Source organism: Macrobrachium rosenbergii, chromosome 45 (genome assembly GCF_040412425.1).
Source record: "Macrobrachium rosenbergii isolate ZJJX-2024 chromosome 45, ASM4041242v1, whole genome shotgun sequence".
Taxonomy (NCBI): domain Eukaryota; kingdom Metazoa; phylum Arthropoda; class Malacostraca; order Decapoda; family Palaemonidae; genus Macrobrachium; species Macrobrachium rosenbergii.
The window spans coordinates 33,841,173-33,985,351 of NC_089785.1; the positions used below are offsets into that span (position 1 = coordinate 33,841,173).

The window sequence follows — 144,179 nt, forward strand, 5'->3', positions numbered from 1 at the left end:
CCACTTCGACTGGTAGAGGCGCAAGGTAGAAGATCTTCTGGCTCTGGCGATAGCCCTCGCAGCCTTGTGCGAAAATCCCTTCGCTCTAACCAGTCCTTCGACAGTCTGAAGGCAGTTAGGTTTAGAGCGGGAAGGTTCTTGTGATATCTGTCGAAGTGGGGCTGTTTGAGAAGATCGCTCCTGAGAGGGAGCGACCTGGGAAAGTCTATCATCCATTCCAGTACCTCTGTGAACCAGTCTCTGGATGGCCAAAAGGGAGCGATCAGGGTGAGCTTGGTGCCCTTTGACGAAATGAACTTCCTTAATACTTCCCCTATTATCTTGAACGGGGGAAAAGCGTAGCCGTCTAGACCGTCCCAATCTAGGAGAAGGCCGTCTATAGCTACTGCTCTGGGGTCCGAGATTGGTGAGCAGTAGTTCTCCAACCTCTTGTTCCAATGGGTTGCGAAGAGGTCTATATGAGGTCTCCCCCACAGGAACCACAGCCTTTCGCAAACCTCCTGATGAAGGGACCATTCCGTGGGAAGAACTTGGTCTTTCCTGCTGAGCAGATCCGCTCTCACATTCCTTTCTCCCTGAACAAATCTGGTGAGGAGAACGATGTTTCTCTCCCCTGCCCACAACAGAAGGTTCCTTGCTGCAATGTACAGGGGAGAAGGAATGTGTCCCTCCTTGCTTCCTGATATAAGCCAGGGCTGTGGTGTTGTCGGAATTGACTAGAACTACTGATCCCTTGACCAGAAGTTCAATCTGGCAAGAGCTAGATGAATGGCTACCAGCTCTTTCATGTTGATGTGCCAGGCCCTCTGATCCGTATCCCAGGTGCCTGACACTTCTTCCGAGCCTAGTGTCGCTCCCCAACCCGACTCCGACGCGCCTGAGAACAACACTAGGCGAGGGCTCGGCGGTTGTAGAGGAATTCCTAGACCCAGCTTCTTTGGGTCTAACCACCAACGGAGATGTTCCTTTACTTGAGATGATATGTGGAAGGAATCAGACAAGTCTTGGGACTTCGATCCCAAGATTCTTTCAGGAAGAACTGTAGAGGTCTGAGGTGAAGCCTTCCTAGAGAAACGAACTGTTCCAGCGAGGAAATGGTCCCCAGCAGACTCATCCATTCCCTCGCTGAACAACTGTCTTTCTCTAGAAAGTCTGTCACCTTTTGAAGGCAGCGTTCCCTTCTTTCCAGGGAGGGAAACGCTCAAAAAACCCCGAGAATCCATCCGAATCCCCAGGTAGACAATTTCCTGCTGAGGAATCATCTGAGACTTCTCGAGGTTTACAAGAAGTCCTAGTGATTGGACCAGGTTTAAAGTCCGAAAAGGTCCTCCAGACAACGGTTCTTGAACTGGACCGAATTAGCCAGTCGTCGAGATACAAGGAAATCCTCACCCCCAAGTGCAACCAGTGAGCTACATTCCTGAGAATGGTCGTGAACACTTGGGGAGCTGTGGAGAGTCCGAAGCACAGAGCCCTGAACTGAAAGGTTCTGCCGTCTACCATGAACCTTAGGAACTTCCTGGAGGAGGGATGGATGGGAACGTGGAAGTAAGCATCCTGAAGGTCCAGGGATACCATCCAATCTCCTTGCGAAGAGACGACAGAACTGAAGACGTCGTCTCCATAGAGAACTTCTTCTTTACGACGAAAGAGTTCAGGGAGCTCACGTCCAAGACCGGTCTCCACCCTCCCGAGGATTTTGGCACAAGAAAAGACGGTTGTAAAACCCCGGGAGTGAAGATCTTGCACCGGTTCTATGGCAGACTTTTCTAGCATTTGTTCGACGGCTAGGAGAAGGGCTTGCCTCCGCACAGGATCCTTGTATCTCGCCGATAACTCCTCGGAGTTGTTGTCAAGGAGGTTTCGAAAGAAGGGAATGAGGTACCCTTCCTCAAAACAGAGAGGACCAATCGTCCGCCCCTTCTGTGCCCAGGCTTGGCGAACTTTAGAAGTCTGGCACCTACTGGAGTCTGGAGGACTTGATTTTCACTTGGACTTCCTGGAAGGGAGTCCTGAAGGCCTGGATCTTCTCAGGTCTACGCCTCCTGAATAGACCTGGATCCACGAAAGGGCTCCTGAAAGGGGGCTTCTCCTTCTTAGCAATAGGAGCAGCAGGTCTCATCCTCTTCGACGACTGAGCCAGCAGGTCCTGAGAAGCCTTCTCAGACAAAGAACGAGAGACTTCCTTCACAGTCTCTTGTGGGAAAAGATGGCTAGATAGAGGAGCGTACAAGAGGGAAGACCTCTGGGAAGGAGAGACCGATTTGGAGAGGAAAGCACTGAATACTGACCTCTTCTTAAGCAGGCCAGTGCCGAACAGGGAAGCGATCTCCATCGAGCCGTCCTTCACAGCTTTGTCCAGGCAAGACAACACACTGCTGAGGTCCTCCATACTGACTGAATCCTCTTCAAGACTTCTCTTGGCTAAGGCCCCAAGAGACCAGTCCATGAAGTTGAACACTTCCAGCACGCGGAAAAGGCCCTTGAGGAAATGGTCCAGTTCACAAAGTCCCCAAGAAGCCTTGGCCGAATTAAGGGAGAGTCTTCTGGAAGAATCCACCAGCGAAGAAAAGTCTGAGCCAGCAGAAGAGGGGAGAGCTAACCCCATCGGCTCCCTAGTCTCGTACCACATTCCCGCTCTTCCCGAAAGCCTAGAGGGAGGCAAGGAGAAGACAGTCTTGCCTGCATCCTTCTTCGAAGAGAGCCACTCTCCGAAACCTTTAAGCGCTTTCTTCATGGAGATCGTAGGACGCATCTTAACAAGAGAGGAAGATTTGAAGCCTTGGTGCTCGAGCATTGAACCAGGAGAAGGAGGAGAAGCAGGCTTGAGGGAATCTCCATACTCCTGGACTAGAAGAAGCTGTCAACCTCTTGTAATCGGAAATTGTGATATCCTTAGGGATTCGTCCTCCGATAACGCCTCCAGGCCAGAAGGAGGAGGAGAACGTCTAAGTAGAAGGGCATTTGTCAGAAGAAGAGCGCCTAGAAGGAGAGGAGCCTTTGTCCGCTGGAGAACGATGATCCGGAGAGAAGCGCCACAAGCTGACTGGCGCCTGACAGAAGAAGCAGCTCGAACTGAAGAGGAGCCTTGCTGGGAGGGGCGCCTAACAGACGAAAAGGGAGGCTGGAGAGGAACTTCTACGAGGCGAACGAGCAGGGCGTTTGACTGGGAGAAAGTATCTCCAACAGGAGAAGACCGACGACGACGATGGCGCGGCGCCTGGGTGGAGAGGCGCTATTCGGAGACGGAGCCCGAGGAGAGAGCCTACCAGGAGAGGCGCCTACCAGGAGAAGAGCGCCTAACAGGAGAGGAGCGCCTACAAGGAGAGGAGCGCCTGGACGGAGAGGAGCGCCTGCAAGGAGAGAGCGCCACCAGGAGAGGAGAGCCTGGAAGGAGAGGCGCCTGCTGCTGGAGGGGCGCTTAACAGGAGAAGAACGCTTCACAAAAGACGACTTGCTGGGAGAAGAAAGTCTCTGGAGGACTTGATCGGAAGAGAGGCATCCTTCCGACAAGAGGAGCTCTTTGATAAAGAGCCAGCAAGAGCAGCGAGTTGAGCCTGGAGGCCTACCAGGATCTGCTTGGTGGACTCCTGAACACTAGGAGAAGAGGAGGAAGATCTTTGAGTTCTCTTCTTCGAAACAGGAGAGCCTTCAGGAAGCGCTCAGGGCTAGGAGTCCAAGGAGTCTCCTCTAGAGCCTTCCAAGTCCTCTTCAAAGGGCGCGACTCCTCAGCCGAACTCCAACCACGTTTAGGAGAAGAAGAAGCAGAAGATGAGAAACACTTCTTTAAGATCCCTTTTCTCGGCGATCTAAGGCAGCCTGGGACGCGTCAACAGGCGCTGCCAAGGGACGCCTGACCGTTGGGGCGCTCTTCATCCCCTTTGCGGCTGTCGACATTCCTCCTCCACTGGGTCTGGGAGTTTGGAAGAGGTCTAGGCCTAGGAGCGATGCGAGCCGGTCAGACGCCCCTCCACTACACTGGGGACACTACACAAATCACTATCACTTCTCACTTTCTTTTCCTCCATAGCGCATCTGCAACTGCATCTTGCGGATCGTAGCCTTCATAGCAGCCATCTCCGACGACGAATCCACAGGTTCGACGAAGGGAGAAGGAGCTGAAACAACTGGAGTGACAGGAGAATCTGGAAGAGTGTTAGGTTCTAAATCTACCTCCTTGGAAAGAGACCTACTAGAGCTTCTAGAAGAAGCCTTCCTAACTCTGTCCTTCTCAACTTGCTTCATAAGAGTTTAACGCCTTCCATTCCAGTTCAGTGAGATTCTCACATTCAACACACGTGTTCTCAAAAGAGCATTCATTCTCCCTACACCTCGAACACACAGAATGAGGATCTACCGAAGCTTTCGGTAGTCTCACCTTACAATCAGACCTCACACACACACGAAACACCGGTGCAACACTCTGATCAGACATTCTTTAAGAAAATACCAAAGCCGAAATCAAAAACAGTCCACAAAAGCGTATGCCAAGCCAAAGATCCAATACGTCACCAAAGGTCAGTCCAAAATAATCCTCAGCAAGCGAAAAATGAAAATCAAAGCAGAAGGAACCAACAACAGATGTTGCCGGAACCAGCGACAGAGAAAATCTGACATGAAAACGGGAATGGTTCCTATTCCCGCCACCCAGCAAGCGGGTATGGTAGATCACCTGACCTACCTGTCGCGTGTGCGCGAAATTTGAATTTCTGTCGGGAACGTCGGAGACTATAGCTAAGTATATATCTGACGGGTAAGTTGCATGTACAAAAAAAAAAATTGTGAGTATACTATATATAAAATGTACATATAAAAAAAGTAACACTAATTCTCTCTTACCTGTGAGCAGTGCTGAAACTGCTTGCATTGGCCAGAGCTTCTCTGTATACCAGGGGTGAAATGAGTTTACTATTCTGCATCTTTAAGAGTTAACGAAACCACTAGATTTCATCTGTGATCTCTAAATAAAAAACAGAAGAATTTGTGTAAAAAATTTGCTGGGGTCTTACCATCGCATTCTTCCGCCCACACAGAGTTACAAACCATGCCGAAGGCTTTTTATTAACTGCATATATCCATATACATATTGTGGTGGGCTGCGGTTGGATGCAGATGGTACAAGTTGTAAAGAGTGCACATAGAGATAACTAAGATAATACTGAGCAGGGGACACTTTTTAATATATGATCACTATTTAAGAGTTGCTTATTTTGCTTTCCTGTCTGCTACTTCATCATTTCAAATTCCCACATATGAAGAAACATAGTAGAAATGTATTTTCAGGCCAAAAAATAAATGTAAAAGAGCAACTGTTGAAAAATTTCTGGACTAAAGGGCTTTAACTATTGAAAACTCTCAGAAAATCTAATACACTCTTAAGACACAGTATATGACATAGCATTTCCCCTTCACCACAGGTATTCAGAATGAATTCCAAAGCCTAAACTAATGCCGTCAACTCTCGTAAATACAAAGACACAATCACGTAACTTACCTACATATGATTCATCCTTATCGATCAAAGCACATCCCACACCATTCTCTGGCTCTGAACCACCTTTAAACACCTTCATGTGATCTTCATGAATGGCATCATGATCAAGAAATTGAATTCACCTCTTCTACAGGAATATTCTTTGAGAAGAATTTTGGGAATGGGAAAATTTTGGCTACGATCTAAGGCGGGACACAAAGATTGTTAACTTCCTGGATCTTTTGACCCCCGTGAGAGTAGTCATTGACTTCATTTAATATAATTTGTAAACACTTCGATGATGTTGGTCCAACAATTCTCTGCGAGTTACCAGCTAATTTTAAAATGTCACAGGAAGAGTGACTGGAGGAAGGTTCAGTTCTATATAAATATTAGAAACTCAATTCCTCCCTTGGCAGATTAAGTCATAATTCAAAAGTAGCAACATACATGCATGACCCAGTGAATTAGGAGGAGGGGTGCATAGTGTACCACTAAAATGGACTTGAAAATTCTCTCTTGTCTTTATCTTTCAGTTTCTTGGTACCCATGCTAATACCAAGAATTCTATGGGCACTTACATTATTCTAAGCAGCCCTAACTGGAACAGCATGTGAATCTCCCTCTTCTATTGATAAATCTTTCTGAAACCTTCAAGGTGACCAATGTCCCCTCTCCTACTGGTAGATCCTTCTGAAACCGATCCAGGTGACAAATATCACTTTTCTATTGATAGATCCTTTTGAAACCTCTTATGGAGACCAATATCCCTCTTCTATTGATAGATCCTTCTGAAACATCTCATGGTGACCAATGTCCCTCTCCTACCGACAGATCCTTCTGAAACCTCTCACATTGACCAATATCCCTTTTCTATCAACAGATCCTAAAACCTCTCATGGTGACCGATGTCCTCTTCTATTGATGGATCCTTCTGAAACCTCAAATGGTGACCAATGTCCTCTTCTATTGACAGATCCTTCTGAAACCTCTCATGGTGACCAATGTCCCTCTTCTCTTGACAGATCCTTCTAACACCTCTCATTGTGACCAATGTCCTCTTCTATTATAGGTCCTTCTGAAACCTCTAATGGTGACCAATGTCCTCTTCTATTATAGGTCCTTCTGAACCTCTCATGGTGACTAATGTCCTCTTCTATTATAGGTCCTTCTGAAACCTCTAATGGTGACCAATGTCCTCTTCTATTATAGGTCCTTCTGAAAACCTCTCATGGTGAATAAGGTTATGTCCTCTTATATTATAGGTCCTTCTGAAACCTCTCAATGGTGACCAATGTCCTCTTCTATTATAGGTCCTTCTGAAACCTCTAATGGTGACCAATGTCCCTCTTTTATTGATAGAGCCTTCTAAAACCTCTCATGGTGACCAATGTCCCTCTTCTACTGATAGATCCTTCTGAAATCTCTCATGGTAACAATCTCTTTAGTCAGCGGCATGCCGAAATATTAACTGAAATCCATCAACATTCCATCATCCTCAAGTGTCTCTCCATTCTGCCTTTCCGAGTCTTTCTTAGTTTGCCTGTCATGCACCTCACCTTTAACAAACCTCCCACCATCATTAAGTGAGGTATTGCAACTGCTACTCTGGAAAGAATTTGTCTCTTGTCCCTCATAAGTAGATGCATTCAGCACTCTGAGAGATACACAAGCATTGTCTTCCATCTGTGGCAATACTATATATGCTTTTGCACTCAATGGATGTTCCAATGAAATCATCATCAATAACATTTTCATGTCAGCTTTTCTCTTATTGTATTAGATGTGAAACAGGTTTCCTCCACTATTCTGTCTTTTTCACTTTCTGCCAGAACTACTACCTGGCCTGGTTCATCTTTTATGCTCTGTACCCATGAGCTACATGGCCTTCTTACCATACCATATCAAATACTTTTCTAACTAACTGTTCCTCACCCCTTCTCGTTATTACACATGTCCAAAGCGCTTCAGTCACTAAGATCTTGGTTGGTTTCCCAGCCACTGGACATGGCATCTCTCTGCAACTTCCTCATTCATTGCATGATCTTCACTCTGCAGTCTGGCCATGAATCTTAACACTCTACAGTCACTACTCTTCAGAATCTCCTTTTTCTTCATCAGTCCCCATATTCATGATGCACATTTTTGCTCTGTCCACTGAAGGGGTATTTTTATTTCCACAAAGTAACAACTATGCTGTAACGCTTCTAAGGCCTATTGACCCGCCACAAAGTGGTGCTTCACTTTCCTCTCTTCCCTATCTGTCCTTCCTGTACCTAGCCCCGTGTTAATAAGCACTTATTTTGCTGGCACCAGCAAAGACATGCAAGGACAGTTTACCTACATGCATCTCTGAAAAAGAAGAACTAATATTAAAGTTTGGTATAGACAGAACACAAGAACAATTTATTTTATAGAAAAAAAGTGTAACCTAAGACAACATTAACTAGATTATGCCTTCTGTTGTATTACCTTGAAGTTTTACTCTGAAATCTTTCAGTGAAACAGGTCCTCTGAGTATTGTGTACACAATCAAACACAATAACATAAATAAGTTTATTTTTATGAAAGAAATAAAAGGCAAGAACTATAATCTCTTCACAAGGGAAGCAACGTAAACCCAAACAGAGATGACGTAAGCCGGATACGATTTCACGCAGACAGCCAAGGCAAACTCAACGCTTGGTGCTTGTGTCAAATGAACTCCAGTGCTGTGCACAGCTTCTACCACATTTGCCATGTTGCTATATCCCTGGTGTATGCACACACCACACACCTGAAATGAACGGAAAAGCAGATACAAAAAAATTAAAAGACGTGTTTTTGAGGTCAACGAAAGACAGTATAAATTTATGCGTCAAAAGAAGAGTAAAACCTATGGTTTCAAAACAAAGTCTATAGTGAGGTGATACAGTAATTCTAAAATAACAAGTATCAACTTTTAAAATTATGGTAACAGGATACATAATCGTAAAACCAACACCCCAGCCAAAATTGCAAAAGAGAGAGATTAGCAAATTACATAACCCATATTCTTTTGCAGCTACCTTTTGGTTGCAATGTATTACAATGTTGGAACGTAGCTGTTAATTTCACAAAGTCAAAATATTCAATGAGCAAATCTGCAGGGAAACAAGATATAATACATATGCTGAAATGTAGTACATTACCAAGAACCACTACTGTATTTGATCATCATCATTAACACATTTTTATGGCAGATTTTCCCTTTTTATTTTAAAAACTGTACTCTGATTTGTGATAGTTTCATTCTTAAGCTTTCTTTTCTTCTTCCTAAAACTGGTAATATTTCTGATGATCTTTAACAAAACCCTATTCATACACATCCCCTATCTATACTAAGAAAACTTTTGTCGTCATAAAATAGAATCACACTGGAAAATGACGTCATGATGTCTGGCACCTACCTTATGAGACGTCATTATTGACGTTAACTGTGAGATATCAGGTGCAGCAGACTTTCCAGCAGCTCGAGCATCATCTAAACCGGATATCAATTTGCGCAGAGCCTTTATAGCATGTCTGTTCCAAGAGGTTCTGATGGAAAAAAATATTAACAGTTTGAAGAGTAATCCTATGAAGAATTCCTGAATAATGCACTATACTGTACCATTTTTCCCCATTACTACTCTACCATCAATTATAATTTTAAAATGGAATCAAAAGTTCAATTACAATAACATTCAACAATTTCACTTTCTTACCAAAAACACAAAGTTCAAAAAATTCTCAACTGGGTTGTTAAATGTCACAAGCAAGGAATTTAGTCTATGGACCCAAACTTGATTTCCCTCTTGTCTGTACAGTATCAACTAAGGGCGATAGTTTTACTTTGGTATTATCAAAAATGACATTTTCATAATAAAATTAAGTTTTATATATACTGTACATACTTACCAAGTAATTACATAGCTAACGTATCTACCTTGCACAGCAACATTTCTGAACTTAGTGGTAGCAGTTTTTTTGTTTTCATGTAGGTGACAGCCCCAGCCACTACCAGAGGAACAGGAACAACCTGGCTGTCATTTTCCAATTTGTTTGTACCCTCATGTCCATAAGAGGGGAGAAGGGCAGGCTCTAATTCTGTAATTACTTGTAAGTATATATAAAACTTAATTTTATTATGAAAATGTCATTTTCATATAAGTAACTTACCAAGTAATTACATAGCTGAATTCCAAATATATGGAGGTGGGATGTAAGGAAATGGTCTACTCCAAAACATTAAGGCATGGTAATGACTTTGAAACAGAAAATTTGCCAGCACTGAATGCAGTGTTTGTTTCCTTACCTGGCAAGAGAGCTACTGCAGGTGAATACTGAATCTGGTTGGTGCTCATCTTAACCCATAGTGGCGTGGCTGTTGAGCCATGTGTTGCCACTACTTAAGTGGGAGCTTTGCAGTGGAGGATCTGCCTGAAGGCTGACAAATCATCCAGTAAGGTGCCCTTGCCCTGGGAGCAGTACCAACATTAAAAAACCAGACAATGCTGTCACCTACTCCGAAAAACTTGTTAAAAAACCACAACCTACCCACTAAGACTGGTGGATACTCCAGGTACCTTGTACCCCAGGCTCCCCAAAACTCGAAAAACCTACACCACTACAAAAAGATAGTAGGAGAAAAAGAATGCTTCCTATGATTCTTCACCTAATACTATGCCAGCCATCGATAACAGACCCAAGGTACTGCAATCATTAAAAACCGTTTGTACATTCTTCAAGTGGTGAGAAGCAAAAATGGACCTACACCTCCAGTAGGTAGACTGGATAATGGAGGTCAGGGACATATTGTCTAAGGACATGTTATGTCTGAAAGCCAAGGAAGTAGACAATGCTCTGATATCATGCGCTCTCCCTTTAAAGTGTAGTGCTGTAATATGTCCTCCTGGATCTGGGAATGTGCTTCTCTAATTAAATCTCTTAAGAAGAACAACAAGGCGTTCTTTGATAGAGGAGGAGATAGGTTCCTTACTGAACACCAAAGATTACTAGATGGGCCCCTGGTCTTTTCTGTCCTATTCAGGCAGTATCTCAATGCTATGACCAGACACTACTCTTTCTTCCTCCTCATGACCAATAATTTCCATCAAGTTCTTCACAGTGAATGAATGAGGCCAGGGCTTGGGCAGGTCCTCATTCTTGGCCAGAAAGACTAAGGTGAAGGAGCACTGGCATTCCCTTGAGAAAAGCCCACTCTTTTGTCAATAGCTTGTATTTTGCTGATGCACTTAGCTGTAGCTAAGGCAAAGATGAGTTCATCAACCATTTTAGGACAACATCCAGATTCCATGAAACTAAAGTGTTGTCCCTTTTCTGTTTCATCATAACAAATGACTTTAACAGGTATTTAATGTCAGAGTCGATGAGAGATCTAGGCCTCTATGTTTGAAGGCGGAGCTAAGCATTGCCCAATAGCCTTTAATGCTAGTGGAAGACAACATCTTGGTATTCCTCAGAAAAAAGAGAAAATCTGTGATTTGAATTAAAATGGTCTCAGAATATGAGACATTGTGGTTGTGGCACCACTGTCGGAAGACGAGGCTAGAACACTTTCTTCTGCACTTTGCAATAGCCTCTGAAACTTCCCTTGGAAAACCCTTCACTCTGACAAGCTTATGGACAGTCTGAAGCCTGTCAGAGCGAGAGCAGACAACCCTTGGTGGTGTCTTCTGAAGTTGGGTTGTCTGAGTAGCGATAATTTTTAAGGCAGCAGCCTTGGGTAGGCCACCAACAGACACAGGAGGTCCGAGAACCATTCCCTCAGAGGCCAAAACAGGACAATGAGGGTCATGGTTGCACTGTGGTGCGTCTCGAACTTGCTCAATACCTCGCTGATCATGCTGAAGGGTGGGAAGGAGTAAAGGTCCTGAGTCAACCAGTCCTGTAGCATGGAGTCCGTGGACCATGAAAGAGGATCTGGGGCTGGCGAGCAAAATAGAAGGAAGACTATGGTTCCTGGAGGTGGCAAACAGGTCTATCATTGGCTTGCCCCACACCTTTCACAGGTCTAGACATACCAGGAGATCCAGGGTCCACTCGGTGGGAAGGACCTGCTTTTGATGGCTAAGCTCATCCGTCACCACATTCACCTTTCCCTGGATAAACCAACTGATAAGTGTAACTCAAACTTAGTCTGCCCACAACAGTAATTCCCTTGTGGCTTGCCAGAGAGAGAGAGAAGCTATGGGTACCACCTTGTTTGCGGATGTAAGCCAAGCCGTGATACTGTCCATGCGCACCATGACTGTCTTGTTGCAGACTAGGTGCGTAAAATTCTGAAAGGCCAAGCTGAGCTGCTTTCAGCTCTCTTACATTGATATGTAAGTCCTGTTGTTCTGGAGTCCATGTCCCTGAGACCTCTTGATTGTTTAGCAGGGCTCCCCAACCTCCATCTGAGGCATCGGAATAGAAGTCTAGGTCAGGGTTCAGAGGATGAAGGGACTTCCCTTCCGACAGCGTTTCTTCTGACAGCCACCACTGCAAGTCTGATTTTATCTCCAGGGTGATCGGAAATACAACTGTCTAGCTGTGTCTTTTGTTCCAGTTGGTCTTCAGGTAAAACTGGAGTACCCTCATGTGCAATCTGCCCAGTCTAACAACAACCCCATGGAGACCAGAGAGCCCCAATAAGCTTATCTATTATTGAGCCGAACAAGACAATAGGGCTAGAAACTCCCAGACTGTTTGAAGGCAGCTGGATATCCTCTTGGGGAACGGAAAAGTCTGAAAAGCCTGAGAGTTCAGTTTCATCCCCAGATAGAGGATTTCTTGAGAAGGGCTCAACTGGGACTTCTGGAGATTTATAAGAAGGCCCAGCTCCTGGGACAGAAGAATCTTGTGTGTGTCCTCCAGGCAACTTGTCCTTCAATGGGGATCGGAGAAGCCAGTCATCTAAGTAAAGAATGATGTTGATCCCCACCAAGTGGAGCCATTTTGATAGCGGAGCCAGGACTCGAGAGAACACTTGAGGGGCTGTTGAAAGACCAAGCAAAGAGCTCAAAACTGGTAAACTCTGTTTTGGAAGACGAACCTTAGATACTTCCTGGAACATGGATGAATGGGGATATGAAGGTAGGCATCTGGCATATCTAAGGTTACCATCCAGTTGCCCTGGTGAAGGGATGCAGGGACTGAGTGGTTTGTCTCCATCTTGAACTTTGTCTTCAAGACAAAGTGATTGAGGGCACTTAAATTGAGGACTGGTCTCCAACCCCCCAATGCCTTTGGTACCACAGAGACGATTGTAAAATCCCTCCAAGCTGGTGCCCGCACCTCCTTTATGGCTCTTTTCTGTTTGAGGGAGCAGACTTCCTCCAACAGGACTGAATGTCTCTTGGAGCCTACTGAGTAAGCTGTCAATGTGATGGGAGAGGTGACGGGGGGGGTTCTCCAAGAATGGAATGACGTAGCTCTCCTTCAAAACACTGATATTCCAGGGCTCCGCTCCTCTTGTCAGCCACCTCTCCCAAAAGTCGAGTAGTCTGACTCCTACAGGTGCATGAAGGACTTCTGTCTCACTTCCTATGTGTCGGCTTGAAAGAGCTCTTCTTGATAGCTTTGGATGAAAAGCGGACATTTGCTCCTGGACTGTAGCGGGACTTGAATGGCATCCAAGCTCTCCCTCCACGAACAAGCTGTTGCTGGAGGGGAGAGGTGGTCCTGGCTTGAAAAGGAGATGAGTCCTCAGGGACACCTTAATGACAGTGTCAGTAAATCTTGAGTTGTCTTCTTCTATAGGTCCAATGCTATCTCTTTCACAGCGTTCTGAGGGAAAAGATGACTCGTGTCCATGGGTGAGAACAGAAATGCAGACTTTTGAGTCTGGGTGACCCCCTTAGAAACAAAGGAGCACCAGAGCTCTCATTTCTTCAGCACCCCAAAAGTAATGAGGGCAGTGAGCTCCAGAGAGCCATCTCCAACAGCCTTGCAGCAAAGGACAGAACTCCAGGCCAGTAAGACGCAATACCCGAATTGAGATCTTGATGGTCCTCAATTTTCTTGGCCAATGCACCCACAACCCAACCAAGGAAACTGAGGACTTCAAATACCTTGAATATATCCTTAACCAGATGATCCAATTCTGTGGACATGAATGTTATCTTGGCCGATGAGAAAGTAGATTGACAAGACAAGTCAATAAGATCGAAGAAATCTCTTGGGAGGAGGCAGCGACTCCCAAAGAAGGAGCCTCCCTTGTCACGTAGGTTAAGTACCTCCTGTGTACCTGACGAGAAGGAGAAAAGGCAAAAGATGCTTTACCCTGCTCTCTTTTGGCAGAAAGCCAGTCTCCTATTTCCTTAAAAGACTTATTAGAGGAGGATGAAAGGACCATCTTAGGGAGGCATTTCCTGTCATAAGGCTGATTCCTCAAGACAAATGTCGAGACAGGCAAAGAAGGAGCAGCTGGGGCAAAAAAAAGGAAGGAAAATCTTTCCATTAAATACTGCAGCAGGGCAGCATATGTCGAAGGAGAAACAGGTTCTGGGTCAATCTCTTCTTCCAAGGAAATAGGAGACAGGTGGTCACCCTGAGTAGGTTTAGGAGCAGAAGGAGCTTTCTTAAGCAGTCCATGATCTGGGCCAATTGTTGTTTAATTGGAGCCAGAACAGGTTCATCAGGGTCCAAAGGTGAAGGAGACGGCACTGGAGGTCTAACAGAGAAGACATAGAGACCGAGACCTTGGTGAGGATGAAAAAGGCAATGGTCGCCCGGAAGCGGGGGCTGGGCGCTTAGGAGCAGGTGCTGGGCGCTCAGGTGGGGGCACTGGGCGCTTGGGAGTGGGCGCTGGGCACTGGGAGCCAGATGTGGGTGCTCAGGAGCAGATGCCAGGAGTACAGGTGAAAGGGTCTCTGGACTGTTCCAGGGAGACACAGGTGGGCACTGATGGACAGGGGCAGGAACAGAAGGGTCCAAGGAGAAACTACAAGATAGTGTGGGACTGCTCAGAGTTTGCCTATAACGCTTGATAGGCAGAGGGTCTGGGTGCTGACCATGGTCTTAATATAGGCAGAAGGAGCAGAGAGGCACTTAAGTCCAAGAAATGTTTGCAGGACAACGGCTGTATCTCCTGGACCACATCGTAGTCGTCTTCTCCCAGGTTTTGGGAGGACAGGCTGAAGGACAACGGCTGTATCTCCTTGGACAAGCAATTTCTCTGCAGTAGCTTCTCTGCTGACACCTGGGAGTGAACAACAGGTTATCAAATCTAGCTGAGGGGCAATCATACCTCAAGGGCAAGCCCCATCAGCCTCTGGACTTTTGGTGTAGTAAACCGTGTCTTCTCCCAGGTTTTGGGAGCAGGAAGGGACCTTAAGTCTCCCAGAAGAACCGATGGGACGGATAGCCACCTCTCCACTTGCAGGGCACTATCATTTTGCAATTTTTCTGCAAACACTTTCTCCATAACCACTTTAAAAGATGCCCTCTGCCTAATTCAACAAAAAAAACAAAACAATTGTACTTCACCAAACACGAATGAAATACAGGAAAATCCAAAAAAGTCGCTGAAAAATGGAGTGATGTTTACACACCACATGGCAGAAAAAAATTGGAAAATGGCTGCCAGGTTGTTCCTTTTCCCCTGATAGTGGGTGGAGCTGTCACCTACATCAAAACAAAAGAAGCGCTACCGCTCAGTTAGCTATGTAATTACCTGGTAAGTTACTTATAAAAATACTCCTTATCAAATAACACTTTGACATGGTAACCTTTTCAGTGTGGCAGGTTAATTTTAGTTATTAGTAACTTTTTGAAATGCACTATAAGAGTTCTGATGGAATACAGTACTCTGTCAGTGAGTCTGATTGAGCTGCCAACCAGAAAAGGTTAAAATGTTCAAAAGCACTGCTATGGTCATAACATACAAAAATAGCAATAAAATGCAAAAGTAAATGAAGCCATTTATGTGATGACAATTACTCGGATAAGTGGTGAATCTATTCATTACAAGTATTAACCTTTGAACACTTCTCCATTTCATGATGGCATCCCTGAGAACAACCTCCAGATGTTCTTTCAACTGTTCTACTTGAGAGGAGTCCACTGACTGGAAGTTAATCTGTGGAGGCTGAACACTAGGCAGACCAGGGTTGGGCACAGAACGAGAGAAAAATGGGCGCCAACCAGAGCTTTTCACGTCGAAATTCACTCGGGGAGGATCATCGTATTTTTGCACGTTGGCCCAAATCTGTCAAATTAGTGAGAAAAACCAATGGCTAGAATTTCTGGTAAATAAAATCTAAAAACTAAATTTATTGACCCTTGCTCATTTTTCATCAATTGTCTCCTTCTTCTGCCAGATCAAAGTCATATCTTGATTACCCTTTCCTTCCCAACTTGCACTTCCATCTATTTCAACTTTTGCTTCAACAATACAATGATGAGATATACCTCCAGCCACTCTCCTTTTCCCCATTACAACCATCAACATGCTCTTACATCTATTCTGTATTAACACTAAACATCTCAATTTCTTTCCCTCACAATTTTCTTTCTCAAGTGCACTTGCATATGCAGTTCTTTGGGAACTATATAACCAACAATCAAGCCCATTTACAAATACTGTATATTTCCACAACCCTCTCTCCATTTTCATTTGCTCCAGAACACAATAACTGCCCATAACACCATATCTTTCTCTATCACCTACCTTTGCATTACAGTCACCTAGCACAACTGCCCTTGCATATCCTCCAAACCCAGCAAGGCAGAGATTCAAACTTCCCACAACTCTTTTTCCCCTTCTTTTCCAAACCTGGCCCATACACACTCACAAATTTTTCTCCTGCCAAGTCCCATCTTACCCATGTAATTCTTGAACTAACACTTTTGTACCTCTCCATTGAACATATTATTTAAAATGTATGAAGCTACTTACATTTTCTTCATTGACTAGAAGATACACAGCATTAAGGGGACTAAATGACTCTTGGGCAGAAAAACTCTTGGCTGTCGAAGGGTTCCACAACACCCAGTTTCCATCATCTTCCAAGGTAACCACATAGCAGGTTTGACCTTCTGGGATCCCACTGCCTGGATGTGTATCAAGTGAAATATAGTAACAAAACCTCTAATATCAAAGCCATAGGCATAATTCACAAAATACTTTCTATTTAATACAGAGATCACCAATGACTCAAGCATGATAAAGAAAATAAATTTTATCATCACAAACAGAATGTAATCATTTTTGCTGAGTGACATTGTGAGAACAAATAATTCAAGAAATAGCTTGTCCAGTACTGTACATGGAAGAAAGACCAAAAGCTATATTTATATGTACAGTATACATAACATACCCACAAGGAGAAATGCAGTCTTGCCAAGATGCAAGAAGAAGTTGGTAAGGAGGACCGCATGCTCTTCTTCGTCTCCAGTCAGCATGGTTAGAAATTGCTGAAAAATACACTTCAGCCATTCAGCTCCCACCACCTCTAAACATTAAAAACTAAACCACTCATTTCAGCTTAAATAATGTCATTAGTATTGACATGCTGTAAATACCAATGTTAAAAATAACTTGTTTCCTATCATGCAAATTGCTTTTCTATACAGGGTAAAACTGTTGGTGCCTGGATGATGTCATGCTATCTGATTTGAAGGAGACCACAAGTGATGCAATTGGTTTAAAAAATTCCAGCAACAAATTTCTGCAGAGAGTATTTTTGTATTTGAAAGGATTAAAGAGTTTTACTAGAAGCAGAGTGAAAAATAAAAGTCTTCCAGCAACTCTCCTAATTACCAGTAAAATGAAAAAGTTAAATGAAATTGAAAACTAAGTTCCCATCAAATGTACAATCTCAACTCCAACCTTGCAAGCAGCCTGGGTTCTACCTCAACAGAATGTTGGGGTATCCATTCTCCATTTACCTTAACATGCACCTCTAGATTAATAACCTATAAATCTGCATAATTCTGTAGCAGCCATCATTCCTGTACATGGACTATCCAATAATGTTCTAAAAAAAAAAAAAAAGCCAGCAACACACACACATACTCCCTCTCTCTCTCTCTCTTATCACCTCTTTGTTACTGGTTTTTATATGTATCTGTGGAAAACAGTAAGGACAAGTAAATAAAAGATGCTGAATAGGTGGTCACTGCTTGAAATGACATGGATCAGAAAGGCTGGACACTAACTTCGGGTACAAACAATTCAATACAGTCAGGAATAAGTGACAACATATCCAAGAGCCATGTTTGTTTGGATGGTCTGGCTCTAGCTTTGTGCTACAAATCCTGAATGGACAGCAAACACACAAGTCTGTTCCAAGCACCAAATCTCAAAAATGACTACACTCTACATTTGATGAGGAGGGATAGGGTTTATGTTCTGCATTTTGAGAAGTTGGAGTTTTCTCCATTTGGGGTACTAATCAATTCTACATTTTCTCCCAAAATGCTACTATGGAAAAATGACAGATATTTTCATTGTTCTTAATGAGAAAAGATGGAGTTCATTTATACATATATAACATTAATGAAGTGCTTTATGTAAAAAATATTTTCATTTCCTTTTATCTGTAGTGATTTTTTTTTGCTATTCAATTCCCACTCTCCAGTGCCTGTATAGATACTAATATCATTTTGCATTATTCTAGCTTCAATAATGGACTGTACCAACAGCAAGAGTACAGAACAGCACAAAATTCTCAAGTGATGCAAGGCTATGTAATATGAATAACTACAGTAAACATCCTGTATTCATGGGGGATGCGCACCGCAACCCCCCCCAACCCCCGTGAACAGCTAAAAAAAAACGCGAATGGGCGAATTTTCTGCAAATAACGGTCAGATAAGTTCCACAGAGAAATCCGCAAATGCGTGAGTCCACGAATAGTGGGACCGCGAATACGGGGGGTTTACTGTACACCAGTTTACAAAAAAATATTGAGAAAAGAAGGTCCAGCATAAGAAGAACAAATTTACTGAAATGCAACATGCTTATAAATAATGATACCACGTATAGCTTAAAAAAAAAAAACATGAAAACAGGCCTCATACAGGGTATTAACAGAGTCTCTTATGCTTTCCACTAACAGACACAAAATTATCAAAATTCTTAAGATGTATACCATCTTATTCATTCTTCCATTTACAATCGATTGTACTTTTCAAAGCAGAAAAATCTTTCCATTCAAGTTAGTTAAGGGAGGAATGCTAGTTCATCTACTGCTTACACAGCCATCCAAGATACATCTAAACAGGAGCAATCTAATTTTTTTTGTCAGGAAAGAGAATGTGTTACAATAAAGAACAGATCCAGGAATCAGCCACGCACCTCAGAATTGGCCCAGATGTCGCAAGTTCCCGGGAAGAGCGTCATATCAGCCAGGGATGGAACCAGGGAGACGTACCAAGCAACCCTCTGCAGAGTTTCAGAAGCACTGTCACCTGTCAAAACATCATTCATATTTATCCTATTCATTCTCACTGTACTGTTGTAGTACTGAATTGTATTCTAGGGGTCTATGATTATCATGTAAATAAAAGTGTGTTATATATATATTACTAATGAAATCATTTATTCTCTTTTAATAATGTCTGCAATCATTTCCCTTCCATGCACTGCTTTAGGGTTCAAAGGTCATGACAAGGGATAAGACCTACGCAATGGGAAGTGTTTAAATACCACTTATTTACAATGTTCAGCATTATGCACTAATACATCAATTCTTTGTATGACAATCTTACAAACATACTTATACACACAAAAGGGGATTCTTTTCCACTGCTCATGCCAACAGCATAGACACTATTTCAATGCCAAAGTTACTTTATTCTCTGACGACATCCAGAGATTCTGGCAGTCAGAATGGCACGACTGAAAAATAAAACCAGAATAATTTTAGCATCCTTTTGGCCTTGCGTGGCTCCTTCCTTTTATTTTCATGTTCCCTTTGTCTCTTTCCCAACTAGCTTTCTAACTTCTTTGACTTTACCTTGATCCAATATTTAGCTCATTTAATGAGAGCACCGACATTCTTATTATAAGCAATGTTCTGTATTCTCTGCTTTCTGGCATGGTCCTGTGGTTAGTTCATTAAAACTCATAATTTGAACAAATGTGACTTATTTAAAGACAGGATAACATTTTTTGGATGAAGTCTTTTGGAAAACAACACCACTATAGTCTAACAGCAGCTAAACTGTTTAATTTGTTGTTGTCATATTCATTACTCCATCAAAAAATAACTGACAAAAAATGACATTTTTATGATAAAATAAAGTTTTATATATACTTACCAATTAATTACATAGCTATAGTTTCCTCTTGCACGGCAGCTTGAATTAAAAAATTTGTGGGTAATGTTTCAAAGTTCAGTGCACAGCTGATCCCACCCACTAACGGGAATACCAGGAACGACTCAGCAGACAATCTCATTCTGTTTATGCCACATGTCCATTAGAGGGCAGGCGGGAGGGTTCCAATCATGTAATTACTTGGTAAGTATATATAAAACTTTGCTTTATCATAAATATGTCATTTTTATATAAGTAACTTACCAAGTAATTACATAGTTGATTCCCACATTGACAGGAGGTGGGATACATGAACATACTCTACTCCAAAACATTAAGACATGTAATGAATTTGAAATACAAAAAGTTGCTAGCATTGAAAACAATGCTTGTCATTCCATATTAGTTAAGACAGCCTGCAGTAGAAACTGCCTCTGGCTGGTGCTCAACTTAACCTGTAGCGACATGGCAGTCTAGCCAGGAGCGTCTACTCAAGTGGGAGCTTTGCAGCGGAGAAGTCTGATGGCTAGCAAAGCATAATTGGAAGTTTTGCAGGGAAGGAGTTAACCAAAGGCTAGCAAAACTTCAAAAAGTGCCCCTGCCCTGAGTGCAGTACCACAATAAAACAACCAGATAACACTGTCACCTGCACTGAAATAAAGACCATGACCCATCCACTGAGAGTGGTGGGTGCTCCAGGTACATGGTAACCTGCCCCCAGCCAGCTCTCACAAAACTCGCCACCTTACTACAAGGTGAAGAGAAAGGAGACAATCCTATGCTTCCTTCTGCGATGCCAAGCCAGTTACTAATAATGCAAGGTACTGCAAAAAAAATTTTAACACTGCTTAAACTTTTCTGAGAGGGCGAGGAGCAAAAATTGATTACACTTCCAGTAGGTTGAATGTAAGATGGAAAAGTAGGCCCAATGCTTTCCTGAAACTAAGAATGGTCTCATAAACCAAGTCTATACATGAAAAAGATCAATGCTTTCTTAGAGGGCATAAAAAGGGTCCTGGTCAGAACACTATAAGTTATGAGCGAACTCCCGTGCTTCCAATCCTGCTCAGGTAATGCCTGAAAATTCCAACATAAAGAGAGCTTCCTATTCTTCCCCAGAGCCAAGGATGTGGGGAGATCTGGCACCGGACAATCAGAAGCTGGTGCCAGGATGTAGGTGGTGCCAGCTGCGCTGGACGCCAGATAACTAATCTGGTCAGGAGCTGGACAGCACTCTTAGAAGCTCGGGGCAGAGCTGGCGCCAGGCAAGCTGGAAGTCAGACGAGGTAAAGGCTCGAGCTGGAGGGTGCTCCTGGGAGCCTGGAGCACTGCCCCTGGCTGTCAAGCTGTCTTCTCTTCCATTAAGCTCTTGAGAGGGAAAGAACAGTTCCAGGTCACGAAAGCGTCCTCCTTCTCTGTTAAAAACCCCCCAGGATAAATGAGGAAACTGTGTTAATGAGTCAGACATAGCTCGATACCCTTAAAAAGAGGAACATTTGAGATTCTATATTCTTCCCGATAAAAAAGGCAATGCTGCCACTGAGTCATAAGTGTCTCATAAGATGAAACTTAATAGTCTGAGACACCTGATTCGGAACATCATTCACTTAAGATTAGTAGACTGAGCTAGACGATGATGTCTGCATCTTTCAAATGTTTCTTGTAGCACCTCTGAAAAAAGCACCTCCTTCCTGACAAGCACCCAGGAGTGAGGTTGTTCGAGAAGAAATGAACAGTGGAAGGATTCTTGGATAGTCCACCAATCAACCATAGCAATTCAGGAACCATAAATTATAGTTCAGAATGGGGCTACAAGGAACGATGTGACGAGTCTGAGAGAGTTCAGCCCTTCCTTGACCATGTTGAAAGGTGGAAGAACTTATAGAGGTCTAGGTTGGAATGATCTTGCAGTAAGGTGTCTGTTGCCCAGACTAAAGGATTCCTTTAAGGTGGCAGACAGTAAGATCAGCCTGCCCCATAGAGGAACATAACCCGACAGTTCAGGGGATTCAAGGTCCACTCAAGAGTAGGAGTGATTTTCCAACAGCTCAGTTTAAGCACCAGAAATTCCAGCTGGACTTGAAAAAACTCTATTTATCATCTGCAGAAAAAACCCTCGCCACTTGGTGACGAGAGCTAATGTAGAAAAAAGTAAGGACTGTGATCGTGTCCAAAGGAATAACACAGTCTGGGAGTGAGCGAGGGTCAAGAAGAACTGAAGTCTTAAGCGAATAGCTCTCAGCTCTCTGGCATACATGTGACGGTTCGTTCCCCTGGGGACACGTCCCAGAAATTTCCTGGTTCCCCAAGCAGGCTCCCTCTACTAGAGCAAGGAGTGAGAAGCAGTTTTTGACTAGTCTCATGATGAGGGACTTCTTCCAGAAGTCTAAATTCAGACAGATACCACCATAAGTCCAATGAAAACAAAGTCTTTGGGAAAAAACAGCGGAGTTCGGTTATGATTCTCTGTACCTATTGGTCTTGTGGGACAGGCTGAAGTTCATGGTCAGAAAGAAAGACAAAAGTAAGCAGAGCAAGGACTTGAGAGAAGTCTTATGCCGTAGATGTTGAAGCCTAAATTCTCGCACTGGAAGACCCTGTCTCACAGGACAAGTCTCAGATATCTTTCGGAGTTTGTATGTAGACATGAAATGAAGTGTTCTACATATCCAGGGACTCCACCCAATCACCCTGGAGAATGGACAACAGGACTGTTCAATTGGTCTCTGGAAGCGAACAAACTTGTAGAACCTCTTGCAGACTAGCAGACCACCAAATGGACTAGTTACCGACCATGTCGATACTTGACAGCCACGGACACTTGGCCATCAAGGCGGGATCAACTTCTTAGCGTGATAATGCCTTGCATGGACTTGATGACACCTTGTACAGACTGACAGCATATGCGGAACTGTACTTGGTTAAAAACTAATATTTGACATGCTTATAGGAACTTGGAAAGTCCATAAGATACTAAAAAGTCTGGCCATGAGTAACAATGGTCTTGAACAAAACCAGGAGTAGCGACTTTTCCCTCAGTCCAACACAATGCTCAAAAAAAAAAATAAATAAATAAAAAATGTGAAAGGGAACTAGGCATTCAGCACTGGAACCCTAGTATGTTTAGAGAGAGCCCAGCTCTCTGGAACAGGTGCTGGGCACTCAGGATTGGGTGCCAGGCACCATAAATCTTGAGTCAGAATCTCTGAAGATGATCAGACACTTGGGAACAAGCGCCGCTAGAGAGAGGGTTCATGGTGCTTCCTTCTGCCTGGAACCCAAGAAACATGAGGAAGATATCGTGATACCAAAGGGAAAAATGGATCGAGGATATATGCCATCTGAAAGTAGCTGCGAAGTGATGTCCCTTGGCAACACTTGAGAGACTCCTATCTTTTTAGCCCCTGCTCCTGATGTCAGTCAAGAACGACTCTTACTTCAAAATCTTGACAACTTCAACCAGGAGGACTATTCTGTCTAAGCATCAGAGGGAGGGAAGGACAAAAAACACTTGTCTTGCTCCCTTAAAAACCAGTCAAACTCTCAACTCCCTGTAGAGGTGACAGCCTTCTTCAGCAAGCTCGTAAATTTGTACACAAAAGTCCCTGTCTGTAAAAGACAGTGCTTTGAGACACTAATTTATGTCACAAAAGGGAGCAATTTGACCCATCTGGAACTCTAGGCAAAGGTGGAACAGGCTGAAAAGAGACAACCGCCTGAGAGTGGCTGTATGGTACTCAAAGGAGGGAGTCCGATACTGAAGAACACCCAGTGATCAGAGACTAGAGTCGGCCACTTGAAGAGGTATTCAATTGGAAATTGCACTCAAAGAAGAACAACAGTATGTTCTTAGAAGAGACAGGTGCCGAGCTAAAGAGAGACTGGCGTCAGCCACTAGTAGGCTGGTACCAGAAGCATGAGAGCTGGTGCAGGAAGCTTTATATGAAGACAAGCTCTGGCACTACAGGGCGCTCTGGTGCTATGGGGCACACAGGCGCTTTTGGGCACTCGGGTGCTATTAGGCGCTCGGGTGTTATTAGGCGCTATAGGGCGCTTATGTTCCGCTTGGCACCAATATCGGTGTTCTGCATACCTCTGGTTGGGGCTCCACTTAACCTGTAGTGACGTGCCAGGAGCATCTGCTACATAAGTGGCAGCTTTGCCGCGAAGAAGTCCGATGGCTAGCGAAGCATAAGTGGAAGTTTTGCAGCAAAGGAGTTAACTGAAGGCTAGCAAAACTTCAAAAAGTACATCTCTATGGACGCCTTTCAAATGGCTGTCCGTCGACACCTGCTAACAGCAGGCTCAACTGATGGGCAACTACCCAGGGGCAAACCCCTCCGGACTCCCATGGACTTCAGTATGCCTCCTCCCTGGTGCAAGGGAGTCTGACAGGGACTGGGTTTAGGAGATCTGAGGGGCCGGATAGCTATCCCTTCACTACACACCTAGTAAGACACCTTTCCAGTGGCTGTCTGTTGATACCTTGGACCAGCAACAGGTTTGACTGAGGGGGCGAATACCCGTGTGTAAACCCCCCGACCTCCCTTGGACTTCCAGTATGCCTCCTCCCTGGTGCATGAAGCATCGAGGGACAAGTAGCCACCTCCTCCAATGCACAACACTTCACTATTATTACAAGGTTAACATCTCTTAACCCAGACACAAGACTGGCAATGGCATGGGAAGGAAGCAAGGGAGCCAGGCGTGGGAGCAAGTAGATAAAAAAAGGCAGGAGGGCCAGCAGTAGGAGAGAGTTGGCACCAGGTACTCAGAACTGGCGCCAAGCAAGCACCTGATAGCACCCAGGCTCTGCAGTTGGCGCCAGACGAGCTAGTAGCTCGGGAGCTGGCGAGCGCTACTGGTCGCTGTTAGTATGAGCTATCGAAGGAAATACCAAAGCATGGCTCTTGGCTATCGAGAACTTCTTCTTTTGCTGAAGCTCATCGTAACTAAAACATTAAGCACAATTCTCTCCTGCAGCATTCCTGCCCTTACACTTTTCAGTTCTCTGCAAAGGAAAGTGTAATAATATGTTCAATTAATTGTATACAAACAAATGTTATGAAGTACACCGTACCATCATACAAACATATCTAAAATCCTAACCAAAATAATTCGAGGTTGCAGATATGTATTCATTACAGAAAATATTGGATCGGTAGAGAACACAAAATTTACGTTATATTACGCTAATCGGTAAATGAGGTAGCAAATGCAATACAATATTAAGGTTTTTTATGCTACTCAGAAAAAGAAAAGTTAACCTTTACCGACACAGTTCGAAGTACACTGAGTACTGTCATACAGACATATCTCAAATCCTATCAAACATTGAGACCTATCTATTAAGACTTGCGTATTATATAGCGCATGTCGAAGCTCTGTGGAAGCTCGGGTGCTAACTAATGACTGGTGCATTGTGGGTTGTTGTGGTTTGGGATTGGGGAAGCTCTGTTGAGTTGTAGCAAGATTTAACAGCGCTATAACCATTAAAGCCAATGTTAGCCATCTGTATTCTTAACCCTCTAACTTGGGCCCACCATAATAGACTTTCAGATAATATATGTATTCACTACCAAAAAAGGTAACCCGGTAGCAAACACAATATTACATTATTCGGAAAAGGAAAGTTAACCTTTACCAGCAACAGTTGAACACGGGATATCATCATATAGAAATGTCTCAAATCCTAACAAACACTAATTGAGACTCCCAGATGAGTAATTCAATACCGTAAATATTGGTCCGACAATGAACGCAATGTTTACATTTATTACGTTAACCAGTAAAGGTGGCAGTGCGGTAAACTACGATACCGGAGTTGAACCATTTGATTGCAAAATTGCTACTGTAGCGAAATATGATAGACTTGAATCAGATCTTAACAACAAAACAATAATATACTGATCCTGAAAGCTGTAGGCTTGAAGGCTACCCGAAATCAGCGATAATACTTCACAGAAATCCGGTTTCTAACTGGCAAATTTAAGAACAAAGCTGCCATAGACACTCTGTTTACTCGAGTGCAGCAGAAAACAGAATGAGACTGTCTGCTAATTCGTTCCCGGTATTCCCGTTAGTGGGCGGGACCAGTCGTCTGCACTGAACTTTGAAGCGTTACCCGCGAATTTTTTCATTTAAGCTGCTGTGCAAGAGGAAAATATGGCTATGTAATTACTTGGTAAGTCACTTATATAAAAATAATTATATTTGTTCCGACACAATATACAAACCCCTCGGTCCTTTACATTAGGAGATACTTTCAGGCGTAGGCTGGAAACGGCCGTTAAACTCTTGAACAAGGTGGTTAGGCAGTAACTACCTCCAGGTAGGCGGGGATACCCGCCTGCCGGATGTAAACATTCCAGTTTGCTTTCGGCCGTCAGCTGTTGCTGACGTATTTTTTGTTCTCTCTGCTGACTGTCGTTAAGCTCTTACGGTGGGATCTTTCTGTATTTATGTTTATATATTGCGTGTGTTTGATATTTGCAATACAAACCCACGATTTGTGATAACCTTGTGTGGCCGCCGTTCCCTGCCTGTGTCTGGGGTTTGACGGCCAAGGGCATAGCTGGAGTAGCGTAGCCAAGTGGTAATGCTTCTCCAGCGGCCCTTTTACGTAAATACTGGAGGCGCCCCTGTACTTCGGGATTAGTTTGGGACGCTTTTTCTTCACTTCCCTACATCCATCGGGACGTAGATTAGTCCCTTCTTGGGCTTCCGCCTCCGTGTGTAAGGGGCATCACTAATTTCTTCCTTCTTTTTGCTGAGTGTTTGTCTCCGCCTGCGCTTAGAGATTTGGCGGGCTGAGTGGGAGGTTACGGGCGTCGTCGATAAGTTCCGCTTCCACGGCGCCCTTTGGTGGGCTCCCCCTCTGTCCTTTTTCTCTTCCGTAGGTTCTTCCTTCTCTCTCCTTCGCCCTCTTCGCTTCGCTCGTCGGGTGAAGACACGGGGGGAGGGAGCGAGCAACCTCGTCTAGAGTAACTCCTAACGCTGCGTGGGGCTGTTCCTTGTAGCGGGAGGAGCCTCCTCTACTAATCATATTTGTTTTTCTTTCAGGTTGACAGTGAGCATTGCAGAGACAGCAGTAGTTGGCTGGATATCATATATCAAGAATATCTTGCATGAAGCAGTCCCTGACTTTCATTCAGTGTTGCTTCGGGATCGACCACAATACCTGATTAGATGACATATTTCCACGCCGGGATCGCTCTGACTCTGTTCCCGCTGATGTAGTTCGATCGCTGTCAGTGCTGGTTTTCATGTATGCTGTTGCAATGCTTCCTGCGTATCTGTGGTCTATCTGCTCCTGCTGTTCCCTGTGTTTTGCTCGTGTCAACTCTACGACAGTCTCGGGCTGCTCTCCTGGTCTCCTGCCGCAGCCGCCCTGATCGCTCCTGTCGATGCTGGTGACTTTCAATGACACTCTGTCTGTTGCATTAGCTCCTGCCTTCCGAACAGCCACGTAGCTCCTGCATCGAATGTCCTGATCGTGCCCGCTTCTTCTCCCAGTGGTCGTGCCCGGGCCACTTCCGTTGTGTTCCTGCCTGCTGCCATCCTGTAGAAGACGTGGCGTGAAGGGAAAGGAAGTCGCCTTGTGGAAGTGACGCTTCCTGGCCGTTGCATAGCTCCTGCTCTCCTGAACCTTTGCCGTGAGCTCCTGCATCGGCTGTCCTGATCATTCCTGCTGCTCCTGGCGGTCGTGCTCGGGTCCGCCTCCGTGCGTTCCTGCTAGCTGCCCCAGAGGTTGGCGATGTCCGCCATCCCGTAGAAGATGTCGGCGTGAAGATTTAGGAAGTGGTCCTGTTGAGGTGATTTTCCTGGCCGTTGCAGTAGCTCCTGCCCTCCGATCTGCTGCTGTAGCTCCTGCATCGGCTGTCCTGATCATGCTTCTCCTGCGTCCGTTGTGTTCCTGCCGGACTACCCTGGAGGTTACGATGTTTCGTGTCGACCATCCTGTAGAAGATGTGGGAGTGGAGATGAAGGAAGCTGTCCTGTGGAAGTAGCCGCCGTCTTCTTCATCTTATCTTCGATTTCGTCTTCTGCTGCGTCTTCCCTTCCTCTCCCGAGGTCCTGGAGGTCCCGAGAATCGCAGACCTTCATCGGCCGAAGGAAGGATGCTGCTTCTTCCCTTGATGCCCTTGGACATTTAGGGACTGCCTCCTTCCGAGGAGGCAGTGGGTCTCTCGTTGGCTCTTCCCAACCTTCGGGTTAGGGAACCGATTGCCGCATAGCCGTGGGTTTTGTGTTTTTGAAAGCCGCGGGCGCGCAGACCTCAGTTTGCGTTCCTGTTCCCAGTCTTAGAGGTTCCGCCTCTAAGATGGGGGCTGCTTCGGCGCTGTTCACGAGCCGCTTCGAAAGTGCTCGAGATTCTATGGAATATCGAGTATCCCGATCTGGTCTGGAGATTTTCCTGGGCCCAGTTCGGGAGCAGTGCGAGAAAGGGCCGAGGCACCCAGGTGTCTCGTTCCTCTTCCTGCCAGCACCGCAAGCGCTCCCGAGTGTTTGCCAGTGCTCGGTCGGGTTCCCAGCCTGGTGTCTCGAACCTCTCGGTTCGAACACCAGAAGAAGCAAGGAAGAGATTCACTTTGGGAGTCCTGCGGGACTTCCAAGGGACTGACACTCTTCCGAAGACAAGTTGGCCGATCGCATTTTCCTGTGGGATCTTGCGTTTGGGGCTCACAGAGCACGCCCTCTCTAAGGCCATTCCCTCGTTGTCAGTCTTGGAAGTCTGCATCTAAGACTGGTTCTGTGCTTGGCTCTTTTAATCTATTAGGTAACAAAGCAGCCGCTCCCGATTTTGAAGTCTCCTCTGGGTAGCTCGAATTCTATGAATCACGGCGCTCTCCTTACGAGAGGCATAGGACGAGAAAAATGTCGAGACACCCAGGTGTCTGGTTGCCGAGACACCCAGGTGTCTGGTTGCCGAGACACCCAGGTGTCTGGTTGCCGGGATGACCCCTGGTAGACACCCAGGTGTCTGGTTGCCGAGACACCCAGGTGTCTGGTTGCCGGGCGCCCAGGTAGACACCCAGGTGTCTGGTTGCGACGCCCTTGTGTCTGGTTGCCGGGACACCCAGGTGTCTGGTTGCCGAGACACCCAGGTGTCTGGTCGCCGGGACACCCAGGTGTCGGTGTACCGCGACGCCAGGTGTCTCGATTCTGCCCGCCAGCTGCTTCTTGGTTGCTCGGGGGCTTTTTTGTGTCTCGAACTTTAGGGTTCGAGCATGCAAGATAGCAGACACAGAATTCCCCTATGAGCCTTCTTCTCGAGGGCCTTGGCCTGGTTTCGGCCTCGAAGGGAGTTTAGAGTTCGGGAAACTAGCAATTGTTCACAGCAGACGAGTCTGGCCTGCCCAGTTATGAGTCTGGCTCTGGCTCGGCTCGACTTGGCTTGCCAGACTGGCTCGGCTCGACTCGACATGGCTTGCCAGACTGGCTCGGCTCGACTTGACTCGGCTTGCCAGACTGGCTTGGCTCCTCGCTTCGCTCGCCCCATCTCGCCTGCCTCCCAGTCTGCCGCATACCGACCAGCTGGATCGCGTTCGTGGATCGGCTGGCTCGCCCGGCCCTACTCGGTTTTTTCCGATTCGGTTCGTGTATGCTCGAGTGAATTTTTTGCTCTTCCCAGAAAGCACTTTGCCACGGCATAGGTGCTCTTCTTTCCCGTGTGGCAGTAATCTCCTTCGGTTGATTATTGCTCACGGTCCGCCCTCTCCTGCTTATCATTCTGGCAGGACAGGTAGGGCTACTCTTTTCTCCTCACCTGTTCTCCTCTCCTTTCCAATGTTCCGAGAGGAGCGAGACGGACAGAGAGAGCTCCGACGAAATTTTCTTTCGGAGTTCGCTGCCTGGCGTGCTTTGGGTATCGGTCCCCGATTCTCTCGGGCCTATAACCAGGTAGCTGAGAAGGGTTTCATGGGATCTGTCAAGGTCTCCCTCCAAGGAGAAGTACAGGGGTTTCACGATCGAAACAGCGAGGGTCTTCCTCTTCAGCTTCACGACGCCCCGTGTTCTCGGGGATCTTCGCGCTGATTCGTGGCTCGCGCGAGGATCCCTGGGACAGGACCGCTGCTCCCCAATGAATAACCTTCATCACTTGCAACCCCTGCAGTTTCCGAGGGCCGAGAATGTCAGGGACCGCCGCGTCCTGTCTTCCGAGAAACGTTCTCGACCTGATGGATTCTTTTCTTCGATGGAGTTAATTCAGGTCGAAACACCAAACTTCCACCCCTGCCTCGGCAGAATATGAATTCTTCTTGCCTCGGAGGGTCTTGCTGACCACAGTTTTTGGGCAATTCTGGTGCTAAGAAGAAGGACTTTGTCCCACCTGGATCTCCAGTTTCAGTAAGTCCCGAAGTTGGCTCGACCCTTGGGAACGAACCTTTACTTGGTTCTGCCTTTCTCTTCAGAGATTTGCCAGATACCCTGGTAATCAAGGTTCCCACCAGGGCACTGCCTTGTCCTTTGGACAATGGCCAAGAATTTGGTCTTATCATTTCAACTCGACCTTGGGTTCAAGCCAGCCCACCTCAACTCCTTAGCTAAGAAGTCCTAGGCTTCAGAAGAAGATTGCAACTGCTGATGCCTGACAAAATGATGCTTATCGAGTCTCTGGAGCTGGCAGCAACATTGCCGAGACCTGGGAATGGATTCCTTCAGGAGAAGTATCTATTTCCCTTAGGTCTCGGCAATTCTTTCCATCGCCTCTCCCGTGCTCCCGATTCGGGAAATGCCAGCCGCTAGAGCTAATTGTCTCGGTTCCCTGTCATCTTGCAGAAGCTTCCCCATGGTCGAAAATGGAAGTCTGCTTCCTTTTGCCTCGTTCTTTCCTCTTCGAGGTATGAGGAAAGAGTTAGGCTAATGCTTGATTATAGGAACCTTCGAATATGCCTTCATATTTCCCTCAAATCTTGTGTCTACTCACAGATTCACAGGTTGAGGAATAGGCGCACACTGGTAAAGACCTTGTCTTGAATTTGTGCGACCGAGATGATTAGTACCTTCCGTCACCGTCCTGGGCTCAGGGCAGCCTTTGGCCGTCCGAGAATCCAGGATGGGTTTTATGGGCACTCACTGGTTTCATTGAACAATAAAACCACAGTAGTGACTTTTGTCGACAAACAGGAGGCAATCGTTTTTTCCCCGTTTTATCTCGACATTTGAAGGTACTCGAGTGTTGTTCTATTGCACACTCGACAGCTCAATTAACCAGATGCATCCCTGGTGGGGATGTATTGGTAGGCAAGCCTGGCCTCGGGTTTGAGTGATCGGGACAGAACATGCTGCTCACTCTTTTTCACGAAGACTCATACAGAGACTGCTGGACTGAGAAATCCCTACCGTCCTTCTGTTGCCTCCTGCACACAAGTCAGTAGTGTTTTCTCGCTCCCTCATACCAGACCAGGGGCCGCTCTGTTGAGGCATGCTGTCTTTTGGTGAAAACTCGATATCAACGTTTTTTCCTCCGTATTTGTCCGTTTAAAGCTAGGGTTCACAAACATTGCTCACCCTGAGTTACAGACAAATACTTAAAGACTTCCTCCTTCCGAACTGATTGCCGAGGCATCGAGAAGAATTCCGCTTGACCCATCCTCCTGTGCAGCTACACAAGAAGCGGTTCTTGAGGCAGTACATCCCTGTGGGTTCAGGACTGGGAGACTTTCCAGCTTTCCTTGCAAGCACAGGCTTTCTCGCTGAGCGGCAACAGATATAGCTGGATATCCCTTGAAGTCCTCTGCAACACTGTCCCAGGGACTGGATCCGTCTTCGCTGGTGGTGTCGTTGTCGGAACTTCTTCCCGGTCAGAGTCGCTTGTCAAGTCTGGACTTCCTCGTCTTTCTCCGCCGAGGGCTGCTTTCTCCCCTTTCAGTTTTGAAGAATGTAGGCCCTTGCACTAGTCTTTTATCTGAAGTAGCCTTCGTCTCCTTAGTCGAGAGTTAGCTACGGACGAGAAGCTTCTTCAGTCATGCTGTCCCAGGAATGTTTCCTGGGTGGCATGCGGCTCGTTTAGGGTTCCTGTCCGTGCTCTGCACTCGCCCTACGCAGAGTCGTCGGATAGAGATATGCCCTCTTAGGTCCATCTCTCATGTTACCCTGGCCTTGGCGTAGAAGATGGAAGAACAGGGTGGGGATCATCCTTCTCGGATGTCGTGAGGTGGACTCCAAATCCATTGGCATCGACTGTTGGGTTCGAGTCCTTCTTGTTCCCCTCCTCCTTGGACTTTGTATCGATGATCCAGATCATTCGTTACTTTGTCCTATTGGGAGCTGTGGTACTTTCCGAAAGGTTCGACATTCCTAACCTGGATGTCGCCAACGCCGCCAGTACTGTCTCTCCCCAAGGAAGAAGTGTCTAAGAACACACATCTTCCTCCTGACTTCGTGAAGCGATCAAGGAGGTACTTGGCAGCTGATGACAACGATACGGTACCTTTCACCCGAGAGCTCACAAAGTCGATGGCTTGGTCCATCCCTCGCATTCGGAAGAATATGTCGGTACCACAGGAGCTGAAGGCGGGTGTGTGGTCCCAACAGACTACCTTCACCTCCTTCTACCTCTGGGATGTTGCACACAAGTCCTTGGACACTTTTTCCTTGGGTCCTGTGGTGGCTGCTCAACAAGATGTGTAGCTTATCCAGCTCCCTTTAACGGGACAGGATTGCATCTCGCCTATGTTGTGCGGCTGTGATGGCGAGAATGGAGGTTGAGTGACTGGCCTCTCTTCTTTCTCCCCATCCTGGCTCTCTTCCCACGGGCAGGGAGCGGAAATGCCGTTACAAGCTGGACCGGGCGATCGAGGCAGATAAGCGCATAACAGGAGCTCCGTTCTATTTCCGTTAAGGTTAATAGAAGCAACCCCACTCCTTCCTCTTGCAAGGGGAGGAAGGAGACCATGACTATGAGACAAACCCAATGCTTGTATTTGCCTTATTGTCATCCGACGTCAAATTCTTCCTAGCCTACTTTGCATGAACTGACGTTTCCTCTTTCATGCAAAGGACCCAGAAGTCTGACAACTGATCCTGCGTTTCTTACAACCCGATCTTTTGTCAGAGGTAGTTTTTCCCTTCCTCGCTCTCACGACCAGGAAGGGAAGACAAGGTGGTGAACTCCAGTCAGTTCAGAGAGACTTTCTCAGATTCCTCCCTCCAATAAGTGAGTCTCCTAATGTAAAGGACCGAGGGTTTGTATATTGTGTCGAACAAATAACAATTTTTAAAGTAAATTGTATTTTTCCTAACTATACAAACCCGAGGTCCTTTACACTTATGCCCACCTCATGCCACCCCTCAATCTGTACCTGGGCCAAAGGCAAACTGGAATGTTTACATCTGGGCAGGCGGGTATCCCGCCTACCTGGAGGTAGTTACTGCCTAACCACCTTGTTCAAGAGTTTAACGGCCGTTTCCAGCCTACGCCTGAAAGTATCTCCTAATGTAAAGGACCTCGGGTTTGTATAGTTAGGAAAAATACAATTTACTTTAAAAATTGTTATTTTTTCTCCTTTTATTCCGGTACCTTAAAATATTTTCATATCATTAAATACCAAAATGCAGTAAGTGACTACTAAATCCTCACTGGGACACCTTGCTGTTACCCTAATCAGTAACCTTAGGTTAAAGGTAGCAAACCTTACTGCCAAGCAGCACTTCAAGGTTAAGTTTGTAATTAAAGTAATGCAGGCTTTATCATGTTATACCACTGCTGAATTGATCAATGTTTGTGGAGATGAAAACCAAAATATTACACAAAAACATAATCCTTCAAAGAATGCAGTGGCTACTCTGAAACATCTCAACATTATAATAATAATATTACTGTACTGGCATAAAATACACTTATGAAACTTGTACAGAGTAAAGAATATAATGAAATGGAATATGAAATTTAGGCCAAATGCTTGGGATCTATGAGGTCAGTCAGTGCTGACAAGGAAATTGAAAGTAAACAGGTTATAAAGGTGTAACAGGAAGAAAGCCTTGCAGTTGCACAATGCAACACATGTCATGAGAGGTGGAATCTAAGATGTAAGACAGAGAATACAAACAGAGATACAGTAAAAGGAATGCAAGGGGTTACAGCTAGGGGTCGAAGGGATGCTACAAAGAACCTTATTTAATGCCTACAGTGCACTGCATGAGATGCACTGACAGCACTAACCACCTACTGGGACAAAGTACAGAGCAAACAAAACCACAAAATAAAAATTAATTTAACATGATGAATAAAACTTAAAATTAAAGTAATGAATGTAAAGACTTAATTCTTCATTAAAAGTAGAACCATTCAAGACATCAAAACACTCACCAAGATACCCGAAAGACAGACCCTGGACCTACTACCTACCTTCTACCACTTAATGTCCACTGTCAGGGGATAATCCCCTTAAAGGAATGACTTTATTCAGTGTTTCAGTCAACGATATAAAACCAATTGAAAATACACTTACTGATCAACTCCACAGGGGGTTTCAGTGGCCGAATGAAGCGATTCATGGACACCAACTTTCCTGAGAGGTCCAGGACATGTGTTCTAAAAAGACGTTGGGAATACTTGGAGGACAGATTTGATTCCCAATCTTTGCTTGCCAGTATGACATCCTCAGGTTCGCTGCTATCGAACTGAGCCTACATAAAAGAAGAAAAAGAAAAGTTATATTTTTCAAAGTGAGATACTCTACAGTTAGCCAAAGAGAGTTAGGAGCTTTTTCTTTCTTTAAATCTTCAGCCAAAAACCCTTAAGGACAGAGTCAACAGACTATAATAAACCTAAGAATCCTCCAAAGTGATATTAGCCTGCAAGGAGAGGCAAGTTCTGAGGAAAGGTGATAAATAAATAAATATGAGGAGACAGAAAACACAACCAATACACCTGGAATTCAGGAGACATAAGCTGAGAGCAGGGATGAATTTACTCCTTTCTTTAATATTTGGAGATCAGAAGATTCCACAACCACACTAGGCAAACTATTTCCCAATTTAGTTGTAGCCAGGATAAAACACCTCGCAAACCAAGTAGTATTAAACCCAATGCTAGAAGACAACACACTGTTTGCAGCAACATCAGCCAGCCTGGTGTTGTGAATAAAACACAGCTAGGTTAAGAATTCTTCAAATTGTTTGATAAAAACTATATTCCTTGCAATTAAAGACAAAATAAATTTCCTCGATCCATAAAAATGCTTAAAAATCTATTACAGTATCCTAAAACTTTTATATAACAAACCCCGATACGTACAGAGTAATTTGCTACACAGCAACCTGGCTGAGCTACTGGGGCCAAGATCTTGCTTGTCTAGTGCAGAAGTATTTTTACTGTGTTAATCTTTGGTCCTTTTTTCCAGTGCATCATCTCCCTTCCCTGCTAGGCTTAAAAGAGGAGGAATCCAACACAACCATCTGCACATCCTGGCACTTAAGTCCCTCTAAGGCAGAAAATGTCTTTCTCTTTTTTTTCTCCCATTCCTTTACTCTTTTCCTCATTCTTTCTTCTTTCTCTATCACTTATTTTCCTGTTTCTTTTCACTTCTCTTCAACCATTTCCCTCCTTTCTTACCCAATGCTAATCTTTATTTGCCTTTAATTTTTTTTCCTTTTCTTCATTTTGATATTCTCTTTCACCTTCCTTTCTTTCAACATTTTTTGTGGTCTTCTCCTTCCTTTCCTCCTCCCTTCCTATATTTTCTCCTTTTGTTCTTCTGCCTCCTCCCCTTAATTAGCTGCAGTGAAAGAAAGCTTCTTTTTCTATAATCGCATGTGTCAAACTGCAATGATGTGAGTTTGCCATCCAAAGGTATAGTCCCTTTGGTACCCTAATCAGACTTAGGAATAATATACAGTATCAGCAGCTAAAAGTCGAACACCCTGAGTCTGACACTGGATATTTTAAATGATATATTAGAATACAAAAATCAGACTGTGGGACAGTGGGCCCTCTCAAAGCCAAGGTGGTTTCTTAGGTAGCTCCTAGGCAAATATATAACCTTAGCTAAGCCCCTGGTTCTTGGGTTTTGTAGAACGACTGGAGAACTTAATACAATAAACCTCCCGTACTTGTGGGGGATGCGTACTGCACCCCCCTGCGAATAGCTGAAGTCCACGAATAATTAAAACCCCTCTAAAACCACTTAGAACCGCCTAAAAATGTAAAAATGCTTATACCTGAGTATTTCAATAGTTTTATCACAAAAAGTGCATTTAGTCATGAAAATGATAGGAAAATACAGTAATTAGTGAATATTTCTCAGTGAAAAATACCACGAATGCACAAATTTTCCACGAATAATGGGTAGATACGTTCCACAGAGAAATCCGCGAATACATGAGTCCGCGAACTGTGAGAACGCAAATACAGGGGGTTTACTGTAACTGTTGATGCAAAGTAAATATATAAATGTCCTAAAACCAATAAAAGGTAACCAAAATATTTTATCAGCTGCTATGGACAAACATCTTCAATAAAATACAGTATAATAAAATATCTATAAGTGGCAATACAAGTGTATGAAAGCAAAATGAAATTTTCATTGGATATGATGACAGTAGCTTGTGGTTTTATTCTGAATACATGTATATAAATAACTAATGAACAATACTGTATATTCCAAGAAAACCTGTTTGCAAAAGAAATAATGGACCAAAAAAATTGTTCCAAATTCTAACACATCCACATCAAATAAGGAAATTGTTAATGAATTAGCTCTCTTATCTGATAGAATGCCTTTCAATAGAAAATAAAGAAATAATAGCAGTAATAATAGAATAGAACCGGGTATAGAATTTAGGCTGAAGGCCAAGCGTTGAGACCTATGAGGTTACTCAGCTTTGAAAAGGAAACTGACATCAAGAAGGTCTGACAGGTCAACAGGAAGAAAATCTTGCAGCTGCACTACATAATAATTGTTAGGAGAAGGTGGAAAGTCAGATGGAAGATAGAGAATATGAATGGAGGTACAGTAAAAGGAAAAGCTGTGATGATAAAAATAAAAATCTCATGGCAACAGTAATCAATAACAATAATAACACGTAAAATATGCGCCGAAGTTTCTTCGGCACAATTGAGTTTTCTGTACGGCATATAATCAAGACCACCGAAAATAGATCTACCTTTCGATAGTCTCGGTATAATGCTTTATGAGCCACAGCCCATGAAACTTTAACCACGGCCCAGTGGTGGCCTGTCCTATATCATTGCCAGACACAATGATTATGGCTAATTTAACCCTAAATAAAAAAAACTATTGAGTCTAGAGGGCTGCAATTAAATATGTTTGATGATTGGAGGTTGGATGATCAACCTACCAATTTGCAGCCCTCTAGCCTTAGTAGTTTTTAAGATCTGAGGGAGGGCAGAAAAAGTGCGAATAGACAGACAATGTCAGCACAATAGTTTTTGTTTACAGGAAACTAAAAAGCCATCATCAAAACAACAACATTACCTTGAAAGGCTCAGGAGGAGGTAAAGTAGGCTCCAAAGTCAAATATATGGTGAGATGTGTTCCAGATTTATTGGGCTCCCCATTATGCATAAACCTCGTGGGGCTTCCTGACGAGATAGACTCACGAATGTAGCCAAGGAGCACCACTGGTTCCTCTAGGGAAAATGTTCCTTCAATCTGTTGAAATATCAGCCAATGAAAAAAAGTTCTTCAGGTTTACTAACTGTGTAACACTTATAATTAACCCAATGTTATTACACATCTGCCAAACTTTTACTCAGGCTAAACCTGCTACCATGCTCAAACCAGATAATCCATAGTTTTAGAGTTCCCAGCACTACCTCTGTATGTAATATTATTCAGCATGTTGTTCTATTGCCCTTTCCTTTCGTAAACCCAACCTAACTGCATGGCTTGAAAATGCTTAATTTCTTCTTATGTACACAAATATTTAATACAACCCCTTCCTTTTCACATGGAACTTATATAGACACCACCCTACTTCCAAATGAGTTGCATTATGGATGGCTGTTTGTATGCTGAATTGTTTGTAAGTTGGTTAATGTACTCTTCATGCCTATTTAACCCTCACAGTCCAGGCTAAATATATTAAGCACACCCCCAGACTGGGATAAATTTAAGGATGGCCAATTAAAAAAAAAAAACATCAATGGAAGGAGGAAGATCTGCATATGCACATGGTATAAGAATAAAAATTCTAAAAAATTTTCTGTAACTTCCAGGGGAAGCTGAAAGTGAATATTTCCAATCCTGTGTGGGGCCTCTTTTCCAAAGGACAGTTTCGCAATATAGTAACAGATAAGAGTTACAATTGGTAACAAATTCTGAGTATATTTATTGTAAAATATTTACAAGATCCTGGGATGGGGAACTGCAGTACATTCCCCTATGACATCTCAAGTAAAACTCGTCTCCCTCTATCCTCTACTCAAGCCCGAGAAGAACCCTAAATGGGTTCAGAGGTCTGGTTAAACAAATCATTTTGTAACTAACTATCCTCTACTGAGCTACTATAGTTGCCATGCAGGAGTTTGACATGTAGGAGTTGCCAGAAGTCATTTATGGCCCATGGAAGTGATCTGAACACTTTCCCTCAACATTCATTCAGACTGTATGGTGTGAATTCTTGAATATACAGTATATATACAGTATATGACCCAGAATCCACCCCAGAGCTATAAGTAAACATATATATATATATGTCATCCAGCCACAAGGGGCAAGCAGAACAAAATTTTAGCTTAAGGGTGGCAAAGGGGAGCGCTCTGAACACAATTTTAGTTTGCAATCCAGTTTGTTTGTATCTCTGAATGTTTGTAAGTAGGGTGGTGTCTGTACTATGACTGCCTCATTATCAAGACTACCTCTACTGTTGATTACCCTATCATGATGGTCACATACTTTCATCCACTGCAGAACACTGTCAGTGAAACTCTTGGTCTAGTTAATCAAATGTCGCCCTGATAAAGGGTTCAAAGGACTTTTTCAAAATATACTGGGGTTATAAAATTTGTAGACCTGATCAACTGGCCACAAAGAACTTGGCTATGCAGTCAAAATACTTGAATCGGTTGAAAACACTTGAAAAAATTCTACAATTCAAAATTTATGTACCCTATGATATAAAACAGAGTAGCACCTCAACTTATCAGACACTTTGGGGGTCTGGCCTCTCTGATAAGTAACAAAGTCCACTAAATAATAAAGACTCTACTGTACAGTATTGCTGTTATCTTACAGATAACAGCAATTCCACATAGTTCCTAAACTAAACTAGCCTGAACTTTATGAATAAACACCTAGCCTAACTAATATATAACAATTATTCAATTTATTTACCTGCTCTTGTTGTACTGTTTGCCTAAGTCAGCGCACAACCTTAATAAACAAAAGAAAGACTTACCAGCCCAACTGACAAACCATAATAGAGAGCGCTCACAACCTTCCATTACCACTGCAAACTCCTGACTCTCCCCAATCACCGTTTGTTTTTCCAACTACCGTCTACTGTCTCATGACATCACAATAACAACCAATGTCCCATTCCAAACATAATGAGAGGACTAGTTTTACAAACACCCAGTAAAATTAAGAGCATACTTTGTCTATATTTCTTAACGTATAACACCTACACCTTCTTCTCTAATCCATTTACTGAAAGTAACAAAATAGTAATGATTAAATTTATAAAACTAAATAATATATTAGAACTGAATTACCTGTCATCTATTCACCTGAATAATGAAACTTAACAACTGGCAGATAATCACTTTCCACTTGACTTCCCATTGAAAAGATATATCTAAAAGTGTACCACATTTAGAACGGTAGCACAAGGAAAAATAATCATAGTCTGGTACCTGATAGGTACAGTAGCCTGCTAATCTGAGGTGTTACTGTAACAATGTAATGAGGTTTGCACAACAAAATTTAATGCCAAAAGTAAACTAGTTTCATAAATCTACAACCACAACACGCAGGTCTAAAAATATCCGTTATGCTTGTAGTACATGAAAGAGAATGAAGACTCACTTTGGAATTAGCATAAATGGTAGAGAAAGGAATCTTGAGTGAACCCAACCAACGCCTCTCTATGCGGTGGTGCACTGTCGACTCCCGCAAACGGTCATCCTCTAGCATGTCGTGGATGACTTCATCATAGAGGTGAAAGTATATGTTGTCAGTAACTGTTTGCAAACTGGACGGTGAAAAGTTGTCATTTGGGGCTCTGCAAAGTGAATTTACATCTAATTGTACGCTGCATTATGACATGAGAAAAAGAAAAATGATTATGAAGCTGTAAATTAGTTGAAAGTAAAATAAACAAGATTTGCTCAGGAATTTATAAAATCACAATTTTTGAAAGTAAATTGTATTTTTCCTAACTATATAAACCTGAGGTCCATTACATTAGGAATTACTTATGGCGAAGCTGGACACGGCTGTTAAACTCTTGAACAAGATGGTTAGGCAGTAACTACTGCCATGTAGGCGGGAATACCCGCTTGCCCGGATGCAAACATTCTCGTTTGCCTTTCAGTCCCGGTTCAGACTGAGGGGTGGCATGAGGCGGACATGATATGTAATGCAAAAGACCACAGGTTTGTATAGTTAGGAAAAATACAATTTACTTTTAAAAACTGTGATCTGTTCTGACACGATACACGAACCATCAGCCCTTTACATGAGGAAGGCTCACTGGTTGGAGGGAGGAATCTAAGTGAGTCTCTTGAAGTTAACCCTTAAACACCGAGCCTCTATTTACAAAAACGTCTCCCGTATGCCGGCGGCGTTCGGTGAGTTAGCGCCGAAGCGGAAAAAAAGTTTTTTTCAAAAAATCACAGCACGCTTAGTTTTTAAGATTAAGAGTTCATTTTTGGCTCATTTTTTTGTCATTGCCTGAAGTTTAGTATGCAAACATCAGAAATGAAAAAAAATATCATTATCATATAGAAATATTGGAATATATGACAGCGAAAAAAAAAACTCATATATATTGTATACAAATCACGCTGTAAGCACAACGGTTAAAGCTAATGAGTTAATTTTTTTTAGTTGTATTGTACGGTAAATTGCGATGATTTTGGTATATAACAGATTGTAAAACAATCAAAGCAACACAGAGAAAATATTATCACAAAATGATGCATGAATTAAGAACGCATACGGACGTAAAAAAATGTTTTTTTCAAAAATTCACCATAAATCGAAATATTGTGCTAGAGACCTCCCGTTTGTTGAAAAATGAAGCTAATTGATTGAATATTACTATACTGTAAGTGTTTTAGCTTACAATTGCAGTTTTCGACCATTTCGGTCGAGTTAAAGTTGACCGAAAGTCGAATTTTTTCTATTTATTGTGATTTTTATGAAAATATTTCAAAACTGATAAAAGCTACAACCATGAGTTATTTTCTGTTGTATTCTACATGAAATTGCGCACATTTTCATATATAAAACTTTATGTAACGACTAATATAAAACGGTGCAAATATTATGACAACAAGACGAAAGAATTTCTGAGATGTTCTGCCGAGTTACCGCGCAGACGTAAGGAGAAAGTTTTTTTTTTCAGAAATTCACCATAAATTGAAATATTGTGCTAGAGACTTCCAGTTTGTTGCAAAATGAAGGTACATGATTGAATATTACTATAATGTAAGAGTTTTAGCTTATAATTGAGTTTTTTTACCATTTCAGTCGAGTTAAAGTTGACCGAAGCTTCAAATTTTGGCAGTTATCGTGATTTATATGAAAATATTTCAAAACTGATAAAAGCTACAACCATGAGTTATTTTCTGTTGTATTCTACATGAAATTGCGCACATTTCCATATATAAAACTTTATGTAACGACTAATATAAAACAGTGCAAACATTATGACAGCGTGACGAAAGAATTTCTGGCGCGGACGTAAGGAAAATGTTTTTTTCAAAAATTCACCATAAATCGAAATATTGTGCTAGAGACTTTCAATTGGTTGCAAAATGAAGGTAAATGATTGAATATTACTAGAATGTAAGAGTTTTAGCTTACAATTGCGTTTTTTTACCATTTCGGTTGAGTCAAAGTTGACCGAAGGTTGAAATTTTGGCAGTTATCGTGATTTATATGAAAATATTTCAAAACTGATAAAAGCTACAACCATGAGTTATTTTCTGTTGTATTGTACATGAAATTGCGCACATTTTCATATATAAAACTTTATGTAACGGCTAATACAGAACAGTGCAAAAATTACGACAAAATGACGAAAGAATTTCTGAAATTTTCGGCCGAGTTACCGCGTGGGCCTAAGAAAAAAGTTTTTTTCAAAAATTCACCATATATCGAAATATTGTGCTAGAGACTTCCAATTTGTTGCAAAATGAAGGTACATGATTGAATATTACTAGAATGTAAGAGTTTTAGCTTACAATTGCATTTTTCGACCGTTTCGGTCGAGTCATAGTTGACCGAAGGTTGAAATTTTTTGTAGTCGACGTACGGTACGTCCACTTGGCACCCAACAGACAATTTTAGTCGACGTATGATACGTCCAGTAGGCGTTTAAGGGTTAAGTTTATCTTAGTTTAACCAGACCACTGAGCTGATTAACAGCTCTCCTAGGACTGGCTCGAAGGATTAGATTTATTTTACGTGGTTAAGAACCAACTGGTTACCTAGCAACGGGACCTACAGCTTATTGTGGAATCCGAACCACATTATGACGAGAAATGAATTTCTATCACCAGAAATAAATTCCTCTAATTCTTCGTTGGCCGGTTGGAGAATCGAAAGCTGGGCCAACAGCGTGCTACCCGAGAGCTCTACCCACCCCTCCAATGAAGAACTGTGAGTCTCTTGAACTGACTGGAGTTCTGCACACCTGGGCTACTCCCCCTGGTTGAAAGAACGAGGAGTACCATGCCCCTGACATATTGATCGGAGTGTAGAAACTGCAAGATCAAATGTCAGATACTGGACCTTTTCACATGAGTGAGGAAACGTAACTCATACGAAATAGGCTGGGAAGAATCTAGAGTTGGAGGCAGTAAGGAAAACCCGAGATAGGGTTTCCCTTATTGCCAGTCTCTCCTTCCTCCCCTTGCTAGAGGAAGGAGTGGAATTGCTTCTATGATTCTAAAAGAAAAATAGAATGGGTGCTCGATGTGTAGTCTTACCGCATCAGACGCCAGATCCAGCAAGTACTGGTCCAAGTCCTATTCTCATCCCAAAAGAGGATAGGTAGGAGCACGGGGAAGGAGGAGGAAGAGAGGCCAGTCACTCTCGGTATCTTTCTCATTTCCAGAACCAACACCTTAGTCGGGATGCTCTTAGCCCTCGTGAAGGAGCCAGGTAAGAAAGCACAACTTGTTGAGCAGCCACCACAAGGCCACGGAAAAAGGGTTCCAAGAGCCTGTGGGCAAGACCACAGAAAGACAAGAGTGTGGTCTACAAGACCAGGTCTTGCTTCCAGACCGACAGAAACTTCCAGAATGTGAGGGATGGACCAAGCCATTGACTTTGTGAGCTCTCAGGGTGGAAAGTATCGGTATCGTCGTTGCCAGCTGCTCAGCACCTCCTTCGATCGCTTCACGAAACCAGGAGAGAGATGTGTCCTTAAACACTTCTTCCTTGGGAGAGTTAGTACTAGCGAAAACGTCGACGACATCCAGATTAGGAATGTCGAGCCTTTTTGGAAAGTGCCACAGCTCCCTAATAGGACAAAGTAACGAATGATCTGGATCATCGATAAAAAGTCCAACGAGGAGGGGAACAAGGACTCGAACCTGACAGTAGATGCCAATGGATTTGGAGTCCACTTATGACATCCAAGAAGGAGTCAAGGTATTGATCCCCCTCACCTGTTCTTCCATCTTCTACGCCAAGGCTGGAGCGAGATGAGAGATGGTCCTAAGAGGGCACATCTCTATCCGACGACTCTTGTAAGGGCGTGTGCACAGCACGGGACAGAAACCTTAAACGAGAGTCACATGCCATCCAGGGAACAGTTCCTTGGGACAGCAAGACTGAAGAAGCTTCTCATCCGTACCTAAATCTCCACTGAGGAGAAGAAGGCTACTTCAGATAGAAGATTAGGCTGCAAGGGCCTACATTCTTCACATATGATAAGGAGAGAAGCAACCCTCAGTGGAGAAGACGAGGAAGTCCAGACTTGAAGATCAACTCTCACCCTAGAAGAAGTTCCGTCAATGACACCCACCAGTGAAGACGGATCCAGTCCCTGGAACAGTGTCGCAGAGGACTTCAAGAGATATCCAGCTATATCCGTTGCGGCTCGGCGAGAAAGCCTATGCTTGCAAGGAAAGCTGGAAGGTCTCCCCATCCTGAACACACAGGGATGTACTGCCTGAAGAACCGCTTCTTGTATAGTTGCTAAGGGAGGTTGGGTGAAGCAGAACTCTTCTCGATGCCTTGGAAGTAGAGCTATCAGGTTGGGAGAAAGGCAAAGTCTTCCAGCAATTGTCTGTAACTCAGGGTGCGCAATGCTTGTGAACCCATAGTGAAACAGACAAATACATAGGGAAAAACGTAGATATCGATTTTTCCCAAAAAGACAGCATGCCTCACTGTAGCGGCCCCTGGGTCTGGTACGAAGGAGCGAGAAAAATTACTGACTTTGTTGTGCAGGGAGGCAGCAGAAAGATGGTAGGGATCTCTCAGTCGAGCAGGCAGTCTCTTCGTGAATCTTTGTGAAGATAAGAGTGAAGGCCAAACTCGTCCACCAATACATCCCCACTGGGAATGCATCTGGCTAATTGAGCTGTTGAGTGTGCTATAGAACACTTGAGTACCTGCAAATGTCGACAGATGAAACAGGAGGAAAAAACAACTCCCTCTTGTTTGTTGACAAATGCCACTACTGTGGTTTTGTTGTTCAACGAAACCAGCAAGTGTCGCAAAAGTTATCCTGAATTCTCCGAAGGCCAAAAGGCTGCCTTGAGTCCAGGATGTTGATGAAAAGGTACCAATCGTCTCGGTCACACACCTTCAAGACAAAGTCTTACCAGTCTGTGCCAATTCCTCGATCGGTGAATCCGGAAGTAGACACATGATGTGAGGGGAATATGCAGGCATATTCAAAGGTTCCTTCAATCAAGCATTAGCCTAACTATTTCCGCATACTTTGAAGGGGACAGAAGGATGGAGGAATGGAAGCAGACCTTAATTCTCCACCATGGGGAAGCTTCTTCAAGATGACAGGATACCGAAACAATTAGCTCTAACCGAGCTGGCATTTCCCGAATTGGGAGCACAGGAGAGGAAGCAGGATGGAAGTTTGCTGAAAAGAATTTCCGAGACCCAAGGGAAATAGATACTTCTCCTCAAGGAATCCAATCCCAGGTCTCGGCAATGTCGCTGCCAGCTCCAGAGACTTGATAAGTATCATTTCATCCAGGCATCTGTAGTAGGAGAACCTCCTGGTCAATACTTCTTTCTCTCTTCCCTCCTCCATTATGGAAAAAAGGGTGGAAAGTGACACAGTTATGCACACTTTCCTAGAAGGGAAGAAGAGGGCTATGTGTTCCACGATCTTCTTCCGAAGCCTGGGACTTCTTGGGAGTTGAGGGGGGGCTGGCTTCAACTCAAGGTCGACCCGAGCTGACTAAGACCCAAAGGTCTTGCCATTGTCCAAAAGACAAGGCAGGGACCTGGTACAAACCTTGATTACCGAGGTATTTGGCAAATCTCTGAAAAAAGAAAGGCAGAACCAAGTAAAGGTTCATTCCTAAGGGTCAAGCCAACTCTGGACTTATGAAACCGGAGATCTGAATTGGGACAAAGTCCTTCTTCTTAGCACCAGAACTGCCTACAGAACTGCAGTCAGCAAGACCCTCCAAAGCAAGAAGAATTCATACTCTGTCGAGGCAGGGGAGAAGCTTGATGTCTCGACCTGAATGAACTCCTTGTACAAAGAAAAGAATTCACCTGGTTGAGAACACTCTCGTGAGCAAGGACCGCGGCGGCCCCCGAAACTCTCAGCCCCTCGGGAACTGCAAGGGTTGCGAGTGATGAAGATTGTTCACTGGGGGAGCCGCGGTCCTGTTCCAGGGATCCAGTTCTACGAAAAACAAGGGTGATCGCAACTTGAAGAGGAAGACCCTCGCAGCTTCCGAAGCATGAAACTCCTGTGCCTCTCTCCTTGGAGGGAGACCTTGACAGATCCCAAGAAACCCTTCTTGGCACCCTGGTTGTCCGGCGAGACGATCGGGGAACCCACACCCAAAGCACGCCAGGCAGCCAAACTCCGAAGACAAATTCGTTGGAGCTCTCTCTGTCCGTCTCGTGCCTCTCAGAACAACCAAGAGGAAAAGACAACAGGTGCGGAGAAAGAGTACCCCTACCTGTCCTGCCAGTAAGACCAACAGGAGAGGCGGACCATGAGTGATAATCAACCAAAAGAGATCACTGTCACATGGGGGAAGAAGAGCGCTTGTGCCGTGGTAAAGCGCTTTCCTGGGAAGAGCAGAAAGTTCACTCGAACAGAGCCGAGAACTGGATTCGGAAAACCGAATGGGGCCAAGCCAAGCCGCACTGAACTGAGCCAATCATGCAAACACGATCCAGAGGGTGGTATGTGGTGGAATGGGAGGCAGGCGGGGTGAGCCGAACTGAGCCGAGCTGAGCCAGTCTCACAAGCGTGACCAGGGGCTGGGCGGGGCAAGTAAGCCAAGCCAAGCTGAGCCGATCGCGTGAACACAATCAGAACTGGGCAAGGCAGAACTTGTCTGCCGCAAACTAGCACTAGTTTCCCGAACTCTTAACTCCTTCAAGGCCGAGGCCCCTCGAGAAGAAGGTTCAAAGGGGAATTCTGTGTCTGCTACCCTCCTTGCCCGAACCCTAAGGTTCAAGACACAAGGATGAAACCCGGTCAAGCAACTGAAGCAGCTGGCAGGCAGTATCGAGATACCTGGCATCTCGGCACTGATACACCTGGGTGTCTTGGCACTTTCTCTTGTCCTGTGCCTCTCGTCAGGAGAGCGTTTGTGATTCATAGAATTCAAGCGATCCACGAGGCTCCCAAAACCGGGAGCGGCTGCTTTTGGTTTCCTAAGAAATTGAGAAGAGCCAGGTACAGAACCAGTCTTAGACACAGACTTCTAATACTCGCAGCCCCCAAAACGCGAGACCCCACAGGAAAATGTGAATCGGTTCCCGTCTGAGGGCAGGAAGAGCCAATGAGAGAAACTTGTCTCCCAGAAGAGGGTCAGTCCCTTAGAAGTCCTGCAGGACTCCCGAAGGGAATCTCTTCCCTGCTTCTTCTGGTGTTCGAACCGATAGGATCAAGACACCAAGCTGGGAACCCAACCAAGCACTGGTAAGCACTCGGGGAGGGCTTGTGGTGTTGGCAGTTAGAGCCGAGATACCTGGGTGCCTTGGCCCTTTCTCTCGCACTGCTCTCGAACTGGGCCGGGGAGAGTACTCTGCTGACCAGATCAGGATATAATCTCGAGCAATCAAACGGCTTGTAAACGAGCGCCTGAAGCAGCCCTCGCCTTACAGGCGGAGCCTCTAGGACTGGGAACAGGATCGCAAACTGAGGTCTGCACGCCCGCGGCTCCTAAAACACAAAACCCAGGGGTATGTGAATTGGTTTCCTAACCCGAAGGTCAGGAAGAGCCAACGAGAGACCCACTGCCTCCTTGGAAGGAGGCAGTCCCTAGACATCTAAGGGCATCAAGGGGAAAGAAGCAGCCTTCCTCTCCTTCGGCCGACGGAGGTCTGTCTGGTTCCCGGGACCCCCTCAAACCTCAGGAGAGGAAGGGAAGAGGCAGCAAAAGATGAAATCGAAGATAAGTTGAAGATGGCGGCTACTTCCACATGGTGACTTCCTTCACCTTCACTCTGACATCTTCTACAGGATGGTGGACAAGAAACATCATAACCTCCAGGCCAGCTAGGCAGGAACACAATGGAAGCGGCCCATGAAATGACCACCAGGAGAAGCAGCAGGCATGATCAGTACAGCCGATGCAGGAGCTACCACAACGACCAGGAACCTCACTTCCACAGGGCGACTTCCTTCACCTTCACTCCGACATCTTCTACAGGATGGCAGACATCGTAATCTCCAGGGCAGCTAGGCAGGAAGGCAACGGAAGCGGCCCAGGACACAACCACCAAGAGAAGCAGCAGGAACGATCAGGACAGCCAACGCAGGAGCTACGAAGTGGTTCAGAAGGCAGGAGCTACAGCAACTGCCAGGAACGTCACATGAAAGTCACCAGCAGTGACAGGAACAATCAGGACGGCTGTGGCAGGAGACCAAGACGAGCCGCCCAGAGACTGCCGTCGAGTTAACATGAGCATAACACAGGAAACAGCAGGAGCAGATGGACCACAGATATGCCAGAGGCAGTGCCACAGCATACATGAAGGCCAGCAATGGCAGGATCAATCCACATTAGCGGGAACAGAGTTGGAATGATCCCAACGTGGAACTATGCCAATCCAACAGGTACTGTGGTCGATCCCGAAGCAACACTGAATGAACGTTGGGACTCCTTCATGAAAGATATCCCCTGAGATATCCAACCAACTACTGCTGTGCCTGCAATGCTCACTGTCAACCTGAAAGAAAAAGTAAAGGTGATTAGTTGAGGGAGACAACTCTCGCTACAAGGAAACTGCCCTATGCAGCGAGAGGAGGCCCCTTAGAAGAGGTCACCCAAAAGCCACCCCCCCACCGCGGTCTTCACCCGACAAGCGAGCGAAGAGGGCAAAGGAGGGAGATCTCTACCAAAGGAGAGATAAGGGAGAACCAACAGGGAGAGAGAAGGAAGGAGGGAAGGCCAACAAGGGAGCCATGGAATCGAAACTTACAGACGATGCCCACAAACTCCACCCCCGCAACTCTCTGTAGCACGGGCGGCGAAAACAACACTAAGCACAAGTAGAAAGGAAGTAGTCATGCCCCTGTACACAGAGGGCAAGAGCCCAAGAAGGGAAGTGAACTCTTACGTCCGAATCAATGTAAGGGAGCGAAGATATTACGTCCCAATCTAATATTTCCAAACGCACAGGGGAATGCTTTCAGTATCTAATTAAAGGGCTACTGGAAGAGAAGCATTACCACTTGGTTATGCCCCTCTAAATACGCCATTGGCCGTCAAACCCAAGACACATGCACAGGGGAACGACAACTTATGCAAGCCTATCACAAATCGTGGGTTTGTATTAATAAATATCAAACATGCAATATATACACAAAGATACTGGAAGATCCCACTGGGATAATAAAGAGCTTAAGGACAGTCAGGCAAAGAGATCAGACAACACGTCAATAACACATGATGGCCAAAAGCAAACTGGAATGTTTACATCCGGGCAGGCGGGTATTCCCGCCTACCTGGCAGTAGTTACTGCCTAACTACCTTGTTCAAGAGTTTAACGGCCATGTCCAGCTTCGCCATAAGTAATTCCTAATGTAAAGGACCGATGGTTTGTATATCGTGTCGGAACAAATATACTCCTAGCAACAATTATAAACAAAAACATAAAAATCAAGAAAATTTGATTTAAAAAAATCTTTATTTTCCTAAACCTTGAAAAGACCTCCCTTGTAAGAATATAACAGCAGTATCTATGGACATACTTGAATGGAAAGGACAGCTGCTGATTCCAAGTAGGATTTGGACCTTCAGCAACGCTAGTGCGCAGAATTGTTCGCTGGAAGGTTGCTTCAATGAAAGGACGGACTGAGCTGCTTCCCTGTACGACTTCTGAGGAAGAACCTTTAAATCATTCATAAAACATTAGTCACATAATGATCATTACTATGTTTGTCTTAAGAATATCATACTAATTCTACTGTATAAAATAATGAATGTTAAATACCACTGAAAACAACTAATTTCAGATCGACACATGACCAAACACAATTTAAAAATTAGAGCAAAAATTTTTCACTTTCAAATATCGATTCTTCATTGGAAGGGATTGTTTCAGTGAGTAGTGTCTACTTTTTCAGTAGGTCTCCTTCAGTTCATATGATATTTCTGGTAAGCGTAGAAAAGTAACTAGCAAAAATCACAGTTTTTTAAAGCAAACTGTATTCTTCCTAATTATACAAACCTGAGGTCCTTTACATTAGGAATTACTTTCAGCATAGGCTGGAAACGGCCGTTGAACTCTCAAACAAGGTGATTAGGCTGTTAACTACCATCCGGGAGGTGGGAGTAACGCCTACCCAGATGTAAACATTCCAATTTGCCTTTCAGCCCAGGTATCAGATTGAGGGGTGGCATGAGGTGGGCATGAAATGTAATGTACAGGACCTCAGGTTTGTATAATTAAGAAAAATACAATTTACTTTTAAAAACTGTGATTTGTTCCGACACGATACACAAACTGTCGGTCCTTTACATTAGGAATACTCACTGGTTGGAGGGAGGAATCTGAGTGGGTCTCTATGAACTGACTGGAGTTCACCACACCTTGTCTTCCCTTCCTGGTCGATAGAGCGAGGAAGGGAAAACTGCCTCTGACATAATGATCAGGTTGTAAGAAACCCGGGATCAATTGTCAGACTTCTGGGTCCCCTTGCATGAAAGAGGAAACGTCAGTTCATGCAAAGTAGGCTAGGAAGAACTTGGAGTCGGATGACATTAAGGCAATCACAAGCACTGGGTTTGTCTTTTGTCATGGTCTCCTTCCTCACCTTGCAAGGGGAAGGGGTGTGGTTGCTTCTATAAACCTGAACGGAAAATAGAACGGAAGCTCTTGTTGGGTGCTTACCCGCATCGACCGCCAGATCCAGCATGTAACAGTACGTCTACTCCCTGCCTGTGGGAAGAGAGCCAGGATGGGGAGAGAGAAGAGAGGCCAGTCACTCCACATTCATTCTCCCAATCACAACCGTAAATCTTAGGCGAGATGCAACCTGTCCTGTTAGAGGAGCCAGGTAAGCTACACAACTTGTTGAGCAGCCACCACAGGACCCAAGGAAAAAGTGTCCAAGGACTTGTGAGCAACATCTGGAGGCAGGAGGTGAAGGTGGTCTGTTGGGACCACACACCTGCCTTCAGCACCTGCAGAACCGACATGTTCTTCCAGAATGTGAGGGACGAACTAATGCTGAGGACTTCGTGAGCCCTCGGACGAAGAGTACCGGTGTCGTCTTCTCCAGCAGCAGAATACGCTCTCATTATCATCTCACGAAGCCAGAAAGAGATGGCGTTCTTGGACACTTCTTTCTTGATCGAGCCAGTACTAACAAAGAGTCATCGACACTCAGCCCAGAGACGTCGAGTCCTCTTCAGATAGCGCCGCAGCACTCTAACAGGGAACAGTAGCATCTCGTCTGGTTCATTACCTACTAAGTCCTCTAGGGAGGGGGTCGTGAAGGACTCGAACTGTGTGTCAGGGACTGAAGGATTCTGAGTCTTCGCCACAAAATCCAAGACGAAATCGAGCGTAACCGATCCCCATCCCCTCGAGTGTTCAACTTCAAAGGAAAGTCTGTGAAGTTCGCCAACTCTCTTTGCCGATGCCAGGGTCAGCAAGAAGACGGTCTTGAGGGTCAGATCCCTGTCTAACGACTCTTGTAAAGACCCATACAGTGCACAAGTCAGGCTCCTTAGAAATAGTCACATCCCACGTAGGCAGCCTGAGATCCCTGGGTGGGCAAGACCTTTCAAAGCTTCTCATCAGTAGGGAGGTCTCGAAGTTAGGAGGAGATGTCTACTTCTTTCAGCTGCAAGACTAGGCTGAGTGCAGTGTGGTAGCCTTTTACAGCTGAAACAGAGAGAAGCTTCTCTCGGCGAAGGAAGACGAGGAAGTCCACGACTTGCTGAACAGTAGCTCTGACCGGAGAGATACTCCGTCCATGACACCAACCACAGAAAACGGACCACTTCCCCTGGTATACCACTGAGGAGGTTCGTCTGAGGTACCCTGCCATCTCCTTTGCTGCACGACGTGAAAAGCCTCTCACTCGCAGAAGATGGTGGATAACCTCCAGCCGTAAAGACAGGGACTGCACTGCCTGGTGGTACCACTTTACGTGGGGCTGACACAGCAGGTTGGGCCCGGGGGGGGGGGATCTCTCTCTGCGCCTCGGAGAGGAGAGCTAGCAGGTTGAGATACCAAATGGTCTGCGGCCATTTTGGTGCCACCAAAATCATTCTCAGATTCGGAGTGATCATCGCTTGGGTGATCACTCTGCGAATCAGACAGAACGGAGGAAAGGCGTAGACGTTGAAGTTGCACCACGGGTGCTGGAACACGTCCTCCGCAGTGGCCCATGGGTCCGGCATGAAAGGGCAGAAGGCTTGGAGTTTTCTGTTGTGCTGGGTGGTGGACAGATCGATGACTGGATGCCACCACAGGTCGAACAGCCTTTCCGGGACTTCCGAGTGAAGGGACCATGAGCTTGTCTGCCATGACATTCCTCTTGCCTAGAATGTACCTAGCTGACAGATCTACTGAGTGAGCCATGGCCCACTCGTGCGCCTGCATCGTCAACTGGTGGAGCGGGAGGGATACTAGACGCCCCTGCTTGTTGACATATTATGCCACTACCGTGGTATTGTCGCTCATCAGTACCACGGAGTGTCCCATCACTCGATCCCGGAACTCTTGGAGAGCCAGGAAGGCTGCCTTGAGTTCCAGGATGTTGATGTGAAGGTGCTTGTCGTCTCAGTGCCAAACTCCCAAAGTCAGCAACTCTCCAGGTGTGCGCCCCATCCCTCATTCGATGCGTCTGAAAACATGTCTGGAGGGGGAGTATGCAGGGATACTCCTAGCAAGAGGTTCCTGTCGTCCATCCACCTGCGAAGGTCCTCTCTCACCTCCTCGGAAAGAGGGATGAGAAAGGACTGGGGTTCTCAGGACTGGGACCAATACTCCTTTAGTCTCCATTGTAGAGACCGCAGGTGCAGACGCCCATGAGGTACCAGCTTCTCCAGCGACGACAGGTGACCGATGACGACTTGCCATTGCCAGGCTGGCTGTTCCTTCCTGCTGAACCTGCTGATACGAGAGTCTGAGGGAAAGACTTTCGCTACTACCATGTCTATCAGCATGCCAAGGTACCTTATCCTCTGCTTGGGGGTGAGATTTGACTTCTCAAGATTCACCATGATCCCAAGATCGCAGCAAAACTTGAGGAGCCGATCCCTGTCCTGTAGTAACTGCGAGCAGGAGCTCGCCAGGACGAGCCAGTCGTTGAGATACATCAGTAGATGTATCCTGTGCGAATGGGCCCAAGCTGACACGAGAGAGAAGACTCTCGTGAACACCTGGGGAGCAGTTGAGAGCCTGAAGCAGAGTGGTCTGAATTGGAAGACCATCTCTCTGAGGATAAAGCGGAGGTACTTTCGAGAGGATGGATGAATGGGTATTTGGAAATGCACATCCTTCAAGTCCACTGTAAGCATGAAGTCGTTCTCCCTGATGGAAGTGGGCACGGAAAGCGTCGTTTCCTTGCTCAGCATGGCTTGCACTTCTTGCTGTAGTGCGGAGTCCTTCAGTGTTCCTTGGACGTAGGTGTGGAGACAGACCAGGATGTAGGTGAGGGGTGGCCAAGACTTGAAGGGTAGTAGATATCCCTCCTGAAGGACATCCACTATCCAAGTCTCAGCCCAGTGTCGCTGCCATGTTGCCCAATGACTCGACAGGCACCCCCCACCCTTCGGCAGCATTTGGGGGGAAACGCCCCCCTAGCGTTTCCCCTTCTTCTTCCCCTTGCCCCCTTTTCCCGATTGGAAAGCAGACTGAAAGGGGCGGGAAAATCCACCATTTCCAGAGGAAGAAGAAGGCAAAGAACGGTTTCCCTTCGCTTCAGGACCAGGTTAGCCCACAGGTTTGCCATCTGGTGGGCGAGGTAGGCGATAGCTCTACCTCCAGACTGGCATAGTCTCCCAAAGCAGTCTTCCCCGGGTACGATAGCGCCCGAGGAAGCAGCCACTTGGGATACTGTGAAGGACCACAGATCCAGCCAGGAGACTGCCTGGAAAGCCGCCATGGTGGTGGCTTCCAGGGTTGCAGCCTCTTGCTGAGAGAGGGAGATACTCTCTGCGGCAAGCTGCTGCAACAAGAGACCCGGATCCAACCAGGTCCGGGTCAACCTGCTTAGATGGCAATGACCTCTCCAACGGCATGTATAAATGCTTCTGACGAGGCAGAGGAGGGGGAAGTAGCTTGTCCGAGTGGTTCGATCGAAGTGAATTGTCCTGCCCAGGCACAAGACCATTCACCTGATCGAGTACCCCATTGGCAAGCATGGACCACGGCAGCCACCAGGCGCGACTGACGATCCACAGACGAGGCCGTGGTCCCTTCCCCGAGGTCATTGTGCTGACAAATCAGCGCAGTTACCTCCGGAAAAGTCCTCTGTATCTCGGGGGTGTCCGCGTCCTGGGGAAGAAGGCCCTCGATTCCTTTCAGGTTGCGGTCCTTCCGATCTACTCTCCATGCAGGAGGGAGAACCTCAGCAGACCCCCGTGATCCTTCCTGCACCATGCGGGTGTACGACCCGGCCGAACCGAGGACCTAGTCAGGCATGTACACCACCAAAGTAGAACTCTGGGGAGACAACTCGCTGGAGTTCTTCCTGTCCCACTCGTGCCCCAGGGAGGAGCCCAAGAGGTAGAGGGAACAGGCAAGGAGGATCAGGTGCTCCCATAGGTCTTGCTGGCAGAGCCGACAGGAGCAGCGTACCGGGAGCGGTCACCAACCTGCGGTGGTGATGTCAAACCGGGTCGAAGAGAATGCTTTCGCTTGGGTGAAGCATTCTCCTAAGGAGAGTGGAGTGTATCACGTAAGTCAAGCCGCGCACTCGGCTCCCCCGAGCCAGGCTGGCCACGTGAATGTGGCCGGGGACTGGGAGGAGTCGAGTGCGCAGCTGGCTGGCGTGAACTTGCGCTGTCCTCTGGACGCGCCCCAGTCTTCTTCGAGGCCAAAACCTCTCGGGAAGACTGAGTAGGGGACCTCTTCTCCACCTCCCCAGGTGCCCAGACCTGAGAGACCGGTGCACCTTCCCAGGAACCTGGCTTGGTACTCGAAGAAGCACCTGCAGGAAGAGTCTGAGCACCTGCATTCCCGGGCTCTTTCTCCTGTCCCGGGCCCGAGTCGGTGCAGAGAGAGGTTTCTCCCATACCCGACCGGGGTACTCAGGTCTTCTTAGAGACCCGGGTACTCGGAGCAACTCGTGAGCAAGTGTCTGACAAGGTCCCACTGGCCTTGGAAGCAGGCTTCTTAGGTGCAGCGGGGGAAGTGCAAACCGCTGTTTGCATGCCCTCGGCTCCCTATACAATTGACCTGGGGGTCAATGCATCAGTTCCCTGGTCCGTAAACCGGGAAGAGCCAACGATAGATCCCACTGCCTTCCCTGTGGAAGGAGACAGTCCTTTAGAGGCCTCGGTGCGAGACTTCTTGGGGGGGAGGGGCAGGCAGGCAGGCTTCTTCTTCTTCTTTGGCTGGCGAGCCTCGGAAGAAGAAGAGGAAGAGGTAGCAGACAACGATGACGGCGAAGATGAAGACGAAGATGACGACACCTTCCTCAATCTCTTCTTCGACTTCTCCTTTGTCATCTTCCTCAGGATGGCAGTCAGGTCCCCCACCCAGGAAGGAGCAGCAGAAGGCACGGGAGCAACCAGGGGAGCCAGGGGAACAGGCGCAACCCGGGTAGCAGAGACGGTGCTCGGGCCAGCAGCTACCGGGGCAGGTACAGCAGCGCGGGAGCCAGGAAAGCCAGAAGACAGAGACACTGATGGCACATGGGAAGCCAGGCCAGTTCGAGTGTCAGAGAAGCGAGGAGCCGGAACCATGGTCAGGAACGAGCGTGGGTCGGCAACAGGAGCAGGCATCGACAGGTATGGTACTGGTGAAGTCACCATGTGTGAGGGGTCAGGTAAGGATAATGGGGCCAGGAACCCAGGAGGCAGTGGCAGGGGATGCAGCTTACCAAAAGAGGACAGAGTCGGATCAAAAAGGGAAGCCTCTACTCGCTCCGGGGGAAAAAAATTCGCCCCCGGAGTGAGGAGAGGCCCCAGAGAGGATGTCCTGAACGTCTGCTCCCTCACTGCCTTCCACATCCGATGAGACGAATGAGTAAGGGGAGGGGGAGTCCTCACCCGAGGGAGAGGCAGCAAGAAGGGGAAGCTTGCCAGGAGGGAAAAACGATCCTGGCGGATCAGCCACCACGGAGTTGTTGGGGGTGTGTTTTCCTCGGACGACGCCTTGGCGGGCTTCCTACGGTATCGTCTCCTCCCCTCAAACTTCGCCCACTGCTCAGCAGACCAGGAGCAACACTCAGCACAGGGCGAAGCCACACGTCCCCTGCAGGTGGGGCAGAGGGTGTGTGGGTTCGTGTCAACGCTAGATCTAAATGAATTACATTTCTTGCCTCCCACCCCAGGACACATGCTGGGGGAAGGAGGGCTTAAGGGACTTATCAACATTCATTACAAAAGCCAAGCAGAAAGTTCCTACCGGGAAAAAAGCTCAGAGGCAGTCAAGCAGAGAGCGAGAAACACACCTCCGCAGGCTACAGTGGCCGAAAGCACATTAGAATGTTTACAACTGGCCAGGCGGTACTCCCGCCTCCCGGACAGTAGTTAACTGCCTAACCACCTTGTTCGAAAGTTCAATGGCCATTTCCAGCTTACGCTAAGAGTAATTCCTAATGTAAACGACCGACGGCTTGTATATCGTGTTGGAACAAGTCTTCTTTCATGTATAGTGCATTACACTGTATTCTCAAATATAAATTCTGAGAATATCATCTGCTGGTTTTCAGAACAATCATGTATCCGTGTTGTCTCCAAACACCAATCAAGGTTTGGTTTCCAAAGCCCACAAGGCCTACAGAGTGTCAAGTTTGTAACCTTCTTAGCTCACTTTTAAAATGTATCACAGCAACCCTTAGACTTTTAAAATGTAATATATTAGAGCAACCCTAAAGTCATTAATATACAAATATTAACCCTGATTAATAATTTCAAAACTAAGCTGCTAAACTAATGGAAAATAAAACGAGGAAAACAATTACTTAGGATTTTGGGGAAAGCAGAATGGAAAAGAATTTCTGTCATTCTTACAAACAGGACCAAAACAAAATTTTGGTGATGGCAAGTTTCTTGATACGGTAAAATAGTGGACAATGTAAGGTTGAGATTACTACATGCACAGCTTGAGATTTTCATGAAAAGTGGGACCAAGAAAGTTTCAAGAAGCATAACAATCATATCCATATTAAGATTCTTATTATTAATATATATCAGTAGTTCTTCTACAAAAAAAATTTACATACCTGCAGATTCATGTCGAATGGGAACATGGAATGCCTGTGCAATGTGCACAATGAGGCGGACATTCTGGTCTCCTAGTGCAGTCCCTCGCACCTGGTCCCTCTTCTTCCTTTCAGGTCTTAGTGGCCGTCGGGCTTTGAAAATTGATAGTAAAGAAGTTCCAATTGTTCTGGAAAAGACCAATAATATGCAAGAATGTTTAAGATGTAAACACTATGTCAACAGCAAACTTTTGAAAAAAAAATGACTGTACTGACAGCTCCAAAGATATAATATGAAATTCCATAATTTAACAATGGCTGTAAGGACCATATTTTAACAATAAACAAGTTTTTAAACAAACATATTCATCATGACATAGCCTTATTCTGTGCACAATACATACAGGTGCACAAAGCATCCCAGCAGGAAGCTACCAGTTCTCATTCAGCTGTGTCAGATTCCATCTGAGAGAGCAGGGAAGGAGGAAGGGGAATGGCAGTTGTGAGGAATAAGTTTGTATGAGAGTAATGTAAAAACACTGTTAATACAATCTATTTATCATAATATAACCTAAGTTTGTAAGAGAGTAATGTAAAAACACTGTTAATACAATCTATTTATCATAATATAACCTTAATTGCTGCTTAGAAGGGAGGATGATGCAGATGACCTAGGATGATGAGGTGTCTGAAGTCGATCCCTAAACCCAGGATGGGGAACTGGCATAGTAGGCCCATAGGCGAGATTTCATGAGAAGAGTTAAAATAAAAGAATCTCAAGACAATGGGAACTTCCATAAGTACTGTCATGGGTCTGGAATGGAAAGAAAATCCCAACGACAGACAATAACCTAGCACCTTTCATATTTTTCAATAACCTCCTTCTCCAGTTCTACAGTTGTCCTCACCGTCTTCCTCTTCTGCTTATCAGCTGTGGCTGGCTTGGGATCCATGATTCGAAGAATAATGATGTGCGGAAGACAAAAAAAAAAAAACTAATAATATACCTGTACAAGCGTGTACCTCTTTTTCAAACAGCAGCAGCAGCGTGAGTGGGCTTTAAGTGCTTTTAAATGTGCGTGGGAAGGACGCCACCAACAACGCCAACTAGCGGCGGCGTGACCGAAACACTTTTGTTTACAAGCATCATATGATTCGTCGTCGGGTTGGATCGTGTCGGGTCGGATTCCGGTTTGTTGTTCGAGATCCGACGCAAAATTTACTCGACATTTTGCTTCAAAATCCGATTTTGTTGAGTTCTGGTACGGTCGAAGATCGGGGTTCTACTGTGTGTGTGTGTGTGTGTGTATTCATTGTACTAAGAAAATTATAGCTAAAAATTCTTTCTTAAAGAAAAGAAACAAAACATTTGCTTGATCAAGAAGTCAACAAATTTGTCCCTGACACACATCCTTGAAAATGAACTTTCTTTACATAGGCTACAAATGAAACAAATCACTCCTCAAACAGACGAAAAGGATATTCATTACTGAATGAAAACTTGGCAGTGTTCTGATTGCATATTCATAATGAAGAGACAAGGTAGCAAAGAGCCAACACACACTTTCTCTCATCTCATCTCACTTCATCCTTAGAACATAATGGCAACAAAATCAAACTCTCTGATCAGTATTAAATAATGGTTGAAAAGATTACCATAATTGAAAAAATGAACTGCCACTCTCATTATTCTGGCAGCTTCATGTTTACTTTGAATTAGAATGGAATGCAATAACAAATTTAGGCTAAGGGCCACATGCTGGGCCCTACGAGGTCATTTAACACCGAAAAGAAAATTGGGAGTAAAAAGGTTTTAAAGGTGTAACAGGAAGAAAACCTCACAATTGCACCATGAAACAATTGTTAGGAGAGGGTGGAAAGTGAGATGAAAGAGAGAATATGAAATGCAGGTACAGTAAAAGGAATGAAAGGGGTTGACAGCAATGACCCCCTATGGGGACTCTGAAGTAGAGATGAAGACCATTTACTTATATCTATGAAATTATTCTGATTGGATCAACATTACACTGATCTTTTCACATATCATGAGGATAAATATTTTTTTGTAACTGATTTGGTATCCATGACTGTTTTCAGAAAATAACTTCTTTTTTCTTTCTTTAAATCTTCACCTCAAAACCTTTATGGATGGAGTGAACAGACTACAAACCCAAGAGGGTTCCAAGGTTCCAAAGGGAAATCAGCCTTCAGAGAGAGACAGACATCATGGGAAAAGATGATAAACAAATAAATAAAGGAATAGAAAATAAAATGATACACCTGAATTCAGGAAATGTCAGCAAAGATCATGTATGAATTTGCTTCTAATCTACGTCAAGACAACTTACAAACAAAAATGAAAGTAGGACCTGTGAATATTAGATATTCTTATTGAAAACCTGTTTAATGAAACCAGTCTCATTTTTACACTCTTGTAAGGCTTGTTCAAAGGATTTGTTCTTTATGACATACAAATGAAGGGAAGGTAAAAATTAAGGCAAGGTGAAGTTTAAGGACCAGAAAGCTAGCCTTGAAAAGACAAAGGGGCAGATAAAAAGTAATAGGCGGCAGATAAAAAGTAAAGTTAAAAGCAAAAATAAAGACAAAAGAAGAAACAAATAAGCTAATCAGAAACTTTTTGGTACAAAACTACTTACCCAATGTCTGGTATTCTTTCCTCCTGAACTAAGTCCTCCAGCTTGAATGCCAGATTGGCCTGCATGTACCGCTGTTGCATGTGTCTTCGCAGAGATGCTAGCAGCTTTTCCACATTCTCCCAGCGGCGATCAATGCCCCATAAGTGGGATTCTGGCACTGCTGATTCTACTGGCCCACTTCCCACAATGCTCTGTTCTTCGTATGCCTTCCAAAAGTAAAGTCACGATTTTTCAATGGTCAAACCAGCAAGTGCAGGATGCATTCAAAATCAGAGATTTTGCATCTATGTTATCTTAACACACTCACTTTGTAGATACAAAACTATTCATTGCAATGCCAAAGGATAATCATTTAAACATCTATCTAGGACAGCAGAAAGAAAGCACATTGAATTACCTCTAAGCTCTTACGAAGGATCTGAGATTCATGTGGAGGGACAAGGCGAAGATTCTTGAAAGCAGGTTCCTCTTTGTCTCGCAACTGAAGAACTCTAAAGCGGACATTTGTATCCAGCTCTATGTCAGAATAAAAATCTCCCTCACAGCTTTCCAGCTCAAAGTAATTGCCTGATTTCACCATTCCACCAGAAGATTTCTGCTTACAAAAATTATTATTTTTTTCATTAAAGTATTCTGATGAATATAATCATTAAATGACGGATAAAAACTGAAAGTTTTTGAAAGCAATAATAATTCTTCATACAAATCCTGTACTTACAATTAGCCCTTTCATATGCCACAAAATTCAGTCCCTCTTACAACTAGGGAAAGGCAGTCATGCATGAGTGGATCCCAGAGTCTAGGACAGTGTTTCTCAACCCTTTTTACCTGAGGGTGCACCTATGAAAAACCAAAACTTTGGGGGCGCATCTTTGATTTTAATATGGAAAAATTAGTCATGAAATTTGACTACAAGAAAATGATAAAGACGTACCTGAAATAACCATTTATTTTTAAGATATTTTTCATTTACGTATCTGAATGTGAAACGTGCTTGATGAGATTTCGCAATTTTCTGAATCTTGGCCTTATATGTGATAAACATACTTTCATCTCTTCATCAATGGATTTAGTATTTGATCTATTTTTACATTTAATGTTGGTAGAGAAAATCCTTGTTCACAGAGAGACGATGTGGACAACTGCAGTAAAAGTCAAAGCTTTCCTAGCTACTGAAGGATATTCTTCTTTGATTGAAATCCAGAACTGACCGATGGGCACCACCTTCTCCTTGATCTTTAAGCCACGATCAGTAGATATGGTAGCCAGCTCCTTCTCTTCTGCTAACAAAAAGCCAGCGTTATCAGTTGAAATGGCAAAGAAAAGTTTGCGAGTCCAATCGTATTGCTCGGTTCAGATCACCTTCCAGAATTGCTGAATGATCCCCTATTAAAGGAAGTAAATTGTCTGAATGGCCTTCTTGAACCAAAGGAATAATTTCCAACAGTCTAATCTAGCTTTTCTTTTCCAAACTGCTGGTTATTTCTGGAATGTTTGAATTTTGTCGGTAGATGAGAGAAGGTTTTCATTTCCACTTTGCATGGACATGTTCTCACTATTCAGTTGTTGAAACATTTCGGTCAGATATCTCATTTTTTAAGTCTAAAACTCACATTTCAGAAGTTAACAAAATTTACTTTTCCTTCTTTCTCAAAAGATGCCAACAGTCCTTGACGAAGTTCAGAGTACTTTACCTCTTGATAGCCATCTAACTTATGTGTGCAAAAGTAAGCGTGTGTTGTGAATCCATGTTTTTCACGAAGAAGCTCAAATATCGAGCTTTTACCATTTCAACAACTTGGTCTTAATCAAAAGCTTCTTTCAATTTAGTACTAAGTGTTGTTGCCATCAGGGGCCTCTATGCAAGAAACAATGAGATGTTATAGTTTTGATATGGTGTTGCTTTACAAACCATGGAAGACCTTCAATAGAACCAGTCATTAATGGAGCTCCATCAGTACAAACCCCGGCAAACGACTTCCAGGATAAATTCCATTTCTCAAAAGAATGATTTCAATTATGAAACATATCTTCACCTGTAGTAGTGGTAAGCAGTTCTTTGCAACAAAGATACTGATTTACTATAGTTTCCCCTTCAATAAAGCGAATAAAGGCAAGCAACTGCGCTTTGTTGGCTATTTCGGTTGGTTCATCAACTTGGAGTGCACAGTATGAACCCTGAAGTTTATTACAGCAAACATTTTCTTCAATACTGTTAGAATGTGCATCTGAACACTATCATTTGATGGTGGAATTTTACTTATCTGTTTCTCTACATTGTCTCCTGAAATAGTCTTCACCATCTTCTTACAAGCGGGCAAAATAATAGATTCAACGAGAGTATGTGACTTCATTTTTACGGCTATCAATTCCAATATTTCCTAAGAAGCAATTTGAGCTTTCTCAGACACCGTTGCTCTCCTTTTGAAAGCGTTGATCAAGTCATCTTTTGAAATAACTTAGGTAAATCTTTTCCTTGAAGATTGCAATGTGATGCTTGAAAATGCTTGCTTCATTTACTATGAAGCATCGTCTCGTTTGACATTTTGCTTCCACAAACCAAACACAAGGGCCGAGGCTGATTGTCATCTCCAGCCCACGTGAAGGAAGCCATAACTTGAACAACATCTGTCGTGCTTACAAATGGGTCTGCTCTTATTTTTCTTGGCTGGACTCTTCATGTCACTCGAAATAGTTTCATTATTAGAATCAAGTTCTTCAATGGTACGTTTCTTGTTTAAATATCTATTCATTGTATGGGTAGTTTATTTTTTTTGAATATGTAAAAAAACAATTATAATTCAGCGAGTGTCTTGAACGAGAACTTTGAAAAGTAATGTAGGAGCACATGGGTACCTCCTCAGACTGACCACAATCGCAGAAGACTTTGATTCCAACTTTGTCCTTTTCATTTATCATATGGTGAAGTCATTGGCCTTTACCGGCTGTCATTTGTGGCTAACATTTCAAAAGGAGATTAGCAGGAGATGGAATTATAGACAGTATCTATTTTTTTTTTCGAGAGAGAGAGAGAGGTGAGTAATGACCGATTAAAATCCCCAAAGAAAGGAAAAGGATTATCCATTGCTTCTTGAAGATAAAGCCATTAAGGAATTTACTTTCCAGTTCAAAATGTCAAGTGGCGAAGACTTGACTCAGACTTAGAAACCACGTACTTGATGTCTCTAAAATATATAAAAATCAAAGTTTAAAAAAAAAAAAAAAAACATATTACATAAATTAAATCTTTTGTTATCTTAGGGCGCACCTGGCTACCTTCCAAGGCGCACCAGTGCGCCTGGGCGCACCGGTTGAGAAACACTGGTCTAGGCAGTCACAACTCTCAATTATTCTTGTCATTTGAAAAAAAATTGGGTTGGGAGCGAGGAATTAGCATTTAAAAGTAATGCATTTGTAAAAATGAACTTTTTTAATAATTACTTTTCATCTTAAACTTCTGTTTAATTGGGAAGCATCAAAGTCCTGAAAACTCTAGAACTGGCTCACTGAGTCTTGCTCAATCTGCATGACAGTTCCTTGGACTGATCTAAATCATCAGATCTTGTCTCTCTCAAAGACATATGGTAAAGGGAGTAGTGGTTGTGATACATAAATCTCATATACAGAAGTTACTCTGTATACCTTAAATCACTATGTCCACCTTCCACTTCAGACTCATTAGGGAATGCCATGGGTTGGAAGACTCATACTTCGACAGGGTACCCATGGGAGGGACTAATGTCGCAAGGGGTAGCACTTCTCCATTACATGTGACACACAGGCAGTTAACTCCACAGTCTACCTTGTAAAGAATGTATTAGTGGATGAAAGAGATGTTTAAGTCGACGAAGATGAATGTACAGAGCAAGAAACCTCTAGCAATGCAGGGAACTTTTGTCTTACAGTTATCACTGGACCCATTCTGAAGAGGTCTATCCACCTGTGTGTCTCATCCCAGAGATTACAGCTTGTTAACAATGTTTGGCACCTTACATATACATGCCATACACATACAACTGCATCAACATAAACATCATATTTAAATCTGAGAAACTGAAAGGACTCTGATCTTGTGGTGTGCTGCTTTACTATTGGTCATTCCACATAGGTCCTTAATATGTCCTGTTTCTTGGTACATCCCCTAGACAAGAAATATCTGATCTAGGGCTCAAATAGAGGTTTAGAAAGAATTCTTAGGACAATTAAAGGGCCTCACTTAGAGGTTTGAGGCTTTAGGTTATCCTGAGGAACTTGCCTCCCAGACTGCTGAGTAACCGGCTCAATTCCTCCAGCAAACCTGGCATAGAGACCTAAATTCCACCCAAAAATGAAAGTCAAGTAAACACAGTTTAAGATCTGAGAAAACAAAAACTTTTAAGATCTTAAGACTGTCATCAACTTCCCTGCAGCTTTCATTACAAATATAAGTCAGTTAAAGTGGATTGATGGTAGGCAATACTTCTTTAATTTAACCGACTGCAAACACAGCCTACTTTCCCTGGTGCAGGTAAAGGGGAAATCTTTTGCACAGCTTGGTGATACTTTGTCTGTCGCTACTAAAAAGCTTCTGTCTCTAAGGCTATGGTGGAAAGCTTCCAGGCGACGGTGCAGCATTCCCAGATCCCTCAGAATCTGCAGATGTGTGGGTGGGAGTTTTCCAAGGAGGACTGTCAAAGTATCACAGGATTTGCAAACTTGGGATGCAAAGAGGATCCATCTCCTGGGTTGCTTGATTTACAAGGGTGAAAAAAAAAAATGTTAGAAGCTCTTGACAGAGGCTGGTCATGAATAGATTCGCCTAGGGGTGCCCAACAACTGCAGCTGACGAACAAAATGACTAAAACTTACCAAACCTTTAAGCATAAAAGTATTAGCTGATCTTCTCTTTGAAGAAATAGGAAAACCAATACTTAGATAAATTTCTTGGTAAACTATGGAAGGAACACAATCCAATGCAGTTGTTTTATCCACTAAGCCAACAGCAAATGAAGGAAAAATTTACCATCACCTCATGAAGGTGTGAAAGAAACAAACTGCTTAAAATAAAATGTGAAATGAGTATAGGCAATATTAAAAAAATCACAATTGGCAAAATGTCTACGGGATTTTGCAATAATAGGGAACACTACTGCAGATGCCCAGGACAGCAACTGTGGCTACACGTGACTAGAATTCGGCCACACATACGTACAGTATTTCAGACAACTGCCGATGTCTTTCTTTTTTCATAAGTGGGACTGTAGTATCTGGGACAATTCTGTGGTATGTGAATGGGCATTATAATAGGGTTGGTGATGACGCAAATATTAATTCATGGAATAAGGGAGAAATATCACATGAATACTCCTGCCAATGAAAAAACAATGACATTCTGTACTTAACACAACTACCATAGAAAATACACATCAAAACTAAACAGATCACTGTAATTAATTCTTAAATAACCCAAAATTAAAAATAAGGAACAGTAATGGATAAAACCAATACAGTAAGCCCACCATATTCGTGGGGGATGCGTACCACAACCCCCACGAGTAGCTCAAATCCGCGAGTACTTAAAACCCGTCTAAAAACACTTAGTACTGCCTATTTTGATAGTTTAAACACAAAAAACCTCTAAAAATGCTTATACCTGAGTATTTTAATAGTTTTATCACAAAAAGTTCACTTAGTCATGAAAAAGATATGAAAATACAGTAATTCATGAATATTTCTCCGTGAAAAATACCGCAAATGGGCAAATTTTCTGCGAATAATGTGTATATACGTTCCACAGAGAAATCCGTGAATAGGTGAGTCTGTGAGTAGTGAGACTGCGAATACGGGTGGTTTACTGTATTTTGCACAATTTCAATAAGTAACAATACCTGTAAGTGGGCTAGAAGTTCACAGTTTCCTGGGTCATTGGGATCAATGTGACTGTAATCTTCTTCTCTACTTTGAGTCTTTTTGAGGTCAGTTCCCTGTAAAATGGTAGAGATGAGAGAAGAAACAACAGAGGGAAGATTCAAAAACAATGTTTAGCACGAAAATCTTGAAATTTTGCAGTTGTGAATGCATACTACTTGATGACAGAATGAATAACCTATAAGAGAAGTGTAGATATCTTTGTCTCCTGATGTCATTTTAACCAATTTTCAAAAATAAAAAATGACAATTGAGAGCTAAATTAAATATCTTATACACAGCCTGCTAAGATGAAAGTGAACATAAGTGGGACTTTGGGAAACTTTCCCCAATTAATACCACCAAGAGAGTGACGCAAGATATTGACCTAAGGCTCGGGTCGCGGTTAGGTTGTGGTTGGGGGTAAGAAATGAATACTGTAATATCAAGGAAAGGGTCGGAAAAACAAGGGGTGAACTTATTCAGGAGCTTTTTACAGGGAAGCGGTAACTAGAATTTCTAAGCAGCTAGTTTGACTGAAGGTTAAAAGTTGTGTGCTTATAAAGACAAATCTCACCATAAACCTAATCATTCAGAAACCTTCCTTAGTGATGTGAAAATGTAACGTGAAAGATATTCAGTTACTAGAAAATTCTCAGCAGATAACACATAACAACAAATACCTTCTTACAGACGCTCTAGGCAAGGGTTACCCTTAGGAAAATACATACATGGTTTTGTAGTGACAAGGTTATCCGAAAAGTGAGAAAAATTCAAGAAGTTAAGAAGGCATTGTGTTTATTACAATTACATATGTATATGGCAAAAAGTGACCCATAGATTCTATATACAGTACTGTATACTTTATATGTAAACAAATGTTTATATACAAATGCAATTCTCAGACACACCACTGAAGCTGGAGGAGGTTCAACTGGCTGCAAAGACTGACTTGTGGCATGTACTGTATCAGCTTCATCGTCACTGTTCCAGCTCAAATGGTACCAGACTGAACCCTTAGTAAAAGATGACCCATACTCTGAATTCAGCTGACCACACCCAGTCCCCGTATGGCTACAACTGACTTGCTGTAAGTAGTAAATAACAATTACCGCTGATGTACAGAAACGGCACAGACACCACCCTACTTACGAACACTCACAGATACGAATAAATGGAAATGCAAATTAAAATTGTGTTCAAAGTGCTCCCCTCTGCCACACGTAAGTTCAAATTTTATGCATCATTTGTATTAATAAAGTACTCTTATAAAAGTAACCATCTATGAACTGCCATCTGGAATGTAACTCGTTCATAAGTAGGGTGATGGCCGATTTACTTTCAAATTAATTCCATTTAAAAAAAGCATAAAAATGTTTCAGTCTGTTTAAAATTGCTGCCTTCAGTTCTGTATGAAAATAAAAAGCTGTGTTACCTGGTTGCCAAGAAAATCAATTGTTGAAAACTGATCGTTGCAAAAGCTGGATTTGCTTGGTATAGGAAGGGAAACCACTGCAACCTGACTTTCCCTAAGACCAGATCCTTCCACGATTTCCAAGGATAAGCTCTGAGGGAACGACGACAGCCCCATACGGTATGACTGATTGACATGGAGAGTGAAATCATTGCCAATTGTTATCAAAGGTGTCTGGGTCACCAGCTTTCTGTTAATCAACACCTGAAAAAAAGAAAACGAGGAAATTCATATTTTTAACGTCAGGTCATAATAAGTTTTGGGAAAGTTTTACACCCTGTATCATTTATCCAACGTTACCTTGACAGATAAACGAGTTTTTGACACCATCTGTCGACGGCGCTTTTCTCCATCGGGACAATTGCTGTCTTTGGTTATTGGAGTTGATTCTGATAGTTCCAGCAGGATGTTAGGCTCCCCAGGAGGTTTCCTTGTACGTGAAAAAACGTCCAGAACTTCCAGTTCTATCTGTGAAATGTTGAATAAAATGGTTAGATGATCAGCAAAATTACCTATCTTATGCAGTTATGTCCTTGCCACAGTCAACTATTAACTTTCACCTACAAAACATGTTTAATTTACAACCACTTGACCAACTCTATACAAAGTGAAGTTATGCGCCAGTAAATATGTTTACATTTTAGCCTCATTAAACTACATTGCAGTAATTATGCTTTACTGACTACTATAATGGAGCAATGCAAAACTTTTAGGTGATTAGCTCTTTCTATAAGGTGTATTTCTTAAGTGACTGTAGAACTGATAAATAAACTGAAACCCGACTTTTTTTATCTAAGGCTGGAACTTGGAGCAATATGGTCTTAAAAAATATTTTACTTAAAAATCTGTAAACTATATTGGCCAACATTCAAGTGTCTGAATGTTCAGATGCAAAGCACTGTGCGTACAAAGGGTGGATACTGAGGTCTCAAGCAGTAAGGAGACTCAATCTATGGATTGCCTGCATCCTAAGCAGCAAAAAATTGGGGTTGGAAAAGAAAAGTCTTATATTAACAGGTTTATATTAAAAAAATCATTTGGGTTTTGAAAATTAATTTATTTCACAACAAACCCCTTACAACAAGCCTGAACTGCAATTTTGTTGGGAAGACCAGAACTACTAGCACCGCCGGGCAATCAAATAAGACCTGCAGGGCCATTGTAAAGTAGTACAGCAATTACTTCAAGAGTCAGAACCCAATTTTTCAAGACATACAAGAATTTGTGTCAGAGGCAGAAACAATGAGTGCAAGGAAACCTCTCCTAAGAGCTTTATGAATTGTAAAAACACAGATGATATGTCCATATTGTGTTTCAGACCCATCAGGGAAGGTCACAGATTATCAGAGCCCTACAATTACAGGGTTGCTCAAAGGGTGATTAAAGTAACAAGTTAGGCCTTATCCATAATCAGTAAATCCTGAGATCAAAAGCTGAGAGTAAATCATAATGGATAAAGAAAGATCAAGTTACGAAGCTGTTGGATTAGCTAAGTTGGGGACTACTTGAGCCACAACTACCAAGGGATAAGAGGAGATGAATCATCTGTGAGCTGCCTCTCTGAGCTAACTAACTTGGCAATTATAATTTCAGTTTGGTAAGTGATCACAGTTCAAGTTCAGTACAGGCAGTCCCCAGTTTACAGTGGGGGTTCCATTCCCATCAGAGCTGATAACTGAAAATCGGCAATAATAGCGCCAATAAACCATTTAATGGCGCCAATAAACCACTTAACGGCGCTATTACCCATTATCAGTGCAGATAAACCACTTCCCGACACCGATAAACCACTTACTGACACCAATAAACCGCTTACTGACGCCGATAAACTGCTTACCAGCGCTGAAAGTCGTTTACTAGAGCCGAAAAACTGGTTAACAACGTCGCTAGCCAAGCGCCATATCAGTGAAACACTGTTAACCAATGCCACCAGTAAGCAAGGACTGCCTGTACCTTTATTTTGCTTTAGTATAAAGCACTTAGGTTCACAGATAACCTTGCGGTAACCAAGATTTTTTGTGTATTTTCATTCATCACCATAGGAAGGTGTTGGAGCAAACTCCAGAAAGATCCTGGGGATGACTGGTCCCTTCCCCAAAAAAGACTGGCCAACCTTAGACATTGAGGGCATGTCAGGCCAAACTTTACCATGTAGCAATGTAGAATCAAAGGCCAATACAGATACAGATAAAAACATTAAATACCTCTCCCATGTAACCTTAGAAGCCAAGATCAGCATGAACGAACCAATACCTAAGTAGACACAGTTCCAAAGAACAAGGCAAGAACACAGGCAACAAAGGTCCTGTGACATCCTGAGTAGCAGTATGCAGACCCAGGCAAAGGGCCTGTTACAGTTAAAGCCTGATTTGGCAAAGTGATGATGAAATGCTACCTAGAGCTGGGGGAATGGAACAAGCAAGTATAGGTCTCTTCTTCAGTCCAAAAGAGAAAATGAAACCATGTGGCCCCAATCCCCTGAGATCACCAAGAAATCCAAAGCACCCCTTGATGGCCACCATTAGAAAACAAGACAGGGAGTAACAAACCTTTGCAAAACCTTCCTAAGAGCTGGAAACTGTGGGCACTCAGTGATGTGTCAGCGACAAGAAGTTGCTAACCAAAAGTAAAAGGCACGGTAGCAAATAATCTATACTGTAAACCCTTATGACACCTCTAAGAGGGTAAAAATGTGCGCATGTGAGTGACTTCAAAATACATGGATATGAAAAAGTACATAGGAAAGAAAAGGATGAAACAACACCCTAAATGGGAAAGATCTGTGTGTAGGTCCAGGAAAGCATAACACAAGTCAGACACCACTGGAACTACACAGAAGGCTGAAATGTGTTGACATGCTAGGTAGGACTTTAAACTCAAGTCGTAATCACTTGGTCAGTTTCACGAAGAATAAGACTAATCATGATTAATGGGTTTTGCATAAAAATCATACACAAAAGGAATTACTTGATGCACATTTTTTCTTGTATTACTTTCATAAAAATAATTTTAACCTACACCTGGGTCCCATTTCTTCAATTTCAAAGGGCTCACCTCGAAGCGTTAGTTTGTACTTTAGCAGGAAACTGAAGCAAGGTGTTCTTGAAGAATTTGGAGGAAATGGACAAAATGTAAAGGGCACGACTACAACAGCCAGGGGTCATACAGGTTCCAAAAAGTACCTATACTGTACCACCCTCTCATGTGTGTCAGAGAGGGCAGGCCGAAAAAGGTACCACCACAGTAAAGAAAGCTATACAAAAGATATATCGGTTCATTACAATACTTAACAGCAGTTCATCAAGCTGATGATACTTGCCTTGCGTTTATCTATTGGTTCTGGCGGGAATGGCTTCTCTTCGTCCGGAGTAGCCAGTAACACTTCATCCTGAGCAGCATGGAGGGCAGAATCCTCCAGTTCCTCCCCTACGCCCATCTCCTTCCTCCTCTGCTGACGCTTCTTAGCCTCTCTCTGTAGACAGTAAAATATTGTATCTCTTTAAAACCTAAAAATTACAGAATACGCTATTTTTGTGAATTGTTAAATACTAGTTTTACAAAGCATTTGGATGGAATCCATAATGTAAAAAATATTATGATACAAAAGTGGTCAGTGTGGAAAAACTAGCTTTTTATTAAACAAATTCTACTGATGAATAAAGAGTACTATAGCTGATCCTTCATAATAATTAGATCCATGCTTAGAGAAAGATTAAACTGTATTGCAATTGGGAAAACCATACACCAAAATGTTGGGACTTGTCTCATATAAAAACATCTGTACTAAGCCAAGAATCTTACTGCCCCATCTTTGACTCATGTCTGAAGCTGGGTTGACGTGGGATGATTACCATTTTTGTCATTGTTAGGTAGCTTAAGGTGACCCCCATTTATGAAATAACCTGAGTTTGTATACCACAAAAACTAGTTTTTTTTTTTTTGTAAAAATCCATCAATCTTACAGTGAATTCCCAAATCCCATTCCAGTGAATCTCACACTCTTATCTCAAAACTAAACAAGGTATGTGATATCTGGGGAGCCAGTTAGTGCATCCAATGTTAGACTGCCTTATATCCTCTGTCTGTTAGACAACAGACTCAATCTGTGAACATTTAAGACCACACATGAGGTGCTGCACATCAGAGGGGCCTATGTGCAAAAACAGTTTTGAGATATTAAGTTTTAAAGCTTTCCATTTGCAAAGGAATGAATTTTTATTACGTGACTTCGAAACATAAGTTTGGGGGGATTAAGGGTGATTTTCGTTTGAAACTTGTCCCCACATGAAAATGACATGTCTTTTCTATATCTTCCCACCACTAACTCAATATTGCCACATTTGAGGGCTAGGCCCCTCTGACATGCAGCACCTCATATGTGAGCAAAGATAAGATTGGAGGGTTGGTATGAAAACACTAGTTTTGTGTTAATACGATACTAAGTTACAATTTTAACCTGACAAAATCTCTCTCAAGGAGGTACACTTAAACCATCAACTTTCAAGCATGAATATGACTGTCTAGATTCTAAATCCCCCTAACAAATAAGATGTGAGACTATCTATTGTAAGGAAAACATCAAAAGATTTCTCATCACTTCATGTGAAATGAGCTCTCATTTCGTTGCACTTACCAACAGTGAAAATAAAATGCGAGGTTGCTTTTTGGACATAGACAAAATTTTTGACAGCATTCCTTGTATAACCTTCCTGTTTCAAACTCTGATTCACTGATAAAGTCCAATCCTAACATATCTCACCTTTTTCTTATAAGCTGCCTTCCACTCGGCCAAGTCTTGCTTGTACTTCTTCATGTCTTTTTCAAAGGCAATCTCATGCTCCCTCAGTATTTCTGCCATGTCCTGCCTCAGCTCTTCCTTCCGTTGCTCCTCCTCCTCCTCTCTGTTGACTTCCTCTTTCTTAATAATCAACTTCAGTGGCGTGCTGTGGTATTTATTCTTCTTCCTCAAATCTTTCATGTTCTTCCATACTTTCAGGATATCCATCAGAAGGATTCGGTCCCTTTCGGCTTCCAGGTTGTACTCCTCTCTACACTCGCGTATTTCTTTCTGGTAAATGCTGCGCCTCTGAGTGATGTCCATCTCGTCCCGAACAGACCTGGGATGGTGCTTCCCTCTCACGTCTGAATGCTCAATCTTGGCAAAGGCTTCCCGTACAACCTTTGGAAAGATTTAAAGTAGCTTCACTAATTCAGAAAAACCATTATTTCATATCAGCCTAAGTCTGTACAGATGACATTATTATTATTATTATTAAAAAAGTTTTACCAGAGCACTGACCTGAATATTAGCTCTCACAGGGCTGCCCCAAAGAATTCAAATTGGATTAATTGGTAACAAAGTTTGACAAAATTTCACTGATCAATTTATTTGGATTAATTGGCAACAAGGTTTGGCAAAATTTCACTGATCAATTTATTTCCAAAACTTGATAGCTGCTTCTGATTATACTTGGGACATTCACACAATATGTTTAACTGTTATCATTACTTTACACTCAGAGTATTCAGCAGTAGGTTACTACAGGTGACATGTCAAAACTGAAGTGCATAGTGGATTACGTCTGTTACAATATAGTTTCCTGGGAACAATGAAAGTGGCTTTCACTATAAAATACAGGCAGTCCCCAGTTATCAGCGGGGGTTCCGTTTCCAACGGCGTGATGATAACCGAAAATCACCGATAACAAAAAATCGGCGATAAAAGCGCTATTGGTGTGGATAACTGGATATCAGCGCTGATAGCCAAAGATCGCCACCAATAAGTGGATATTGGCACCGAAAATCCAGTTATTGTCGTTGCAAGACAAGCGCCATAAAACTGGATCGCCGATAACTGGGGACTGCCTGTAATTTGAAGAAGAAAATCCACAACAGCTTCTCTGTTATAAATGAAAACTCTAGATATCCCTCAACAGAATTTTCCCTTTGATTACTCATCTTTCTATAAGGCATGTATAAAATACAGTACTTTCACAATATCACAAAGTAAGTAGAACCTGCAGTCTCATATGTGTGGCCTCAAAGCTTCAAATGTGATTACAAAAATTTGCATTTGTAAAAGCAAACAACAAATAATAAAATTCAGTTCATGAAAGATGATAAAAATCAAAATGGATAAATATATCATAAATATGCTAACCTGGAGTGCAAAAAATAATGTTTACACTACAGAAATAATCTTATTCAATTACCGTTAATTTTAAAATACTATAAAAGTATGGTAGTTACCTGTCCATCATGAGGAAAATCCATAAAATGTATTCTACAGTTTTCATGTTTTATAAATTCCAAATCATCTGAGCTCTCCTCATACCTAAATCCATTTCTATTATCACTTTTTGTTTCAGAATCTAGGTCAAAGGAAATCCCTGTCCCTATATAGCTTCTCTAGATTTCTTTCTTGTTCCTTCTCCTCCTTGGTCCTCTCATTCCCATATCTTACTGTTTAATTTATTCAACAAAAATGTAACAAAATTTAGGCCCAAACACATTACTCAGACCTATCAAAATATATCTAAATAAGAGGCTCATACAGTAAAATCTAACCGTAAGTTTTTCTTTAAGCATTTTGGTGACGTTGAGAACTGCTCTCTCAGAGTACATCTTGTAGTATTCCTTAAGCTGGGCACCCAACACATGCTCAGGTGAGAAGAGAGAATGGTGGACAAATGTCAGTTGGTGGATTTCCAAATCTAACATTCCCCCATCTTCTTGGTTAATAAGTTGTAGCTCCTCTCCATACTTGGGCTAAAAATGCAGAAAGTACAGGAACAATAACAAACTGTTATCAGATGAACGTTTTGAAAAAATTAATAGCAGTGAATCACATTTTTAGAGGTAAATCAGTACAAGAACGAACATTCTCACACAGATAATGAAAGATTTAGTAATGCATGAAGATAAAACCATTGCTACTATACAAATAAAATCAACTGTTCAATTTCAAAACACAGTGCAAGATTCAACAAATACAACCTGTTTTAACACCAATAATGAATGAGGACACAAATTTCAAAACAAGAATTACCTCAACGAATGCTGTCAGAGGCTCCAAATCAACATCTCCGTCAGTTGGAAGGTGATGAAAGATCTTATCATTGATAGGGTTGTCCATCCTATCTAAGAATCCTGTTTCTAAAAACCATCTCCTGTACATAAAGAGAATATTTTGATGAAAGCTTATGAGGGACATTCAATACTGCAGAAAAAAAAAGAGGAAAATCTTATAAAAGTAATGGGATAGTACTGTATAACCTGGGCACAAAGTTGTGTTGGTCATCTTAAACAAAAGAAAGTCTAGTATACACTTTTCATGCAAGTATTAAAGACAAAATATATATATATATATATATATATATATATATATATATATATATATATATATATATATATTATATATATATATACAGTAAGGCCCCATATTCGTGGTCTCACTATTCATGGACTCATGTATTCATGGATTTCTCTGTGAAAGTACCTACCCATTATTCGCGAAAATTTGCCCATTCACGGTATTTTTCACTGAGAAATATTCACTAATTACTGTATTATCATATCATTTTCATGACTAAATGCACTTTTTAGAGGGTTTTTTGTGTTTAAACTATCAAAATAGGCAGTTCTAAGTGGTTTTAGAGAGGTTTTAAGTATTCACAGATTTTAGCTATTTGCGGGTGGGTGCGGATGCATCCCCTGCGAATACTGAGGGTTTCCTGTGCGTGTGTCTATATATATATATATATATATATATATATATATATATATATATATATATATATATATATATATATATATATATATATATATATATTACAAAAAGGACCTCATTCAAACTGGATGGTATCTAATGGAGTTTTTATTCAAAAGTTACAAGCTTTCTTGGACAAACAGTCCACATTATCAAGTATCCGTACAGTGAGCAGCTGAGTAGTCCAGCTGTATTTATATCTGTGTGCTGGGTACTTTTAATCCTATAATCGCCTAGCTCTTCCTGTGTGACCTCCACCCCCTCTTGACCTTGGTCTTTCTCTGATCCCTCCCCCCAGGTGACCGTTTTCTGTGTGTTCTCTTACGTTTTTTCTTCGTTTCCTTGCTACTGTGGAGTATACGATTTTTCTAGATATGCTGTCTTCAAAGCCGTTTCCAGTGTTCCCGCCATATGAGTTTTCTGTACAGGAACACCAACAAAACATCTAGACTGGTTGTAGAGAACGCCTTCATAACTTGCGCCAACAACACGATGGCAGGGAACAGTACAGAGGGAGATGATGCTTTCTTGACGTTGCAAACAGGTCTATTGACAGTTTGCCCCACAGCCTCCACAGGCCTGTGCACACCTGTGGATTGAGTGTATACTCCATCGGTAGAACCTGTTTGCCGCCACTCAATTCGTCCACAAGGGCGTTCATCTTGCCCTGGATGAAGCAGGTCATAACAGTGGTCTTGTTGCTCTATGCCCATAGAAGTCCTTGGCTGCTTCGCACAGCGAAAAGGAGTGGGTCCCTCCCTGGCTCTTGATGTAGCCCAGTGCGGTCATGCTGTCCGAGTGGACTGCAACTGTCCTATCAAAGATCTCTGTTGCAAAGCACCGAAGAGCCAGATGTATCACCTTCAAATCCTTGACATTGATGTAAAGGTTTCTTTCGGTCAGAGACCATAACCCTGACACCTCCAAACCTTTGAGAAGGGCTCCCAACTCAGATCTGAAGCATCTGAGTACAACTTTAGGTTGGGGTTCACAGAAGATAGTGACACCCCTGTCACAAATCAGTTCTCCACCACCGAAGGTCCTCCTTGATTTCGGGGGTGATGTTGAAGACGAAAAAATCTGAAAAGACTTTCTTCCGCCAGTTGGCTTTAAGGTAAAACTGTAGCGGTCTGGTGTGTCATCTGCCCAGAGGAATAAACTTCTCTAATGAGGACAGTGTTCCTAGAAGGCTCATCCAAGCGTTGGCTGAGCAGGATGGGCAAGAAATGAATTTCCAGACTTTCCTGATGCAATTCTGAATTCTTTGTTCACACGGAAAAGCCTGAAAATTCAGAGAATCTATCACTATCCCCAAATATAGAATCGACTGAGTGGGGACTAATTGCACCTTCTTTAAGTTAATCAGTAATTCTCAACCTTGCACAAGCTAAAGAGTCTTCTAAAGGTCCTCCATACACTGGGATCTCAAGTGGGAGTGTAGAAGCCAGTCGTCCAGGTATAGAGACACGTTTATCCCCATGAGGTGCAACCACTTCATCAATGGAGCAAGAACACAGGTAAAAACTTGAGGAGCCGTGGAGAGGCCGAAGCACACAACCCGAACCTGGAAGACCCTGTCCTGGAGCATAAATCTCAGATACTTTCCATGAACTGGAACATGAAAGTATGCGTCTTGCATATCGATCATGACCATCCAGTCTCCCTGGTGGATGGCTGACAGGACCAACTGATTTGTTTCCATTCTGAACTTTGTAGTTTGAATAAAGTTCAGAGCGCTGACATCCAGGACAGGTCTCCTTCCCCCTGATGACTTGGGGACTACAAAAATCCCTCTGTGCTTATATCCTTGACTTCCTCCACAGCCTGCTTCTCGAGCAGAGCTACAACTTCCCAAGACAAGGCTGAAAATCTCTCCGAGCCTAAAGAGTACGCCGTTAACCTGATGGGGGAGGTTACTAAGGGAGGTTTCTCCCTGAAAGGGATTGCATAGCCCTCTTTTACAACCTGTAGAACCCATAGATCTACTCTCCTTGTCTCTAACCTGCTCCAAAAATGAAAAAGCCTTGCTCCTACTGGGACATGGAGGACAGGTAACTCACTTGCAAGGGATGGGTTTGTTGGAAGGTTTCTTGCTATGTCGTACTGGACGCAGATTGGCTTTTGGACAGGGCTGGAAGCGGCCTCTACTTCCTGGAAAGGGCTGCTGAGCCAACGGAGAAGTCCTGACAGTTGAAACCGAAGAAGCTCATGCAGGGATCCTAGTCCTCTTGGCAGACTGAGCGAGCACGTCTTGAGTCCACTTCTGCAGTTCGCCCATCACATGTTCCGAAGTTTCCTGCAGAAACAAGCTGGTGCGATCTAAAGGAGCGAACAGCAGGGAAGACCTCTGAGAGGGAGTGACCCCCTTAGAAGTGAATGAGCACCACAAATCATGCTTTTTAAGCACCCCCTTCATCAAAATGGTGGCCAACTCATGGGCACCGTCTCTTACTGCTCTATCCGTGCAAGCTAGAACACCCAACCAATCTGCGGCAAAGTTCTCCGGAAGCAATGAGCAGTCCTCGATCTTTTTAGCCAATGCTCCTATGGTCCACTCAAGGAAACTCAGGACCTTGAAGACCTTAAAAATATCCTTTAGAAGATGATCTAATTCTGAAGTGGTAAAAAGAATCCTAGCTGAAGAGAAGTCTGAGAGACGTGTTGCCTTGATGAGACTGGAGAAGTCCCCTTGAGAGGAGGCAGAAACTCCCAAGGAAGGAGCTTTTCCAGTGGCATACGACAGATACTTCTATCATATCAGATGAGAAGGCGGTGTACACAAGACTCCTTTTCCAAATTCCCTCTTCTCCGACAACAATTCGTTGATAAGTGCTAGAGCTTTCCTGGATGCGGAGGAAAGAACCATACGCAGTAACTTGGCAGACCCTGCAGGTTGCCGCATCATAAACGCCAAGCCTGGAGAGGATGGAGTGGCTGGAGAGGAGAAATCTGGATAACACACCAGGAAGAACTGCAAAACTGCAAAAGAGCCGAATATTTTGATGTTAGTGTATCCTCGTCCACAGGTTCATCCTCAGAGGAAATAGGAGACATCGGAGGGCCTGTGGGAACCTGAAACACCAGAGCTGGTTCTGTAAGAGGTTCAGAATGCTATCAAGACGGCACTGAATATGCGCCAAAGACGGATCCTCAACTACAAGGGAACTGACACCTGTTACTCCAGGTACTGAGAGTCCCACCTGTGGTGCGGCATGCTTACTGGTAGGTGGACGGACATCAACATTAGTGCCCACTGATACTGGACGCTTGGACACTGGGCACCCGCTCACAGACCGATCAGACACAGCACACTTACTAATACAGACACCCTTCACAGACATTAGTTGGTCGGATGTATTGACTGATGTATTAATAGTACAGGCAAATTAGTCATAATAGAATGTAGCTAAGATAGAGTCCTAACCTAAGCCCAAACACAGTTTAAGTTCAATTGGCAATTAAGAATTAACAAATAACAAAAGAGAATTTAAGCCTAACTTTGATGTTTTCCTTCCTAACTTTGGGAAAATATTTTGAGCACTGCCGTTCAACATCCACATTTTGTGATTTTCAGTGACTTAAGCTAAGTTAGAGGGTACTGAAAAAAAAAATGTGGGTTTTTGGAGTTCTGTAATGGTAAAAAAATTTATGGTTATTTGCTCAGTTTCAACTATACTCCCCTAGTCTGCAATCACTCCCCAGCTTCTGCTATGGAGTTTTTGAGTAATGTTTGCCAGAAAAATTTAACCTAAACTTAACTGCACTTCAATATATTAAGGTTGAAGTCCATGGCAGAAACTGGGGAATGATTGCAGACTGGGGGAGTATGTGTTTGAGTAAAGTTTGCCAAAAAAAAATTAACAACCTTAACTACACTTCAATATAAGTGTAGTTACGGTTGTTAAGTTTTTTTGGCAAGCTTTACTCAAACACATACTTATACTCCCCCAGTCTGCATTCACTCCCCAGTTTCTGCCATGGACTTCAAACCCAATATACTGAAGTGTAGTTAAGGTTAGGTTTAGTTTTTTTGGCAAACTTTACTCAAACACATACTTATACTCCCCAGTCTGCAGTCACTCTCCAGTTTCCCATAAGGTTGTTTTTTTAACTTAGTTTATCATACCAAAATCAGTAAAATGTGGATGCTGAAGGGCAACCATAAAATAATTTTCCCAAATTAGGAAGGCAAACACCATAAGTTAGGCCTAGCTTCTCTTTGATCATTTGTTAATTCTTAACTGCCTACTGAACTTCCACTGTCTCAGTTTAGGCTAGGACTCCATTTTAGCCACATAAGTTATGACTAAATTGCCTATTCACTTAACCCTCTAACGCCGAGCCTCTATTTACAAAAACGTCTCCCGTATGCCGGCGGCGTTCGGGAGTTAGCGCCGAAGCTGAAAAAAAGTTTTTTTTAAAAAATCACAGCACGCTTAGTTTTTAAGATTAAGAGTTCATTTATGGCTCCTTTTTTTGTCATTGCCTGAAGTTTAGTATGCAACCATCAGAAATGAAAAAAAATATCATTATCATATATAAATATTGAAATATATGACAGTGCAAAAAAAATTTTTCATATATAATTGTATACAAATCGCGCTGTGAGCAAAACGGTTAAAGCTAACAGGTTATTTTTTTTTCTTTGTATTGTACACAAAATTGCGATGATTTTGGTATATAACAAATTGTAAAACGATCAAAGCAACACAGAAAGTATTATCACAAAATGATGCATGAATTAAGTAACGCAGCGGACGTAAAAAAGTTTTTTCTAAAATTCACCATAAATCGAAACATTGTGCTAGAGACTTCCCGTTTGTTGAAAAATGAAGCTAATTGATTGAATATTACTAGACTGTAAGTGTTTTAGCTTACAATTGCAGTTTTCGACCATTTCGGTTATGAGTTAAATTTGACCGAAAGTAGAATTTTTCTATTTATTGTGATTTATATGAAAATATTTCAAAACTGATAAAAGTTACAACCATGAGTTATTTTCTGTTGTATTCTACATGAAATTGTGCACATTTTCATATATAAAAGTTTATGTAACGACTAATATAAAACGGTGCAAACATTACGACAACGTGACGAAAGAATTTCAGAGATGTTCGGCAGAGTTACCACACGGACGTAAGGAAAAAGTTTTTTTCAAAAATTCACCATAAATCGAAATATTGTGCTAGAGACTTCCCGTTTCTTGAAAAATGAAGCTAATTGATTGAATATTACTAGACTGTAAGTGTTTTAGCTTACAATTGCAGTTTTCGACCATTTCGGTAGAGTTAAAGTTGACCGAAAGTCAAATTTTTTCTATTTATCGTGATTTATATGAAAATATTTCAAAACTGATAAAAGCTACAACCATGAGTTATTTTCTGTTGTATTCTAGATGAAATTGTGCACAATTTCATATATAAAAGTTTATGTAACGACTAATGTAAAACGATGCAAACATTACAACAACGTGACGAAAGAATTTCTGAGATATTCGGCAGAGTTACCGCGCGCAGACGTAAGGAAAAAATTTTTTTTTTTTTCAGAAATTCACAATAAATCAAAATATTGTGCTAGAGACTTCCAGTTTGTTGCAAAATGACGGTACATGTTTGGATATTACTAGAATGTAAGATTTTTAGCTTATAATTGAGTTTTTTTACCATTTCGGTCGAGTTAAAGTTGACCGAAGGTTGAAATTTTGGCAGTTATCGTGATTTATATGAAAATATTTCAAAACTGATAAAAGCTGCAACTATGAGTTATTTTCTGTTGTATTCTACATGAAATTGCGCACATTTCCATATATAAAACTTTATGTAACGACTAATATAAAATGGTGCGAACATTACGACAACGTGACGAAAGAATTTCTGGCACGGACGTAAGGAAAATTTTTTTTTTTTTAAATTCACCATAAATCGAAATATTGTGCTAGAGACTTCCAATTTGTTGCAAAATGAAGGTAAATGATTGAATATTACTAGAATGTAAGAGTTTTAGCTTACAATTGCGTTTTTACCATTTCGGTCGAGTCAAAAGTTGACCAAGGTTGAAATTTTGGCAGTTATCGTGATTTATATGAAAATATTTCCAAACTAATAAAAGCTACAACCATGGGTTGTTTTTTGTTGTATTTTACATGAAATTGCACACATTTTCATATATAAAACTTTATGTAACGGCTAATATAAAACGGTGCAAAAATTACGACAAAATGACGAAAGAATTTCTGAAATTTTCGGCCGAGTTACCGCACGGACGTAGGGAAAAAGTTTTTTTCAAAAATTCACCATAAATCGAAATATTGTGCTAGAGACTTCCAATCTGTTGAAAAATTAAGGTAAATGATTGAATATTACTAGAATGTAAGAGTTTTAGCTTACAATTGCGTTTTTCGACCATTTCGGTTGAGTCAAAGTTGACCGAAGGTTGAAATTTTTTGTAGTCGGCATACGGTACATCCACTCAGCACCCAACAGACAATTTTAGTCGACGTATGATACGTCCAGTAGGCGTTTAAGGGTTAATATGGCAATCATTTGCCAAGCCTACTACCTAATTTTGTAAGAAAAGTATAAAGAAAAAGTTAAATTTTTGTTTAGTAAACTGTTTGCATTTAACTTCAGTTCCTTGTGCAAAAAATATTTTTTGTATTTTTTAAAAAGTAAACTCTCTGAAATATAATAAACAACTTTTACTAGTCACATTTTTTTTATTTCATGACTCTTACAACCTAAAAGTTTGTACTTCTGAAAATGTTTCTCGAAGGAAAGGGTAGTGCCTCACTTCCAAAGCTCTACAGTATCTCAGTCTGTGAAGACTAAAGTTAGTAGTTTTTGATCACAGAACTCCAGAAACCCATTATGTTGTTTTTGATACGCTGTAGCTTAGTCTAATGCACTATAACAGTAAAATGTAGATGTTAAAATGGCAGTGCACAAAATTTATTTTTAAAATCAGGAAGGCACACATCAAAGTTAGGCCTAGGTTCTCTTTTGTCATTTGTTAATTCTTAATAGCCTACTGAACTTCCACTGTGTCAGGGATTAGTTTAAGACTATTTCAGCCATATGTTATGACTAACTTGCCTATTCACTTAACATGGCAATCATTAGCCAAGCCTACTACCTAATTCTGTAATAGAAATATTATTAGTCTAAGTTAGAATTCTGATTAGTGCATTGTTTGCATTAACTTCGTTGTTGTATAAACTCCTTGTGCTTAAATATTTTTGAGTAAGAACCTTTACTAGCTGCATTTTTTATCTCATGAATCTTACAACCTAAAAGTCTGAACTTAGTTGGATAACAATTCTCCAAGGAGAGTGTAATACATCGCTTTCAAAGTCCCTTTTCAATCTGTGAAGACTAAAATTAGTAGTTTGCACCTCACATCAGATTGCAAATGGAAGCAAGTTACTGTATATTAACCAGGCTTTGTCATTGTTAACATGAAAATAGAAAGACCTTTCCCCCCTTTCAAAAATGTTTAAGGTATAAATCTGATAACACAGTTGAACTGGACTCCTGTATTGATTTTGAATATAAGACTTTCAAAAAAATTGTTCTTTACTCTGTAAGATTTAAAAGGTCTTATTTTCACATGTAGGCCTCATTAATTGTGTTCAGATTTTCATAAATGTTTTCTTGTAGCACTGGCACTGTACTATTATATCTAATTGGCCTATACAGCTTTGCTTATTTTTTAAAGAATCTGGAAAGGGAAAATGCTACAAGCCAAAGCCCCCAGCAGGGAAAGCAACCCAGCAGATAAAGGAAAATCAGAAGTAATGAAGAAATACATAAGAATTAAGTGCATAACAAAGTAAGGCCAATATTAACCCTTTAACGCCGAAGCCCTATTTACAAAAACGTCTCCCGTATGCTGGCGGTGTTCGGTGAGTTAGCGCCGAAGTGGAAAAAAAGTTTTTTTAAAAAAATCACAGTACCCTTAGTTTTTAAGATTAAGAGTTCATTTTTGGCTCATTTTTTTTGTCATTGCCTGAAGTTTAGTATGCAACCATCAGAAATGAAAAAAAAATATTATCATATATAAATATTGGAATATATGACAGTGCAAAAAAAAACTCGTATATAATTGTATACAAATCGCGCTGTAAGCAAAACGGTTAAAGCTAATGACTTAATTTTTTTTAGTTGTATTGTACACTAAATTGCGATGATTTTGGTATATAACAAATTTTAAAACGATCAAAGCAACACACAGAAAATATTATCACAAAATGATGCATGAATTAAACGCCATGGACGTAAAAATTTTTTTTTTTCAAAAATTCACCATAAATCGAAATATTGTGCTAGAGACTTCCCGTTTCTTGAAAAATGAAGCTAATTGATTGAATATTACTAGACTGTAAGTGTTTTAGCTTACAATTGCAGTTTTCGACCATTTCGGTCGAGTTAAAGTTGACCGAAAGTCGAATTTTTTCTATTTATCGTGATTTATATGAAAATATTTCAAAACTGATAAAAGCTACAACCATGAGTTATTTTTTGTTGTATTGTAAATGAAATTGCACACATTTTCATATATAAAACTTTATGTAACGACTAATATAAAACGGTGCAAATATTACGACAACGAGACGAAAGAATTTCTGAGATGTTCGGCAGAGTTACCACGCAGACGTAAGGAAAATGTTTTTTTAAAATATTCACCATAAATCGAAATATCGTGCTAGAGACTTCCAATTTATTGCAAAATGAAGGTAAACGATTGAATATTACTAGAATGTAAGAGTTTTAGCTTACAATTGCGTTTTTACCATTTCGGTCGAGTTAAAGTTGACTGAAGGTTGAAATTTTGGCAGTTATCGTGATTTATGTGAAAATATTTCAAAACTGATAAAAGCTACAACCATGAGCTAATTTCTGTTGTATTCTACATGAAATTGCACACATTTTCATATATAAAAGTTTATGTAACGACTAATTTAAAATGATGCAAACATTACGACATGACGAAAGAATTTCTGAGATGTTCTGCCGAGTTACAGCAGCAAGCAGACGTAAGGAAAAAAAATTTTTTCAGAAATTCACCATAAATCGAAATATTGTGCTAGAGACTTCCAGTTTGTTGCAAAATGAAGGTACATGATTGAATATTACTAGAATGTAAGAGTTTTAGCTTATAATTGCGTTTTTACCATTTCGGTCGAGTTAAAGTTGACCCGAAGCTTGAAATTTTGGCAGTTATCGTGATTTATATGAAAATATTTCAAAACTGATAAAAGCTACAACCATGAGTTATTTTCTGTTGTATTCTACATGAAATTGTGCACATTTCCATATATAAAACTTTATGTAACGACTAATATAAAACAGTGCAAACATTACGACAACGTGATGAAAGAATTTCTGGCGCGGACGTAAGGAAAAAGTTTTTTTCAAAAATTCACCATAAATCGAAATATTGTGCTAGAGACTTCCAATTGGTTGCAAAATGAAGGTAAATGATTGAATATTACTAGTAAGAGTTTTAGCTTACAATTGCGTTTTTTTACCATTTCGGTCGAGTCAAAGTTGACCAAAGGTTGAAATTTTGGCAGTTATCGTGATTTATATGAAAATATTTCAAAACTGATAAAAGCTACAACCATGAGTTATTTTCTGTTGTATTGTACATGAAATTGCACACATTTTCATATATAAAACTTTATGTAACGGCTAATATAGAACAGTGCAAAAATTACGACAAAATGACGAAAATTTATGAAATTTTCGGCCGAGTTACCGCACGGGCGTAAGAAAAAAGTTTTTTTCAAAAATTCACCATAAATCGAAATATTGTGCTAGAGACTTCCAATTTGTTGCAAAATGAAGGTACATGATTGAATATTACTAGAATGTAAGAGTTTTAGCTTACAATTGCGTTTTTCGATCATTTCGGTCGAGTGAAAGTTGACCGAAGGTTGAAATTTTTTGTAGTCGACGTTTGCTACGTCCACTCGGCATTCAACAGACAATTTTAGTCGACGTTTGCTACGTCCAACAGGCGTTTAAGGGTTAAAACCAAATAAAAAACAAATACTCAAATCAATGAAACCCACGTAAGCTTGCTCAACAAAAAAAAAAAGTTGCAAAAAGTTTGAAATTCACTAGTTCCAACGATTCAGCTACTATATGTAATTAGGAAGGCCATACCATAATTTGGTCATAACTGGAACAAAACTTATAGATAACTGTGTGGTACTGAATCTTATAGAAGAGAATGCAAGACTCTTGGAATTAACTGAATATCAACTGTTCTACTTGATGGTACACAGTATAGTCTGGGAAAATTTTAGAGGAGAAAAACAAAAGTGTTATAAAACATCCAAAATGACCTAATTAAACAACAGTGCCAAATAAATAGTTAGGTCTGTGATAAGAAATGACATATAGCTCAAGTTTTTGCCCAGTAACCTAAGATGCAAACAGGGGAGCCATATTCGGAAAACTGAAGAATAAAAGAATGAAAACATTTCCCTAGGATAGACAAGTATCTTGAAAAAACATTTTCAAGCAAGTGATGAGAGTTAAACTATATTTTTCACAAAAATGAATTTCAGTCAAGAAAAACACAAATTCTAAATGAGTTGCAATTAGTAAAAGAAGCAATGTTAGTAAAAAGATGTGAGGTGGGGGTAGATCCAGTTTTCTAGATCTAATTATAAACAAATTTTGAGTTTTGACTAATTTTAACTAAAACTCTGTTATGTGATTCAACAGCAAGAGATCTACACTCAGGAGATGGGATTGGTGCAGATAGAGCAGCATCATCAGTGTAAGCAATGATCTTGCTTTCAATGCTAAACCTCATATTTTGCTTATACAGCATAAATAATACTTGGCCAAAAGCATTACTATGAGGAACACCATTGATTACATTCAAGAATTTCAGTTAAATTATCCAAATCTATAGTTTTTACTTAACAGAAGTCAAGCTAGAACGTTGTATGAAGTTCCCTATGTTATTTGAGCTTAATGTATCTATCCGCACATGTATTGCATCTAAATTCACACATTTTTCATTGTTTTAAAGTGCATTTATGAGCAATAATAGTTACAGTGCTCAAACTTAAAAGCAATAATAGAAAAACTTGACCAATCTTTTCAAGATTTTAAACATATACTCATCTTGTTTAGCAAAACAACCTGTCAAATATTCAGTCTTCTAACTTAATTTTAAAATGTTTTACACGGTTCTTGAATTTTTGAAAAATTTTCGTCAGCTAGCCTGCCAAGTCCATGAAGAACATGAGATCTACAAGGGACTTTTTGAGTCAGTAATAATAAAACCTAATTTTTTTGTTTTTAGAGTAATATTAAAGTTATTTTATTATTCTGAAAGTATTTTACTACTTGAACATCTGCAGAAAATTTAGTCAATATCATCCAGCTAATAAACTTGTACGAATCCTTTTAAGATTTCAAATTAATATTACTCATTGAAATTCACATCAAACTTGGTTAATAGTCTCAAAAATCTATTTTTCACACTAATCTACATCAGATAGGTGATTTTCAGCTAATTTGGTTGATTTTTAGTTAGACATAATAATGTGTCAATCTAAATGCATCTTAGCCATGTAAAATAAGTCTAATCCTTTGGGCCAGCCCTAGGAGAGCTGTTAATCAGCTCAGTGGTCTGGTAAAACTAAGGTATACTTAACTTCATTCTGATTATAATAATAATAATAAAATACTCATAGTAGCACGAGTCTTAAAATGGAGAAACACATCTACAGTTATGTATATGTACATACATCTAAAGATAAATCTGTACAGAAAGCTTTCAGGAAACTGTTTGATTCTCCTTTTCAGTTGAAAAATGGAAACAAACAGTTTTCTGAAAGCTTTCTGTACAGATTTATCTTTATGTGTATGTACATACACATAACTGTGGATGTGTTTCTCCAATAATAATAATAATAATAATAATAATAATAATAATAATAATAATAATAATAATAATAATAATAATAATAATAATAATAATAATAATAATAATAATAATAATAATGATAATAATAATAATTCTTCAAAATAGCAAATAATAATAATAATAATAATTTCTTCAAAATAGCACACTTTCCAAGAGATCATTAAATCCATTCTTAAAATCGAATGACATTGCAATCTAGAACCAAACATGCAAAAATTCAGTGATGAAACAAACTTGTTTTTTTGACGGAGCAATCGGTTTTCGATGATGTGCTGGTTTGTCTGAGACAGGTAAGGCTTCTCTCCAACGAAGAGCCCTTCATCTTCTAAATCTCTCAGCTCCTCTGCGTCAACTTTACTTTGACTATCACCTGTGTGAGAAGTTACTCTCTTGTGACAAGCATTTAGTTCAGTCAAGCACATACTCCATTTTTATAAGTCTAAAAATTATTCATTATCTGCATATTTTAAGATTTTTCACCTAAATGTTCATCTGAAAAATCCCTTTGCTATTCGATGGGCCAAAATCATAGGGGTTCCCTAATGCTGTACATTACTACTGAACATTTCAATACCATATGATCTTACTTGGCAGCATGGAAGGAATAAAGAGGTTTTCCATAACAAGATGTTCATATTCAGGGATGTACACGGCTGGAACAACCTGGGATGCTAAGTACGACGAAGGAGCAACCAATGACAGTTTCTCTGTTTCTTCACCTGAGATTGTGTAGAAAAAAAAATTACAATAGGCATAGCAATAATATTCTCAGAGTAGGCAGGCACTCCAAAGGCAACTCAAACTAAAGTACCACTGATATAATTAGTGTGAATTACTACCGTACTGGAAGGAGCCACCATTCAACAGAGATTTTACTCTTTGCTGTCCAGAAAACATTATTTCCAGGTACCCAGATATGTGTACTTAAAAAAAACCAAGTTTGCAAAATATAGCCAGTATTAGAATTGTCTCCAACTCCACATCAGTATAATTCAAAAAATTTCAGTTTCATAAATGTAAACCCTACTTACACACACTCTTAACCCTCTCTTTTTTTTATTTTCAAACATACTGACTTATTCATACAGTTTTGAACTCACATTATAATCTGCTTTACACTATGAAAATGACATTTTTTTATAAAATAAAGTTTTATATATACTTACCAAGTAATTACATTGCTATAGTTTCTATTAACCAGCCGCTACAAATTTTGAAATTCGTGGGTCGCGCTATTTTGTTTGGCTAGGTGACTAACCCCGTCCACTTTCGGGGTAAGAGAGGAACAACTAGCAAAAGTATTCAATTTGTTTGTGCCATATTGTTCATGTGAGGGGAGAAGGGAAGGCTTCAATTATGTAATTACTTGGTAAGTATATATAAAACTTTATTTTATCATAAAAATGTCATTTTTATATAAGTAACTTACCAAGTAATTAAATTGCTGATTCCCACATTGATAAGAGGTGGGATGCGTGAACAATCTACCCCAAAACATTAATAATGGTAATGAATTTGAGAACAGAAAGGATTGCTAGCATTAAAAAATGCATTGTTTCCTTCCTTGATAAGGGAGCTGCTGCAGGAAGGTACTGCCTCCACTGGCACTTTCCTTATCGTATCGTGGTGCAGCAGTATAGCCGAGGCTTGCCTGCTATATTAGTGCGTAAAGGATGATTCCAATTGCTGGCAAAGGTAATAATGTTGCCCCTGCCCAAGGCGCAGTACAGAAAAAATGACAGTGAAATAAATGTCACCTAATACCATAAAAAGTTAAAAACCACTGCCCAACTACGAGGGACTGGAGGGCACTCTGGTACAGTGTACCCTCCCAGGTTCCCTTAAAAACTCAACCACCGCAAATCAAGGTGAAGAAAGGAAGGAAGGATTACTTCCTATGCTTCTTCTCCCAACACCATGCCAGCCACAATAATGGACCCAAAGTACTGTGATTATCGTAAACTGTTTCAATTTCCTTCAAATAATGAGTTGCAAAGCCCAACTTACATTCCCAAAAAGTCACTTGCAATATCGAGCAGAGAGACAAGTTACGCTTGAGCACCAACGAAGTGGCTACAGCACTAATTTCATGAGCTCTCACTTTGCACAAGGGAAAAAACTCATCTTCAACAGAAGAATGGGCTTCCAAGATGAGGTCTCTAAGGAAGAATGCCAAAGCATTCTTTGCAAGTGGCAGAGAGGGATTCTTAACAGAACACCATAAGGTGTTTGAAGGACCACAAATCTTCTTTGTTCTGTGAAGATAAAACCTTAGAGCTCTCACAAGACACAATACTCTCTCTTCCTCATTTGGGCCTACAATCTCAGACAAGCTTTTAATTGCAAAGGAATGAGGCCATGGATTGGAACTGGACTCGTTCTCGGTTAGAAATCCTAAAGAGATGGAACAGACAGCATTCCCTTGGGAAAAACTCACTCTTTTGTCACTGTATGGAACTCACTGATTCGTATTGCAGTCACTAAAGTGACTAGAAAGAAGGTCTTTCTAGTTAGATCTCTCAGGAAATCAAATGCATAGGCTCAAATCAGGGACCAGACAACCATTTAAGGACCACGTCCAGGTTCCATGGCACTACTGCTACCTCTGAAGAAAGAGCTTAACATGGCCCTATAACCCTTGATCGTTGAGGATGACAGGTTCCAGTCGGTCTTAAGATATAGTAGAAAGTCTGCTATCTTGGCTATAGATGTCTGAGAAGACGACATTCTGCACTTCCTGCACCATTCTCTGTCCACTTAGCCTGATATACTCTATCAGAGGACAGTCGCCTGCATTTGGCAATAGCTACAAAGCTGATCTTGAAAACCCCGTCTTTCTAAGAAGTTTCCTGACAGTCTGTATCCTGTTAGGGCCAGAGTAGACAATCCCTGATGAAAATGCCAGGAGTGCGGTTGCTTTAGCAGATGAGGTTTTTGAGGTAGCAGCCTCGGAAAGTCTGCGAGGAGGTCGAGAAGATCCGGGAACCATTCCTTTGTTGGCCAAATATATAATAGGATCATTGACAGATTTTGGTGAGTTTAGAATTTGTTGATCACCTGTCTTACCATGCTGAAGGGGGGAAATGCATAAAGGTGACTGTTTGACCATGCTAAAGGATCTGGTACTGGCAAGCAAAACAGAGGGAGACGATGGTTTCTGGAAGTCACGAACAGGTCTATGACTGTAGTCCCCCACAACTTCCAAAGATCTGAGCAAACATGAGGATCCAGAGTCCACTCAATGGGTAACACCTGTCTTCGGCAACTTAGTTCGTCCCCCAGAATATGAGCTTCCCCTGAATCAAGCGAGTAAGAAGCTTGACTTGAAATTGCTCTGCCCAAAGCAGAAGATCCCTTGCCATCTCGTAAAGGGAGAAAGAGTGTGTCTCCCCTTGGTTTTTGATATACGCCAGGGCAGTCGTACTGTCGGAGTGCTCTGTGAATGTCTTGTTGAACACTTCTTTGAAAAATTGTAACCCCAGATGAACTGCTTTCAACTCCTTGACATTTATGTGCCAATTTCTTTGTTCCGGAGACCAGGTCCCTGAAATTTCCATGTCTCCCAACAGAACTCCCCAACCTTGGTTCGACAGAGCTCCCAACCTAGGTTCGACGATCTGAGAAGAAGTCTAGGTTGGGGTTCAATGGAAGGAGAGATTTTCCTTGTGACAACCTTCCTTCTAAGCTCCACCAACGCAGATCCTCTTTTATCTCTGGAGTTACTCGGAACACGAAAGAGTCTAGGTATTTTTCCCTGTTCCAACTGATTCTTAAGAATTGGAGCGGTCTAATATGAAGTTTGCCCAGGAGTACAAATTGTTCTATGGACAATAACGTCCCGAGAAGACTCATCCATTCGTTGGCAGAGCATTGGTCCAGAAGAAGAAATCTGTGCACTACCCTGAGGCAAGACTATTCTCTTTGGTGAGGGAAACCTGAAAACTCTGAGAGTCTATTATCATCCCTAAATAAAGAATCCATCGTGACACAATCAACTGAGACTACTGAACGTTTATCAATCCCAGCTCCTGGGCTAGGAGAAGAGTCTTTTGAAGGTCCTCCCAACATTTCTCTTTTGATTGGGCCTGAAGTAGCCAATCGTCCAAATAAAGGGAGATCTTGATTCTCATCAGATGGAGCCATTTTGCTAAAGGAGCAAGCGCTCTGGTAAACACTTGAGGCGCCGTCCATAACCCAAAACAAAGAGCACGGAACTGGAACACTTTATTCCCAAACATGGACCTCAGAAACTTCCTCAATTCCCGATGTATTGGGATGTGGAAGCATGCATCCTGCATGTCTATGGATGTCATCTAGTCTCCCTGGTGAATGGATGACATGATGGTTCGATTCGTCTCCATCTTGAACTTTGTCTTCTGAATGAAGACATTCAATGCGCTGACGTCCAGGACGGGCCTCTAGCCCCCAGAAGCTTTGGGCACCACAAAAAGACGATTGTAGTACCCCGGGGAGCCTACATTCTATACTAATTCTATCATCCTCTTCTTGAGAGGGGACGACACTTCTTCTGAGAGGGCCAAAGACTTCCTCGAGCCTTTGGAGTACGCTGATAATGTTATTGGAGAGCTGCTTAAAGGTGGCTTTTCTTTGAAGGGGATAGAATAGCCTTCCCTCAGAACGTTGACAATCCAGGACTCTGCCACCCCTCTCTCTCCACTTCTCCCACAAGAGAAGGATCCTGACTCCTAATGAAGTTCGGAAGAAGAAATTTTCACTTGCGAGAGGCAGAACGGGATGAGGATCTATTAATGACTCTGGAGACGAATCTGCTGGACGAACGGGAACTAGACAGGGATCTTTGTCTACTGCCATGAAAGGGCAGAGTCTGCAGCGGGGAGACTGTCCTGGAGGTATGAGTGGGCACCTCCTTAGGATGCCTAGAGGATTGGGCAAGAAGATCTTGCATATTCTTCTTCTGAAGATCCGAAGAAATCTCCAGAACTGGAGCCTGCGGGAACAGGTGATGATGATCCAGCAGGGAAAACATAAGGGCTGACTTCTGGGAGGGAGTCACTCCCCTAGAGGTGTAGGAACACCACAGTTCTCTCTTCTTTAAAATTCCCACTGTGTAAAGGGAAGCTAATTCCTGGGAACCGTCCCTGATTCCTTTATCGATACACTAGAGGACCCCAAAGTCAGAGGCACCATCTTCAGGAATAGTAGGGCACTCCTTAATCTTACGGGCAAGAGAACCCACTGCCCAATTGAGAAAACTCAACACTTCGAACACCTTAAACAAGTTTTTAAGAAGGTGTAAGAGCTCCGTCAAACTGAACATCATCTTCACTGAAGCAAAGGCAGATCTACGGAGTGGACGCGTCATCGTGTGGGACCTCTCCAGACGGCGGTGGAAAACACGGCCGCCTGGATCAAACGTCCACAATACAACCCCACTGCGAAGACAAGGGAGGGGAGAAGAGGAGGAGTGGCTCCCCAATGCTCCGAGGGTACCGCGCCGGGGTGGCGCCGCACAACTGGATCTCCAGTTTTTCTCTGAAGGGATATGGTAACCCGGCTTCTATATCCCTACAATTAATCCTAGCCGGTAACATAGAATTAAACCCAGGCCCCACACATGTCCCATCTGCAGCACACAAATCACAGCTTCTCGCGCCGGGTGGATCAGTCCACTGCAACTTGTGTGGTGGGTGGGTACACCTTCGAGTGCACCACACTGAGAACACTAAAAGACTACAATGTACATTGGAAGTGCATCATATGCCGTAACACACACACACAAACAAACAATAACAATACACAACAAGCACTTCCTATCCAACAAAACACCAACCAACCAACACCACACAGATCACCATCTCCCACATCTACCACACTTTCCTCCAATCCCAGAACACCATCACCCATTCCTACAAATCAAACATCCCCACAAACCCCAACACCCCATAGCACACACTCACCTAACGCCCACAGAAATGCACCACTAAATACACGCACTCACACACTTAGACATAATCGCCGCAACATAAACATCTTACAATTAAACATTGACAGCATTCGCAACAAACACATTGAACTAAAACATTTCATGCACAAACAAAAGATCCACATAGCCATCATTCAAGAAACAAAACTGAAACACACACATAAAACACCCAACATACCAAATTACACAGCCATCAGACAAGACAGACAACATGGTGATGGCGGAGGCCTCATCACATACATACACCATAACATATCCTACATTGAAAAAACGCAGTACATCAGAACACTAACACAAGTAGACAGACACACAGAACTACAAGCATTTAATATCAAAATAGGGCACAATAAACAAATCACAATCATCAACACATACATCCTCCAGAATATTCACCGGGTTTACCAGCAAACTTCACAATTAGACTGCAGGCGTTGAATACCCTCCCAGATATACTTCTGGGAGGAGATTTCAATGCCAAACACACAGACTGGTACGCCCATCAAGACATCACACAAAGAGGCACAGACATCTCAACACAATTAGATCAGCTATACATACTAAACAACACAGATATGCACACACACATACCACACCAAGCCAACTTTAGTCTCACTTCCCAGACATAACATTTTGCTCACCCAACATAGCACCATCAATCACATGGAAAACACAAACAGACCTATCATCAGACCACCTTCCTATTTTAATAACACTCCGAACCACACATGACACTTTCTCACATACAAGACACACCATCCCTAACTACAAGCCATGGGATGAGTACTTGGAAACCACTGAGGCTCATTTCCAGGAGTTAAACCACACACACATAACATCATCACAGACACTAAACAACACAACAATACAATTCAACGACATAATAAACAATGCAGACAAAAGAAACGTTCCTAAAGGCAACAGAAAACACTACAACCCAAACTTCACGCCTGACATAAACAGACTCATAACAGAACGAAACAATTTAAGAAATACACCAACCCCACACACACAAATCACAACAAATCGCATACATGATTTAAACACAGAAATAAACACCAAATTAACTCAAAAACAGACAGAGAACTGGCAAACTTTTCAAGGTACACTAGACTACAGAACCAACCCATCCAAACTACACAAAACTATCAACAGTCTCATCAATTCAAACAGTGGGAACACTCAAAGTCACGCCTCAATCACCACATCTGACAAGATCCCTTCACGCAAACAAGCCAACATCTTAATAAACCACTACGCAAAAATCAGCCACCTACGCAAATACAAAGAAGACAGACACATCTACAGACGCAAACAACAGTTCCCATTAGATTACACAGTAATACTAGCCACAACAGAAGACACTGCTAGAATCATTAAACAACTTAAAAACTCTGCAGCCATGGGCATCGATAACATTTCAAACATTCATTTAAAACATCTAGGTCCCCATGGCACACAAACACTGACAAACATAGCCAATTATTCATACGCACACTGCATTATACCACACATTTGGAAACTGGGGAAAATAATAGCACTTCTAAAACCAAACAAAACACCTACACAAGCAGCTTCATACAGACCTATAACTTTACTCTGCACACCATCAAAAGTAGTAGAACGCCTCATCTTACACATAAAACCACACCACACATAACACTGTCACCCACTCAACATGGCTACAGACCACACCACTCCACAACAACGCTACTCACCAACCTTACACAAAAAATACAAGATGGCATTAACTCCAGACGCCCACCACAAAGAACACTGCTAATCACAATAGACATAAGTAAAGCCTTTGACGCCATCTCTAGACCACTTCTCATCAACAAAGTTTACAACACCACACTACACAACAACACCAAACGCTGGCTCGCCAATTACTTAACAGACAGACAAGCATTTGTACACTACAATGGCGAGTCATCCAAAATCAGAAACTTCCAGAACGGCGTCCCACAAGGCTCCGTCCTAAGCCCAACACTTTTTAACCTATTCATGCATGACATACCAACACCACCTAACAACATATACATCTCCTCATATGCAGACGATCTAACAATCATATCAATACATGCAGACAAAAACGTATGCTCCACACAAGTACAGACTTACATAACACAACTTGAAAACTGGCTCACACAAAACAGATTACAGGTAGCACCAACAAAATCCACAAGTACACTTCTCACTAGTCACAACAAAGAACATCAGTACAGACCCACAGCAACGCTGAACAACACCACAATTCCACACACACACGAAACAAAAATCCTAGGAGTCACATACAACACTTCAGTGTCATTTGCTCCACATGTCAGTAACATCATCAAGAAATGCAGACCTAGACTAAATGCACTAAGATCACTAACAGGCACAACATTTGGACAACAAAAAGAAACGCTCATCACAGTATACAAACAATACATCCGCTCCATAATAAACTACGCCAGCCCAGCCTGGCACCCTGCCATATCCAACACACAACTAAACAAACTACAAATAATACAAAACACAGCTCTGAGAATCATCCTTGGCAGTACACAATCCACACCAATAGAACACTTACATGCCGAAACCAAGATTCTCACCATCAGGCAACACTTAGACATGAGAGGCACACAATTCTTGGCATCGGTCATAAACAACACAAACAGCCCATGCTATTACCTTCACGACCACCCTCCAACACACAGGCAAATAGTGAATACACCACACAGACACTATACAGATATCTTGAATTCTATACCACCACCCACAAACAGCACACAAAACAAAAGCACATCCATACTCACCTCACCAGACAAGCACTTAATAACCTTCCCAACAACAAAATACTGGCACCCCCACCCAACATAAGCAGTACAGAAACACAGCTCTCAAGATTGGAGAGAGTACACCTGACTCGACTTCGCTGTGGTCATCACCAATCACTAAACACCTACAAACACCGCATAGACAACACCCAAACAGACATATGTCCACTCTGCCAAGTTAGTCCCCACACAATTACACATCTCTTAGTAGGTTGCCCTAACTTGGCAGCCCTTAGACAACAACACAACATCCACACTACCACACAGTTATGGTCAGATCCAGTAAGCGTGGTGTCCTTCTTGCGCGGTGCAGGCTTCCTGGCATAACAGAGTCTGGGGAACCACAACAACAACAACAACGAGAGGAATCGATCAACCTGGAGAAGTCCCACTTGTAGGAGGCAGGAACTCCCAGAGAAGGAGCTTCCCCTGTGGCATAAGAGAGCTGTCTCCTCTTAGACAATTTAGAAGAAGGGAAACTGAAAATGGCTCTACCTTGTTCCCTCTTCTCCGCTAGCCATCCCTCAATAACACTGAAGGCTTCCTTGGCAGAAGAAGAAAGCACTAACTTGGGTAGTCTCGAAGACTCGGAAGACTGTGACTCCCCAAGAAAAGTTGACGTGGGCAAAGAAGGAGCTGCAGGCGAAAAGCAATTTGGGAAGGTAGCAAGAAGATACCTTAGTAGCAATGCATAAAAGCTTAAGGACAAGCGTCTTGAGCAATAACTTCTTCTTCCTCGTCTGAGGATACAGGAGACAAAGCCAAGTCTGTAGGTTGGGGGGTTGATGCAGCCTTCTTCAACAGGCTCAAAATACTGTCGAGCTTGCTCTGAACTGGGTCTACCATGAAGGGTGCTTGTTTGCTGGAAGAGGTTAAAGCCTGAGGCACAGAAGTTCAAGATACAGAAGAATGCCCAACTGCTCAGGGAACAATAACAGCCGAAGGAGTCAAAGTGTCGGTGGCATAAGCACAGTGATGCTCTGGCACCAACAGAAGACCGGGCGCCAAAGGAAGCTCGGGCACCAATGGGCACTTCTTAGTTGGCGATCCAAGAATCGAAGAGTGGACGAGCGAAGACGGGCGCTCTGTGATGCTCTAGAGAAGACGGGCACTCTGACACAGCAGCATGAGAAGGAGCCCGTCGAGCGTTGAGACAATTTCAGGCACTCAGAAGCAACCGGGTTTTCGGCAGTCAAGGGAGCTTCAATACTGCTGGGCGCTCGGGAGCCAGTCTCGGGTGCAAGAGGACACTCAGAAGACGCCTTTAGACGAAGAGCGCTTAGGAGAAGCAGGATACAGTACTTGGAAGCTGCTCTCTGGCTCTCAACCAAGGGAAGAACAGAAGGAAAACGTTCTGGACTGTCCCAGTGACTCCATGATGGGAGAGGACTGCAAACAGGTTCCTTGAATTTATTACACAGTACTGGAGGAGAATGAGACACATCACCCGCACGCCTTTTCAGAGGGCGTGATTCATCCACAAAACACCATTGGTGTCTGGGAGAAGAATCATCTGAGCTAGATGAAAGGCAATGCACGTCCAGGGATACGCCTTTCCAGTGGCGTTTGGCTGAAACCTGGACTTCAACAACAGTTTCAACCAAGGGGGCGGCTATCCGTGGGTAGACCCCAGTAGGCTACCAGTTTGACTGCTCCCAGGTTTAGGGGAGTATGACATTGACCTCTGCCTAGGAGAATCGGTGGGATGGGCAGCCACCTCCTCCGCCAACACATCAATGACACTAGGCACAATCAGGCGCTCCACCGACACTGCACTGACACTATGAGTAACAGGGCGCTCCAAATCACTCTTATTGTCCATAAGGACCTTCACCGAAGAGGCTAATTTCGCAATAGATTCAACAATCAATTCAAACCTTTTATCAATTTTACACTCAAGGCTGGCAATGGTGTTGGGTTCAGAAGCGAGAGAGCCGGGTAATGGAGTGGGTTGCATAGCAGGAGAACTGGGTACAGGATCAACAGAAATAACAGGAACGTCAATCTCGACATTAGAATTATCAAAATATCATGATCAACCGGAGATCCCTGACTAGCTAAAGACTCACTAATCCGTCTGGCTATCGCTGTTCTCTTTTTATCTCTAGCCAGTTTGTCTAAATGAGATCTTTAAGTCTTCCACTTCTTACTGCCCCAGTCTACACATTCATTACATCGTAAGTCTTCTGAACAAATTTGTCCCCTACAATCCATACAGATAGAATGTGAATCGTAAGATGCCTTAGTCAAACACGTATTGTAGCAACCTAAAGCTAGTCGAACTTGAGTCTGACATTTGGAAAAAAAAGTCAACTAAAATCACAATCGGTAAATTAGGAGTCGTTATACAGTAAAGAGAATCACAATAAAAGTAAAAAAAAAACAAGAGTCTAACTCTATCTAATAATGCCGAAAGGCTATCAAAGCAAGAATACGTCACCAAATACGATAAGAAATCACTAGGAAAGACGAAATCCAAAATCAGAACTGCTGCTGCTAAAAGCTGGTGTACAGCCATTAACCAGCAGAAACAAATTGGCTATTTTTACTAGCTGTTCCTCTCTTACCCTGAAAGTGGGCAGGGTTAGTCACCTAGCCAACAAAACTGCGCGACCCCCGAATTTCAACATTTTTAGCTGCGGTTAATAGAAACTATAGCAATGTAATTACTTGGTAAGTTACTTATATCAAAAATACATTTACTAACAAGAATAAAAGAAAAACATTGCTATACCAGTATGGGTTCAGGGCAATATGTCACAGATGCATTCTGGGACCTCCCAAAATCTCCAAGGGTTATGGCCTTTTGCTGGTAATGATAAACCACTCTAAAAGAAACAAGTGCTAAGTTGACAATAGTGCCAAGCAAATAGTTCCCTCAATGTCATCATCATGATCATAAATGGGAAATCCCCTCAACCCCCCCAATACACACAAACACACAGAGTGCATGTGCAGTCTGACTAAACTGAAGGGGATTCTAAAAATACACAACAAAGTCTTCTCCTGAATGAGAATGACACTTAATCCAACACGCCAGATGCTGAGAGACTGTTCAACATAGTACAGTTATATGTCTGGAAATAAAGAAATAGTTCTTATTCTGTGATAACAATACATAACAACAGGACTCTGGGCCAAGATCATTTACAATAAAGTATCTGGTCTTGAGACCTAGAGATACCACACAAGTACATGGATAAAAGGTCCCTGCCAAATGACACTGATTATCCTGTAGTCAAAAATAACAATTTTTAAAGTAAATTGTATTTTTCCTAACTGTACAAACCCGAGGTCCTTTACATTAGGAATTACTTTCAGGCGTAGGCTGGAAACGGTCGTTAAACTCTTGAGCAAGGTGGTTAGGCAGTAACTACTGCCAGGTAGGCGGGGATACCCGCCTGCCCACATGTAAACATTCCAGTTTGCCTTTCGGTCCAGGTTCAGATTGAGGGGTGGCATGAGGTGGGCATAAAGTGTAAAGGACCTCGGGTTTGTATAGTTAGGAAAAATACAATTTACTTTAAAAATTGTTATTTGTTACGACACAATATACAAACCCTCAGTCCTTTACATTAGGAAGACTCACTGGTTGGAGGGAGGAATCTGAGTGAGTCTCCTGAACTGACTGGAGTTCTACACACCTGGGTTACTCCTCCTGGTTGAAAGAGCGAGGAGGAGTACCGTGCCTCTGACATATTGATCGGAGTGTAGGAACTGCAAGATCAAATGTCAGATACTGGACCTTTTCGCATGAGTGACGAAACGTAACTCCTACGAAATAGGCTGGAAGGATCTAGAGTTGGAGGCAAAAAGGAAAAGCCGAGATAGGGTTCCCTTATTGCCAGTCTCTCCTTCCTCCCCTTGCTAGAGGAAGGAGTGGAATTGCTCTTATGATTCTATAAGAAAATTAGAACGGGTGCTCGATGTGTAGTCTTACCGCAGTGCCAGTTCCAGCAGCTATTGGTTCAAGTCCTATTCTCATCCCTAAGGAGGAGAAGTTGGAGGATGGGGAAGGAGGAGGAAGAGAGGCCAGTCACTCTCGGAATCCTTCTCACTTCCAGAACCAATGCCTTAGGTGAGATGCTACTCGTCCTCTTGAAGGAGCCGGGTAAGACAACACAACTTGTTGAGCAGCCACCACAGACTCAAGGAAAAAGGGTTCCAAGGGAGTGTGGGCAAGACCAAAGGAAGAAGACAAGTGTGGTCTAAGAGACCACGTCTTGCTTCCAGACCGACAGAAACTTCCGGAAAGCGAGGGATGGACCAAGCCATCGACTTCATGAGCTCTCGGGTGAAAGGTACCGGTATCGTCGTCGTCAGCTGCCAAGTACCTCCTTTGATCGCTTCACGAAGTCAGGAGGAAGATGTGTCCTTAGACACTTCTTCCTTGGGAGAGACAGTACTAGCGAAAACGTTGACGACATCCAGGTTAAGAATGTCGAGCCTTTCGGAAAGTACCACAGCTCCCAATAGGACAAAGTAATGAATGATCTGGATCATCGATACCAAGTCCAAGGAGGAGGGGAACAAGGAGGACTCGAACCTGACAGTTGATGCCAATGGATTCGGAGTCCACCTACGACATCCGAGGAGTCGAGGTATGATCCCCATCCCTGTTCTTCCTCTTCTACGCCAAGGCCAGGGTAAGATGAGAGATGGCCCTAAGAGGGCATATCTCTATCCGACGACTCTCGTAGGGTGCGTGCAGAGCACGGACAAGAACCTTAAACGAGTGTCGCATGCCACCAAGGAAACAGTTCCCTGGGACAGCATGACTGAAGAAGCTTCTCGTCCGTAGCTAACTCTCGACTGAGGAGACGAAGGCTACTTCAGATAGAAGACTAGGTCGCAAGGGCCTACGTTCTTCACAAATGAAAGGGAGAGAAGCAACCCTCGGCGGAGAAGACGAGGAAGTCCAGACTTGACGAGCGACTCTGACCCAAGAAGAAGTTCCGACAACGACACCACCAGCGAAGACGGATCCAGTCCCTGGGACACTGTTGCAGAGGACTTCAAGAGATATCCAGCTATATCCGTTGCCGCTCCGCGAGAAAGACTGTGCTTGCAAGGAAAGCTGGAAAGTCTCCCAGTCCTAAACACACAGGGATGTACTGCCTCAAGAACCGCTTCTTGTGTAGCTGCACAGGAGGTTGGGTCACGCGGAATTCTTCTCGATGCCTCGGCAATCAGGTCGGATGAGGGCGAAGTCTTCAAGTATTTGTCTGTAACTCAGGGTGAGCAATGTTTGTGAACCTCTAGCGAAACGGACAAATATGGAGGGAAAAAACGTCGATATCGAGTTTTCACCAAAAGACAGCATGCCTCAACAGAGCGGCCCCTGGTCTGGTATGAAGGAGCGAGAAAAAAACTACCAACTTGTGAGCAGGGAGGCAACAGAAGGACGGTAGGGATTTCTCAGTCGAGCAGTCTCTGCATGAATCTTCGTGAAGAAAGAGTGAGCAGCATGTTCCGTCCCAATCACTTAAGCCCGAGGTCAGGCTTGCCTACCAATACATCACCACCAGGAATGCATCTGGTTAATTGAGCTGCCGAGTGTGCAATAGAACAACACTCGAGTACCTGCAAATGTTGACATGAAACAGGAGGAAAAAACGATTGCCTCTTGTTTGTTGACAAATGCCACTATTGTGGTTTTGTTGTTCAACGAAACCAGAGAGTGCCACAAAACCCATCCTGAATTCTCGGACGGTCAAAAGGCTGCCCTGAGCCCAGGATGGTGATGAGAAGGTACTAATCGTCTCGGTCACACAAATTCAAGACAAGGTCTTACCAGTGTGCGCCTATTCCTCAATCTGTGAATCCATAAGTAGACAAAAGATGTGAGGGGAATATGCAAGCATATTCGAAGGTTCCTTCAATCAAGCATTAGTCTAACTCTTTCCTCGAAGAGGAAAGAACGGAGGAAAGGAAGCAGACTTCCATTCTCCACCATGGGGAAGCTTCTGCAAGATGACAGGGTACCGAGGCAATTAGCTCTAGCCGGCTGGCATTTCCCGAATCGGGAGCACGGGAGAGGTGGTGGGATGGAAGTTCGATGGAAAGAATTGCCGAGACCTAAGGGAAATATATACTTCTGAAGGAATCCATTCCCAGGTCTTGGCAATGTTGCTGCCAGTTCCAGAGACTCGATAAGTATCATTTTGTCCAGGCATCAGCAGTTGCAATCTTCTTCTGAAGCCTAGGGACTTCTTAGCTAAGGAGTTGAGGGGGGCTGGCTTGAACTCAAGGTCGAGTTGAGATGACTAAGACCCAAAGTTCTTGGCCATTGTCAAAAGGACAACTCAGTGCCCTGGTGGGAACCTTGTTTACCGGCGTATCTGGCAAATCTCTGAAAGAGAAAGGCAGAACAAAGTAAGGGTTCGTTCCCAAGGGTCCAGCCAACTCGGGACTTACAAAACCGGAGATCCGAATTGGGACAAAGTCCTTCTTCTTAGCATCAGAATTGCCCAAAATAATGCAGTCAGCAAGACCCTCTGAGGCAAGAAGAATTCATATTCTGTCGAGGAAAGGGTGGAAACTTGGTGTCTCGACCTGAATTAACTCCTTCGAAGAAAAGAATTCATCAGGTCAAGAACACTCTCGGAAGCCAGAACCGTGGCGGTCCCTGACACTCTCGGCCCCTCGGAAACTGCAAGGGTTGCGAGTGATGAAGGTTATTCATTGGGGGAGCTGCGGTCCTGTCCCGGGGATCCTCGCGCCGACAAATCGGTGCAAAGTTCTCCGAGAACACGGGGGCAATCGTAACTTGAAGAGGAAGACCCTCACTGTTTCCGATGCGTGAAACTCCTGTACCTCTCCCCTTGGAGGGAGACCTTGAAAGATCCCATGAAACCCTCCTCGGCTACCTGGTTATAATACGAGAGAATCGGGGGACCGATACCCAAAGCACGCCAGGCAGCCAAACTCCAAAAGAAAATTTTGTTGGAGCTCTCTCTGTCTGTCTCGCGCCTCTCGGAACAACCGAGAGGAGAAGAGAACAGGTGAGGAGAAAAGAGTATCCCTACCTGTCCTGCCAGTAAGATAAGCACGAGAGGCGGATCATGAGCGATAATCAACCGAAGGAGATTACTGCCACACGGGGAAAGAAGAGCAATTGTGCCATGGCAAAGCGCTTTCCTGGGAAGAGCAAAAAGTTCACTCGAACATAGCTGAGAACCCGAATCGGAAAAAAACGAGTAGGGCCAAGCCGAGCCGATCATGCGAACGCGATCCAGTTGGTTGGTATGCGGCGGACTGGGAGGCAAGCGGGGCGGGCCAAGTCGAGCCAGTCTGGCAAGCCGAGTCAGTCTTGTAAGTGCGACTGGGGGCCGAGCCGAGCCAATTGCACGAACACAAACGTAACTGGGCAGGCCGGACTCATCTGCTGTGAACAATTGCTAGTTTCCCAAACTCTAAACTCCTTCGAGGCCAAGGCCCCTCAAGAAGAAGGTTCAAAGGGGAATTCTGTGTCTGCTATCTTGCATGCTCGAACCCTAAAGTTCAAGACACAAGAATGAAGCCCAGCCGAGCAACCGAAGCAGCTGGCGGGCAGTATCGAGACACCTGGCGTCTCGGCACCCAGACACCCGGGCGTCTCGGCACCCCGACACCTGGGTGTCCCGGCAACCAGACACCTGGGTGTATCGGCACTTTCTCTCGTCCTGTGCCTCTCATAAGGAGAGCGCTCGTGATTCATAGAATTCGAGCTACCCACGAGACTTTCGAAAATTGGGAGCGGCTGCTTTATTTCCTAATAGATCGACAGAGCCAAGCACAGAACCAGTCTCAGACGCAGACGTCCAAGACTAGCAACGAGGGCATGGCCTTGAGAGGCCGCGCTCTCGCAGCCCCCAGAAGGCAAGATCCCACAGGAGAATGCAAATTGGTTCCCGCCCGAGGGCGGAAAGAGCCAACGAGAGAAACTTGTCTCCCGGAAGAGAGTCAGTCCCTTAGAAGTCCCGCAGGACTCCCAAAGTGAATCTCTTCCCTGCTTCTTCCGATGTTCGAACCGACAGGATCGAAACACCAGGCTGGAAACCCGACCGAGCACTGGCAAACACTCGGGGAGCACTTGCGGTGCTGGCAGGAAGAGGAGCCGAGACACCTGGATGCCTCGGCCCTTTCTCTCACAATGCTCCCGAACTGGGCCCAGGAAAATCTCTCCAGACCAGATCGGGATACTTGATATTCCATAGAATCTTGAGCACTCGGAGCGGCTCGCGAACGAGAGCCCGAAGCAGCCCCCATCTTAGAGGCGGAACCTCTAAGACTCGGGAACGGGATCGCAAACTGTCTGTGCGCCCGCGGCTTCCGAAACACAAAACCCACGGCTATGCCAATCGGTTTCCTAACCCAAAGGTCGGGAAGAGCCAACGAGAGACCCACTGCCTCCTCAGAAGGAGGCAGTCCCTAGACATCCAAGGGCATCAAGGGGAAGAAGCAGCATTCCTCTCCTTCGGCCGATGGAGGTCTGTCTGATTCTCTGGACCCCCTTGGACCTCGGAAGAGGAAGGGAAGACGCAGCAGAAGACGAAATCGAAGATAAGATGAAGAAGACGGCAGCTACTTCCACAGGGCGGCTTCCTTCACCTCCACTCCAACATCTTCTACAGGATGGTGGACACGAAACATCGTAACCTCCAGGGTAGTCCGGCAGGAACACAACAGACGCAGTCAGGACATCACCACCAGGAGAAGCAGCAGGCATGATCAGGACAGCCGATGCAGGAGCTACGGCAGCGGTTCGGAAGGCAGGAGCTACTGCAATGGCCAGGAACATCACCTCAACAGGACCACTTCCTACATCTTCACGCCAACATCTTCTACAGGATGGTGGAATCGTAACCTCTGGGGCAGCTGGCAGGAACGCACAGAAGCGGCCCCGGGCACAACCGCCAGAAGCGGCAGGAATGATCAGGACAGCCAATGCAAGAGCTACGGCACAGGTACAGAGGGCAGGAGCTATTGCAACGGCCAGGAACGTCACTTCCACAAGGCGACTTCCTTCCCTTTCACGCCAACATCTTCTACAGGATGGCAGACATCGTAACCTCCGGGGCAGCTGGCAGGAACAAAACTGAAGCGGCCCCAGGCACGATCACTAGGAGAAGAAGCGGGCACGATCAGGACATCCGATGCAGGAGCTACGTTAGCGGTTCGGAAGGCAGGAGCTACTGCAACGGACAGAATGTCATTTGAAAGTCACCAGCAGCGACAGGAACGATCAGGGCGGCTGCGGCAGGAGACCAGGAAGAGCAGCCCACAGACTGTCGTTGAGTTGACAAGAGTATAACACAGGGAACAGCAGGAGCAGATGGACCACAGATACGCAGGAGGCATTGCAACAGCATACATGAAAACCAGCAATGACAGCGATCGATCTACATCGGCGGGAACAGAGTCAGAGCGATCCTGACGTGGAAATATGTCATCTAATCAGGTATTGTGGTCGATCCCGAAGCAACACTGAATGAATGTTGGGACTGCTTCATGCGAGATATTCTTGATATATCCAGCCAACTACTGCTGTGTCTGCGATGCTCACTGTCAACCTGAAAGAAAAGCAAAGATTATTAGTAGAGTGAGGCTCCTTCTGCTACAAAGGAAACTGCCCTACGCAGCGGGAGGAGGTACTCTAGACGAGGTCGCCCGATCGCTCCCCGCCCCTGGTCTTCGCCTGATGAGCGAGCGAAGAGGGCGAAGGAGAGAGATCTACTAAAGGGGTGTAGGAAGAACCTACGGGAAGAGAAAAAAGGACGGAGGGGAGGCCACCAAGGGTGCCGTGGAAGCAGAACTTATCGACGACGCCCGCAACCTCCTACTTGGCCCGTAATTCTCTAAGCGCAGGCGGCGAGCAACACTCAGCATAAGTAGGAAGAAATTAGTGATGCCCCTTATACACGGAGGGCAGAAGCCCAAGAAGGGGACTAACTCTTACGTCCCGATGGATGCAGGGGAGAGAAGATATTGCGTCCCAAACTATATCTCCAAAAGTACAGGGGCGCCTTCAGTATTTACGTAAAGGGCTGCTGGAGAGAAGCATTACCACTTGGTTGCGCTACTCCAGTTACGCCCTTGGCCTTCAAACCCAAGACACTGGCAGGGAACGACGGCTTATGCAAGGTTATCACAAATCGTGGGTTTGTATTAATAAATATCAAACACACGTAATATAAAAACGAAAAAACAGAAAGATCCCACCGGGATAATAAGAGCTTAACGACAGTCAGGCGGAGAGAACGAAAACACGTCAGCAACACATGACGGCCGAAAGCTAACTGGAATGTTTACATCTGGGCAGGCGGGTATCCCCGCCTACCTGGCGGTAGTTACTTACTGCCTAACCACCTTGCTCAAGAGTTTAACGGCCGTTTCCAGCCTACGCCTGAAAGTAATTCCTAATGTAAAGGACCGAGGGTTTGTATATTGTGTCGGAACAAATTAGCATTTTAACTTAAAAATTACTGTATATACCTGCTGGAGGGCTTTTCGGTGCTTTTTTCTTGCTTTCCCGTACAGGTGACATTCTAGGTTGATCTTTGGGCCAAATCTGAGTGAAAAACTCTTGACTCTCTATTTTAGATGAAACCTTAGCCTGAAATTATAGAAGACAATCCTTTTCAAATATGAAACAAGAGGCCAAATTGAAGAATTTTGAAAGAAAATTTTAAAAATCAGCATCAATATAGGACTTTGTAAATATTTCTAATAGATGCTCAGTCACTGAAATTCGTATATAAAAAAGACTTGCTGATAACAATACTGGACCTCATCAAATCGGGTAGTGGGACGGGTGCTCAGCTTTTTCCGAAGCCTTCCCGGCCGTTTCCTATCTGCATGGCTAGTTTCAGGAACTTCTGTTCTGGATTCAGAAATTTCCTGAAATAATATATCAAATGCTAAGTATCCATCACTTTCATTTTTTCAACAATTATGAATACAATCAATCAATAATGTAAAGAACAATCATTCATCGTTATTAGAATGACTGTCATTTTCCTTACTGTACTTAGACATAAGCGGATGAGTGAAATGTCCTTGTTGCTACACAGTGAGATAACTTATCATAGATTTAAGGTCATTTGTAGCAAATATTATGATATGGTATAAAGTACAGTACTGTACATCACTGAAATTACAAAACATAAATTCCGTCTCATGAGGTCTGACAACACAAAACGAGAAGTTGGACAAAATGATTTCGTCAGGGACTAAAATGATTTAATATAGGTATTTCTGAAGAATACAACTTATTTGGTATACAGTACTTGATTGTAGTACGTCCCAAACACTTTATTAATATGCTTTGATCCTATTTCTACTTTATCATAACAACAAAGTCAACTGGTATAAACCTTTATTACCTTTGTGATGATCTGCACACCAGATACCCCAGGAACAAATCGTGATGGCTCTCCCAAATCTTGACGTTCAATGTCACTTCGTTTTGATGACATCTTCTGGCAATGAAAAATTTTAATGAATATGCTTTTATAAATCATGATGTTAAACACAACCAAAACAAGTCAATACAGGAACTGGTGCCTCAAATAAAGCTGACAAATAAAAAGAAATACAGTAAACCCCCATATTCGCAATCTCACGGACTCACGTATTCACGGATTTCTCTGTGGAACGTATCTACCCATTATTCGCGGAAAATTCGCTCATTTGTGGTATTTTTCACTGAGAAATATTTACTAATTACTGTATTTTCATCTCATTTTCATGACTAAATGCACTTTTTGTGATAAAACTATTAAAATACTCGGGTAATGCTTGAGTTACGATAATTCACCTTACGATATTTCGATTTTGCAATGGGGTAAGCAATTAATACCGATACGACGATGTTATCTACAAAATATTTTTAAATTTTGCGAGGGTGCAGGCAGCAGCATAATCAGGCAGTTAGAGAGACCAAATTACAATAGACAACTTTTCCTCCATCTCTTTATCCCATCTTCTGGTTAAAAAAGTAAAAGAGAATGATAAAAGTATTGTTAGTAACATTATACTCTTGCATAAATGCAAAGCCATAAACAACTGACCGAGAAACTGTTGTTTTACTTACAGCCGAATCAGATAACAACAGCTGTTTACCTGGTATTTAAACCATTGTACAGTAATAAACAATCACTGTAGCTTATAGCACAAATGAGGTTAAGTAGAATAGGACGGATATATTTTTACATTATACCCTTATTCGGTATGGATAAAAGATCGTCAAGGAAATATACTGCTAAATTTAAGCTGCAAGTTGTAGCTGAAGCTGAGAAAACAATGTTCAAGCTGCTAATGACTATACTGTAAATTATCATGCATCAGCAACATGGATGAAACTCGACTGTAAATTTCATAATTAAAATTGGAGAGAAAGTATTATAATCAAAACTATTGGGCATGAAAGAACACATTACTGTTATTTTTACGCCGATAAATGATAAATACATAAAGCTCGTATTATGATGAAATCAAGTGAAAATAGCGAACAGAATCTTGAATTCTTTTTACACAAAATAAACGTCCCCAAATGGCCATCATCTATTAACGAAAAAGTAGATAAATTAATTTCACAACGAGACGTATTTTAGTTATATCTCGACTTAAAAACACTTTGTATAACGAAAAATAACCTTGCCCCATATAAATAAAGTATCTATAGATTCATTTACGCTAACTAGAAGCAAGGAAAGCACTCTGAACTGAATTAAATACGGCGAAATAAACACTGCATAAACAATTTCCAAACCAAAACATTGACTGCGACGCTATGACTGCAATTTATTATACAAAAGCAATATAAGAATATACACAATATTATTGGATACAGTGAATTAAGGCATAACATTTTAAAAGATGCATATTCGTTATGTTGACTTTTCTATAATACGATATGTGAATATAGAGTACAGTTTAATGTAGGCTAAGCTACCATATATGTATGCAATGTACCATAGTGTAGGCTAAGCTAATTCTTGCTATTTAATTTCTCTTTCCACTGAATTATAATAAGTCACTTTGCATGAACCTCCAGAATTAGCTGATAATAATTACTATACCGTGTTTGTATAGAGTTTACCTTATAGTGTAGGCTAGGCTACCATATATGTATACATGGTACTGAATACCCTAGTGTAGGCTAGGCTATTCAGAGATACATTTGGTATTTACGTTTTTTCCAACAAACGATGGTTTCTTTTTTTGGAACCTAACCCCACAGTAAGTAGGACAATACCTGTATAAGCATTTTTAGTTTGTTTTGTATGTTTGAACTATTGAAATAGGCAGTTCTAAGTGTTTTTAGAAGGGTTCTAAGTATTCGCTGGTTTTAGCTATTCATGGGGGGGTGTGTGGTACGCATCCCCCGCGAATACGGGGGATTTACTGTAACTATTACTGAATACCTTATTTAAAGCAAAATAATGAATAACCTACATAAATTTACTCTTCCATTATTATAAAAACACAAGTTTAACAATATAACCTACTGTACAGTTTATATACTGACTGGCCTATCCCCCAAAAACAATTAGGCCTAGCCTAGTAGCCTCAGCTAGGCAACATCTGATATTCCCTGCATATGCATGGATGTTCATACACTGAATACTCAATGATACTTATGGAATGGAATATAAAATTTAGGCCAGAGGGTAAGAACAATGAGGTCATTTAGTGCTGAAAGAGAAATTGAGAGTAAAATGGCTTTAAAGGTGTAACAGAAGGAAAGCCTCAGAGTTGCACAACGAAAAGTTGTCAGGAGAGGGTGGAAAGTAAGATAGAAGAAAGAGGATATGAACAGAGGTGCTGTAAAAAAAGGAATGAAAGAGGTTACAGCTACAGCTACAGGCCAAAGGCACACTACAAAAGCCCTCGAGTAATGCACTGACCCCTATGGGAAACTTCAGTCCTGCGTCATACCTTTAGGATCAGATTAAATAGGGTAGGAACTAGAATCCTATTTTAGGGTAGGTTAGATTTTCTACTCATTTTTATTCCTCCTCCAAAACCTCACAGGATTGGTTTCCAACTGGAGAATCTCACATTGTCCAATGGAAACATTTTTCAAATTAATCAGAATCACATAAACACTAAGCAAAGGGGTAAAATTTTTTAAGATGCCAATAAGCCTCCAGCCAGCCATTTTTACATGAAAAACCATTTAGGGTTTTTATGCAAAAATGGCCAAGAAATTATGGGCCACTAAAAGAACCTAAAAATACCAACCTAACATAACCTAGGGGCTTTTACAAGTTACAATTTTGCCTTATTAGTTATGGAGGTGGGGGGGGGTGTTGTATTTTCCTTACCTTAGAAGTAGTAATTTAATTTTTTTATTTATCATTTGCACACAGTGTTTATGGGGTTCAAAATAACGAGAATGAAGAGCTCTTTTAAAAAATGTAGGTTACAATTTCATAGCATGTATTGGCAACTTATAAAATAATACCAGCAAAGGTGCAGAAGCTATGTATGCTATTTCTGTCGGTTACTAAGAGAAAATAGATCGGCCAAAATCAGCAATTTGGGTGTGTTTATGACAGGCTCAAGTGCAGAAGAATGACTCATGTCAACAGATGTATATCTTAACCAGAGCAAATGCAAAGTAAGGGATCAGGGCTGCTGTACTGTAGGTCTAGAAGGCATTTCAGTGGGAATGGATCTAACCAGAAATACCATTACCTAACCTAATCTTGGACACCATGTCCTAGCCTGGCCAGGGGACGAAGCTTTGCCCTCACATGCAATATGTGATCCCCTACTCTGCATTCTGCCTTCTTAACCAAATCTTAATATTGGTTTTGGTTCCCCTGGCCTGCCCAAATCTAATCTGACACCATACAATGGCTCAAACATGCTTTGTCACATTCCCAGCCATATGTGAGGGCTGCTTGTGTGTCAAAAGGACGAGTGGACAACCGGGATATTTTGTATTAACCCATAAGAAAAAACTATTGTACAATGCTTTATTTCACGTTATAAAAGTAAAGGTTACTTTAGATTATAAATATTTACCGACGTACGGGAGGAAAAGAGAAGTTCGTTGTCCACAAATCCAATTTAATTATCATTGAATAGGTTACTGTATAACCTACCCCCAGGGAAGATAAAGGGGCATCGCCGATTAAACTGGATTACATATATTAAAAGACTCGCCTGACATACGCTTTTCAAGGGTAATTGCGAGCAAATTCCAAAGTAATCATGAGATTACTTACTATTAAACTTGTCTCTTATGTAGAACAACTATCAAAAATAAATTTACCATGGCTTAAAATGACTAGAGTTTCGAAGAGCAGCGGCTTCTTGACATTTCACTATTGTAAACAAACATTGGTCGCGTTCTATTTGCAGTAAAATGTTTTAATTTTTTTCATGCTTTGCGATAATTTGAACATTTTCATCACCGAGTACATAAGAAAATGTAAATTGATTGAAAAATGTATCATATTCTAAAAAATTTTGGACAGTTAGTTAATGTTTATCTTAAATTTGCTTATAAACGCTACAAAGCGTTACTGAAATCAGCTCATCAATAGTTCCAAATCAAATAAGCTATTGTGTAATTTTGATCAATTGAACACACCAAAGCTTCGCTTACTATATGTTTTACAATCGAAATTGCTTGATGATGATGATGATACTGAAAGTTGCACATTCACCAGTGGCTATCCTTTCTAAAATCATGAACGGTACCGTGCACTAAATGAAGACGATTAAATGTAGAGATGACAGCAAGAAGATATCGACTCTTAATATAAACCTTGACTGAATAATATACAGAAAAAGGGTGTATTTCATGCACTACAAGAAAGACAATATGAGAAACTTACCGATAACGAAATTTAACAGTTTTTAGCTTATAATTTTGCTTTCATCCCCGTGGGTCTAGTACTAAACACAGCGTCCCCAAGAACTTTCGCCATGTTCAGTACCAGCCCTTTGGGGTGGGGATGAATGTACAGTAGAAACATAAACCAAAGACTGAATTTCTCAAATTTTCTCATCTGTACTGTATTATGCACGCCTATTTCTATGTTGTTTAGTCAAAAAATATATTAATAAACTATATCTTCGTGCGGCCATCCCTTTAAATTTACTGATCGATGTCCATTATCTTACCCCTGACATACAGAACGAGCTACTCAAAATTATTACATTTAATGTAGAAACTCTAACACTGCAAATTTCAAATCATTGCTCACTTTGAGGTCGAGAATCTATAAAGTGTTATCTACATTTTCGGCAATTTGTTCAGTACTGAACCGTTTACGGTAATAAAGTTGAAACCAACACCATGGACATTTTTAATGTGCTCACCTAGGTCCATATTCCTATGCATTCAGTAATTACTGGCCAGAGCATTTGTAACTATTTAGGTGGACCCGATTAAGTGGAAGGCAAGAGTTCCAGTTTCCTTAGTAAGAACTTACTCTATATCTAGGAATTCCTCTTTCAGTCAATTCCTGCAGCCTCCTTGGTATGCATAAAGCATATTTAAATGTAATGGAATATAAAATTTAAGCCACAGGTCAAGCGCTGGGACCTATGATGTCATTCAACGATGAAAATAATGTAGAAACAATTGTTAGAAGAGGGTGGAAAGTAAGGTGGAAGAAAAACAGTACGAAAGGAGGTAGAGTCAAAGGAACAGAATACAATAGAATGTACATTTTAGGCCAAAGGCCAAGCGCTGGGACCTATGAGGTGATTCAGCGCTGAAATGGACTCTGATAGGAAAAATGTTTGAAAGGTGTAATAGGAGGCAAACATCGCAGCTGCACTCTGAATCAACTGTTAATTTATTTTCAAAGGAAAAGACTTTTCAGATCATTTCGAGAGGATGCTGCTTATGAGGTTATTTGCTCTTCTTTGGGAGAGTCGGTAGAGTTGTGGCCTAGCACTTGCTAGGGCCGAGTTCGACTCTCCAGCCAGCTAATGAAGAGTTAGAGGAATTTATTTCAGGTGATAGAAATTCATTTCTCACTACTGTATAATGTGGTTCGGATTCAACAATAAGCTGTAGGTCCCGTTGCTAAGTAACCAATTGGTTCTAAGCCACGTAAAATAAGTCTAATCCTTCGGGCCAGCCCTCTCTAGGAGAGCTGTTAAACCAGCTCCTGAGTGGTCTGGTAAAACTAAGGTATACTTACTTATGAGGTTATTTTAAAAGGGGGCCACTTTTTAATTATTTTGACAAGGTCTTATTTCATTTTGAACGTCGTAATTATCCAAACCTTGTGGCAGTAGTGGTTGAATACACAGTTGGTGAATGAACACTTTGTTAGAGCCAAGAGCTACTCTACTTCTCCATCATTTGGACAAGTTTTAGATCAAAATAAAAGTCCATAGGGGGCTGGTGTTGTCAGTGCACCTCACACTGTGCACTGTAGGCATTGCTTATGGTTCTACAGTGTCCCTTCGGCACTATGAAAGAGAATATGAATGGAGGTACAGTAGAAGGAATGAAAGGGGTTGCAGCTAGGGGGCAAAGGGACATTGCAAAGAACATCAGGTAATGCTTACATTACAGTGTGAGGTCCACTAATGGCACTGTTCCCCTACGGGACATAAGACTTGAAGTTTCTCCATAGACATCTAAAAGAAAGCCTAACCTAGTAGCAACTCAAAAGGTTTCTGTCATAAGAATGTTGTGTTCTATGTGTTGCCATCACTTTACACTACGGAGAGGCAAAGTAACAACACAATGTTACCTTACACGACTAACTCCTGCCATCCTTTGCTTTACATATAAAAAAAAAGATAATCACCTGTGTTGCAGTAACAACAGACTGACACTGAATTCATCCGTATGATTGTTCAGCTTCTCTATTGCTGCTGGTAGCTTGACTGCTTGCACCTTCCTCAGGCATGCGGTGGGGTCACCTCGGTAGCCTACAAGCAAATCCTAGTTGCAATTTGGAACAAAGAGATACCACAGGGTTTTGCCCTGTAAGTGCTGTCACCATTTCACAGACAGCCCCCTTATACTCCGGAGCAGCATGGTAGCATCATAGTGTCGGGTAGCTTTACTAACTTACTATTGATTTTGGATTAGGAATATAGTATTTGGGCCACAGGCCAAGTGGCAGGACCTATGAGTTCATTCAGCACTGAGAGGGAAATTGACAAGCAAAAAGGCCTAAAAGGTGTAACAGGAGGAAAACTTTACAGTTGTATTATGAAACAGTTGTTAGCAGAAGGTGGAAAGTAAGACGGCAGAAAGAGAATTTGAATGGAGGTATAGTAAAAGGAATGAAAGGGGTTGCAACTAGGAGCCAAAAGGACACTGCATAGAACCACAAGCAATGCCTACAGTGCAGAGCATGAGGTACACCCTAAAAGGCCCTGTCCACACTAGCGGGCATGCCCGTCGGGCACTTCCAGCTGTTTATATTTTCTCTCGCTTCTGAAGCAGTGTTACCAGACAATCGCATCGTTCTGGCTTCATACTCGGTCGGTCAGTATAGTGGAACGGTTATGGGAACAGTGTTTGTCCGTCGGGCAGTGCCCACTAGTGTGGACAGGGCCTAACAAAGTGTTCATTCACCAACTGTATATTCAACCAATACTGCCACAAGGTTTGGATAATAACAGCCTTCAAAATGAAAGAAGACCTTGTCAAAATAAGTAATGAAAAAGGGGCCTTTTTAAAATAATCTCGTGAGCAGCATCCTCTCAAAATAAACCGAAGTATTTTCCTTTCAAAATCAAATTTTACTTTTTAAACATATAAATTAAAATTTCATGTTATTTCAATGTTTCTTCTAAAGCTAAAATTCTCTTAAAATTCAAATAAAAGCCTGTGCGTAATTTTAAATAAAACTAAAAAATTTACTTCTTTTTAAAATAAATGAAGTCAGTATTAGTCAGAATAAAATAAAAATTTATTTTCTTACAACATAAAACTAAGTTTTTTTTTTTTCAAAATAAGAGCTTCCTTTCAGAAATGATTGTTTCCATTTAAAACAAAGGTGGGCTCATTCATGACCAATTATACATCTATTGACTTAAAACTTCCCAAGACTTCGAGAGCTGTTGATTGATTTATAGACTTTCGGCCAAGCACTGGGGCAACTAAGACCATTCAGCGCTGAAACGGAAATTGATGGTAAAAGTTTGAAAGGTGTAACGGAAGGAAAACCTTGCAGTTGCATTATGAATAAATTGTTAGGAGAGGGTGGACAGTAAGATGGAAGAAAGAGAATATGAATGGATGTAAAGTAAAAGGAATGAAAGTAGTTGCAACTAGGGGCCGAAGGGACGGTGCACAGACCCTTAAGTAATACTTAAACTGCACCCCATGAGGTGCACTGACGGCACTAACCCTTTACGGGGCAAGAGCTGTTGGAAATCGGTTATGATACAGAAGACAGTTTGTGGTGATAATTGACAAAGGTCCCATGCATTCTATTGTATTCAATGGCATTCATTCTGAGCTTCATCTTCATGGCCTCTAATCTATGCTTTACCCCCAAGGCCATCCTCGACCTCAACGGCCCATCCTGAGCTCCAACCCAAGACCACCACCCTCTGTGCTTCACCACCAGCCCCGACTTCCATTTGGAGCAAGCATTTCAAATTCGACCTACCACCGAGCCTTCTTCATGTATGATGCCATCTGTCCTTTCATCTCATATGCCCTTTCACCTGGTCTTTCTTCCACACCATCAAGCACTAAACCAATGTTGTATTACCGATTTTCATTTCTGTTTATATCAAAAACACCACTTTGATGTTTACATGAATTCATCTTTAATTCTTTCATTAATTTCCATTTAAGCATCCCTCCATCTGATTTTCTTTTTGCTCCTTGGGCTACTGGCAACACTTTTGTGTCTCCCCCTTTTCAACTGATGTCTGGGATGGGTAAAGAACATGGCATGGAATAAAAAATTATGACAAAGGCCAAGCACTGGAGCCTATGAGGCCACTTAGAGCTGAAAGGGAAACTGAAAGTAAATAGATCTTGAAGGTGTAACAGGAGGGAAACCTCGCAGCTGCACTATGAAACAACTGTTAGGAGAGGGTGGAAAGTAAGATGGAAGAAAGAGAATAAGAACAGAGATACAGTAAAAGGTATGAAACGGGTTGCAGCTTAGTAATGCCTACAGTGCAAAGTGAGGTGCACTGATGGCACTACGCCCTATGGGGAGGGGATAGGGAAGAGGTTGGTGTCACCTGCCACGCCTGTCTTGACCTGAAATGTTAAGAACACCTACAGCTACAATTACCACAGCTGAGATCCCAACCAACAACTACAACTACTGTTGCTGAAGTTGTCACAGCTCCCACTGCAATTACCAGCAACTAAGATACGTACTCACAACCTAAGTCAGGTACAATTGCTACGCCCAAGATCCTCACAGATGCAAAATAAGTGTGGCTGGCTAAGGTTACCAAAGCTTTGGCGGCAAGTACCACTACTATTTCATTTCTAAAAATAACCTCCACATCAGTCTCTTTCTTATCTAGTCAATATGATGATGGTGCTGAACATGTTACAGTTACAATGGAAGTTAAATATGTTGGCATGTATTCTGGAGGCCATGGTAATATAATTTAAAGGTAATTTGCTTTCGTTCAGTGGCTTGCAATGTGTGAATGGTGAGGAACATTGGTAACTTGCCATGCAGTACTTTTGTACTGCCCTATATATACTTGTTAGTGAATGCTGAAGGAATTTACAATGCACTTATTTTTTTAATAAAAAGTTACGATGGGACCTTGCATAGCTAGAACATAACATGGGAAACTATTCCTATTTAATTTATAAGAAATATTTTTTGTTACCATTATTTGCGTACATTCACATGCAAGTCATTATAACGTATTTTGAAAATAGATATAACATACCTACTTGATTTTATTGCCTACTTTCCTTAAGGCAGAGGTACCACAGTCACTGCCACCTGCAGAACATTTCATTTTTGGATGATTGGTCATTCCTTTAAACCCTGAGATGAGATTATAAATCATACATCATGGATATCGCCTTTTACAGAGGGTTTTTACACTACCTTGTAAACCAAATCAAAGGTTCATCCGATTTAAATTATACTGAATGTTTAAAACCTCTTCTTGTCTAGATTAACTTCCTGCAAGTCACCAGTATGTTAAAAAAAATTTACAGACTAAGGATTTGTCTCAAATATTCCTCATCTAAGGAGGTACTCAAGCTTCAGAACTGCAGAATGTACCCATAGTATTCCTGCTGTTTTTATTCGGAGACAGTGCTATAATAATCATCAACACTTATTTGGAGACCTACCCCACAATGGAACTTTGAGTCCTCATCTGTTTGTCTGGTTGGTGGGGTATTCCTCATTAACATGAACAGGAGCCTAAAGGGCTATTTAATTAATCTCAAAATATCTTAGTTAACTGTGGACAAGAAATCACAGACAGTGGCTCACTGAGGTATTGCATCATGAATGGGAGAAAAAAGATTAAGTTTCCTTCATCAGAATGTTTTCACAGACTCCCAATCTTACTTTCTCAAGTTCCTTGTGCAGGGTCACAAAAGTAATGAAATATTAAACTAGTGTTGGTTAAGTCTGTAAAAAATACAACACAATCCTTGTATAAACACACACATGTACAGTACTATCTAGAAACTATCTGGTGTTTGGTTTTACTGTGTAGTAGCCCTTCATGTCACTATATGTCCTCAGTGTTGAGATGATCTCCACTGACGACATCTTTAGATCAGTCCCTTCTTTAAACAGCAGTTTTTATTTTGAAGAAGGAAGTATTCTTTCTTCCACTTTACAGCACAAAGAATAAAGCATGCTGAACTAACTAGGCTTTCCTTACTTTCACCACCTATCTGCAAATGGGTTTTACCAGCACTGAGTTTGAGTTCTTCATCAATTCTCATTTTATGGAGTCATGTAAGGTCTCCTCATTTTATAAAAACAACCTTTATCAATTACAACTTGATATACTGGTAATGAAATAATACTAACAACAGAAAGAGCTCGGAGAGAATGGATGACAGAAGATATCTTGATAATGATGGATGAAAGAAGGCAACAGAAGGGTAAAAATGAAGATAGATATAGAGCTCTGGATAGAACTATTAAGAGGGAATGCACAAGGGCAAAAATGGATGGATGAGAGTTGTGAGGAGGTAGAAGATTTGGATAAAAGGGATGAACGGAGAAAGTATGATAAGGTGAAAGAAATTACTTTTAAAAGAAGAGAAGCATCAGCACTGGTATCAAAAAAGCAGAAGGAACCATAGTAATGGAGTCAAAAGAAATATTGGAAAGATGGACGGAATATATTGGAGAATTGTTTGATGATGATAGAATAAAACATCTAGACTTCAATGACAACGGAGAGGGACCAAGTATAATCAGATCAGAGACAGAGGCATCTTTAAAACAAATGAAAAGCGATAAAGCAACAGGTGATGATGGAATAGCAGCAGAGATGTTGGTAGCTCTGGGAGAATACATCATTGATATATTAATGGAAATAGTGGAAGGAATATATGAAGATGGAGAGCCTTCAACACATATGTACAAATCAACATTTATCACAATGCCAAAAATACCAGGAACGCTTGAGTGCAATAAACACCGGACTATCACTATCACGAGTCAGATCACAAAAATAATATTAAGGATTGTTTTGAATAGAATAAGAAATAAGATACTCCCAGAGATTGGCAATGAAAAGTGTGGTTTTATGAGAGATAAAGGGACAAGAAATGCAATTTTTATTTTGAGAATGTTGATGGAGAGAGCAATAGAAGTGAAAAAAGATCTATATGTTTGTTTTGTTGACTATGAAAAGGCTTTTGATCGGGTTAGACATGTAGACCTTATAAGGATATTGGAACAGATAAATATCGATGGGAAAGATCTAAGATTGATAAAGAATTTATATTGGAATGAAGAGGCATCAGTGAAAGTAGAAAATGACGAATCAGAGACTCGGCACATCAAGAGAGGTGTAAGACAGGGTTATCTCCTGATCTCTTCAATTTATATACTGAAATGATGAGAGATCTGAGAGATATGGAAGGAATTAAGGTTGGAGGAGTCAATATTAATAATCTCAGATATGCCGATGATACAGCACTTGTTGCAGACTCTCATGATAAACTTCAAGCTTTAGTCAGTACTTTCCACCAGTCAAGCAGAGAAAGAGGACTGTCAATAAATATTAAGAAAACAGAAGTTATGGTTATCTCCAAAGATGAAATCCCCCCAAGAACAGATATAAGAATTAATGCTGAGAGAGTTAAACAAACCGATAGTTTTAATTATTTAGGATGCACTGTCACCAGTGATGGAAAATGCGAAAAAGAGATCAGGAGGAGAATATCCATGGCAAAAGATGCATTTGGTAAGATAAAGAAATTAGTCACCAACTCAAAAATATCGATGAATCTTAGGAGGAGACTTGTGAAATGTTTAGTTTGGTCTGTATTGTTGTATGGCTGTGAAACTTGGACCTTGAGGAAGGCAGACGAGGAGAGGTTGCAGGTTGCAGAAATGTGGTTTTGGAGAAGGATGCAGAAAATATCATGGACAGAAAGGAAAACTAATGAGCAGGTATTAGAGAGAGTAGAGAGAGAACTTTTGGCTTCAGTGAGAGGTAGACAAATGCAGTTTGTGGGTCACATAGTGAGACGACAAGAACTAGAACATCTCTCTCTCACTGGTAAAATCAATGGAAGTCGGCCGAGAGGAAGACCTAGACAAAAATATATGGATGGATTGGTGAGAATGACTGGAGGAAGAATGTCTGCAGCTCAGTTGCTGCAGAGAGCCAGAAACAGAGAGGAGTGGCGAGCCATGATTGCCGACGTCCTTGGGGATATGGCACCTGGATGATGATGATACTGGTAGAAAATTCCAGGCCATAGTGTGCCTTGCACAGCACACTGTGGGCGGTGTTTCTTCACCACCACTTTCTGCCTTTACTTTTTACTCCTTTTAGCAATTTCAAGTGTCTAAGAATAGCTAGGTTTTCTGATTCTACTGTACTGCTTCTTCACGTTTAAGCCCTTCCACCTTCTACTAATTCACGCTGTCTTCCTTGGGCATGGGGTAAAGAAGACAATCAGACAGCCCATCCCACTGGTTTTGTTCTCATGTAGTACTACAAGAAAATGCTTTTCATCACTGTTCAAAAATTAGGATCATGCCAAATTAGCGAACCCATTCACAGCAGGGTTTGCTATTCTTTACAAGAAGATTACTGGGTTCATTATTCTTTACTTGGGAATAATCAAGTTTGCTGTTCTAGACATGAACACTTTGGTACCAGACATTTGATCCCCAACGAGCTAGTCCTAAACAAGGCAAAATGCATTTGACAACCCAGGGGCTAGTACTAAACACAGCGAAACAGTGTAGATGAATCACTGTTTCGCTGTGTGTTTAGTATTAGCCCTCATGTGGAATTGGAGTTCAGACTGGAAAGGGCTGGCCATTCTTTACATGGGGATCATTGGGTTTGCTGTTCTTGACATGGATATGTTGGGTTTGTTAATCTTGACATGATCCAAAAATTCTGAACCAAATTTGTTTCCCTTCCTTTTCTAAGAAATGTAATGCAGGTAGCTCCTTTACATGCAAAAAACGTACTGCTTATGAAAAGGTTACCAAGTCTCACAGCTTACTTATCAGTAAATGGTGACGCAAAGATTTTAAAAAGATTACAGTAGTATTCAACAAAAAGAAATGTTCAACCGTGGAGTAACCTTCCCAAAAGACAGCCTTTGGAAATGCTAAAATATGGCTAATCCTGCTACGTCAACAAAAGTGAGAAAGGCTGCTTTCCTTGTGCCCAGGAAAATTTATGAGATTTGCATCAAGAATTAGCAAAGCCTTTGGAAACCACCGAGCTTACGAGCCAGATTGGCTGAACTGGAATTGGAATGTAGAATTTATGCCAAAGGCCAAGCACTGGGACCTATGAGGTCATTCAGTGCTGAAAAGGAGATTGAGAGTAGTTTCTAAGGGTACATCAAAAAGAAAACCTCAAAGTTGCACTATGAAACAACTGTTAGGAGAGGTTAGAGAGAAAGATGGAAGAAAGAGAATATGAACAGATATACAGCAAAAGGAATATAAGGGGCTGCAGTTTGGGGCCAAAGGGATGCTGCAAAGAACAGTAAGTAACGCTTACAGTGCACTGCATGAGGTGCTCCACTGACACTAACCCCTACGGGGCAGTTAGTTGAAGGAAATTCTACACACAGATGAATTAGATCTTTTCCTTCAAGTTAATAATCAGAAGTTTATAAAAATAATGATGCAAAACACAGAAATGGACTGTGTGCCATTCCTAAATACTGTGGGTACAGGTGTTTATTTTAAGAGAAACTACATACAGTACCTATCAATGTATATCTCCTATAGATAGCCAAAACTAAAAAACAATGAACATAAAAGGTAACCTATAGCATAATGAAAAAGAACATAAAAAAGCAACTAAACAACAAAAATTTCCCGTACTTTTGATAAACTGCACCGTACACTAAGACAAAATGGATACACACCTTATATCCATTGTAAAACTACATAATTTTTTTCTGAAACAAATTCACAAGTTTCAAAACTCAACAGAAGTTTAGATAAACCCTATTTTTACTCACAGTGTAAGTCCAGTACAGCAAATGTTATTTAAGACGTGAATGATTAATAAAAAAAAAAGTTTTGTGATCTCGAGAAAGTTCTCTTCCAAATACCTGTCAGTGTGCTGGTGGCCTGGACAGAAGTGAATGGAAGTAACAACAAGGAAAATTCCTGCAATATAGCAGGATGGTATCCATGAATATCAAAACAAACTTGACAATTCTGAAGTAACTACAGTGCAATAACCTCACCTTTTACTTAATATTAAACTGCTCCTTAGGAAAGCAATGTCGAAGACCTTAAACTTCATTTGACTGAAGGTTGGTATGGTGAGGAATAAGCATCTGAAATCTTAAAATCAAATACAGTATGGCATATGAGAAAGAGAGAATTTCAACCTCTGCAACTTGCTAAGAACCAAAGTCATGTTTGTGCAATGTGTGGACTAAAAGAGTGCAAAGGGAAAAAAGATGGTGATCTTCACATTGCTAGTTGGTTGCTAGTGTCTAATGTGTGCATGAAGTGATAAATGAAATTTCAAAGATAGGTGGAAGGTATTCCCAATTCAACATTAATCACCTATGAATTAAAACATGTTTTATAGTCTGTGCTGACAGAAAATGATCTGTAGCATATTTATAAACACAATCTTGTGGAATCTGGTCTACAGACTTATCCTCTTCAGGTAATTCCAAAGGGCTCTCCTGTAGCACTGAAGGGGCCATCCTCCTCTCCTGCTATTTGTACGGTAAGGTTGGATTTTGAAGTGTCATGGCCTCATGGGACTTATCAAGGCACTTGCTCTTCACCTTGAAGTTGTGAGAGAAGACAAGAAAAGGCAACAAACAGTTCCTGATAGTGTCTAACTTCCAGCGTTGGTAAAAAGTGTAAACAAGAAAGGAAACTGTAAGAGTAAGAATCCTAAACAATGCCTGAACAGGTTTCCCTTACAAAAATTCCTTGGCCCAGCATAAATCACTATCTAGGAGTACAAATGCCTATCTTATTAGCTCCTCCATGAATTGAAGAGACCAGTGGATTTCCATGAAATGGTTACATCAAATTCTTTTATCTGCCTGTAATTAAAGTACAGTAACTTAAAGACTGCAAACCAAGTCCTATTTATGTAAAGTAACTTTAGAGGTCAAGTTGTTATCTTGTAATTCTACATGTTCCAGCTTGCAACCAACCAGAGTCTGAAGACTTGTTAGGCCACACACACATGAAGGTTTAGCTTATGTATATTGTGATTAGAATTAACACCATCCTACTGACCAGAGTACAAGGCCATGGCAATAGTTTCATGATGTCTTTAACACTTGTAACAGGAAACTAGAGGCCATTGTTGGTATAATGAAGGAAGTGCAATGAACACTGAGTACTCAACATTTCATTACAAAAGATATGTTCTGAAAACTGTAATGATATCCTAAAATTTTTTTTTAAAAAGCTGGCTGCTTCTTCCTCTAATAATTACTGAAAGTTAACTGCACTAAGGAATGCTCATGAATATCTATCCATCTTACACTTGTAATTGCAAAATCAGTATACTGACTTGACCTACAGGTGAGAAAATAAAGAAGTGAAACGAAAGGAATGATAGTGACAGGTATCTGAAATGGACAATGGTCAATGGCAAATTGCCATCGGAGATGCAAAGTCTATGGGGCTCCCATTTATGAAAAAGTAGCTGCAACAAAAACATTGTCTATTATAAACCTCAAAAACATGTGCCATACTGGACATTAAAATGCCTGTAAATAAGAGATTTGTAAACTATGTGGGTATATTCCTAGTACTGTAAATTTTCACTCACCCCACCAACAGGGATATAACTACAAACGCCTATATCAATGCAGTGTATAACAAAAGCTTCGTCTGGGCAAACCTACACACAAATCAAATGAATTTAATAACTGAACTTAAAGATGTGACAACATTAGTATCCCATAATATACCCAAGATGTAGATTTACATAATTTCATACAAAATTTATCCTCATCTTCCTCAAACTGTGGCCTTTTCTTTACCTATGGCCTGAAAGAGAGATTCCAAGCGGTACTTCACATTCGCCAAGGTTTCCAACATTTGACGAATCTTGGCCACGTGGCCCTGAATTTCCTGGCTCTTCAAATCTGCCCACTGTTGTATCTGGCACTCTCTCTCAAAAACAGCCATTTCAAGTCCCTGTAACTTGGAGTCAATCTGTAACATACAAAATAATGATCAGCTATGATAGGCAAAAAGGCTTTCCCAATTTTGATGCCAGTATGCAAGGGGGACATCTCCATTTTTCTAGGATTGTCAAGAAACTACGATATACAACAGATTATGGTCATGGGATATGGACTAACAATGATGGTTCCAAAACCAGTCCTGAGTTGCACCTGAGTTTCTATGTAATTCTTACCAGCTCAAGTACATAGCTGTACTGTACAGCATATTAGTTACAATGATTTTAACAAAGTAGCATTTATACAATGAACCATAATAACTCTTCAGGTTTACAGTGCTATAAACCACCAATTATTTCACAAACCCCCCATACATTCCCGTTACTTCCCAAGAACTTTTGCCTCAGCCAAAAAGTGACAAAGTACGTGTTATGAGCATATGCTGAGAGGAATTACATGTAAACTTTTTCATTCACATGCCTACTATTATTCTGTCTGAGAGTTATGTCTTTAATTTCATCCAAACTTCTCTCCAGCATCAGGTGCAGTGCTTGCAGTCTTTCATACATTTCACATATTCACCCTTGGTTCTTCTCACCTAGCTGGCCTTACTCCAATTTTTCACTTTTCGTTCACTAAAAGGGTTTTGGCAAGATCTTGAAAAGTCAAAAAATGTAACTTGGCCTCATTCACCAAATTTATAAATTCCAAAACTTGATTCCCCCTTGCAATGACTGATTGTAAGATTAGATTATGCACTCACAATGATATATTTGTGGATTTCATTCCTCTTTAAAAGTTAAATTTGGTACAACTAATGTGACAGACTAATTGCAAAATCTAAAAGGATGACAAGATGAAGAGGTAAAGGAAAAAATTAAGACGGCAACAAAAAATATTTAACATATTCAAAACAATCACCTCTTCTTATCCATGTCCGATAACTGCAAATTTTGGACCGTTAAAGCATCGAATTCTACCTGAAAATTTCTTAGGAAAAAAAAAAAAAAAAAAAAAAAAACCTGCTGCTGACAAAATTTCTTGAACGTTCCAATTCAAAATGAAAACTGGCAGTATTTAAAATGAGCACTAAAGGCAACTGTCACTCTTTTTCCTTCTTTAGAAAGGACCTGAAGCATATGGAACTACTAGTGGCATGTAAGAAAAAGGCTAATTGCATGAAAAAATGTCTGTGTATCATTTAAATCAATAAAATGAACTTTAATGCAAAGGCATCATCTTTCTTACCAAACGCTGGTATGGCCTCATGCACTTCCCTCAAAATTTTGTCATATTGTTCTTGGATATTATTGAGCTGACCAAAAGACTCTTCTGTGACACTAAAGATCTTCTTGAAATCACTGTCACCATAGCCACAGCACTTGGGAAAACAGGAAATGAAAACAAGATATTAGAACTACACAGATTTTGTTCCATTCATAACAAAACGTGTAACAAAAATATCAACAAAGTATTAACACAACTATCATATGCACTAGTATTACAGCATTAAGACAAGATCAGACCAAGATATCAGTACACATATACTGTACTGTATTCATCTCCAATTCTTCCTTGCATCTGAGATTCAATACAACTAACTCTCTACAATTAGCAATATTACAAACCAATTCAGAGTTTAAAAAATTCATACAAAATAGAGAGTAAATGGAAAGGCTAGAAAGAAATAACAGTTGGTTATGTACAGAAAGTTAGAAGTAATGAAGGATGAACAAAAATGATATTTTCTTAATAAAATTAAGTTTCATATATGTAATGGGAAAAATATGCCTTTAATTATTTAGTGATTTGTTTAGGAATTGATTCATCCTCCTCCTCTAATATCTTTACACTACTGTTGTAAGAGTGATTGGGACTGTAAAATGTTTTCATTTTCGTTGTGGACATCGAATGCATAGCAGTGTAGCCAGTTGTGGCGGAATTTCAACCCACAAACAAACCAACACACAACACTCACCCTGATCCTCGGTTATATCAGTTATATCAAACCCGCATATGCTATACGTTCTATTCATACCATCCCATTCATCCGTATTACACACTTTATCACTCATTTTCACTTTGGCACTCACACCCCTATCACACAACTTACGATCATTTCTTTCACTTATGTTCTTCCCTTTCTTACGTTTTCTACCATACTCTATCAAAACAAATTGCTGATCCTCATGCAACAACCCCTCATGTACATGCATCACACGCACCGCTTGCATCCTGGAGGATCCACCCATTTGAACCCCCTTCACACTCAGTTTCCTGAATTCGCTGTCACAGTCACCCTCTTTCGTCTACATACACTTGATACATGCCCTTCCATTCCACATTCGACACACTTCGCTCTCGGTTCTGAACACATTCTCGCATAATGCCCATTCTTACCACAGTTGCTACATATTACATTCACTCAGGTACCCCTACAACCATTAGCAATATGACCCACCTGTCCGCACCTGTAGCATTTAACCCCTATCTTTCGTACACTCCCTTACCAAATGTCCCGATTGCCCACACCCAAACACGCTCCTAAAGCCCACCTACACTCATTCTTTGTATGTCCTTCCTTTCCACATCTAAAACACTTCACTCGACTTCCACTCACTGACCTTCCCCTTTGTACACTACTACCCTAACCTGTCCAACCCGTTGTTCCCTTTACAAACCCACCATTCATCCTCACTGGCACCTCCACATTACTTGCTCTTACACTCCTATCTATTACACTATCGGCCATTCTCATTGGGCCCTCAACACTGCATCCCTAAAGCTTGAAACTCTGGCACTCTCATCTACCCCAGCCCTTACACTTTACACTTCTGCTCTTTTTATAACCCTGTCAAGCTCATAATCATCTACAATTTCCAAAATTTCTCCCAAGTCAACCTTTCACTCGTCCATCTTTTCTTCTCCTTCCGCTTCAAGTTCACAAATTCTCTAACTCCATCTGGCACTGTCCCTAACAACTTCCATACTAACTCCTTACATTCATCTATCCCATCATCCCCAAACTTCTTCCTTGCCAACGTCTCCAGCCTACAAGCATACAGTGACAAGGTTTCCCAGCTTTCATTCTTGCCTCATCAAATTCATTCTTCCTCTTATACTTAACACTCGCTTTCATACGCCTCGCTTGCTCAACTAGTCTAGCTTTCACCTTGTCATACTCAACATCTCCCACACTCATAATAACCCTATACATATCAAGCAAAAACCAGTCAAATATTCTCCTAACTCTCGTGCCTACACTCTCTTACTTTCCCCATACTTATCCTGACAAAACCTTTCATACTCCTAAAGAAATCATGCACATTCCTACTTCCATACTCATTATACCTTTCACACCGGGTACCTCCTCACATACATAGCCTGTCTCACTTCTTTCTCACTTTCGCTTCACTTTCACTCTGTCCTTTCATACCCTCTTCCGAATACAAAGAGTCCACTTCCGCACTTACATTCATCTTACTCATTACACTCTTCTTCTTCCTCTTTTTATCCACTTTTATCCATTCACCTCCATCCACCTCACTATCACTAGTATCTTCACCCTCTCCCTTCTTTCCTGCCTTTCCCACTTCCTTACCCTTCTTACCAGTTTCCTTTCCTTTTCCCTTCTTCCCTTTTTCTTCCCCTGACTTATCCTTACTTTCCCTCTGTTCCTTCCCTTGCTTTTCATTCCCCCTTTCCTTACCCTGCCTCTCATTCTCTCGTTTCTTACTTCCTATTCCCACATCACTTTCATCACTCACGCTTCCATTCACTTCTTCCGCCTTTTCTTTCTCTCTTGCCCCTTCACGCGTTCCAGAGGACCTGCCTCCAACAGCCCCTTCTCCAAAAACACCCTTGAACATACCTTTCACCATTTCTTCCACACTTTTCATCATTCCTCCAACTTTTTATCCATCCTCTCTACCATCCTGTCTTCCATTCTCTCTTCTGACTCTTTCATCTCCCCTTTCATTTCTTCTTTTGCACTCCTTAGCATTCCCCATCTCCTCCAACTGACTCCTCAACTCCTCATTCTCACCCCCTCAGCCTTCCATTCTCCTCTCTTGCGAGCCGCAACTCCCTCTCTCAACCTCACCAGTTCCTCTTCCATTCCCTCCAGTCACACTACTAGCCACTAATCTCAATTGCAGCTGCAACACCAGCTGCCCCACGTTGGGCGCCAAATATTATGTGGCGGAATTTCAGCCCACAAACAAACCAACACACAACACTCACCCTGATCCTCGGTTGCTGGAGATGGACCAAAGGTCCACGGTCGCCAATCACAGCACACAACCACAAAACAAAAACTTAAACTGACCTCCACCAACAACGAACAAACAAAAAAAGAAGAGACACATGAACCATTAATGTTGGTACCAAAAAAACAGACGAACTCCCCGTTCACTTTCAAGGTTGGACCTCAACTGCCCAAGACTTCCCAAAACCGAAAAAAAACTCCCGACAGACAGACAGACAGCGCCGTAAACGAACTCCAACAACCGAACCACTCACAACGACAATTACACTCGCTCTCTCTCTCTCACACACAAAACGTTGGGAAATGCTAGATACAAACAAATTTATTCATCCCTCTATACAGTCCCTTGTTTTGTTTTTCTTTCACTCTGAGTATGGGAGCGCTGTCCTGAATCTTTCGTCTGCATATTGGTAGCACTAAAGAAACGTGTAAGGGACGAGAACGCTGTTGGTGTGAAAAGGACGTCAAGCGGTCCACCCTTCATTTTGGCTATTTTACCAAATTATTAATACAAGTTATTACTATCCCTTGCAAGGTAAGCTTTTAAAGTCATAATATTACCGTTAGTTCATTAGTTGGAACAGATCACTATCATGAAAGAACAGTAACAGACCAAGATTTAAGTGCATTGTTGTTGCATGCCCAGTCAGACGTGATTGCAATGCCTTAACGTGAAAATTTTTGTAGTCGTGAAATATTCTTCATATTCGTTAGTTGTCATGGAGTTTTGCTGTGTTGATTTGAATTATAACTTAGCGTTTGATAGGGTTGTAAAACGTTAGGAAAAGATAGTTATAAGTGTTTTGTTTATGTAAAGTTTTGTAGATACCAGCGCCTAAAGGGTACCACAAAATGGCCGTCAACAGGGCATCTTGGCTTTTACCCTACCTCCCTCATGGAAGTTTCCACTGCCGATCACAATCTTAGACTAGACTATACAGTAATTTAAGAAGGCCTACCTAGACTAATCCTGTTTGAATGAGGAATTATGACTAATTTTGTTAAAAATAGCTTAGGCTATATGTATAAGTTCATGAAAACTTAATTACATAGGACTTAGTCTATACCCTCTCATTAAACTAACCTAACTTGTGGCCTATTGTAACCTAGTCAAAAATCAGCCATGTAAACTTGGCATAGGCTATCCTAACAATTTCTGAAGAGGCCCAGCCTAGACTATATCCTGTTGAAAGGCACCTTAGCCTAGTTTTACCTCATTTTAGTTTAAGTGTTTCTCAGAAATCTTTCAGGTAGTCTTATCCATTGACATTTGTTGTGTACAAACATTTAGTACCGTATGGAGTAGAGTATAAAATGATTTACACCTTACTGTAAATTAATTGATTCCAGGGCTGCTCCATGTTTGATACTTATCCTACTATGAAGGAAAAGCAATTCCCATAGTATGTAGTTGATATGTTTTTTGAAGTCTCTCAATATAAAGAGTTATTTTTGTTTTTTTAAAATACTCGCTTGTATTGTTTTCTTGAAATAAAATTAAATAAAAGGAATATTTCCAGGGACCTAGTCCAGGAGTCCTGAAGAATATGTAAATTGGATCTAGTCCAGGAGTTCTGAAGACTATGTAAATTAACCAAGTCCGGGAGACTACGCCTGGGAGAAATTTGGCATGATGTAATGAGTAATAAAGAAACGAACTGAGTACCAGGGATTTTCTTCAATACCATCGTACCTTACCACTAAAATGGAAATCAGCACTTCAATTGCCTCCCAGTGGGAAGACATCACCTGGCCTCATCAGTAATAAGACCCGTACACCCAAGGATATCATGTAATAGCAGGTAGGACAGGCCTACCCTAATTCCCAGGCAGCGTAAACGTCAGTAGTCTTCATACCCACCATGTCAACTATGACACAGGACCATTCTCTGACCCCTGTCTCCAGGCAAGAAAACTGACAATAGTGCATCTGGATAGTAATATTATTATTCTCTCTTTTCTCGTATCTTAATGTCTTGGTGGGGAAGAATCCTCCCATGACATATATACTTACCAAGTAATTACATAGCTAATGATTCTACTCATGTGGCAGCCTTTTTAAAAATTTGAGGTAGAGGTTCGACTGTTTTGTGTAGGTGACAAGCCCTGCCCACTATCACAGAACACACGAAACAACCTGGCCAATAAGCTCACTTTGTGCCATTATGTCCATAAGAGGGGAGGAGGGCAGGCTCCAATTGCCAACACTGATACAATGCTTGTTGTTTCCTTACCTGGTAAGAGTGCTACTGTAGGTGAAAACTACATCTGGTTGGTGCTCATCTTAACCTGTAGTGGCATGGTGGTTGAGCCACAGGTCGCCTTTACTTCAGTGGGAGCTTTGCAGTGGAAGATAGGCCTGATGGCTAACAAAGCATACAAAAGTGCCCTTGCCCTGGCTGCAGTACCAAATTAAAAACAACCAGACTATGCTGTCACCTACTCTGACAACACCACAGCCCATCCAGTAAGACTGTACCCCCGGGCTCCCCAAAAAACTTGAAACCCTACACTATGGCAAAAGGATAGTAGGAGAAAAAGAGTGCTTCCTATAAATCCTCCCCCAATACCATGCCAGCCAACAATAACAGCCCCAAGGCATTGCAATTATCGAACAATGTTTCCACCTCCTTTAAATAGAGAACTGCAAAAATAGACTTCGCACCTCCAGTGGGTCGACTGAAGAATGGAAGACAGGGACATATTGTGCCTAAAAGCTAAAGAAGTAGATAATGCTCTGACGTCATGAGCTTTCACTTTGAAATTAGGCAAAACATCCTCCTAATTCCATGAATGTGCCTCAGAAATTAAGTCCCTCAGGAAGAACGACAATGCATTCTTAGTTAGAGGACGAGAAGGGTTCTTAACTGAACACCAGAGGTTACTAGATGGACCTCTGATCTTTTCAGTCTTGCTCAGGTAATACCTTAGAGCTCTGACAGGACAAAGTACTCTCCCTTCTTCCTCGGAGCCAAGGATGTCCACTAAATTCTTAATGGTAAAAAATGAGGTTAGGGCTTGGAGGGTCCTCGTTCTTGGCTAAAACCTTGGGTAAAAGAGCAAACTGCGCCTCCTAGGGAAAAAACCTACCCTTCCATCAATGGCTTGAATTTCACCAATACATTTAGCAGTAGCTACAGCAACAAGGAAGTGTGTCTTACAGTGAGATACCTCAGAGAGATACCTCAGGTGGAACAAAGGGGTTCAAAAAGTAAGACCTGTCTGCCACTTTAATACTATGTCCAGGTTCCAAGAGACCAGATCGTCCTTCATCTGCTTGGGACGTATCAAAGGACTTGATGAGGTTGTTAAGATCCAGGCCTCTACGTTTTAAAAACTGAGCTAAGCATAGTTCAATACCCCTTAATGGTGGAAGAAGACAAATTTCTAGAACTCAGAAATAGGCGGAAATCAGCGATCTGTGTTATAGATGTCTCAGAAGAAGAGACATTTTGGCTGATGCACCATCACCAGAAGAATACCCACTTAGCCTGGTTGACGAGAATAGAAGAGTTACACCTGCATCGTGTAATAGCCTCTGCAGCTCCCCTTGAAAACCCTTTTGCTGTGACAAGCTTGTGGACAGTCTGAATCCTGTCAAAGCAAGAGTGGACAACCCTTGGTGGCATCTCCTGAATTGGGGCTGCTTGAGTGAATGCAGTTTTTGGGGAAGAAGTCTTGGAAAATCCACCACTAACCAGGAACCACCCCATTAGGGTCATAATTACGTTGTGATGAGTTTGAAATTTGTTTATCACCTCCCTGACCACGCTGAAGGGACCAGTTTTGCAGCATGGTGTCTGTTGCCCATGCAAGAGGATCTGGGGCTGGAGAGCAAAAGAGAGGAAGGAGGCAGTTCTTGGAGGTGGCAAACAGGTCTAATGTTGGCCTGATTCCCCAGTAGGGCTACCTAGCCTACGTCCAAGGCGTCTGAATACAAGTCTGGGTTTGGGGCTCCAGAGGTTGAAGGACTTCCCCTTCTGATAGTCTTTCTTTGAACGGCCACCACCACTGCAGGTCCGTTTTGATCTCCAGGGTGAACGGAAAACATAGAGTCCGGTTGTGTTTCCTGTCCCAGTTGGCCTTTAGGAAGAACTGAAGAACTTGCATATGCAATCTGCCTAGCTTGACAAATGTCTCGATGGATGCTAGAGTCCACAGAAGGATCATCCACTGTTCAGCTGAGCAGGACGAGAGGGCGAGAAAAAATGTGGACCATCTTAAGGCAGCTGGAAATTTTCTTGGGAGATAGAAAAGGCAAAAATTAAGAGTTGAGAGTCATCCCCAAATAATCTCTTGCAACGAGGTCAACTGGGACTTCTGGAGATAGATGAGACTGCAATCTGGGCCTACCTTCATGAAAAGGCTGCTGCTGGAGTGGAGGTTGTCTTGGGAGCAAAGGAAGTCAAATCCTTGGGATGCTTGGAGGGCTGTGCCAACAAATCCTGCGTTGATTTCTTTTGCAAATCAATTTCCATAACCGTGTCTTGAGGAAAGAGGTGGTGTTGGTCCAAAAGCGAAAACAACTGGGCCGACTTCTGCATCTGTGCGACTCCTTTATTGGTAAAGGAGCACCAGAGCTCTCTCTTCTTCAAAATACCAAAAGAAAAAAAGCGAGGCAAGCTCTAGAGAGCTATCCCTAATGGCCTTGTCCGCGCAGGACAGGACTCCCAGCCAGTCCGAGGCGACATCCGACGATAATTCCTGAAAATCTTCAATCTTCTCGGCCAGTGTCCCCACTGTCCAGCTGAGGAAACTAAAAACTTCTAAAACCTCAAACAAATCCTTGACAAGGTTCCGCCAACGAAAACATTATCTTTGCCAATGAGAACACAGAGAGTTTGAGACGAGTTGATGAGGCCAGAGAAGTCTCCCTGGGAGGAGGTAGCGACTCCGAAAAACAAAGCTTCCCCAGTGATGTAAAGTAAATACCTCCTAGGAACTAACCGCGAGGAAGGAAAGGCGAAAGAAGCTTTTCCTTGCTCCCTTTTAGCTGAACGCCAATCTCCTTAAGAGCCTTCTTGGAGGACGAAGAAAAGTACCATCTTAGGGAGCCCAGTCCTGTCATCCAGATGACACATCAAAAAAGTTGAGGCAGGCGAGGCCCGGCAGCTGGGGCGAAAAAGGAGGGAAAATTCACCAACTGATACTGCATAAGAGATGCATCAGCCAACGGAGGGGCAGGTTCTGACTGACCTCCTCCTCTGCTGAGGAGACCAGAGACAAGGTAGCATCAAGAGAAGTCTTGGAGGCAGAGGAAGCTTTCTCCAGCATGCTCATAATCTCAGCCAACTATTGCTTAATGGGAACCAATGAAGGTTCATCTTGAACTAAGGGCAAAGGTGACATAGTCTGTGGTCCCTGAGTGGGTGCTTGGCGCTCGAAGGTGGGTGACGGGTACTGAAGAGTCGGCGCCAGGTGGTGTTCAGGAACTGGCACTGGGTGCTTGGAAAGTGGCACTGAGCACTCAAGAGGAGCCAGGTGTTGGGACGCTGACATGGAGCACCTGAGAGAGTTCGCTGGGTGCTTGGGGGTCAGGTGAGGACACTCACTGATTGGGCACTCGGGAGGGAAGGCCTCTGGACTGTCCCATGTGGAAGGAAGAGGATGCTGGACCGGGGCAGGGACAGAAGGGTCAACAGCGCAACTGCATGAAGGCTGTGGGTTGAAACTAGCCTTCTTAGACCGCTCAAAAGGAAATGGATCAGGACGGCGACCAACATCATCTGAATGGTGCTTAAGAGGATGTGACGAATCTAGGAATCATTTGCGGCACCTCCTATCCGCACTGGAATCTTTGGAACTTGGAGAAAGTTGTTGGACATCCAGCAAGATGCCTTTTCAATGGGTGTTTGCCGATACCTGGGATTGTGCAACAGGCTTGACTGAGGAGGCAACTAACCATGGGCAAACCCCACTGGCCTCCCTTGGACTTCGGGTATGTCTTCTCCCAGGTTCAGGAGAGTAGGGCAGTGACCTTCGTCTAGGATAACCAGCAGGATGAGTAGCCACCTCCTCCACTTGCACAAACACTGTCACTCACTACTTTTTCGGCGAACTCTTTGTCCATCACTGATTTCAGTGACATTCCTAACTCTGCCACTGTGTTCACTACAAGATTAATCTGATCAAACCTACAATAGATTCTCAACTGGCAAGGGTATTAGGGTTGGAAGCAAGGGAGCCAGGCATGGGAGTAGGTGGATGAATTATAAGAGGGCCAGTATTAGGAGAAAAAGTGGGAACAGGAGAAGAAGGAATTGCAGGACTAGCTTCTAAACTAGGTTAAGGAGTGGTTTCTAGGCTAAGTGATCATTTCTCGGCTTCAGAAGCCGCTTTCCTCTTCTTATCCCTTTCTAGTTTATCCAGTGAGATCTAAGCACTTTCCACTGTTTCATATCCCAATTAGAACATTCAATACATGTTTGCTCCCTGCTACATCCTTGCCCCTCTATATTTACTGCAAACCGAATGTGGATCATAACAAGATTTTGTCAACCTAGTTTTACAACCTACCTTTGGTGCAATAGCGAAGACTAGAAGAGCTGTAATCTGACATGACTAAAAAAACTAGGAACCTGAGCCAAAAAAATAATAAGCTGACAAAATCCAGCAAATACAACTGAAAACCATGAAAAAAGCTCCTGCAAAAGCTCCGATGCGTACATCATAGCCGGCAGAAACAAAGTAAGCTTATTAGCCAGGTTGTGTCTCGTGCTCCTCAATAATGGGAGGGGATTGTCATCTACACAAATATATCATTGAAGATAGAAACAAAACATATTGCCATGTTTTAATATATCAAAATACACAAATGTTTCAATATACCCAAATCAATATTTCAAATTACAAACATAAAATATACAAGAGGAAAAAGGCTGAACGGCAGGACAGAGAAGAAAAGCACGTCTTGTAGAGTGCAGCCAAAAGTAAGCTGAAGAGAGTCAATGCTTACTGGTTGGGTGGCAGTACTTCAGCCCCTACAACAGGTAACTGTTACCATAACCACCTTGCAAAAGTTTAATGGCCAGACTTTCCAGCTTCGCCAAAAGTTATCCATATGTAAAGACCGAGGGTTTGTATTCATGTAGGAACAATAAGAGAATTGCTACCACGAAGTTTTAAAAAAGCTGCTGTATAAGTAGAAACGGTAGCTATGCAATAGTTGGTGAGTTACTTATATGAAAATCATTTCTGAAATGAAAAAAATGGCTTTTTTATAATAAAATAAAGTCTTATATATACTTCTTCTTTTAACGTGCTTTTATTCCCATTTTTGTATGGGGTAAGCACATACCAAGTAATTACATAGCTATAGTTTCCACTTAGTGGCAGTTTAGATTCAAAAGTTTGCGGGTAGCACTTCAATACAGTCTGTGTAGGTGATCAGCCCGTCCCACTAACGGAAAAATGGAACAACCTAGCAAACAATTCTCATTCGTTTTATGACTTATGCCATCAGAGGGGAGGAGGGTGGGCTCCAATTCTGTAATTACTTGATAAGTATATATAAAACTTTATTTTATTATAAAAATTTCCTTTTTATATAAGTAACTTACGAAGTAATTACATAGTGGAATCCCACACTGACCGAAGGTGGGGATACATGGACAAAGTATTCTACTCCAAAAACATTAAGTCATGTCATGAATTTGAAATAGAAAAGTTGCTAGCATTGAATACAAAGCTTGTCGTTCCTTATTAGTTAAGAGACCCTGCAGTATAAAACTGCAACTGGTTGACGCTCTAACTTAACCTGTAGTGGCGTGGCGGTAGAGCCAAGAGTCGCCGCTACTTAAGTGGGGGCTTTGTAGCGAAGGAGTACTCCGTTGGCTACCAAAGCATCAGTAGAAGTTATGCAGCTAAGGACTTATCCAATAGCTAGCAAAACTTTAATAGGTACCCTTGTCCTGGGTGCAGTACCAATGTAAAAACAACCAGATACACTGTTACCTACTGAAATAACACCACAATCCATCCACTGAGAGTGATGGGTGCTCCAGGTACTTTGTACCTCCTGGCTCCTAAACAACTCTATACCTCACCAGAAGGTGAAGAGAGAGTAAGAGAAAATCTTATGCTTCCTCCTGCCATACTATGCCAGTCACCATCCCGCGGTATTGCAGAATTCACAAGCTACTTATCTGGCGCCAGTCTGGAGTTGGCACCAGGCGAGCTGTGGAAGCTTGCGGATTGGTATAAATATCACTGGTGCCAGACTGTAGCTGGCGCCAAGGGAGCTGGGTACCAGCCGAACTGCTGGGAGATCACGAAAGCCTTAATCTCTAAAGTTGGCGCCAGACTGTAGCTGGTGCCAGGCAAGCTGAGCACCAGGGGAGCCTGAAGCTCTGGGGTTCTATAACTGGGGCCAGACTTGTAGCTGATGCCAGGCAAGCTAGCAGCTCTAGGCTCTGGAAGCTCTAAAGCTGGCGACAGACTGTAGCTGGCGCCCGAAGAGCTGGGTGCCATCAGAGCTACAAGTTCAAGTTTCACTTCTTAAGATAGCGAGATGTGAAGGACGACTATACTTCCAGTAGGTCGATGCAGAATGGAAGTAATGGCCATGTGTGCCTGTGAGACGTGAAGGACGATATGCTTCCAGTAGGCTGATGCCAAATGGAAGTAAGGGACATATATGCCTGAAAGCTGAAAGCTAAAGACATAGAGGCTGCTCAGATAACATTAGCTTTCACTAAAAGAAGGCAAAGTTGTTCTTCTGAATCTGAGTGTTTCAGAAATTCTCTTAAGGATGAAGGACAATGCAAACTTAATCCAAGGGAGAGGGGTTCTTGACCAAACATCAAAGGACAAGAGAGCCCTCTAGATTATCAGTCCTGTTCAGCTAAATACCTAAAAAAACCCAACTGGTGAGCACTCCTGGGTGCTTGGAGCATGCTTTGGTGCCAGGTTGTAGCTGGTGTCAGGCGGGCTGGACACCAGGAGAGTTAGGAATTCAGGAGCTGGCCGGAGCTCCTGGAAGCCAAGCATGTCCGTTAAGCTCTAAGGGAGAAAGAACGGATCCAGGTCTCGGATGGATCCTCGTTCTTGGCTAAAATCAAAGGAAAAAACGAAGATAATACACCTTTTGCTTCCTAGCTGGGTGTGAGAAAGTCTTGCGAGGTCTCCGAGAAGAAGATGAACGACCCAGGTCTCTGTGCTTAACCAGAGACAAGCATAGATCTGTACCTCTTCAAGGAAAGCTAGAGAACCTAGATCTTCTCAGAAACAAAGAGGTAATATGCAGCAGGGTCAGAGGTGTCTAAAGAGAAGAGATAAAGAGTCTGAGACACCAGCTTTGGAAGATGACCACTAAGTCTGGGAGACAGAGGAAGAGGGTGACTTTTGAATCTCTTAATAGCCTCTGCAACACGTCTTGAAGACTCTCGAAAGACAATCCTCCACTCCAGCAGCAGCCTTTTTGTGAAGGTAGGCCCAGATTGCAGTCTCGTCTATCTCCAGAAGTCCCAGTTGACCTCGTTGCAAGAGATTATTTGGGGATGACTCTCAACTCTTAATTTTTTGCCTTTTCTATCTCCCAAGAAAATTTCCAGCTGCCTTAAGATGGTCCACATTTTTCTCGCCCTCTCGTCCTGCTCAGCTGAACAGTGGATGATCCTTCTGTGGACTCTAGCATCCATCGAGACATTTGTCAAGCTAGGCAGATTGCATATGCGAGTTCTTCAGTTCTTCCTAAAGGCCAACTGGGACAGGAAAACACAACCGGACTCGTATGTTTTCCGTTCACCCTGGAGATCAAAACGGACCTGCAGTGGTGGGTGGCTGTTCAAAGAAAGACTATCAGAAGGGGAAGTCCCTTCAACCTCTGAGCCCCAACCTAGACTTGTATTCAGACGCCTTGGACGTAGGCTGGGTAGCCCTACTGGGGAATCAGGCCAACATTAGACCTGTTTGCCACCTCCAAGAACTGCCTCCTTCCTCTCTTTTGCTCTCCAGCCCCAGATCCTCTTGCATGGGCAACAGACACCATGCTGCAAAACTGGTCCCTTCAGCGTGGTCAGGGAGGTGATAAACAAATTTCAAACTCATCACAACGTAATTATGACCCTAATGGGGTGGCTCCTGGTTAGTGGTGGATTTTCCAAGACTTCTTCCCCAAAAACTGCATTTACTCAAGCAGCCCCAATTCAGGAGATGCCACCAAGGGTTGTCCACTCTTGCTTTGACAGGATTCAGACTGTCCACAACCTTGTCACAGCAAAAGGGTTTTCAAGGGGAGCTGCAGAGGCTATTACACGATGCAGGTGTAACTCTTCTATTCTCGTCAACCAGGCTAAGTGGGTATTCTTCTGGTGATGGTGCATCAGCCAAAATGTCTCTTCTTCTGAGACATCTATAACACAGATCGCTGATTTCCGCCTATTTCTGAGTTCTAGAAATTTGTCTTCTTCCACCATTAAGGGGTATTGAACTATGCTTAGCTCAGTTTTTAAACGTAGAGGCCTGGATCTTAACGACCTCATCAAGTCCTTTGATACGTCCCAAGCAGATGAAGGACGATCTGGTCTCTTGGAACCTGGACATAGTATTAAAGTGGCAGACAGGTCTTACTTTTGAACCCCTTTGTTCCACCTCTCTGAGGTATCTCACTCGTAAGACACAAGCCATCAATGCAAATGGCGTTGTTTACTGGCGGCTCGATGATGACTGAATCAACGTAAAACAAAACAAGAAAAAACTCATCCTGAAAGATTTCAGATTGAAGGCTACAATATATGCATTCTAATGACTGATTTAAAGAATCCTCAATCGGAATCCGGTAAAATAATTGGGAAATAATGGAAATGCTACCGCCAGACCAGGTGTTGCCACCACGGATGGCAGGAAACTAATGAGAATTGTTTGCTAGGTCGTTCCAATATTCCGTTAGTGGGACGGGCTGATCCCCTACACAAACTATACTGAAGTGCTACCTGCGAAATTTTGAATCTAAGCTGCCATTAAGTGGAAACTATAGCTATGTAATTACTTGGTAAGTTACTTATATAAAATTATATTTTCACACAAACCCATTAACCATAAATATACATTCTTTCGCATCCTGAATGTTCTCGGAGGTTCACCAGTCTTGTGTGTGACTGACAGATGAAGGTACTCTCAATATCCTTGTTCCATCTGGAACATCAGGTATGCCCTGATCAAGTGTACCCCACTTTTTTTTTTTTTTTTGTGCAAGGCAGCGACACTCAAGGGGCTGAAGGAAGGGTACTCACTGGATGATTACAGGGTTGATATAGATAAAACTTGTTAAAAAACTTGTTTGATAAGAAAAAACTTGTTATAAAACATTAAGCTTGTTTCACCACAGCCCCATTAATCATACATCTGCTTTATGACTGAATGGAAATTTAGAAGAGGTCAAAATGTGGAAAGCCCCACAATGTTTATTTCTGTTGTGCCCAGTAGCGTAGCCTGCTTGGGAACTGTAATACAGTACGTGACAAGCCAAGTCTTCAGCAACCCATAGGTTTTGTATGATAACGTAAAAACATACGGTGTGAGAAGATGGAACTGCAGATTTGGAAAAGTCAAACACATACCACTAACATGAGTGTCAATACAAGGCAGTAGTGGTAGTAACCTTTACAAACAAACAACGTCTGTAAACAGTACCATGAATGAGAGGTGAAGATAAGCATGATCACAGTGCATTCTTTTCCCACACAAAAACATAGTTTGTCACAACTGCTAGTATCAATGAATATGAGTCGATCCATTTACGTTAAAATATAACAGAAGTTAGGAGTGATCTGACTTTGCACAGTCACACCTTGTTATTTTTTTACCAAAGGCTAATTTACTGAAGGCTTTTGAAATCATTTATCTTAGCTAATAAAGAGCTTTCTTCTCCTTCTTCTGCCCTGTGGAGAGGAACAGCCTACAAATGAAGCCTGACGTTCTCACTAAATACAACAAGGAGTGATGTTAATTCCTCTTGATGGAAAAAAAAGAAAGGAATGGTGAAGGATTTTGTGGAATGGTCCAGGCTATTAGCCAATTAAGTCTTCACTACACAATTGAGAACAAGCAACAAACCCACTGACATCCAACTTCTAGCCTGTGTAACCCTTCCATACAGTGCATGAATACAGCCAACATATCCTGATGATGTAAATGCCAACAGAAAAAACATCTTTGAAGCAAGATCTAATATAGAAGCTTCCTGAGGAGTATGCCCTCTCATGCTGGGAATACTCTCCCCTACAAAAGACGGTTTTTTATTCTCATAGGAGCAAGCAAGACATTTATAATTTTAAAGGCATAACTACATCTATCACCTGGGAGTCTCCTTCTATGGAAGTTAGAGGTGGTTTTGTAAAAGCATTGAAAACTCCGACAAACTGGTCTCTAATAGACATAATCTTTGTGTGAGCTTCATAAGCGCTCTTCAAATTATCCTGGACTTCATTCACAGCCCTCTCCAGTTTGTTATTCCTGTGAATGAAGTGTTCCTGAAGGCTCCGTTGAAGGGTTCCTTGCTTCGTTTCCTGCAAGTATAAAAAAATTTCAGATCAGTGCATGCATTTAGGCATCAGTAGACCACAGGCCGAATGCACTAAATCTTACTTCTTGGCTATATAACTGTCAAGTTCAAAAGCATGTGTACTCTCATTTACATCAGCAAATTTGGAATTGAATATGAAATCTATGCCAAGGACCAAGCGCTGGGACCTATGAAGTTATTCAGTTCTGAAGGGGAAACTAAGAGCAAAAGGTTTTAAAGGTGTCATAGGAGGAAAACCTTACAGTTGCACTATAAAACAGTAGTTAGGAGAAGGTGGAAAGTAAATTGGAAGAAAGATAACATGAATGGAGGTACGTAAAACGAAGGAAAGAGGTTGCAGCTAGGAGCCGAAGGGATGCTGCTAAGAACCTTAAGTAATACCTACAGTGCACCCTGTGAGCTGCATAGACAGCACTAATCCCCCATACAGGAATGAGGAAATGAAACCCAATGAAAAAATTATTTACCCAAGTCACCTAGCTTTAAATCAGAGTTGAAAAAATAAGAACAGGCAGCACCATCTGAAATAAAGCCTCATGATCATCCGTGAATTAACGTTCCAATCCCTGATACTGAAGGCAACAGTGGCATATCAATGTTGCAGCGTCTCAAGAAATGTGGTAAACTGGTAAATTACAGCTTCATGGCTGCTTTCCATAGTGTCTGAGAACATACGTACTACAGCTTCTTCCCAACCCCCAAGATATGTAACAATTATTCTGTCAACAGCAAAAAAAACTGCATCTTGTAAAAGAAAAAATAACATATGTAGGCATGATAAATTTTGATACTTCATGCAAATTTACGTAGCAGCTATCGACTGATATGTGCTCTCTCTCTCTCTCTCTCACATTATTTATTTAAATGTTAAAAAATAAAGCCTGCACATAAAATATACCTGATTTGATTTTTGTGTACAAATGCATCGCTGTGCATAGTGCATTTTTGGTTATGGAGTTTAGCTGAAAAATAAAAGGTCAAGAAAAATGCTCTATACAGAGCTTTATAGTAAAATGTCTGTACTGTATATACAAAATAGCCATGTTCTGCAATAACATGCTATGTTTCTATATATACAGACTGATTATTTTTACATGGAAATAGAATGGAAATTCAAGGAGATATAACTCTATACGGTACTTACAGTTATTGGCTAACAGATCCAAGCACGAACAACGAGTGTTCCAGACGTAGGAAGTAAGATATGAACAAAATGCACCATATAATCAAAAGGTATTGTTGTGAGACCTGTATGCATCTAAGACAAATTGAAGCTGGAACTCTCCTTCTCCAGGTATGTGTCTGGAGACTCCACTGGTATGCATTAGGCTATCATAAACAAAACTAAGATCTTAGTAATACCATATTCCAATTCTTTGGAGTGCCATACTTACTACATACTCGACAAGCGTCTGGCGAAACTTGGCTAACAGGGCCTTCTTTTTATCTTGAACACTGCGAAGAGACTGCAGAGTTGCTTGAAGATCTGCATTTATCTGATCTGCTTGATTCATTTCAACTGAAAATAAAATGCAATCTCTCATTACAGTGGTTGGAACAGATTAATATCACAATTTTTAAAAGTAAATTTTACTTTTCCTAACTACAGTATACAAACTGGAGGTCCTTTACATTTGGAATTACTTTCAGCGTAGGCTGGAAATGGCCATTGAACTTTCGAACAAGAGGGTTAGGCAGTTAACTATCGTCCGGGAGTCAGGAGTACCGCCTGCCCGGATGTAAACATTCCAATTTGCCTTTCAGCCCAGGTATCAGATTGAGGGGTGGCATGAGGTGGGCACGAAATATAATGTAAATGACCTCAGGTTTGTATAGTTAGGAAAAATACAATTTACTTTTAAAAACTGATTTGTTCCGGCATGATATACAAACCGTCGGTCCTTTACATTAGGAAGACTCACTGGTTGGCGAGAGGAATCTGAGTGAGTCTCTATGAACTGACTGGTGTTCACCACACCTTGTCTGCCCTTCCTGGTCGATGGAGTGAGGAAGGGAAAACTGCCTCTGACAAAGTGATCGGGTTGTAAGAAACACGGGATCAATTGTCAGACTTCTGGGTCCCTTTGCATGAAAGAGGAATCATCAGTTCATGCAAAGTAGGCTAGGAAGAACTTGAAGTCAGATGACATTAAGGCAATCACAAGCACTGGGTTTGACTTATTGTCATGGTCTTCCCCCCTCCTTCCAAGGGGAAGGAGTGGGGTTGCTTCTATAAACCTGAATGGAAAATAGAACAGGAGCTCCCATTGGGTGCTTACCTGCATCGACCGCCAGATCCATCATGTAACAGGCATGTCTGCTCTCTGCCCACGGGAAGAGAGCCAGGCTGGGGAGAAAGAGAGGCCAGTCATTCCACATTCATTCTCCCACTCACAACCGTACATCTTAGGCGAGATGCAACCTGTCCTGTTAGAGGAGCCAAGTAAGCTACACAACTTGTTGAGCAGCCACCACAGGACCAAAGGAAAAAGTGTCCAAGGACTTGTGAGCAACATCCCAGAGGTAGGAGGTGAAGGTGGTCTACTGGGACCACACGCCTGCCTTCAGCACCTGCACAACTGACATGTTCTTCCAGACTGTGAGGGATGGACCAATGCTGCAGACTTTGTGAGCTCTCGGACGAAGCGTACCAGTGTCGCCTTCTCCTGCAGCAGAATGCGCTCTCCTTATCGTCTCACAAAGCCAGAAAGAGATCATGTTCCTAGATATTTCTTTCTTGGTCGAGCCAGTACTAACGAAGAGTCGTCGACACTCAGGCCAGAGACGTCGAGTCATCTTCAGATAGCACCGCGGCACTCTAACAGGACACAGTAGCATCTCGTCTGGTTCATTACCTACAAAGTCCTCTAGGGAGGGGATCGTGAAGGACTCGAACCGTTTGTCAGGGACCGAAGGATTCTGAGTCTTCGCCATGAAATCTGGGACAAAATCGAGCGTAACTGATCCCCATCCCCTCGAGTGTTTAACATCGAAGGAAAGTCCATGAAGTTTGCCAACTCTCTTCACCGATGCCAAGGCCAGCAGGAAGATGGTCTTGAGGGTCAGGTCCCTGTCTGACGATTCTCATAAAGGCTCATACAGTGCATGAGTCAGGCTCCTTAGAGCGAGAGTCACACCCCATGCAGAGGGCCTGAGATCCCTGGGAGGGCAATACCTTTCGAAGCTTTTCATCAGTAGGAAAATCTCGAAGGAGGAAGAGATGTCTACTCCTTTCAGCTGCATGACTAGGCAGGGTGCGGCGCAGTAGCCTTTTACAGCTGAAACGGAGAGAAACTTCTCTCGGCAAAGGAAGACGAGGAAGTCCGTGACCTGCTGAACAGTAGCTCCGACCGGGGAGATACCCCGTCCACGACACCAACCACAGACGACGGACCACTTCCCCTGGTATACTGCAGCGGAGGATTGTCTGAGGTACCCTGCCATCTCTGTTGCTGCGCGACGCGAAAAGCCTCTCGCTCGCAGACAGTGGATAACCTCCAGCCATGAAGACACGGACTGCACTGCCTGGTGGTACTGCTCCACATGGGGTTACACAGCAGGTTGGGCCAGGGGAGGGGGGAATCTCTCTCTGCGCCTCAGAGAGGAGAGCTAGCAAGTCGGGATACCAAACGGCCTGCGGCCATCTGGGTGCCACCACAATCATTCTGAGATTCGGAGTGATCATCGCTTGGGTGATCACTCAGTGAATCAGACAGAATGGAAGGAAGGCGTAAACGTCGAGGTTGTCCCACGGGTGCTGAAATGCGTCCTCCACAGCGGTCCATGGGCCCGGCATGACACAGCAGAAGACCTGGAGTTTTCTGTTGTGCCGGGTGGTGAATAGGTTGATGACTGGACACCCCCACAGGTCGAATAGCCTTTCCGTCACTTCCGAATAAAGGGACCATTCGGTTCCAATCACCTGATTCTGGCAGCTGAGCTTGTCTGCCACAACATCCCTTTGCCTGGAATGTACCTGGCTGACAGCTCTACCAAGTGAGCCACGGCCCACTCGTGCACCTGCATCGTCAACTGGTGGAGCAGGAGGGATACTAACCCCCCCCCCGTTGTTGACGTATGCCACTACCGTGGTATTGTTACTCATCAGTACCACGGAGTGTCCCATCACTCAATTCCGGAACTCTTGGA

At 42.5% G+C, this 144,179-nt stretch overlaps 2 protein-coding genes across 20 annotated transcripts in view; both read right to left on the reverse strand.

Annotated features, from left to right (window-relative positions):
* Positions 1-8,015: 8,015 nt before the first annotated feature.
* Positions 8,016-110,823, reverse strand: Cc2d2a (Coiled-coil and C2 domain containing 2A). 9 transcript variants are annotated; one of them, XM_067089029.1, is made up of 27 exons: positions 110,734-110,823; positions 106,832-106,927; positions 106,236-106,346; positions 105,942-106,062; positions 87,266-87,397; positions 86,913-87,048; positions 74,010-74,130; positions 73,529-73,729; positions 71,721-72,140; positions 70,281-70,433; positions 67,262-67,429; positions 66,923-67,165; positions 66,399-66,575; positions 65,469-65,564; positions 59,999-60,196; positions 59,602-59,807; positions 56,966-57,132; positions 49,307-49,445; positions 39,739-39,934; positions 37,186-37,362; positions 34,198-34,375; positions 18,780-18,892; positions 16,798-16,894; positions 16,377-16,531; positions 15,457-15,686; positions 8,902-9,031; positions 8,016-8,249 (listed from the first exon to the last, which is right to left on the reverse strand). In XM_067089029.1, exons 1-27 carry the CDS (start codon positions 110,734-110,736, stop codon positions 8,061-8,063), a joined length of 4,353 nt encoding a protein of 1,450 aa, XP_066945130.1. In that variant the 5' UTR covers positions 110,737-110,823; the 3' UTR covers positions 8,016-8,060. The 9 variants fall into 9 exon arrangements, 7 of the variants coding, with proteins under 7 accessions (XP_066945130.1, XP_066945133.1, XP_066945129.1 ...); XM_067089032.1 differs by having other exon boundaries at positions 49,307-49,433; positions 59,999-60,199; XM_067089028.1 differs by having other exon boundaries at positions 59,999-60,199.
* Positions 110,824-120,787: 9,964 nt separating this feature from the next.
* Positions 120,788-144,179, reverse strand: part of LOC136829912 (uncharacterized) — a 167,904-nt gene continuing 144,512 nt past the window's right edge. For 6 of the 11 annotated variants that reach the window (XM_067089058.1, XM_067089061.1, XM_067089060.1 and 3 more), the window contains 4 exons: positions 141,425-141,549; positions 139,804-140,013; positions 124,489-124,621; positions 120,788-123,271 (listed from right to left, as the gene is read on the reverse strand). In XM_067089058.1, the coding sequence (XP_066945159.1) occupies positions 123,267-123,271; positions 124,489-124,621; positions 139,804-140,013; positions 141,425-141,544 (468 nt within the window). In that variant the 5' untranslated portion in view covers positions 141,545-141,549 and the 3' untranslated portion in view covers positions 120,788-123,266. The remainder of the gene's footprint in view (positions 123,272-124,488; positions 124,622-139,803; positions 140,014-141,424; positions 141,550-144,179) is intronic. The other 5 variants (XM_067089052.1, XM_067089054.1, XM_067089051.1 and 2 more) reach the window with 1 other exon arrangement.

Bases quoted from the DNA above. Each gene is read 5' to 3' on its own strand.
- Cc2d2a (XM_067089028.1), bottom strand. The intron at 57,133-59,601 runs GTAAGTAGTTTT...GGTCTTTTCCAG, and splicing joins GAAAGAATACCAGACATTGG to AACAATTGGAACTTCTTTAC. The intron at 16,895-18,779 runs GTGCGTGGCTGA...TGTATTTTTCAG, and splicing joins ACATCTGGGCCAATTCTGAG to CAATTTCTAACCATGCTGAC.